Source organism: Haliotis rubra, unplaced genomic scaffold (assembly GCF_003918875.1).
Source record: "Haliotis rubra isolate DU_JTF1 unplaced genomic scaffold, ASM391887v1 Scf366, whole genome shotgun sequence".
Lineage (NCBI taxonomy): Eukaryota > Metazoa > Mollusca > Gastropoda > Lepetellida > Haliotidae > Haliotis > Haliotis rubra.
In genome coordinates, this window is record NW_025767042.1 from 237,574 (window position 1) to 381,504 (window position 143,931).

General features: G+C 39.7%; 1 protein-coding gene across 1 annotated transcript; it reads right to left on the reverse strand.

Annotated features, from left to right (window-relative positions):
• Positions 1–61,061: 61,061 nt before the first annotated feature.
• LOC124285682 (transcriptional regulator ERG homolog) lies at positions 61,062–118,057 on the reverse strand. The gene is made up of 8 exons (XM_046721953.1): positions 117,914–118,057; positions 116,776–117,504; positions 95,861–96,064; positions 93,696–93,818; positions 75,339–75,392; positions 73,250–73,327; positions 65,391–65,438; positions 61,062–63,928 (listed from the first exon to the last, which is right to left on the reverse strand). The coding sequence occupies exons 3-8, from the start codon at positions 95,940–95,942 to the stop codon at positions 63,405–63,407; spliced, it is 909 nt and encodes a 302-aa protein (XP_046577909.1). The 5' UTR covers positions 95,943–96,064; positions 116,776–117,504; positions 117,914–118,057; the 3' UTR covers positions 61,062–63,404.
• Positions 118,058–143,931: the final 25,874 nt, after the last annotated feature.

Here is a 143,931-nt window from a genome sequence, read left to right on the forward strand (position 1 = left end):
CAGAAGACGCTGTCATATCTCCTTTCCCTCCCTCTCTCCCTCCGTCCCCTTCCAGCCTAAACATTTCCAGAGTGGTCGGGTAGCCTTGTGATTTAACCGTTCGATCGTCACGCCGAAGACCCGGGTTCGATTCCTCACATGGGTACAATGTTTGAAGCCCATTACTGGTGTCCCCCCGCCGTGACATTGCTGGAATATTGCTGAAAGCGGCGGGAAACCATATTCACTCACTCACCTAAACATTTCCCCTCTCCCTATCACCCCCAACCCCGAAACTTGCAAGATATACTCTTTAAATAAAGTAGGTGATACCAGGAAATACTTTCGAATTTCATAATTTGTACGAGATATTACCATTAGTTATTTGTATGATATTAATGATCTTCTGCGGCATCGGGATATGACAGGGTAAGATGAGTCTATGTGCTTGTATCAGTTGTGAAAGATACGGCCACTATTCATTCCTTCACACGGCGAGGCATTTTGTGTCTGTCCTATTCCTCTTGCAGCGCCTGGCCAAGTTCAGCCAACGGATTTTAATGCACACGTTTCCCTATCACGTCGTAGATGTTCCATCGGAGAAAGATTTCGCCTCCCTGCTGGACTGGGAATATGTGGATGTTGTTCTGCTGGAGGTGAGCTTTGAAGATTCGCGCACGGAAAGCGTGGCCCTGTGACCCAGAAAACCAAGCCGGGACATCAAAGGGGGACAGGATGTCGTCCCGATAATACTGTAAACTGACCCTAACTTTAACACCATGGAGTGGCGTAAGTCGTACCACCCACCAAACGATTCACGGCCAAATCTTCTAACCTGACGTTGGCTTGACGTTCATTTCAATGTCTCAAGACACGACTACGCCTATCAAGGAGTGAGTTTAGTTTTACGCCGCTTTAAGCAATATTCCAGCAATATCACGGCGGGGGACACCAGAAATGGGCTTCACACATTGTACCCATGTGGGGAATAGAGCCCGGGCCTTCTTCGAGACGAGAGAACACGTTAACCACTAACCTACCCCAACGTGGATATGGATTCATCTGAAAACATGACACGTTGCCGGCGACAATTACCCTAGGTTCGACGTTATGCACACACCATTGTCTGTTGGCAATATGACCATGTGTATGGGACAGCACAACAAGTGGTTGTCGATATGGAGATGAGTGAGTGAGTTTAGTTTTGCGCCGCACTCAGCAATATTCCAGCTATATATGACGGCGGTCTGTAAATAATCGAGTCTGGAACAGACCATCCAGTGGTCAACAGCATGAGCATTGATCTACGCAATAGGGGTACGATGACATGTGTAAACCAAGTCAGCGTGCCTGACCATCCGACCACGTTGCCTCTTACGACAAGCTTGGGTTACTGGAAGATCAATTCTAACCCGGATCTTCATGGGTCAACATGAAGACGATTATTTATCACTTGTCACACTAATTAAAGTATATGAAATATAATTCGCCTTTTTCGTTCGGTTTCGTTGATCGTTTCGGATCAATTCGATGATGTAGTCTTGTCGTTGATCTGGAAAGCACAGGACTGGGTTGATCGTCCACATTTTAGCTTTGTTGGTACCTGTTCTGTAGTCTGCAAACAGTGAAACATTAAACTCATCGGCCACTGCACGGTTTCCACTTTCCAAAATGCCAATAACCCATAAACACTAATGCCGGCGCCATGATGCTAGTTCATGGACAACAGTGAATAAAATCAGGTAAGTCATAACAGTAAGATAAGGACATTCAATGAGACTGATAGAAATAATGATCCACGGAGATAGAAATTAATGATCCACGGAGATAGAAATAATGATCCACGGAGATTAATCAGCCTTCCTTGAAAGTGTTACAATCAGGAATGACGCCCTGCGCAGCACTCGAAAACTTTCAGATTATTAGGTCTTAGACAAAAACGTTCTTGCAAAAACACGTTCTTGGTATTTACTATACTACCCATCAAAAGTTTAGACGCACCGGTGTAAATGTAGCCACTTACTTTGCAAAATAGTCCATACTGTTTAAAGGTACTGTTACACATGAACTGATGTACTGTAAAACAAATTCGGAACGTTGAAAAGATTATTGTCATGAGTTCAATAAATGATGAAACTCAGTGAAAACTTGCGAATTCTTAACAAAACTTTACACCAAAACGCAGCTGTCCATATGCACGATATGCAGTTAATCCCCAAAGTTAGTGGAGAAATTAATCTTCGATGTAACCTATATGTATGTATGTATGTATGTATGTATGTATGTATGTATGTATGTATGTATGTATGTATGTATGTATGTATGTATGTATGTATGTATGTATGTATGTATGTATGTATGTATGTATGTATGTATGTATGTATGTATGTATGTATGTATGTATGTATGTATGTATGTATCATAAATATTATTTTATGTATAATGCATAACATATAGTGAGTGCTTTAAGTGAGTCTAAACTTGTGAAGGGTAGTATATTATACCGTATGATACCTTTGTCGAAGAAATTATTAATTTCCCTTTCCAGATTGTTTAAGTTTATGAAAATGTCAATGAAAATCTTCTTAGCTTGAAATGCATCATTGCTTCTAATTAAGTTTACAAAGTTTTTTTCCTTTTAGGATCAAGCGCAAATGTCTGTTTTTGTGATAAAAATATTTTGCTTGAAAGACTGCTTTATCATTGACAACCAAGAGAAATAACGTTTGTTTCAGGATGTATCTGTGTTCTTTCTGTACACGTTTGATCGGCTTATTTATTTATGAAGAAAGAAAAAGGAGACAGACATAAACTGCATCATTGGCGAACTCCAGTATCAGAAAAAACACCTATGTATTGTCTCAAACATCGTATCGTAAATACAGCACAGTAGTTTTCACTCTTTATACTTAGCATATGCGTTAGAAATAGCTTCCAGCGTCCATCTCCACGAACAGAGTCACATGCTTCTACAAATCTACCAGTGAAAACTGCAAATGACCACTCATCAGGAAAAATACTCTTTTCTAACCTGATATCAAAGATCAGTTAAGACACCAATATGTCTGTATTGACGTGTGATACTGATGATGGATATATACTGATGACAAAACGTGAACAGACGTATTGGTGACAAAACGATAAACAGGTTGCCTGCTCTCCAATCCTCTTCCCTTGAATCTCCATCCCCTCTCAAACACCCCCAATTTTGTGAAGGACGGTCTGTTAAATAAGTAAGGCCGTCCTTTGGTCGGGGGAAATATGTGAAAAAATAAACTTAACTTGTTGATTTATTATTGTTTTATTTTTTGGGACTGGCTGTGTTTGTTCAGGACTGGTCACTTTTTAGACAGACCACATTTCAAAACTATTTTATACACTGACATCAGTCGAGAATATTAATTAAAAACTAAATGATCAGTTTGTATTTGTGGTATATTTGTAACTACAATGAATATCGGTATGATAAACCACCAGTCCATCCCTCCATTCCTCTTCCCTGGAAACTCAACCCAGCTCTCATTAAACACCCCCACCCCAACACCTTCTCCTCCACATCTCCACCCCGACCCATTGTCTCGACGCCGTCACTCATCCCCGTGCCCACCTGCACGACCAGATTGCCCCTCGCCATTGCGTCTTCCAACAGTGGATTCATGTAACTAAACTTTTAACACAGTAATGACTTTTATCACGATTTCTCCTTCACTCGAGAGCCGTTGCCAAGCCGTGTTACCATGTCGCTGACATCCCTAGTGCTCTTAATGGACGAACAAGTACTTAAATAACGTTTAACCACGCGAGATCTCGCCGACAGGTGAGCCGCCATGTTATCTAATACTTGATCAGTTTCGAATTCGATATGGCTTGACTCGAAATACCGTTATCGTGAGATTGACAGCATAAAGTTACAGAATGGGCTTGTATTCCACTTAGTGCCGTCTACAGAGACCAAGAATGTCCATATGCTTGGTTAAGCGGACAAAGTATGGACATATGGTCAGACTGGACAGCCATTCCCGTCTACGTGTGTGTATCTTCGTTGAGTATTTGCTACTCGGGAAATTACAAGTTTCAGGCTAATGGGCGTGTACTGGCAGGTGTTATTGTAAACATAACAACGGTTGTACAAATAGCTGCATCCCATCTCGTACGTTCATCTTCACCTTTACATGTCCCACAATGCAACTTAAATTTAACCACTTCTTGTTAGTTGACCAGGTTTGAATAAACAAATTTCAAAACTTTTTACTGGTCTATGGATTGTTTGGCATTCGTTCAGAGAGAAAATCAAATAAAAAGTCTTGCAATACAACTTGAATTTAACTTATTTATTAGTGGACCAGAAGAATGATAATAATTTGCATGTTTACTATAATTCCTTGTACTGATATAAATCCATTTGTGAAGGAAATCAAGGAAAATTCAAGACCCACAATACTCCTTGATTCCGATGCAGCATTCTGATTGAATAATCTTAAATTTCCATGACGTTTACTGTTCCTTCCATTCATAAAACTGCGTTTGCACAGTAATAAAATGTTAAAATGAAATACATTTAATAATAAATATGATATTGGATTTCTTTAATGAAATTTTGTTTTGATGAAACAATAGCTGTCCGTCGACATCGTGACTACTTGTAATGCTGTCAGTACAATGTGAAATAGACATGAAAAGTGAAAAATCTCGTTATTTCGCCCATCACGTGTGTGTGTGTGTGAGAGAGAGAGGGTGTGTGTGTGTGTGCGCGTGCGTGCGGTGTTGTCTGAAAAAAGGCGGGGGTAGTCTCACTCCAATATAACAACACCCCACCCCGATCCGCTAAGTGCAGAAACTGGTCACTTTGGTCATGATATACAACCAAACACTGTGTCGAACGTACGGTTGTCCCGGGGTGGGGGGTGGGGGAGCAATTGAGTGTGACTTTACGCCACGTGGGGAATCGATACCGGGTCTTCCACAAGGCTACGCCAGAGCCCCTTAATATGATGCAGGTCGTACTCGGCGATGGCTCAGTGGGTTAGATCGCTGACAGTGTTTGCTGACGTCAGGTGCCTGACTCTGACAGTGTAGGTTCAAATCACGGATGGCTGATGGAACTCAGCCTAAAAAAAGTACTAGAATCTGTACTGTACTAAGAAAGTGTAATCGGTGATTTGGCCCGCGTCCCTATTTGATAAGCAAAACATGTTATCAGTGAATGATTGAAGGCTGTCGTGGACACCCGTTCCCCTGAAGCTGTGTTGCAGTTGTGTCATAATTCACAGATAGCATCTGTTATCATCACGAACAAGTCATCGATTTCTGATATTATTTGTTGTAGCAGTTAAAAGAGATTATCTGCAGCTATCGGAACTACCCGTTGTGTTCGTGAGACATAAAACTAACCTGATTTAGTTCTCACGACATCCTGGAATATTTAAGCTGTATTTAGATCAGAGAGCGTTTGGTTTACCATCCTCGGTCATCCAGGGTGAAAACTTCATTCTGCCCTGCACCTTAACTTCTCTTGACAGGATCGGGGCGGTGGGGTAGCCTTGTGGTTTAAACGTTCGCTCGTCACGCCGAAGACCCGGGGTTCCCCATGGGTACAATGTGTAAAATCCATTTCTGGTGTCCCCGCCGTGATATTGCTGGAATATTGCTAAAAGCGGCGTAAAAGCACACTCACCCATAAAACAGAATAAGAAAAGTCACCGAAACGGTTCATACAAAGGCTAAAGACACGATTCAGGTTATATCACTGAAGGATAAAGGGTTAAACATCTAGTTTCACTCACTCACTCTTAAAAGGATCTGATCTGAGTGCAATCTAACTGGTCGGTTAGCGGCTTGGGATTATTTCTGTGTCGATTATGGTTGAAAATGAGGCTAACGTGGTGACTGGGCTCCGCCCCAAATGACATTGACGCGACATGCGAACTGTTGGTTTATAAGTTTAGCTTATGAATTTTCGACAAGAATAACACAAGCATCAATGTAAAGGGGCACACGCACGCACGCACTCGCACACACACGCACTCGCACGCATCTGTTTATAAGTTTAGCTTATGAATTTTCGACAAGAATAACACAAGCATCTATGAAAGGGACACACACACGCACACGCACACGCACACGCACACACACGCACTTGCACACATGTGAAACGCTGATTTAATGTATATGGTGATTGGTCGTCAAGCTGTCGCTAAAATTATTAGAATTTATGGATTTGGTGGGATGATTTGTTACATATATTCCAGCTATATAGCGGCTGTAAATAGTCTAACAATCCAGTGATCAACATCATGAGCATCGATCTACGCAATTGGGATACGATGACATGTGTAAACCAAGTCAGCGAGCCTGACCATCCGATTCCCGTTAGTCGCCTCTTACTACAAGCATTGGTTACTGAAGATCAATTCTAACCCGGATCTGCATGGAGACGAATTGCACGAAGACGATTATTAATCACACTAATAAAAGCATAAGAAATATAATTCGCCTTTTTTAGTTCGATTTCCTTGAACGTTTCGGATCAATTCGATAATGTAGTCTTGTCGTTGATCTGGAAAGCACAGGACTGGGTTGATCGTCCACATTTTAGCTTTGTTTGGTACCTGTTCTGTAGTCTGCAAACGGTGAAACATTAAACTTATCGGCCACTGTAAGGTTTCCACTTTCCAACATGCCAAAAACCCATAATCACCAACCCGGATATATGACCGGTCTGTGAAAATAGAGTATAACTATCCAGTGACTGGCAACATGGGCATCGATTATTGGGATATGATGACATGTATGACATCTCTTGACCCTCCGACCCCCCTAGGTAGCCTCATGCAAGTGTTGATTGCTGAAGACCAATTCTAACCCGGATGTTCACGGGCCGGCAGTGAGGTGATTGGCCAGAGAACTGTTGAGGGACGAGTATAGGTTCAACGTGTTCAGTCCGGATGTACAGATCCGAGTGTATCAAGACAAAGGTGAAAGATAAGCTCTAGAACGCATCCAAGAAGAGCAACCTTCTGTTGGCGATGGCGTCATGTTGTGGGATGGGATTTAACATGAAAGGAACACAAAAAGTCAACGCGAGAGACTTACCAGTCTCGCTTATTCGATGAAACAGATTCCATTGAGTCGATGATCAAAATAGTCTTGAATATTGGATGAGTATATCACTGAACGTCAGACACGTCTTGTCACCATCAACGACCCTTTGAAGTACTGGGTACTAAGTAGGCTACTAAGCAGGAAGCCGTAATGGCTACTGCAGCAACAGGACAATGCCAGATCCTACACTGCTCAGCATCAATAACGAACCCAACAGCCCACAGGTACATCGTCCAAAGTCCAACAGCTGGAATCTGTGCTACAGGACTAGTGGTTTAAGTGTCCGCTCGTCACGCCAAAGGCACGGGTTCGATTTGCCACATGGGTACAATGTGTGAAGCCCATTTGTGGTGTCCCCCACTGTGATATTGTGGAATATTGCTACAAGCGGCGTAAAATCAAACTCACTCACTCACTAAATTTGTTGAGCTGTTGCAAGACGAACGTGCTGGAGTTATACTTAATTTGTCAAAGTTTGTGTATCATATACTTATGGAGAAAGCAACAGTTGAATTTGTTTGAATCTTTATTTATCATCCAAAACTGTGTTCCACAGGAGATATCGCTTATGTGAGATCAAACGATCTCCTAGGAGATTTTGTACAATGCCCTGACAATGCTATGACGTCATGTACTTGATGACGTCACAATGCTATGACATCGCTGCACTGCAAGTCTAATGGCAATACCATGTTCAGAGATGTACATTTTTCATTGAAAATTAATGAAGAGTGATTTTGGATGATAAATAGAATCTCATCCTCGTGTCTTCTGATATCAAATATATCAACACTCGTTAATAAAGTAAAAATATCCTTGGCAAGCCTCGGATATTTGTAACTTTATCAACTCGTGTTGATATAATTGATATCAGAAGACACTCGGGTGAGATTCTCTATGTATCCTACGGGTCTGCCACCATGAGGGGGGAGGCCAGAAATGTTGTGCACATGTTAAATTATTATTGAATGTAAAGGCGATTGACCTTTGGTCTAAATAAACATTCATCATCTGCTAAAAGCGGCGTAAACTAAACTGACTCACTCACATTATTTCCAAAATCGTGTAAATTTTGTTATGTGAAGGTCAATAGACAGACAGATAGATATATAGCAGTCAATGGTAGATACTGGTTAGATGAGATTGAAGTGATCAGAGGAAGTAGTATGTGTGATGGAGAAAACAACGACAATAAAATGTGACGACGTTATCGCGACGTGGGACACGAACAGGCATCATCACTGAAACCATACATTGAAGCGAACTGCGTATCGGCAGGATACTTTAACTATACTTCACTACCCCAAAGCTTCGGTAGAACAATGAATAATGGTCATTCGTTCTACCTGAAATGTGTTTCTTGCTAATGGACAGCCATTTTCCCGGCACGTGCCAGGCCGGAGTTAATCACAGCACAGGTGACCTACATTATCCAGCAATCGGCCACCCAGACAAAACACCTTATATGGGAGCCAATATCAGAGTGTCTTTCCTCCATGAACAAAATGATAGGAAATAAAATCACATGTTTCTTAGAACTGAAAATACACATTCAGTGCATTTGTGGTTCACACACAATAGTAAATATACATGGTTTGTAAAAATGAAATTACAGCACCTTTGTTTAATTCAAAAACAGAAAGTAGTTCTTGTTATATTTCGTTTGTAATTACAAATTCAGTTTTTCAAAAGAAAAACCCGCGTCTTTTCTTGCCATAATTAATCAACAATAATTCTTATGAGTTAACGGAAACCGTAGCACTTGGTATTGGTTACCAACAAAACACTATGGAACCGTGAAGATCCGGGTTAGAACTGGTCTTCAGAAATCCATTCTTGTCGTAAGAGGCGACTAACGGGATCGGGTGGTCAGGCTCTCTGACTCGGTTGACACATATCATCGTATCCAAATCGATTGATGTTCATCACTGGATTGTCTGGCCCAGACTTGATTATTAACAAACCGACATATAGCTGGAATATTGCTGAGTGCGGAGTTATACAACAAACCAACTCACATAACACTGTGGTACCTATAAATATATGTGATATCATTACCTGACGCACACTGACACTAAATTGATAAATAATGCCGATGCTACCTAAACTTTTCGTCATTCTTTTAATCTCAGACTGAAACAAATATATTCAACCAGGATACACAGAAACTGAAACAAATCGTTATCAAATATATCGTTATATCATATACACAATTTTCATATCATAACGTTATTACAAAATAGCCGTTAGCATCGGTTGTTCAATATAGACACTCAACCCCGTTTTCATGCCAAAGAAATGGGGTTTTTCAATATCAAATTCAATCACTTTCCAAAATTGCTTTCGAAACCTACTTATTTACTGAAAATGATATATTTTCATTCTCAATACGAAGTACAGGGTCTCTGAAGTGATCTACAAAAAGGTACGTCAGAAGATTTGAACGAGGCTCAATAATACACGATGTCCGCTGTCGTGATAGGGATGCGTGCTGGGCTAAGTATCTACAGAAGTCCCGGATCACAGGCTATAAATCACATTACTCTTATATTTTTCTTTCAAGTAGGAATGAAGAGGAATATCCTGCAGCGGACGGTAGCAATTCGCCACGCCGTAAAATCAGAGTAATGTGCCTCTTTCAACATAATAGCCGCGCAATGATTTCTGATCACTCCGCGCCGGAAATAATTCCGCCTGGAGGAAAGGGTTCTCGAACTGGATCGATAGTAGTGCAGCGTACACAACACCAAAATATTTGTCAACTTCATGACAAGGTAATCGGGGTTCTAACGATCCGACCACGACCAGACATGAAAATGCTGAAATCTGAAACTACGCGCCGGAAGTTGTTTGGTCATGTGACCACGCTTGATGCGGTTTGAGCATTAGATGTTGTACGAGATTTCATGTTATGGTTACCGAGCATGCACTCTGCTATGTAAGGGAATACGACTGTGCATTTTCGGCCGACGTTTTATTTCCGAGAGTGAATTGTGTTTGCCTTGATTGTTGAATAAATCAGTCAGCCATGGCAGTAATTTTCGCAGCGTAACGCATCAGTCTTTACCCGTTTTCCGAGAACATGATGAGCGCTCACGCAAACACCGCTCTCGGAAACTGCCGCAAATAAGTTTCCTCCTTTGCGCTGAGAAGTTTACGACTTCTACCGACAGCGGACGTGCAGGAATCAAAAGCTTGTACACGTCTTCCTGGGAAGAAGTCCGGTAATCTAACTCATGAATACCGTAGGTTTTCCTATCAGTGACGCCAATACCCGATTGATTTGTCTGAAACTTTCCTTAATGAGTTTCACCGTCAATATAAATGACCGATCGTATTGTCAGGAAAATGAATAAAACCCGTTTACCAAAGTTCACCCGAGCAGAGTTAATACTACCAAGAGCGTGTATGAAAAAGATTGGTTGTCAAAATATTGAGCGCCGAAACCGGCAGGTTAAATGGGATATCGGGCTTAAATTACATATATTTCAGACTGAGTTACCTTTTGATATTTAATAGAAATGTTGCCGTTGATGAAGAATCAAGGCATAAATATAAAAGGTATAATTTCAATACAAATGTTAACAGCTCAATGATGAAGAGATAGAGATAAGTATTATCAGTACAAGTGCAAGTTATCACAGTCTATTTAACTCGCCTCCCTAACCTATTCTATTCTTTTGTTTAAGCCATGACTGACTGACTGACTGAGTTTGGTTTTACGCCGCTTTTAGCAATATTCCAGCAACATCACGGCGGGGGACACCAGAAATGGGCTTCACACATTGTACCCATGTGGGGATTCGAACCCGGGTCTTCGGCGTGACGAGCCAAAGCTTTAACCATTAGGTTACCCCACCGCCCCCTTTTTAAGCCATGAAACACAAACAGGTTTAATGGAATGCTAATCTTAAATTACATATGTGTAACAGTTTGATATATTTGATACTTGATAAAATTGTAATCGTTGATAAAATAATTATGGACTGTTATTATACGGTAGATTTATCTATGCAAATGGAGTGAGTGAGTGAGTATGGTTTTACGCCGCTTTTAGCAATATACCAGCAATATTACAACGGGGAACACCAGAAATGGGCTTCACACATTGTGCCCATCTGGGGAATCGAGTCCGGGTCTTCAGTGTGACGGGCGAACGCCTTAACCACTTGGCTACCCCATCGCCCCATTGCAAATGGCCTTTAAACTAGAACTAAAAGAACATTAGAGGCGAGAATTTATGGATGTCAACTTTATGAGAGGGACACGACTTTTCGAAGTATGTTCTATGATAAAGAAGTTGACATCCATAAGTTCTCGCCTTTATGTGCATCAGTTCTAAATGCCGTTCACAGACTCTTTAAAAACATTGTAGATGTTGACAAAGAATAAAGGCATAATTTAACAAAGTAGTTTTATCAATGCCATCTCATCTGAACTAGGATTAAGAGAACATTATTGTAAATTTAATCTAGTGAAATGAAATGGAACAAGTACAAGATCAATATCAAAATTTGAAAACTCCTCTAATTTTCACACCTCCATGAACATACAATAGTTTTGTTAACTCCATGAAATCTGCAAAGTTATGTAAATCCCAGGGCCCTCTTTGTCTCTAGGCTTTAAAAGACTGACTGACTGAGTTTAGTTTTACGCCGCTTTTAGCAATATTCCAATCACGGCGGGGGACACCAGAAATGGGATGGGATGTGCCCATGTGGGGAAATAAAGGTCTTCGGCGTGACGAGTAACGCTTTAACCGCTAGGCTACCCCACCGCTCCCGGCTTTAAATTTATTACTGAAGATATGATGGACACGAAATAAAGGGTAAAGTAACATTGACATCGTACTGGTCTGTATATTTTTACAAAAAAGTGAAAAATTCAGGGGTAAAAAACAAAAGTCTTTTTTTTATTTTGTAGTCTGTTTTTATACTGTGGTCGTGTTTTGCTGTGTTTCGACGACTGTTTTGAGCCCAGTCAGTGATATCTGTTAAGGCTGTAATTGTTTATTCAAGTTTCAAGTGTATGCTTTCTCTTCCCCCGCAGTTTAGTGGTTCTGTGACTTCTTTTCAATCTGATAATATTTTGATACCGTTTGTACTTTTATGCTCTAATCCAGTTTTGAAGTTTATGCTTACATCTGTCTGGCGGTCTGTTTTCATTGCAGAATTTGATATAGATGTTAGGTTGTTAACATCACTGAGAGGTTCGTTTGTGTGATATCTATCACATGTAGATAGCATTCTCAGTGGTTCAGTCGTCGGTACGCCTCAATTGTGCTGTGCAGTGTTACGTTAGCATCATACCCGTGTTTGTGAATTTCATCAGAGTGGTCCGCATCCACATCCACATCCACATCCACATCCACACCCACATCCACATCCACATCCACATCCACACCCACATCCACACCCACATCCACATCCACATCCACATCCACATAAAGATAACACTGAACTGAAATGCAGTCAATTATATCTATACAATTTCCTTAAGTCTTAAATACGGGCTGCAAAATTTGAAAAATATATGTTCTCCATGAATTCAGAATGTTCAGTTGTTCACACATTGTGGTGGAGGTGGTATAGTCATGTAGGCATCGGAGCCTTGTACCGCCACACTGGGTTCGATTCCCAAAATGGGGATCATTCATTCACGGTTTCTCCAGCAGTGGTGGGGCATGGGGTAATCTGGTGGTTACAGCGTTTGATTGTCACTCCTAAGACCTGGTTCGATTGCACATATGGGTACAATGTATCAAGCCCATTTGGGGTGTGCCCCGTCTTGATATTGCTGTAATATTGCTATCAGCGGCGTAAAAACATACTCACTCACTCTAGTCGTGGTATGGCTCAAGAGATAATTTTGGTGTAAGAACCAACTCGTTCATTTAGACATTATCGTGTTGTAACTATCCAGTGTATTAACTCATCAACGTTTACAGTTAAATTAAATTCATCGCTAACTACATTTATATTATATTTGAAATGTGCTTTATTCGAACTTAACGTGAAGGTAAAACAGGCTATTTTTACAACCTTCACATATTGATAATACGATCGACCGGTGACCGACACTGTTTTCTCTGAGTCGAGCCCAAGCACGCTCACTTCTATACTGTTGCTAAATCCGATTGTCCACGCAGAGCGCTGGACAAAGCACGGATTAAGAAGTGGGGATTTTATAGTCTCTTCCATAGGCTAGGGTCATCACTTCCCCCGAGCTGCAGCGGCAACGCGGGAAGTGGACACGTGGGGAGGGGGATGGGAGGAAGCGTCGGCTGCTGCTCTTGTAGAATCATCAGTTGTCATCGCCTAGCAACTGAAAAAGAAAAGCGTAAATTTTTAAACTATCGAAAACCTCTGTATGTACCTCATGTAATCATAAAAATGCATTTAATTACTTTCACTATTAATACTAGTATATGAAAAAGAAAGTGTATATTGTAAACTATCGAAAGCGTCTGTGAGTACCTTAAGTGATCATAAAATGCATTTAATTACTATCACTATTAATACATGCCTACGAAATCAGTCAACACCTATATGCAAATTATAAACAAAACAGGAATGTAAATTATCAGTTTGTTGTTGTCGTAACAACAATGTCTTCATCAAACTTCCTAAATTCGGAAAACCATTGTACCTAACATGTAAGTTGTTGACTTTGTTAGACAACAGATACACATTAAAAACATACTCCCATGCTTGAAACAAACAGGAAACATCTAAAAATGAAATAATTAAAAAAGTTATTTGATAGGACCATACTGTGATAGACAATATTATATGGATCAATGCTTATCTCATAGAATGTGACCTGCAAGTAACCATTTAAGATCTTGGAGTTACAATGGCACAGTGAACGCTTATGAATAGAGTGAATTGTGAAATGAGGTATACTTTCTTTCCCCGTGTATCAATGTACTATGGTCATAACGAACTCAAAAGGGACCACTGATATTAATTCCCGCAATTCGTTTTTCTCATTTCCACGAAAATACACAGCAAGTTGCAATTGAGGCGACCCAAAAAGTTATTTCGATACATTCGCCAGATTTTTATAAAGAGTATACTACACAAAAATACACGATTTGGTTAGTAAATTATTACAAATATTTTATTCATATTTCAAAATATTTTAAAATACATGTAGACGTAAGTTGATTACAAAGGATTTAAAAAAACGTGTTTTAACTTATACATTGATGTTGACATCACAACATCAATTATCAAGTCTATTTTTTATCAGTCAATTTCGGCTCACTGATGCGGGAAGCAAGGTCCGGGTTCTGCTTCAACGAATTCCTGAACATTACCAATGTGTCTAGGTAACATTAACAATCTTCAATAAATGTAGACGGCGTTCGTGTAATAGCCAAGCGATTATGACCACGAGTTTATGGCTATGATGTAGGATGTTAATTTAACTAAATCATGGAATCAACACATCAACGCAACATGACATACACGCGCCGCAAGACCCGACTTGGGTTTTATGTTTGAAATTCTATGAACGGAAAAAAGGTCAATTTATGTATTTTAAATTGGTCGTGTCCTATGAATTTATTATGCGCGATGTGGCGATTTGTGTAACAATGGCAATATTTTAAAGGAAATGGAGACAATATAAGAAGAATTATTAAATTACTTTGTACATAATAATAACTTAATGGTTAGGTAGAGCGTTCTTTAGTTTTCATTTAATGTACAGAAGTGTCATAAATTTGTACTGGTACATATTTGACCATGGTGAGCTGTTTATCAAGGAGTGGCAGGTTTGAATTACAGGTTGCATTCATTTCAGATTTGTTCGTTGTTTTAAGTGTTTAAGAGTTTTAACTCAAATAGTATCATTTTTAAGCGTTAGTCCATAGCTGTTTTGGATCTTGCCTAGTCTATTACGGGTATAAGGGGTGACAGGTTGTGTCGAAAGATTGTATTACTGTTACTTATTCCCTTATACTTATGTTGCCCGTGAAGATCCCGGTTAGAACCCATGCTTGTCGTAAGAGGCGACTAACGGGATCAGGTGGTCAGACTCGCTGACATAGTTGACACATGTCATCGTATCCCTATTGCGTTTATCGATGTTCATGTTGTTGATCACTGGATTGTCTGGTCTAGACTCGATTATTTACAGACCGCCGCCATATAGCAGGAATATTGCTGAGTGCGGCGTTAAACAACAACCAACCGTTTACATGTGTTCCAGGGTGATAAGACAATGGAATTAAACTCACACCCGAAGACAGTGTCTGATTTCCATTGCTACCCATAGAATCCCCAGTTAGAGTGAGTGACTTTGGGAGTTTGGTTTTACGCCGCTTTTAGCAATATTCCAACAATATCACGGCGGGGGACACCAGACATGGGCTTCACACATTGTACCCATGTGGGGAATCGAACGCGGGTCTTTGGCGTGACGAGCGAATGCTTTTACCACTAGGCTACCGCCCCGGTAGAAAGGTATGACTGATGTTATTCTGCAGCTTCGGACAAGCAGCATAGGTCAAGCCACAGGTCAAGCCATAGGTCAAGTCACAGTTCAAGCCACAGGTTAAGCCTAAGATCAAGCTTTGCAATCAGCATATAATCCTCGAGGTTAAATGACTGTAACCCTGATGAGCAAAATGAGGTGTTTCATGACCATCTCGGATGTATTGGTAAGGAGTGGGGGTTCTCCTAGAGTTTCATGACCATCTCGGATGTATTGGTAAGGAGTGGGGGTTCTCCTATGGGCATCCGCCTCTTTAGCTACAACGTTATCTCGCTCTGGTAAATTCACATCTGGACGTAGATACTACTACGGATGCCCATAATTCTTTCTTTTTTTCCATTTTCAAAATTCAAAAAAAAATCTGGGGAATTGAAGGTTCTGAATTGAAACTTTAATATGCCTCGCTGATAATTACAACATTTAAGGATGAATTGATAGAGCATTCATAAGTGTGTGGACATTTGCGCTTTATAAGTGACATTATTAATATTATTATTGTATTATCCTAAAATTTCAACATTGTACCACCATGAAGTCTCCACATAGCATATTGCATTGTGAATGAAAAAACAAAATTTGTTATTTGTCTATAAATTCATTTCCTAAATATTATGACTTTATTTCACAAAATCTGACGCGCCGGGGTATCTACGGAAACCCATAAGGGCTATATCATTAGTTTTTCCATTCGTGAAAATTCAAGATGCTAATTTGAAATTTGAAACTTCAAGATATCAGAATAATATTTGAAGATACTGTTCTGAAAATTCAAGACACTAATTGGACATTTGAAGATACCGTGTTGAAAATTGAAGATACTAATTTGAAATTTCACGATAATACAACAAATGCTTCTTCGTCGTTATTGCACTTGAAAATTCAACATAAACTTGGAATTTTCGACATCTTACCTTCAATTTCCCACATGGTATTATGTATATTACACACTTATTTTTAATACATTTCATGTTACTATTGAAGGTGTTGCTGAAATGCTTTGGCTAAATGAGTTTCCATACGTATAGTGGACATTAATCTCAATCAAATACATGTCATGCATAAATATTTCCTAAATTTGTACGTGTGCTCAAGAATAAAAAATTATAAAAAATACATGAAAGCATATATGAAATATATGAAAGCAGAAAAGGGGTATTGGTTTATATATTTTCAGGTGTATATATTTCGTTGTAAACTAGGTCGTCAACCCTTATGTCCGGTTTAACAGGGTCCGGTCTGATGAGGTTTCACTTCAGCTTCAGTAGGACTATTGTTCAGAGCTTCATACAATTGGAGACCAATTCGGACCATTTGTCAATCCGTGCCTTGCCTCCTCAAAGCGATTACACAATCAGAGAACATAGGACAAAGCTTCGGTCTGTTTCACTGCAGTGGATCTGGTCAGCTGTGATAGTAACCGATGACAATGACCAATGAGGCGTCATGTCGGCACCCTTTGATGGTCAAATGCATTCCACCCGCTATTCACAACGTAACATAAATATAACTCTCCAAGTACCTCTCTTTGAGAGAGCAATTCATTACAGGCGTTGTTAAGTGAAGTGATTGTTATGTTTAGGGTGCGATGTTGCCTTTTGTATTGAACGCAACCCGGAGTTGCAGCCTCGTCTACTTGGTAATGTTTGCTGGCGTTGAATAGAGATGTTTACTGTTAACTGAACGGTAAAAAGAGACAGGTTCTAGTCAATAGCCTAGTGGTTAAAGCGTTAGTTTATTACATCAACCAGGGTCCGAATCAACCCATCAGTGTTATGCTTGAACTCTTTAACCTCTAGACTAACCCACCGCCTCACCGCCCCACCGCCCCTCCACACTTACACACTGTTAAGTATTATGCACACGCCGGCAAACATCCGGGTAAGAGTTCTTCTTCATCACACCCGTGGAGATCCGGGTTAGAATTGATCTTCAGTAACCCATGCTTGTCGTGAGAGGCGACTAACGGGATCGGGTGGTCAGGCTTGCTTACTTGGTTGACACATGTCATCGTATCCCAATTGGGTAGATCGATACTCATGCTGTTGATTACTAGATTGTCTGGTCCAGACCACCGCCATATAGCTGGAATATTGCGGCGTAAACCAACCAATCCATGCTTGTACCTGTTAAAAAGCACCTGATGAGTGGGCTCGCTGACTTGACTGATGCTTCTGATCGAATCCCAAAAGCATAGATCGTGGCTGATGATGTGAAGGGGTCGGTGGGGTATCCTTGTGGTCATGCCAAAGACCCGGGTTCGATTCCCCACATGGGTACACATGTGCAGCCCATTTCTGGTGTCAAGTCAAGTCAAGTCAAGTTTATTGTATTCAAGGCCTCCGGCCCATATACAAGGAGTTACATACATATACATAATTACAGTACATAATACAATGGCAATTATAATGGTTATTGCTTAGATAACCTATCATTTCTCAAGACAACAGCATGTTTTACAAATAGAGAAAGGTTGCGGATAACAGTTTCATTTCTGGAAGTGAGAATTGAGACAAAGGCTATTGTTGGATATTTTGATAGATAATTACTTGAAATATATTTTCTTCTAAGATCATCATAATATGGACATACAAATATAAAATGAATGTCCCCCGCCTGATATTGCTGAAATATTGCTAAAAGAGGCGTAAAACCATACTCCCTCACTCATGATGTAAGTCAAGCGAAACTAATCCTGAGACCAGTTGAACGGGATAAAATGAATATATGCAACCAAACCCACCATGGTGGTGTGTGATCTTGTGCTGATCATGAGAACCCAGGTCACAAATAAGTTGTAATCAAGCAACGTTGGTCACGGACAGTCTTTGGAAGGGTGACGGTGTTTGGCAGCTTGACCCCTGTGAGTTTCTAACCCGTGAAGATCCTTGTTGGAATTGGTCTTCAGCAACCCAAGCTTGTCCTAAAATGCGACTAACGGGATCAGGTGGTGAGGCTCGCTGACTTGGTTGACACGTGTTATCGTATCCCAATTGCGTAGATCGATGCTCATACTGTTCACTGGATTGTCTGGTCCAGACTCGATTATTTCAGACCGCCGTCATATATATGGAATATTGCTGAGTGCGGTGTTAAAACAACAAACCAACCTGAGAGTTTCGGACTTCAGTTCACCCAGCAGAAAATGGGTACCCGGTAGGATAAGATCTTCTTATAAGATGTTCTTTTTACCCAGCGCGGAGTAAAAAATGTCTGTGCCTGGCGCATGATTTATAAACACACGCAAAGGCAAGTCACTTGCTCGCTTGAAAAGACAACAACACGAGAGCATACGAGTCAAAAGTGGGAATGGCGGACATACTTTTCGTCACTGACGATTCAATATTGAAGTGTGCTTTTGAAAGCTGTACTGGGACTTGAACGTCGTTACTTTGATCTACCAACTTCTGACCTAAAGTTTCACGGTAATAAATTATTAATCAATAAAAAGAAAAATTCGACGTCCCGTTCATTCAGATTTACACTATAGAAGAATAACTGGTTGTTTTTTAAAAAGCGAATTTGTTTTGTTTAGAGCATCGATCAAACCCTTTGTGTCATGATGGTGGACAAGGCATGATGCAATATTCACCCCCTCACTATTGTGTTTTGACTTAACGCATTCCGAGCACCGCCTTCTTGGTGCTTAAATATTACTGAATACCATAAAACCCCCATTCAAACAGTTCTCTTTCCTGGTCTGGTTCATTAAATTTATGTTACACTCCACATTTTCATTTTAATATATCAATTTAATCGGCTGGTGTCAATAAGACTTGGACAATTTCGTGAGATTTGATCAACGATTTTTTTGTCATTTCAGGTGCTGTGTTTTGAATAGTGTGAAGGATGTCAGCTACATACGCCTATAGGGGCCAGCCCCATCGGTTCCTGGAACAGTAAAATCCGCATGACCATTGTCTTACAACCATTACCACTTCCATTGCAGTGCAGCAGCAGGAATCGTTTATGCGGGCCGCTGGGATGCCCCATCGCACGAATAACCAATCCCCATTCTCGTATTATGTAAAGTTCTTCCTTTGATGTTCGCTGTGATGTGTTCGAGATCTTCGCTTGATCCAACCTCAGTGATACTGCCTTGGATCAGGTTTCGAACAAAGATGTTATCACGTGTGGCCAAGTGTGATTATTCTCAAATAAATATCGTTGCTGCAATGGTTCAGTTTTATAGATCCAAGCCACGCGACAGCGCTGCATAATTATGTACCGTCCCCGTGCCGACGTGAGTCGCCTCCGAGCCACACCGCTCGTCTATTTACCGTCAAGACGCACAAATGAAATGTACAGCGGCCGTTTGTTCTCAGGGATGCTTTATTTCATTCAAACACTCGGGAATCTTTACATCATTAAAATCCCAACGACAGTCAACCACTTAATTTCTCAGGTGCAGGGAGACAGTCACGACCCATAGGATGCGTGCGCATGCCCCGCACGCGCCGCGCACGCGACCTGATCTACTCAGCGCACGGTGGACACAACAGCGACGGGCGTTGAAAGAGGCGGGATTTCAGAGATCAATTTGAGCACATTTCTGTGCGTTATTCAGCCCTGGCTTGCGATCACGTAGGATCCTTTCCCGACGTGAGTGAGACCCTACGAGACAAGAATGAAGTGATTAAGCACTCTGAATGTCAACAAACGGTCTGAGATGGCTGGAAGCGAAGTAGGGACAGAGGGACCACGTGGCACGACCAAGGTCGGCTCTTCTGCAGGACATAGCTATGCTGCTCTTGGCCAAAATAAAGACGTTCACGCACATCACCCACGGCAATGGCGACGACGTCGTATTCACTGCAGTCCCAGGTCACATGATTTAAATTGAGACTCGTGTTTTCAATGGGATTTATAGCCAGCTTCTGTAAGATGCGCTGCCCAAGGCGGACGTGGCCGCGAACACGCTGACATTTCTTCAACACTGTATTTCAAGTATGAGACGGTAACATTGCAAAGTCTAAATTACCACAATTCAACATGAAAGGAATTTACACGTTTTAACGAAGCTGACAAACACAATAAATAGATGGAACTGAACACAAGCTTTTGGTATTTAAGTGCCTCATCGGCCACTGATGGAAGCATAAAAGCGACAATAGGTCTTGAGGAGGCAGCTGTTGAGAGGATGTTTTATGGCTACTGTTCCCAATAATTCCCACCATTTGTGGTGGCGAACACCTCACTTATGAGGTGTTGCGGTTTCGGGTTCCTGTCAGCCATTTAATTTAGTAGGTGGATAGTCATTGTATTGGAAACGATGGTTAGGTAGAGTTTCGCTCAGAGTGTACGTCATTGGCTTTCAGGTTAATCCTTCTTTCTACAGTTGTACTGGCGGGCGAAGAGATCGAATGGTAGTTTCTGTAAGGTTAACATATTGATTATTTTCTCGGTCACTCAGGTTGCAATAGTTTTGTCAACATAATACGATAAGTTATCATGTAGTGTTACCGAACAGAGACTTATGGCAGAACATGGATGAGGATAGATTTACGTAACGACTTTCAAAAGTAGTTACGCGTGTCTGAAGAAAAGGTATATGTGTGAGGAATATGGTGTGTATTCTAAGTAACCTGTGCCTGACGAATTTAAGTGATGTATACCAACAAAGGTCCAACGTTACCTGTGTCTGAAGAATGCAAATGATATAATCTATCAAACGTAAACATTTACCTGTATCTGAAAACTGTTGGGGATATATTCCAACAAACGTCCACAGTTAACTTTGTCTGAAGAATGCAAATGATATAATCTAAGAAACGTAAAAAATATCTGTGTCTGAAAAATTGTAATGGATATATTCCAACAAACGTCCACAGTTAGCCTTGTGTGAAGAATGCAAATGATATAATCTAACGAACGTTCATTATTAACCGTGTCTGAAGCATGTAAGTGATGTTTTCTAACCAACGTCCAATATTTCCGTGTTTTGAAGGATCAGATGAAATGTTAACAAACATCCAAAGTTTCCTTGCATTCAGACTGTAATTGATATGTTCCCACAAGCCCTCCCATAGCTGTGGTGGTATACCATGTATCTTCACCAACTGACAAAATGACTATGTCTGAAGGGTTTGGTGATTAATTCTAACCCAAAAATAAAAGGTTAGTTATACGTTTGTCTGAAGAATGCAACTGATTCATTCTGACAAAAGTCTAAACATACCGGTGACTAATATAAAGAATTTAAGTTCTATTTTGTAACAAACATCCCAAGTTACTTGTGTCTGAAGAATGTCAGTGATGATATGTTACGTAATTGTGATACTATTACCTTATCTCTGTTAATAAGGGTAATCATTAACTTATGTATAACAATCATGACCTGTACTACGTAAAATTAATTAACCAGAACTATTAACTAGGCGGACCGGGTTTCCAACCCTCGACCATATGCTCCTGGCACGTCTAAGGTACGCAACTCTTCACAAATGTCAGTGCCTTACGCAACATCAAAACGAATTCCTGGACTAATATATAACAATGTCTATATTTAGTAAGAAATAGAGGAAATTGACATGTAGCTTCGGGGATGACAGTTTGTAATTATCATTTTGATATATTTTGATTAAAATACAACTGTATTTGTAGAGTTAAGTATAAGCCGTAAATACCTCTCCAACTTTCTAAATGAATGCTTATGTCACATTCGTTTTGTCAGTCAAACCCAAATAATATTGAAATTACACAAACGGATACTCTTATTATAACAACGAGGTGGTTTCTTCTTTCGACAAGAGTCACATGGTAAACATAGGCTTAAATATCACGTATTCTTCTGTACGTATGCTTGGTGTACCGTTAAAAGGCTTCTGTGTAACGTCAATTACAACCTGGTGTCATCCGTGGGGATTCCATTATAAGTTGTTCACTGGTCACGAGTGGGGCATGGGTTGATGTACCCGAAGGGCGAGGGGAACATAAACAAACATCGAGGGTACATCAACCCATGCGCCCCGAGGGACCAGTGAACAACGTATTTATCTTACCGAACACCTTAATGTTAATTTTGAATTGTTTGAAACACGGGCACAAATCTTTTTGTAGCCATTGCTAGATTTTGCTGACAAGAAAAAAGTTATCTCCCTTCGCATTCGCAAAACATCGGTAATTTCCGTACATCATACGTGATTCAATGTTATTCGAGATAAAGAATTACTACCACGAAGTACAGAATGAGTTGCCATTGACAGCGGGGGTACATTGAAATGTACCTCGCTTGTAAGCGGGGTACATTGAAAATAATGGAAGAGCGCTCAGCCAATCAGAAAGCGGCATTTATGTGTGAGGTAAGATAAGTATGAATGTAAGTTCCCAATAATAATTATTGTTTGTTTGTGGTGGCTGTTACTGGCGACTGAACAGGTAGTAGTCGAGTTTGATTTCTTGGTTGATTGCGTGTCATAGTACCCCTACAGCGTGGACCTGTGTTCACAATATCAATCACAGGATCGTCTCGTCCACGCTCGATTATTTACAGGCCGCATCGAACAGGTGAAATATTGTTGAGTTAAACAACAGACAAACCCATTTCATCTAAACCTAAACTAAACCTGTGAAGATGAGGATTAGAATTGGTTTTCAACAATAAATGCTTGTCGTAAGAGGTGACAAGCGGGATCGGGTGGTCAGGCTCTCTGACTGAAATGTCATCGTATCCCATTTGCGCAGATCGATGCTCATGATGTTGATCTCTGGATTGTCTGGTCTAGACTCGATTATTTACCGACTGAAGTCCTATAGCTGGAATATTGTTGAGTGCGGCGTTAAACAACAAACAAAATCGATTATTCAAAGGCCTCATCGTAATGTCATTGAATCCCAATAGCGTAGATCGATGCTCATGATGATGATCTCTGGATTGTCTGGTCTAGACTCGATTGTTTACAGGCCGCCACCATATAGCTTGAATAGTTTAAAAAACATATGTTAAACAACAGACAAACCGATGTCATCCAAACCAACACTACCACATAAAATACGCTGAGAAATTGCAAACGGTGTTCAGCCAGCGACCATGTGCATTTAATAAAGACAAAAAAGTGAACCGTTAAGTAATTATACTTCCAAAAATAATTTCTACAAGCAGATCTCCTTTGTAGTCCTTAGGAGATTAGTACAAATCACGGTGATAGTTTCCGAACCACTAGTCAAAAGTATCACACAAATATTTTTCCGACAAAACTTAACAGTCTGGTATCCGGCTTTGTGGCAAGTTGTCAACTGAAATCATACCCTTCATTTCACACAAAACAATTAAGTGGTATTACAATCTTTCATCTTTACTAATAATCTGTTTTTTCGATAAGGAATTACGCTGAACCATCTAAAGTACGTACAGGCTTCGTCATAACTCCGCGTGACTGCCCAACGAATTGACTAGCAGTTCCCGGAAGCGGGCATTAGAAGCTTGTCTGACAGGTGCGCCATTTAAGCGAGTGTAATTATTTCCTCTTAGTTCCCCACATTACTTGCTGAGACGAGCCGCAAATACATGCTTAGATGGGACAGACACTTAATCTGCTAAATTAAAATATGGGCTTACAGATAACAAATTAACACCGAACCATTTTCGACAGACAGTTTCATTGTCTTGTAATCGAAGAATAACATTGATCTTCGTAAAGACTGTTTCATGGTGTTTTAAAAAGCTTTTCCAAAGGTATCACATTGTAATTCCAATCACATGCCGTAGGCAATATTACCATCGTTTCAGAATTTGGCTCTGTTTACCTGGTATTGCAGGGATTGTGTTGTGTTTAGTTATTTCCCATTGTGGAGTTAAAAGTGACGAACATTGGTTTCATGACCATGCATACCTGTGACGACTTAATAAAGCAGTTTGTAGTGAATTCTAGAAGGTTATAATGACATAATGAGCGCGATGATACATCAATATTTACACTGGCAGTTAATAGAGAGGTCTAGTACCGATGTATTTAATGTTCAAACTAATATATCAACGGAAGGCAGAATGGTAATATAGGTCGATCGCAAAGTAAATATTAGTTATTAATGAATGAAGATTATCCCTGTCTGATCACTGTGTATGTTCCAATCATGTTGCTGCTTAAACACAATCTTCTGCGGTTTCACATAGTCATTGTATACATAACTGCGACAAAATGCAATTCTTAAATGGCAATATTTTTATGTGTTATGTTGCAATTTATTCCTAAAATATTCATAAATACCATACGTTCAAATGTAAATGTAATATATTGAATTTAAAACTGCGAAAAGTAATTCAATGCGTGCCATGAAGTGCCTGTTAATATCCTGTGAAATGGAAGAATGAATTCCAACCGTAAACTCATGTGTCTAATGTAGAGCTTGGAAATGTATGTATGCAATTCAAAACGTACATTTAAGTGTCTAATGTAGAGCTTGGAAATGTATGTATGCAATTCAAAACGTACATTTAAGTGTCTAATGTAGAGCTTGGAAATGAATGTATGCAATTCAAAACCTAAAATTAAGTGTCTGATATAGAGAGTGGAAATGAATGTATGCAATTCAAAGCGTGAATTTAAGTGTCTAATGTAGAGCTTGGAAATGTATGTATGCAATTCAAAACGTACATTTAAGTGTCTAATGTAGAGCTTGGAAATGAATGTATGCAATTCAAAACGTAAATTTAAGTGTCTAATGTAGAGCTTGGAAATGTATGTATGCAATTCAAAACGTACATTTAAGTGTCTAATGTAGAGCTTGGAAATGTATGTATGCAATTCAAAACGTACATTTAAGTGTCTAATGTAGAGCTTGGAAATGAATGTATGCAATTCAAAACCTAAATTTAAGTGTCTAATGTAGAGCTTGGAAATGTATGTATGCAATTCAAAGCCTAAACTCAAGAGTCAAACATAGAGCGTGAAAATGTATGCATGCAATTGAAAACGTAAATTTAAGTGTCTGACATAAAATCGCCTTGGAGGGTTTCCTTGTACAAAATGATAAGGTTATGATATGTATAAGTACACTCAATTTCATAAATTAAACACTTGCTTTGATGATCAGAATCACGATTGTTTAGTAATATCCACGACAAACTACATAGGATAGGTATAATATGTACAAATATGACATCACGATTTGTACGCTTACATCACTTTTTCTTAACCAAGAAAGCAAGGTATATATAGCACATACTCTCTTACTGTTACTCTAAAGGCATCTTTTTGCATTCGTTTAAAGTAGCCCTTGTGTTGTTAATTCTTTATTTTATTAATGAATGTAAACAGGGCTGTTATTTAAAAGATTTGAAAAGAAATGGTAAATGTTTCAAGTTAATTCTTATTGGAAAATTAGAATGTCAACACCAGGGAATAATCAGCCTTGATTATCTGCAAAAAGAGATTCCACTTGTCCCCCAAAAGGTGGTGGTGGTGGAATTGGGTTTAACGTCGTGCTTGAGAATATTTCGCTCATATGACGACGTGCATGCGTGTGTATGTGTATGTGCGACTGCTTGTACTATCCCAGAATTAGGCTGGTTTTATAGTGCTACCCCACTGAGATACCATGCCGCAGTGAAGCATGAATACCCCACTCAGACACATTATACTGACTCCGAGCCGACCAGTCCTTGTTGTACCCATTACGCCAGGCAGCGAGCAACAAGTACCACATTTTAACGTCTTTTGGTATGACGCTGTCGGGGATCGAACCCGCGACCTTCCGCACTCCGGGCGGACGCTCTAACCACTACACCACGGAGGCGGTCTCCCCCAAAAGGCAGTGTAGTGGCGAATAATACGTGAATGGATCACTCAATATCATTGGTGAAATCGGGTGTTCCTTCGGGTAACACTGTGTTGGCTAATATCGTTTGCAGCATTTCAGACTTCAAAAGAGGACATTTCTTAGAATTATATTAAACAACTCTTGACATAATGCAGTATGTATCACTCCTTATTATCTATCAAGCACGTAAAATCATATCTAGTTTGAATCAACACATATTGATTGTTTACATGAGGGTCATGGTATGGAGATGCATACGCTGGTCAGATTATCTATTACCTGGAGCGGCCATTACCATGTACCACATTACGAACAAACATGGATAAGGTGACACCAATGTAAAATGCACTCAGCTCCTGTCTGCCAGACTACATTAGCGAATCAATACGATGTTCAATCCCAGCGCAGGGTTAAGGGGGATAACTCTTGCCTATCCATGAACATAGGCCCCAGTTCAAAGTTAACAATATAATCAGAAAACATTGGTTGCGATTAGTTATTGATTCTTGAGAGGGTTTATGTGATAGTCTTGATAGCAGATGTATAAAAAACCAAACGGAGTCTTCCCCTGGAGTTGAGCAATCTGTAAAGCAAACTAGCGTCTTTGCTAGGCTCTATCTGAAGCGGCTCACATGATTTGAAATTTCCCGTCATGTTATTGCAGAGGAAGGTCAATACACATGTCCTTCTTGGGCGTGCTGATTGAGCTTTCCTGAAAAACTTGGCCGTGGAGGAGAAGAAAAGGAAATTTGGATCTGTACCATCGACGCAAACTTTCAACAAATCGTAATTACAACTTTTGATGAAGTGTAATCTGAACAAGCATCTCCATGGCGACGTCTTGCAGACCGGAAGTAGGGCCTGCCCCGCGTGCGATCACCCGCTCTCTTGCCCGTCTCGCAATGTTGAGAATGAAAATGTTACCACTGTGTGCTGATAAAATTCACGCTTAAAATACCTTCTGTTCCTTTCCGCCTTCTTCGCTGTTTGTGTATTGTGCGTGAGAAGACACGGATTATACGTTTAATTTCCTTTAGAGGATAGGTTCCCACACATGCAATGAAATTGATCGACGCCATCTTTGAAATCTTTATTCGCCTCCCGCTCTGAAGAGTCAATAATCATTTCATATTATGTCCGTAACACGAAATGCCGTTCCAACAAAATTATTCAGCGCAAAATGACCAGTGGGGAGATTGAATAGAGTTTGTTGGCACTTCATTAAGTCATTAGGCGCTATTTTCCCCATCAAAGGTGAATACGGCAAACTAGTATGAGCGGAGGCAGGAAAGAGCCCGGTAGGATGGCGGATATTTGGGAGCGAGAGATTCTTCCGTTGCAAGATTAGGCGTTTTTGTAGACAGAGTACAAAGTAATGTTTTCGTTCAGAGGTAAATATCCCCGATGATCATCTCCGATACTTGTAGGGTGGCCGCGTTCAGATCAATACTCCACAAACACGTCCACCGGCTTTTCCGAGTGTATAGCAGACGACTTCCGGTCTAAAAAGCTACACGAGACTTCGCTTGATTGCTGCATCAATGACTTATTAGTTCTGTTAAGTGAACTGATCAATTGGGAGCCACTAGAAAGTCATTAAATGAACCGAGTAGCTCTTTTGTGAAATAAGAACATTCCCTTTGCTATTTCCTGAATTAGGCTGACATCAATGTATACATTTATTACCCATCTATGTGTGTGTGAATCGGTATTTGACTACACTCAGTATATAAGTGTGAGTCAATGAAATATCTTGCAAGCACCGAGAAAGGTCGGGTGGGTTGAGATTCCACCACCGTATCGTATATTAATTCTTTAATCAGCTGGAAATTAAGTAGAGTTAACTCTTTGCAAAACAATGAACACATTCAGAATTCCAGTTACAGAGATTTTTGGTGAGCAAATATATGTTACATATACATGTATGTTTAGATATGTGTTTGTTTTTAAACTGTGATTGAAATAATTAGAATTAAAGGGAACATTAAACTGAATATTTTGAAAATGTAAATAAACACGACTTGGACTTTTAAACATGATGATATGAATAGGGGTGACAGATACCATTTCCAATAACACTTTAAAAGAGTTCATTACACGTTAACGACTCTACCATAAGGCAAAATTATGTTAAACTTCACAATACAGTATGGTTATGTACAAGGATACGCATATTTATTTGCTTTTAAATTGGGTGTTAAATTATTATAGCATTTATGAACGAGATAACTACATCGTCATATGGCCATCCGTCTTGGCATGTGATTGCCATCTCCCTCAACGAACAAGAGAACGGGATGGCGAATAACAAAATATATTTTTCATGTTTTTCAAAGTGTGTAACGTTTTCATGAAATTTTAGAATTTATACCACTTGTAAAGATCGAATCGCTTTGTTTCGGATATGAAAGATGTAGGAACGGGACAGCCTCTGGAAGGAAAACCAAGTTGCAAGTTTTATGCCTCTTAAAGAAGCCTCTGGAAGTAAGTTATATCTTTGATGGCCATTTAGAAGTGGAATACATGACAAAAGCAAGACTTATGGATGTCAACTTCCTTACTGTGACCTGATTTTCACCTGATGAAGGAGCAAGCATATGCTCGAAACATCGTGTTATTCACAATAAAGAAGTTGACATCCATAAATCTTGCTTTTCTTATTAAAAAGGTAAGTTATTAAAATCCACTGAGCTGTAGGTTTGTTAATCATGTCTCGATGTGATTATCGCTCTAACACACCTGAGAGATTCGTTAACAGTGTTGTATGCACAGGCGGTGAAAGTTGTATTGTATTGAATTTGGTTGGTTGCATATTGTTTTTGTGTTATGCTGTCAGTTTGTATGTATGTGTGAATGAGGAACCTCACATATTATGACATTGAAAACAGACTAAACTTAACATTATTCCATGGTCAATATCGCAATGTGAGTGAAATGGTAGTATACGGAAGTTTGTTTCACATTTTTGATAATACCTTCTTTATGCAGATAAAATTATTAAAAAAAATGAAGGAATAATGCCATGCTTCTCTCAGAGTAAGGGAAGATAATTTATATAGTGATTCTTATCAAATTAGATATTTCTTTATCGTCCGAACGGAATTCACAAATTACAGATGTTTTGTGTGGGTTTGTGTGCATGCACTCGTGTATAACATCTAACTTGATAGGTATTAAAATCAAGCCGTTTGTAACCATGACTATATTGGTTGGAACACTTGAGGAACAAAAATAATTTCTCGCTTCAAAAGGAACTGGAACAGTAACATTTTTCATGTTATCATATGAGCTTCAAAACATTGAATGAAATAAATGCTGTATGATGAAATGGATCAGAGAACATTATAATGGCATAAATGACGTGTTAATGACACATGTAATGGTAAAATACATAATCACTATGTTAGTTAACTCATGACCAGACACGTCAAACTGGTACCGATAGATTTATATCTAATATGTAAAAATTCAGTATTTTCTTAGTACCTGAAATAGAAAACACAATTTGGATGAGATGTTTAATCTGAGATCAATCTGTTAGGTAGCAGTTTACTAAAGTAGAACTTAAATCAACTTCAAAAAGATTGGTCATTCGCAAACTGAAGCAGATCTCACTTATACTGCAGTAAACAATATGGGGATACATAACGAAACATACTACTTACGTGATAACAACTCCCTGTTTATTGCATAGAACGGCATTCCGATGTACATCGTTCAGAATAAACAAGCTGATTGAATGTTGATTGATTCCACCACTTGGATAATGGAGTGGATTTCGACTTGTTGATCTTACTCTCCTGTTGACCCCAACGATGTGCTACTTGCTGAAGTACCTGTTGTTGTTAATTTGCTGCTTGTCACTATGCATATATACTTCTATTCACCTGGTTGTAGTAACTTTTATCCAGATAATGGCGTGAGAATATAGTAAGGAAGATCAAGATCCAGTTTTCTTACAGATGTGCAAGGGTAAGAGTATAATTCTTATGACATCAGGTCATTAATGTCCACAGCGACATGGAAAATTATCAGAAGAAATCTTATATTTTTTTCCCCGTCGGAATGAAAATTCAAGGCTGGTAGGAAGTGGGAATCACAGAATACGAGGAGATTAAGATAAGTATATTTGGCAAAATCTCCTGAAACCAGATTTAAATGAAATAAACACCAACTCTGAATGAGACGTGCCTCTTATTGATCTCTGGCATACATGTATGAAGACAAACCTTATAGGAGCCTTGTTTCGGCAATACACCAACGTATTGATTTTGCCGATGCTATCTGGCATCCTTTTAAAAAAAAACATGATTTTGATTTAGATATAAATTTAATGGAATTAAATATGACATGAAATTTCACCTTTGAAGTACATGTATGAGGTGATTAATCAAACCGCTTGATAACAAAACATATTCAAAATCTCAGCGTGAAAACACGACTGTACATGCGACCCGTGATTTACTCTGGAAATGTATTTCGGACAATTTAATTGAATAATTAACTTGAAACTGTGCACCTTTCCAACGTTGATTATTGCCACGAGTCAAATATAAATCCTGATATTAAATCTGATCCTGAGTAATCAAGCGTTGTATGAAACGATCAGTACACACAAGTGTAGTTCTGCTCATTGTTTGTGGAGGGTGGAAGATCTTGATATCACTTGCACGCTCAAAGGGCTGCACGTGAGTGCGCTGTGCACGTGAGTGCTGCACGCGCGATATCCGAGACATGCGCATATCGGTGGAACAAAACGTGAGGACATCATATCGTCGTGCTCCGAGGTCGGGGAGGGGTGAATGCAAACATATCAAGATACAGCAGAGAGGGGATCCGTTCAAAGTTTTAATGTCAAATAAAAGTGGGACAATGGCTATGTTTGCGGGCGTCACAATGGGAAGACAGTGGCCATTGATCCGGGTACTATTTCCCCATAAACCAACCAACAAGGACCACAAACTCAAAAGGAAAATGTTAAACGTCTATATTGTTTTGTGGTTACTATGTTTGAATTAACGTCAACGTCATTGGTGATGTTTTGTCAGAGACAAGGTCAAAGAAAGACCTTAGCTTAAACATATTATGCTGAAGATATATATATGTTACTATACGTGTTCATAACCATTACGGTATCTACATCAACATGTTTTCCCATCAACTAGTTCAAACAATTACTAGTACCTTAGCTGAACCAAATTATATAAAACTGATGGAAACACATGTGCTTGAAAATGGGATTTCAGCAAAACAATGTGAAAAAATTAGCAAATTGTAACAGTCATTGAAACACTGCAATTTAAGGTCGAACCCGTCATTATGATTCCAATTACATCACCATCGAATACCATTTCTTGCTTGTTTCATTTTACAGACTGACAGACAGATAAAGACAGTATAAAGGCCACTGGCCTAAAATACAAACATATTGACATATAAATTCTGCCCATTGTACAAAATACATTATAAGCCCATGGACCATTTATATAAATTACTTATTACTCCTGTCAATAATCTTCTGGACCTTATATAAATATAAGGAAATCTTTCTCAGCTGACTGAAGCCTTGAGCTGATATTAAGTTAACAAATGTAGTAATCAAAATGACATGGAGGTATGCCCAGTATATTATGTTTCATTTTAGCTGCCATCAAACATCAGACTGAACACTTTCTTTTGCCCAGCTGTCTGTGTTGAATATGGTTTTAAAGTTTGCTATTAATTCTGTATTTTTTTAAATCTCTGAATAAATACTTTGCATGATAAATTTGGAATTTTGAAAACACGTTACTATTACAGTAAATTGCGAAATTATTCATACTTTTGAGTGAGTGAGTTTTGGTTTTACGCCGCTTTTAGCAACATTCCAGCAATATCACGGCGCGGGACACCAGAAATGGGCTTCACACATTGTACCCATGTGGGGAATCGAACCCAGGTCTTCGGCGTGACAAGAGAACACTTTAACCACTATGCCACCCCACCACCCCTACTCACTTTTGAGCAAAGGTCTTGGCAGGAAAAGCTATGTGTGTATTATTATGCTTATTATTTTGTCTATTGTCATGTTAATAATCTGCAATAAAATTCCATTTGTAAGAATCTGGTTTATCCGAAAAAAATGCTTGGGGAGATCACTGTCGTGATGTTTGTATGTAAAGTAAGTAGTAAGTAAAGGGTCATTACTATAATGATGTCTATATAAGTATATAAGTAAAGTGTCATTACTATAATCTCTTTATCATCAGTATATTAATCACGCCGAAGACCCAGGTTCGTACACGATAGGAACAATTATTTCGGTGTCCCCGCCTTGATATTGCTGGAATATTGCGAAAGGAACAAGTACTAAACTCACGTCAGTCTTTAATTACGATGGGAAGCAAGTACAGTCCGTATTAACGATAGGAACAGTACCCTACGTAATTACGATGGGAGCAAGCTGCCCGTATTAACGATCAGAACCGTACGATCCGTACTAACGGGGTTTAAATCTGTGACGGTATCGTCCGTATTCACATAGGTTTCAACTGGGAAATTGGTTTCAAAGAACCATGGCAATGTTGTTTTTATAACGGGAAAAATATACAGTATATTCAGAGGTTTATAGAAAATGTATTTACATTTGCAGACGATGTTTAAAATAGGTTTTTTATATTCATAATCGATACAATTCTACATCAAATACATTGTATCCAACCGGTTTTACTTACAATGTCACATCATGAAGTTATTACTCCATAAATATTTTGATTATGAAATATAATTTAATAAATAATTGCAATTACGATTTCATTCAATGCAGCTGCAGATAAAACAAATATGTGGCTAAATATTGTTAAGTCAATTAAAGCGATTACAACCACCATGGGTGTCTTTTGAATCATAATGTATCTTTCCGTTATCGTTGATATCAGTTTGGCGTAACCATGGCGATATTCATACGTTTTTTCTTAATGTCATTGCTTTAATGTCTGTGTTGTAAAATCACCGTTATTAACAAGGTATTTGCTGTGACTGACACTCTCACATCGATCATAGTTGTCCTGCTTAAATAAAGCCCTCAATTTTGAAGGTTTGATACGTCCCCTTTAAGTTGTCGCTATCTGCCGGGAGTCAGATTCAGACCTTTAAACGACACCATGACCTCTAACCTTGCATAATTAGCGGCTGTGTGATGGCGTAATGATCGGAGCCACACTGCAGGTGTTCGGTCCTGGATCAATAACCCTCCGCCGGAACTACACTGTCGCGTGGCTTTGTGAGAAGGGTTGGGTTTCTCGTTCATCGCGTGTTATGACATTTGTTAATTGTATGATAAAATATAACTAAGATATCGAATTTCCCTTGTTTTCAAAGCAGCTAATTGAAATATATGTCTCTATTTTCAATGGCAGTCCTTTGTCGTCTTCATAACGTCATGAATCAGTCATAGCACGTTCATGCTAAAAAGGGGCAATCCATGCATAATTAGCCCTTTTAGAGTTTGTACACAATTCCATTCATATCAACAACGAATATCCCTCTCCTGAACATTTGCTCCGGATTTCCAAAGTGACAAATGTGTCATAAAAATGAAATTACAATATTATTTATATGTAGAATCATGTATGGATCAAAACACATGAAAACGCCTAACGTGCGACAAAATAAGGATCAAAATAAATGAAATAGCGTAAATTGTAGATTATTGTAATCGAATTATTTCAATGATACATTTCTAAAATACGTATACACATAACATATTTTTAATTATCAGCAGCAGCATTGTCACATCATCACTTTCACCACCATCATCACCTTCAACATCACATCATTCCACATCATCACCATACCATCACCAGCATCACCATACCATCACGATTATCACAATGCCATAATCATGATCATCACTATACCATCATCATGATCATCACCATACCACCATCATCATGATCATCACCATATACCATCATCATGATCATCACCATGCCACCATCATACAATCAATGATCATGATACCATCATGCCATCATCATCGATATCATCATACCATCATCATCACCATGATCATCGCCATACCATCATCATAATCATCATCATCAGATCATCATCATCACCATCATCATGATCATCATCATCATGATCATCATCATCATCATCATCATATCATCACCATACCATCATCATGATCATCACCATCATACCATCATCATGATCATCACCATGATCATCACTATACAATCATCATGATCATCATCATGCCATCATCATGATCATCACCATCATCAATCAACCATACCATCATCATGATCATCACAATACACATCATCACCATACCATCAACATGATCATCACCATACCATCATCATGATCATCACCATACCATCACCATCATCATGATCATCCATCATCATGATCATCACCATACCATATCAATCATCATCATGATCATCATCATCATCATGCATGATCATCACATCACCATCATCATGATCATCACCATACCATCATCATGATCATCATACCATACCATCAGCATGATCATCACCACCATCATCATGATCATCATCATGCCATCATCATGATCATCACCATACCATCATCGCATGATCATCACTATCATCACCATCATCATGATCATCACTATCACCATCATCATGATCATCACCATACCATCATCATGATCATCACCATACCATCATCATGATCATCACCATACCATCATCATGATCATCACTATACCATCATCATGATCATCACCATACCATCAGCATGATCATCACCATACCATCATCATGATCATCACCATACCATCAGCATGATCATCACCACACCATCATCATGATCATCACCATACCATCAGCATGATCATCACCATACCATCATCATGATCATCACCATACCATCATCATGATCATCACCATACCATCAGCATGATCATCACCATACCATCATCATGATCATCACCATACCATCATCATCATGATCATCCATACCATCATCATGATCATCATCACCATCACCATCATTGGCATGATCATCACCATACCATCATCAGCATGATCATCATCATCATGATCATCACCATCATCATGATGATCATCACCACACCATCATCATGATCATCACCATGATCATCAGCATGATCATCACCATACCATCATCATGATCATCACCATCACCATCATCATGATCATCACCATACCATCATCATGATCATCATCATCATATCATCATCAGCATGATCATCACCATACCATCATCATGATCATCACCATACCATCATCATGATCATCACCACACCATCATCATGATCATCACCATATCACATCAGCATGATCATCATGATCATCACCATACCATCATCATGATCATCACCATACCATCAGCATGATCATCACCATGCCATACCATCATCATGATCATCACCATACCATCATCATGATCATCACCATACCATCATCATGATCATCACCATCACCATCATCATGATCATCATGCATCACCATCATGATCATCACCATACCATCATCATGATCATCACCATACCATCATCATGATCATCACCATACCATCAGCATGATCATCACCATACCATCATCATGATCATCACCATGCCATCATCATGATCATCACCATACCATCAGCATGATCATCACCATCATCATCATCATCATGATCATCACCATGCCATCATCATGATCATCACCACACCATCATCATGATCATCACCACACCATCATCATGATCATCACCATACCATCATCATGATCATCACCATGCCATCATCGTGATCATCACCATCATGATCATCACCATACCATCAGCATGATCATCACCATACCATCAGCATGATCATCACCATACCATCATCATGATCATCACCACACCATCAGCATGATCATCACCATACCATCAGCATGATCATTACCATCACGTTCACATTCGTAACCTTGAAGGTATGCGTTAGAATATTGGCCTTCAGTAACCCATGCTTGTCGTAAGAGGCAACTAACGGGATCGGGTGGTCAGGCTCGCTGACTTGGTTGACACACGTCATCGGTTCCCAATTGCGCAGATCGATGCTCATGTTGTTGATCACTGGATTGTCTGGTCCAGACTCGATTATTTCCAAACCGCCGTCATATGGCTGGATTATTGCTGAGTGAGGCGTAAAACCAAACTCACTCACTCACCTTCACATTCACATCACATCACGTCACATCACTATCATCATCACCATCACCATGCTCCCTCGTCTACATATTTGTTATCGCCTTTATCATGTATACCAATCATCCTTTCCCCGATGTTTGTAACCGTGCTGTATCCATGTATCAACGTGATATTTTCCCCGCCACGTCCTCGGCTACTATAACATCTTTATTACCCCAGGGTTCCCCAAGCCTGTCTGTTCCATCTTCGCATGTCTTCCCTTTAATGCACTCCCTCGGCCTCACCGCTGAATTAAGTCTCTGTCTATTGAATTCTTTAGTCCCCCGAGCGTTCAACTCAAATAAAATGAAGTCACGCGAAAGTAAAAGGTCAAAGCGAGATTTGACAGCGTAGCTCATCAGATATTGAAATTATCTCGTTAACTGTATGAAACGCGTGTCGCCATACAAAACATCATTTTATATGCTCAATTACCTGCCCACTGGCTCGAAAAATGACCCGAGCGCGCTGGCTTCATATAGGATCCGTAGTGCCCCGAGCACGTGACCTGGTCACAAAGTTAAAGACATGATGGTTACTTTCGTATCCAACCTGAGTCGTTTAGCCAGCCAGTGCTTGTGTATGTGTGATCGAGTGAGAGGGCTGTTTCGTCGACAGGGTTCCAATATCACAGCCAGTGAGTCTCCACAAAGGCGTGGTAATTTATTGGAGGTATACACGGTGTGATATTGCAATGGCTCGATGTCGCATGGCCTATTTGCATGTTACATGTGCGTACCCTTTATGGTACGAGAAGGGATAACAAAGTGTAATGTACCTGAACATCTCATATGTCTCAATCACACGTGCGTTACTCGTGAGCGTGGATACTATAAAATAATAACCTGATACAGTTTGAGTGAAGTTTGAAACAGTGTGATATTGCTATTATTTAACCAAAAATCTGAAGTTTAATGAGTTTTACGGCGCTTTTAGCAATATTCCAGCAAAACCCAAAAAGGGACTTGCACTCGACTTTGACGTCACGAACCAGAGTCTTTTAGATTACCTTTCAGGATTTATTGTGAGAAAGTGAGTGAGTGACTGTTTGATGTCTCAGTAAGAAAATGCAATACGAATATTAAGCCAGTAAACCAGTGTTTGGTAGCATGAGTGAGTCAGGATTTAAGCAGCCTTCATTAATATTCCAGCAATATCATGACAGAGGACGCTAGAAATGGGCTTTTACACATGGCGCATCGGCCTCGGGTCTTTCCGGACCAACTCTTCTCTTCTCGTTTTACTTTGGTAAACATGCCGTGTTACAGTCAAAGAGAAACATTTGTGTCAGCCCATATCATTCGTCATAATGTTGTGAGACTAACAAATGGGGAGTATTTCAGTTTAATCACAGTCGGTATAGCAGGCAAGTTGGAAATGATGCAAAAAAGAGACTGTTGCAGGTCCTAGTGATACAGGTCAAAAAGGTAATGCTGCCAAAGAGAAAACAAGGTAAGAAAAAGGACACCTCTTTGCAGGTCAAAGAAGACGTGATACAGGTACTGGAGGAGAGCTCAAAGTGCAGGTCACAGAAGAGACTCAGATTGTTGCAGGTCCTAGAGGAGAGCTCAAAGTGATGCAGGTCCTAGAGGAGACCACAAAGTGATGCAGGCCAGAGAGGAGACTCAGATTGTTGCAGGTCCTAGAGGACAGCTCAAAGGAGAGCTCAAAGTGATGCAGGTCAGAGGAAGAGAGGTCAAAGAGGAGACTCAGTTGTTGCAGGTCCTAGAGGAGAGCTCAAAGTCAGAGATGCAGGTCAGAGAGGAGAGGAGACAGATTGTTGCAGGTCAGAGAGGAGAGCTCAAAGTGATGCAGGTCATTGAGAGGAGACTCAGATTGTTGCAGGTCCTAGAGGAGAGCTCAAAGTGATGCAGTGAGAGGTCAGAGGAGAGCTCAAAGTGATGCAAGTCAAAGAGGAGACTCAGATTGCAGGTTGATGGTCCTAGAGAGAGCTCAAAGTCATGCAGGTCAGAGAGGGGAGACTCAGGTCAGAGAGGAGACTCGGATTGTTGCAGGTCAGAGAGGAGAGCTCAAAGTCATGCAGGTCAGAAAGGAGATTCAGAATGTTGCAGGTCCTAGAGGAGTGGTCAAAATGATGCAGCGTTTGCAATACTTTAATTTGCCAGTTGGCCATCAAGACCTGCTACCGGCTGAAGGCCTTAAAATCTACAGGCCCTGAATGAGAGAAGTATTTATTTGTTAAACATTCCTACGCTCAAAAGCGCTGAAATACCAGGAAGTGAAACTGTAAGTATCGTAACATGATTGATCATGGATGATTCCCGAACGTTAATAAAGAAAACAATATGGGAAAGATTCCAATGGAAAAAATATATTGACAGATAATTTATGAAGGCCACAAGTCCCTGCAAATATTTGAAACTGCGGGCCCGATACAATAACAACCGGCGCTGGGCCTCCGAGCCGGCGATTGTTTCGAAAGCTGGATCCTAGAGGAGAATCCGAAGTGATGCAGACCAAAGGAGAGAATCCGAAGTGATGCAAGTCAAAGTGATGCCTGTTAAGGGTATGCTGTTTCCAGCAGCAAGATCATGTTCATGATATCTTGGAAATCACCTTTTGATATAGCCCTGAACCAACATAAGATAGTACCACACATAGATACTCAAGTCATCACTGCTCGTTTCAGTATGATACCCGTGAAGGTCCGGGTTAGAATATTGATCTTCAGTAACCCATGCTTGTCGTAAGAGGCCACTAACGGGATCGGGTGGTCAGACTCGCTGACTTAGTTGACTCATGTCATCGGTTCCCAATTGCGTAGATCGATGCTCATGCTGTTGATCACTGGATTGTCTGGTCCACACTCGATTATTTACAGACCGCCGCCATATAGCTGGAATATTGCTGAGTGCGGCGTAAAACTAAACTCACTCACTCGTTTCACTATGACTAAAACCATGTCGAGGCAACGTTAAACTGTAACTCACGCCTTTATCTGTCCCTCTTGGGATTACCGTTGTAACATTCCTACGGCTGGGGAGTCCCTTGTCCTACTCGGCGAAAGAATCAGATGGTCCGCCTCAGATTGACAACGTGAATCGTTGCTCACAGTAGACCACTAGATCGTCTATTTCAGACTTCCGGTGACATATAGCAGAAATGTTCGTTACTGCAGTGTTACAGGAGTCAAACCACAGTAACTGCGTGTAATGGACATGGGTCGATGCTTCTATCAGTCACTCGGTTGTGTGGTTAAGGCGGTCTATTTACAAAGTTGTATTAGTTAAGAAAAATCTTAGAGACAAAGAAACGATGTCATGAAAGGAAATCTTGAAGCACTCTTAATCCTATCACTACGTTACTTCATGGCGGAGGGGCCCGTGAAGATCCGGGTTAGAATTGGTCTTCAGTAATCCATGCTAGTCGTGAGAGTCGACTAACAGGATAGCTGACTTGGCTGACACGTGTCATCGCATCCCAATTGCGTAGATCGATGCTCATGCTGTAGACAACTGGATTATCTGGTCCAAGGGATTAGGGCTTAGAAACCTTACACAGGACAGTTGTCGACATCGCAACGTCATCGTCAGAAGTTAAGGGGGCCTGGACTGTACATCGTTGGCAGCGACGTGACTGGCAGACGGTCATCTTCACCGATTAAACTTCGGCTGTTTTTGTTTAGGGTTGAAGAAACATAGCCAAAAGGGAGAACGAACGGCTTGATGTTGCGTTCGTGCCATTTGGTGGAGGGGGTGTCAGGAATTTGTAGACAGAGGAGACACCACTGGTCATCGTTAACGGAAATAAGGCAGCTCTGCGTTACATGGATGGGTGTTTCGTCAAACTGCCCTGCCATTTCTACAACAACTGCTACGTGGTGTCCTCCTCCTGGGTACGACGTCTGAAGCCCATTTCAGGTGTCCCCTGCTGTGATGTTGCTGGAATATTGCTAAAAGCGGCGTAAAACTCACTCACTCACTCATATACGATAATTGAAATCAAACAAATGACAAATGTATGATAAGCAGCATCAATAAGACTGACAAAGCTACTGGTCAACAGAGATTGGTCAATCTTCCTTACAGGTTTTCTGTTTGTTTGTTTGTTTGTTTGTTTGTTGTATAACGCCGCACTCAGGTGGTCAACGGCATAAGAATCGATCTACACAAGTGGGATATCTGTGTCAAAATCAGGAATGAACCCTAAGTACGTATGTGGCGCTACTACATGCGCCACGTGCAAACTATCGAGTATGTTTGGATGTTACCTTTTACAGACAACATTTGGACAACGTCTTCGTTCTAATAATTTCTGTAATCATTTACATTTCTTGTTCCCTACAATGTTTGAAGGGTATACAAGGCCTTTCTGACAGTGTGTAAGTGAGTGTGGACAAATACCAAGTATATAATAACAGAGCCATATACTATGAATCTGATGACAGGGACAAATACCAAGTATTTAATAACAGAGTCATATACCAGGAATCTAATGACAGGGACAAATACCAAGCATTTAATAACAGGGTTATATACCATGAATCTAATGACAGGGACAAATACCAAGTATTTAATAACAGGATCATATACTAATGGCAGGGAATACCAAGTATTTAATGTCATATACCAGGGACAAATACCAAGTATTTAATAACAGGGTCATATACCGCGAATCTAATGACAGGGACAAATACCAAGTATTTAATAACAGGGTCATATACCGCGAATCTAATGACAGGGACAAATACCAAGTATTTTATAACAGGGTCATATACCGCGAATCTAATGGCAGGGACAAATACCAAGTATTTAATAACAGGGTCATATACCAAGAATCTAATGACAGGGACAAACACCAAATATTTAATAACAGGATCATATACCGCGAATCTAATGGCAGGGACAAATACCAAGTATTTAATAGCGGGGTTATATACCAGGAATCTAATGACGGACAAATACCAAGTATTTAATAACAGGGTCATATACCACGAATCTAATGACAGGGACAAATACCAAGTATTTAATAACAGGGTCATATACCAGGAATCTAATGACAGGGACAAATACCAAGTATTTAATAACAGGGTCATATACCAGGAATCTAATGACAGGGACAAATACCAAGTATTTAATAACAGGGTCATATACCAGGAATCTAATGACAGGGACAAATACCAAGTATTTAATAACAGGGTCATATATACCAGGAATCTAATGACAGGGACAAATACCAAGTATTTAATAACAGGGTCATATATACCAGGAATCTAATGACAGGGACAAATACCAAGTATTTAATAACAGGGGCACATACCACGAATCTAATGATAGGAACAAATGTCAAGTATTTAATAACAGGGGCACATTTAAGGAATCTAATGACACACACAAATACCAAGTACCGAGCATTTCATATATATGAATGAGTGAGCATGGTTTTAGCAATATCCCAGCCAAATCACGGCGGGGTACACGGGAAATCGGCTCCACACTTTGAACCCATGTGAGGAATCGAACACGGGCCTTCGACGTCACAAGCGAACGTTATACCCACTAGGCTACCCCACCACCCCAACCAACAGGAGACAGCATCGACATAGATGTAGACAACAGGTTATAGCTGCATTCATATTGTGTTTTACATATTAGAAATTACGTATAGATGTTTTCTCAGCCATGTGAAAGCTTCGAACTTTTTAAGTTAAATTTGGTATACGCAATTCCGCTGTTACGTATCAGTAACGGTGGAAACGCCGTTAGCTACAGGGAAGTGCCTGTCGCCGCTGTTTCCGCCCCTCCGTGGGAGGTTTTTCTATAGGCCCCTCCTCTCACCATCCCTCCCATCATCCCCCTCCTGGCTTCAGTCTGTCAGTCCGCTCTGTCTCAACTAATCAATAATCGGTCTCTCTGGCGATTACAGGGAGGTAACTCCGGATAATGTTGTCGCCCGTTTGGAGCCAAACTTTGTACTTTCCCCACAAAAAAACAGGATTTTTTCGATTTTTCTAATGTTCATCTTATTCAAGATCGTAAGTTCATGACAAACTAGCCTTTAACTCTTTACATATATTTTTTTTAAACAAAAGACGTCACTTAGAGACATTATTATTTTAAATGCTGTAATTAGCATTCACTTCACTCGATTATTTTAAAACATTTCTTATTTAAACACTTATTTAGAAAAACTACCTATCTGAAATTACCAAAAAATGTATTTACAAATAAAAATAGTTTGAATTCTTAATGTCATTTTCGAATTTTCATGTGAGTGAGTGAGTATGGTTTTACACAGCTTTTAGCAATATTCCAGCAATATCACAGCGGGGGACACCAGATATGTCCTTCGCACATTGTACCCATGTGGGGAATCGAACCCGGGTCTTCGGCAGTGATGGAAGTCAGCTGAGCACACAAAACAGAACAAAGGCCATGTCACTCCCTGTATGAACCGTGGCTCAGAGAGGTCCAATGCGTGGACACTGGTATAATGTCGAAGGTGGAAGTTTTGATCTGTCTTCACAGGGATAGCTCGAAACCTTCACAACTCCCAATCATTGGCATCTTCGACGTATCCGGAGTTCCAGAAACGCGAAGTGCCGAAATTCGACCATTGTGTCTATGATCATTGTACACGGGCTGTAGTCTCGCATCATCTTAGGTGGTATTTCGAGTTACGACCAGGCGAGATGAAGGGGGCTTTAAGGTCGCGTCATCCGAATCTAAGGGGCGGTGGGGTAGCGGCTAAGCCTTATGGTAAAAGCGTTCGCTCGTCACGCCCAAGACCCGGGTTCGATTCCAAACATGGGTACAATGTGTGACGCCCATTCATGCTGAAATATTGCTAAAAGCTGCGTAAAGCTAAACTCACTCACTCGCCTGAACGTGTGTTTCTAGTTAACGGTGAGGGAAGATGAAAGCTGTGCAATCGAGTTAACTAAGACCGAGATAATGAAAGTTAATTTCACAGTACGTGTGAACAACGGACATAGACAAAGGGTATATCTGATGGGGGGATAACTCTTTCCAAAAATACAAAACATATTACGATTTTTTCCGAATATTTACTGAAATGCTGAATATTTATGTTGCTTTATTAACTCTTCTCGAAACCTGGTATCATCAATATTTGTGAGTGATTCACAAACACATGCTTCTGACCTAGTCGGACTGTGGACTGTTTGTTGTCGCTTATTTTTATCCGCATTTAAATGATATTAGAAGCATGCGGTATCTGCGTGTCCAATAACCTTTCTACCTATTTTGTAGGAGACTGATTCTCATATTCAATGGTGAACTATAGTAGGTGTGAGAGTCTTGCTGAAGGTGTGGGCGGCGACATTAAGTAGAGAAGGCTTTTAAAAATTGTCGACTTCATTGAAGGGGTGGAGGGGTATATAGTAACCTTCTCTACCCTTGGATAAGTACGTGCTACCAACATGAAGATCCGGGTTAAAATTGGTCTTCAGCAGCCCATGCTTGTCGTTAGAGGCGACTAACGGGATCGGATGGTCAGGCTCGCTGACTTAGTTGACACACGTCATCGTATCCCAATTGCGTAGATCGATGCTCATGCTGTTGATCACTGGATTGTCTGGTCCAGACTCGATTATTTACAGACCGCCGCCACATAGCTGGAATATTGCTGAGTGCGGCGTTAAACAACAACCAAACCAACCCTTGCCCAGAGATGAATATTTGTAGACCGCAGTAACAACAAAGCAAGATTCACTTACTCCCAGAAGCAATAACAGCGTCTTGTCAGTCAAAAAAGATACCTGCTACAACGTTTCAAAAACAAAGAAATTTACAAGCCCTGCTCTAACTTTAAATGTGTTCAGTGGGATTATATTTGAAAATAATTTGCAAACATTTAAGTTATTAACAGATATTAACATTTATTCATAATGGTTGGATGGTTTCCACTATATTGACAGTAAAACAGATGCATAAAGAAATGTGATAAATCATTGGCAATGTAAAAAGCTAACGGGAAATATTTCAATTAAAACTTGTTCTAATATCTGTATAATATTCATCGTTTATTCAAGTAAGTGTCTGTCTTGATAACCTTCACATTTATTCCTTAATCAAGGCCCGCATCCTTTACACGAAACACAGCCTGGTTTTCATAATTGACACAGAGTCTTAATTTCAACTCCAGATTCAAACCTACTCTCGAAATTGCAGTGTAACAAATAGAAACTGAAATTTGATTAATTTCCAGCTGAATGAGTTGTCATCTCTGAATAGCCATGAAACGACTTCAAGACTTGCTCAACCTCAAACAGCAGCTAATAATTAGCAATCTTGACCTCCTCTGAGTTTCTGAGCCACTAGGCGTGATAGATCCTCACAACAAGGGGTGGATGTCTGCAGGGCAGGCTGGTGTCGTTGTCAAAGTCACCCCACCATCACGGCGACGACCAGCGGTAGTGCGGACCATTAGCGAGGAGAAGGGAGTAAATTTGCTCTGTAATTAAACCGCCTGTCTATTACACCGACTCATGAAATTAACAAAGCGTGAACAAGTGAAATGTGACGTGGGAAGCTTGGTGTCAATTTCCTGCAGAAATGTGATTTCGAAATCATCGCTTTCTTTAGAACGTCCGAAAATGAAAGATCGCCGGCGAATTGAAATATCAATAAAACACGTGCTTTATTCGTATCACGAGAAGGAACAGTAATTAGCATATCGTCGTTTTTGAATCAGACTCAATGATCGATGGCGGATCAGGGGTACGGAGCCTGAATTATCAACACAGTGAAACCGAGTCCAACTTGAGCAGGTTAAGTAATAAACCTTATTCCAAGGGAGATTACTTGTTCCGGTATACGGCAAAAACGGAGAAGGAAACGTCGATTGAAGTAACTCTTTTGTTGTTCGCTAGTTCCTGCGAGCGGCCAGAGACGACGGTAGGCGCGCCCACAGAAGCACGAATCATTGTCGACTGTTAATATCCCGACAGATCGATACTAAGAGAGATGTCATCCAATATTGCTTCAGATCAACTTCCTTTTTCGTCAATGGGATCTTAAAGGGACGGAAAAAGTCCTAATGCTTTTCCTTCTCACCGGAAACGTGCCCATAACGACCGGATGCTTGTCTGCGAGTGCGGAGCTGCGCTATGGCCGACACTGAGTATTGACGTGAGACACGTTACGTGGCCGAACGTTTCTTAATGGTCCATCTAGGGTCCTCTATCGACGTTTCCTGGGGGGAAGCAGATCGTTATCTACGCTGATACCTGCACAGGTAGACTTGAAAAGAGCTGCCATCGACAACCGATGATTCTGTGTCAGCGGTGGGCATTTACATTACAAAAAGCTAGAAGGAAATAGCTCTCATGTCGTGGCCCCTGTTTGCCTTGAGTGGCTTATGTGCAAACACCCCCGTGTCGGATAATCACTTTCATACTCTGCAAGATGAAATATATGTACTGTTAGCAAACATTCTTAAAGTAGGTGATTGCTGATTTCTGAACGCTTCCTAATGTGTTGTTATAAAACCGCCTAACCACTCAATTATCTGAAAGGGGATGTTCATATGAAGTGCACGAAAGGAACTGATTTATGTCCAAGGAGTAGGTGAGATGGGTTTGCTGGAGGTAGATTGGGGCTGGAGAGTTTGGGTTGGGGGCTGTTGAGCATCAGATTTAGGATAACGGTAACGAAGGGTTGCTCCTCTGTATTTGAAAAATGATCATTAGGACCAGAGCCACACTGGTGCCTTGTATTTAATTCAACCTTAGTAACTGACTAGACGGGACCTCCCATGCCCGATGCAACATGATATAGGACCGTTGCAGTTGCTTCCCTTATTAGTACAGGATCCGCAGACACTGTTTCAGATCTCAAAGATCATGATTGTTGGTGTGTCAGTATGGCATCCGTGATCGTGGATTTCCTCATTAAGGTACAAATGTACGTCCCGTAACTTCAGTTTTCCTTTGGTGGACACTCCACACAAATGAAAATCCCTGAGCGTATTTTTTACAACAATCACTCGCTCATACACGGGATTGGCACTCAACTTTTGTTTTCTCACCTGGAGTCTTTGAGCACCGTCGTTCCTGTAAGTGAGGTCACAGTGGGACAATAACAGTAAACATACAATATCAAGTTAGCGTTAACGCTTAGGAAATATAGGCTTGTCGTAAGGAGGATTAGGAGACTAACGGGATCGACCAGTCACCCTGGTGCGTGTCATCGTATCCCTTTAACCCGTGAAGGTCCAGGTTAGAATGTGCCTTCAGTAACCCATGCTTGTCGTAAGAGGCGACTGGTCAGGCTCGCTGACTTGGTTGACACATGTCATCGGTTCCCAATTGCGCAGATCGATGCTCATGCTGTTGATCACTGGATTGTCTGGCCTAGATTCGATTATTTACAGACCGCCGCCATATAGCTGGAATATTGCTGAGTGCGGCGTTAAACTAAACTCAATCACTCAAACGTATCCCTTTAGAACAGATCGGTGTTATGATGTCAATCACTGGATTGTCTGTTCCAGATTAAATTGTTTACAGACGAACTGGAATGTTTCTGAGTGCGACTTAAAACAACAAATAAACAACCGACCAACTTATGTTCCTGGGTATAGTGAGTGAGTTAGTTTTACGCAGCACCCAGCAATACTCCAGCTATATGGCGGCGGCCTGTAAATAATACCAGACAACCAACTAAACATCGATCTACGCAACTGGGTTACGATGACATGTGTCAACCAAGTCAGAGATCCTGAACACCCGAACCCGTTAGTCACCTCTTACGGCAAGTATGGGTTACTGAAGATCAATTCTAACCCAGATCTTCACGGGTCTCTTGGATATTATAGGAGTCATTTTCTTGACGTTGAAGTGAACAGTACGACAGAGAGACGACTTCCATTTTTCGCCTTTTAACTCCACTGCGATTTTATTCCTTCGTCTGTAGTTACAATTCCACCAGAATTGATGATCTATGTTAACTTATGGAGTTATGTCTACAGCATTGGACTGTTCTTTTAGAGTATAGGCCTGTTGGGATCATTCTGTCATCATAATAACAACATAAACAGAGGTGTAGGTATCTATGTTTGATTTCAAAACACACTTTCTGACATCAAGTACGAATACTCAGTATTTTAATCTGATGTGTAAAAAGAAATGTTCCCTAACACATAATTGAATAATTTGGTTATTATTGAAGAAGTTTTATTTATGTCAACATGTTGAATAGTGCTTTAGGTTTCAGCTCTTTATCCGGGTTTTGACTCTTTCCGGGGTAAACTGGAAAAGACATTAATTTCTATTCATAATGAACTTATGTTTTTATTATGACGTTTCCTTGATCTGTGTTTTTGTAGAAAATATGCATTTTAGAAAACATAACAGGGTTGGAGTTCTTTTTTGGAATAGACAATTATATAAAATGACATTGTTAAAATTAAACAATATTTTTTCGACACGTGCTGCCACAGTGCTGCAAATATTCTTTAGTTTTTTGAAGAGAAGGGACACTTTGCTACAAGATTAATTCAATACTGTCACATTAAAAAAAATATCAAATGTATTGGCAAGGAAGCTAAACTGAAATTCTGCAAACGTATCCAAGAGCATATAATGGAATACGTTAAATTACATGCAGAGACAGTATCAAACTTTTAAATTACACTTGATTACACTTTAAAAACACATACTTTGGAGGGTAGCGTGGTACCTTAATATCCGAAGATGTAGAATGGAACAGAAACAGGTGTATCACATTCTCGACTGTGGTCAAATTGCCCAAATTGGATTAATGTTCCAGTTCACTAATAGTTTGTGCGAATCTCACATTCACCCTGCTTATGATGTTTCTTTTCAAAACTCATGCTCGTGATCTTCGGTTCAGCCGAAATGGAAAGTACTGCGACTAGCAACATTTTGTTTATTTTTGTTTGTGTCTTTAGCATTGCTTTGTTTGTTCGTTTGTTTTGTTTTGTTGTTTTTGTTTCGTCCTTTGTTTATATTTGGGAGGGGATGTTCTTTATTTGTTTTCTGGTTTTGGTGTTTTGTTTTGTTGTAATGGATGTTTTAATGCTTTTCTTTTCTATTTTATGTTCTGTTTATTTTTTGGGGAGGAGTGGGCTAAAATATCTTCCCGCTATATGTAGCGTCCTATATAAAATCAAATCTGAACTAAAGTCACTGATGGGCAACGTTGTAAACCAAGTAACCAAACCTGACCACCCAAGGAACCGCCTCTTTCCCGAACCCCAAAGAAACACATAGCCCGAACCCCAAAGAGGCCCATAGCCCGAACCCCAAAGGACCCCAGGACTTTATGACGTATATTGGATGACATTTAAATGTACCGTCATTTATCGGCTATAGACACCCGGATATATTGCAGCTGACGAAATAGCAGCTCACTTGAAATAAACTGGAACAAAACAGAACCGAAGAATTTACATTTGAAAGAATGATTAAAAACCCGGAGGACGATAACGATGTATGTTCTGTCATTATTTTCCTATTTCTAATATCCCCTCGGGCTCGTGTTAGGTGTCCGCCTCTATCCAGGTAGGCCCTCACAAAGGTAGCTGCTGGACAATACCCTGTAGAAGCGAGCGTGATGGATGCACCTGGGCTGACGGTCGGGCTGACAGCAAGGTGTGTCGGTCCTTCGTTATCTCTGGCATTTTCAAGGCAGGTAAACATAGAAGTACGCCCATTGAACCACATCAGTGACAATAGCACAGGCAACTTGCCAATACCCTAGCTATAGATGCACTTGTCAATGACTTTTCTAACACCTCAGATTAGAATGTCAGGGAAATTGATAATATTGAAAGGAGAAGTTTACAAGCGATTATGCTTTATTGGGTAGCTGTGTTTGTTTTGGGGAGCGGGTTGGGGTGGGGCTCGGCTCGCACGAGACGACCTCGTGACATGCGTAGGGGGATCGGGGTGGTCACGCGTTGCTCACGGACGAGCAAACATGGTCACGTGCCAGAACGGAACATATTTCTTCTAATACTACATGCCTTGAAAATTCACTTTTTATAGAAATGGATTTCTTTTTCATTTTCCCGGAGCTTTGTTAATTTAGCAAGCGAGCTTGTTATCTTTGCATGTGTGATATTTATATAACACCGGATAAACATCAGGAATTATGCTATTTGCCATACATCCTTCCCGCTCTGACATTTTCCCGATCGTACATCGCTCTCGAAGAAGATGTCAAAATTCGGAAGAATAAGGCAAGACAGTCTGGATTGAAAATAAGCCGAAATACAACAGGACAGCAATGTCAATGCGTCAGTCCCTGACTAAGAATATCCCTCCTTTGTAATCAATACAATTTATCAATTTGGTATAGTGTATAATTACATAACCTGTTCATAATATCAAACTAGCTATCCCGACATAGGACTTGTACAGACTTAATGTGCCAAGTTGTCCTGTAGAGAGCCAAAATTGGTTTGTTATATTTTCTACTTTGACGCCGAATAATGTCATAAGCAAACATAACAATTTACAAATATCCTGATATTAAACCATAACATTTTAGCTAGGACATACCTTGCGTTACACCTATTGTCATACTGGTATGTTTTGACTTTCATATGTGTTTTGGCGTATAATCAAGAAAACTGATCATGTATTTGCCTATACAGTTTATGTTTATCAAATTAATTAATTGTGTGTTTTATGAAGAAAAGTATTTTCCAGGTGTGTAGCTGAATTAATGTATCCTGAACACAAAATCGTAGTTGATACTTGTTTATACAGGTGAGTATCTGCGTCTTATCAGATCGATTTCTCACAACTTGGTGTTTGAAATGGGTGTTTATATCGATAGTTATAAGCACAGATAATATGTTTTATTTTCAAAGGTCTTAATATGTAAAAATAAAGCATAATATTTTTGGGTAGGGTAGGACATGATGACACCAGGTGTCGAATTGATTGTCGGTAGTAACGGTTTGTATTTCTTTTTGTATTTACTAATTGTTTTCATTATCAGAGATAGAGTGTGACCAGCAGACCATACCAAACTAAATGTGGTGGTGGTGGTGGAATTGGGTTTAACGTTGTGCTTGAGAATATTTCGCTCATATGACGACGTGCATGCGTGTGTATGTGTATGTGCGGCTGCTTGTACTAGCCCAGACTTAAGCTGGTTTTATAGTGATAGCCCACTGAGATACCATGCACATTATACTGACTCCGAGCCGACCAGTCCTTGTTGTACCCATTAATGCCGAGCGCCAGGCAGGGACCAACAAGAACCATATTTTAACGTCTTTTGGTATGACGCGGTCGGGGATCGAACCCGCGACCTTCCGCACTCCGGGCGGACGCTCTAACCACTACACAACGAAGGTGGTCCAAACTAAATATTAGATTAAAATATACAGCCTAAGTATTTGTTAATTTTATCAAGAAACAAATGATGTTTGTTTTGTTTGTGTATTTATTGACCGCCACACTCAGCAATATTCCAGATATATGATGGTGGTCTTTATGTAATCGAGTCTGGACCAGACAATCCAGTGATCAACAGCATGAGCATCGATCTACACATTTGGGATACTTTGACATGTGTCAACTAAGTCAGCGAACCTGACCACCCGATCCTGTACGACAAGCATGGGATGCTGAAGATCAATTCTAACCCGGATCTTCATTGGTAGAAACCAATGAAGGGAACATACATCGAGCTTCTCCGCCTGCACTTACTTAGAGTCAGTGAATGATGTGAGTTGGGTCTCGTGTACTAATACTGCACTAAATATAATAATTTCTTATGGCCTGTGCATTCGTGCAGACTCTTATTTAGCCATTGATGTGCCTTGGCATGTGTTTGTGACGAGTGACGGTGGGGCAGGGAACGCTTGCCCAGCGCCATCACGGTTGATAGTGAATCGTACATATATGCTTGTGAAGTAGACGGCGCCATGAACTTTGGGATTTGGATTTGTTTCTTGTGGTTGTGGGTTGTATTTACAGGCTAAACTTGATATACTAACAGCTCCAGCCTTTGGTGTTTACATTCCACAACTTTGAGGTTAAATCGAGCATGTTGGCATGTTGTTTTCACCTAGACTCCAAAGAGAGTCATACACCCTCTCTCTCTCTCTCTCTCTCTCTCTCTCTCTCTCTCTCTCTCTCTCTCTCCTCTCTCTCTCTCTCTCTCTCTTCTCTCTCCTCTCTCTTCTCTCTCTCTCTCTCTCTGCTCTTTCTCTCTAGACTCCTCTCTCTCTCTCTCTCTCTCTCGCTCTCTCTCTCTCTCTCTCTCTCTCTCTCATCTAATGCATGTGATATAGTAGCATATTAGTGATACAGCCTAAAAATGTCTAACATCTGCGTAGAATATACTTTCATCTGCGTATATGATACTTACATCTGCGTAGATGATACATACATCTACTACGTGTTTGCGTGTCATATTGAAATGGACATATACAGTAATATAAATAATGATCTAATGACGTGTTTTGTGACTGTTTAAAAAATTTTTAACTCCCTTTCAAGTGTTGTCCTTATCTCTTTTTTCTTCCCTTTGCATAAAATGATACGCCATAGTACTTGCATCCCTGAGAAACACCCGATGTCCTGTACCAATGCTGTGGTATGTTCACCTGTCAAAGTCCGCATGTAAATATTTTCAAAAGATAATATTTTCAAAAGATTTCGAGAGATTTAGAAACGAAGAAGTAAATGTCTTTGACTTTTTCCATATGTGTATCTAATTAATGTACCATTCAGAGAAAGTTAGTTGTGATTTAATACACCGAATGTTACTTGTTTATGTAGGTGGGTATGTGCGTTTTATCAGATCGATTCCTCATCTGTTTGGTGTTTGAAATGCTTGCTGATATCGATAGGTTAAAGTTGCTGTTGTGTAAGTTTGTTCAAATTGATTATCTCTGCAGATGTGTTGAATGTTCACGTCGCAGCTGAAGCTGTCGTGTGCCGGTGTAGGAGTCGCGACTTAATTCCTGGCTTAAGTCACTCTGGAGTTTTTGGGCTTAAACGACACACCCTCCCAACGCATACCCTCATACAGGGGGCACTCCACCTTCGTAGGCCCTCATCAGGCGCTCAAATTACTCCCCCATATGTATTTTGTTGATTGTATTTGCTAATTCCTTCCCATCCCATTTCACCCCACCCTTACGCACTCACACGCACGCACACGCGTATGAACATACACTTTCCGCATGTACACCCTGATGCATGCGATATTACTATTTCATCAAAACATTATCAACTGTGTATTTTTGCTGTAATATTAAAACTTATTTCGCTTTTTCAATCACATATAACCTTGGCCACGTTGTACATGTGATACGCATTTTTTATTTATTTATTTATTTTGCCTTATGGTTAAATTCATCGACTCATTGGATATCAATTATATATTAGTGTCAAAAGTTTAAGTCAAATGGTTCCAGACACGACGTTGAGTGAAAGGCTGCGTGCTACTTGCGGCAAACCAAACCAGATTTATGCTCGTGCTGTTGATCACTGGATTGTCTGGTCCAAACTCGATCTTTTACAGAGCGCCGCAAGAAAGATAGAATATTGCTGAGTGCGGCGTTAAACAAAACGCAAACCAAACAAAACTTGCAGCAAAAGTGCATGGTGAATATATGTTCTTTTACCTAACCCATATTTGGTTAATATGTTTAAAATGCTTCAATACATTTGGTAAACTTTAATGATAAAATATAATACTAATACTCTAATAATGATTACTTATTTCTTCTATAGGCCAGTGCGAAAGGATGCGTAGTAAACACAATCTTTTTAACTGTATAGTGATATGGAAGTGATATCATCTGGATTTGAGAAATATTGTCTTGGAACATGTTTAACTCTCTGAATGAAGATAACTCAACTGAATAGCAAAGCCACAAAATCCATTCCAAAGTAATGAGAAAAGTTTGTTAAGCGCAGAGTCCCTTGTACGATTCTGACTATAAGAATGTGTTTCAATATCACTGACTGACTGACTGAAATTGGTTTTACGCCGCTTTAAGCAATATTCCAGCAACATCACGGCGGGGGACACCAGAAATGGGCTTCACAAATTGTACCCATGTAGAGATTCGAACCCGGGTCTTCGGCGTGACGAGCCAACGATTTAACCACTAGGCTACCTCACCGCCCCGTTTCACTATCCATAATTGATAATACAAGGTGTTTGCAAAAAGTAACACTACCATTTTTTCTCAACAGGAATAGGAACTAACTCAAATATTACCAGATAAATATCAAATGGACAGTGCCTTAGGTGTTCCGCGATTTTCATTTGAACCAGCAGAGGCGAGATTTAAAAAAGTTCACGAAGTTTTTATTAGGAAAATAAAACTGCAGCAAGGTTTTGAAGTATGTTTTCCATGTCTTGTGTAATGAGTGCAGACTTACCCAATAACTGCCTTCTTCAACTTTTTTTCTAAAGAAGCTAAAAGTCGTTTAAAGTTTGGAAAATTGGACATTCTACTGAAGCTTTACTTTGAACTTTAATGGTGCCGTAAAAGCGCCCTGTGCGTGAGTGACGTGGTAGAGCCATTGTCAGCGTGTCGTCGTGGACGTAGCAAACACTATAACGAGAAGTGAGAGAGGAGGGTGATGACTTCAAGTGACAAGTTCTCATCACTTCTCTCGTCACCGTCACCCACCACGTCCGTTTCCCATCCACAAGACCGACAGGAAATTTCTTGTGCATCTGTTCTTGAGAACGGATCATCATCAGTGATGTGTGGTCCCGCTCTAATATTGGGCTTGTGCAATAGTTTTCTAATCGCTGCTATTGAATGTGCTTTTTTCTCCATGTCACATTTTCTCCAAGAAGACGTGCATCGGGGAGTGAGAGCTCAGTAATATCGGCCAGGCCGGAAATAAACTCCGCTATTCCGGTGGAACGGGTCGTGTGGACACGAGAGGAGTCACAAGAGCTCAATAAGGCAATTTCCTTATTCTGATTGACTTTTAGAAGCGATATAAGCACTGACATGGTCCTCTTGCCGAAATACTACAGACGCTTTCCACCCGCACGTGACCTTAGTGAAAGCAGCATCTCGCGCCAACGAGACTTGGGCTTGCTCCGTTAATATCGCGATACTGTACGTGATTTTGAATGCGCTATGGTGTATGTGCCTGTTGACTGAGCGAAAGAGGGATGTGTCACCGGGACTTCGCCTCGTTAACTCTAACATAGACACATTTAGACAGAATAAACTACTTAGGCACAACAATAGTGATGTGTGATCGCTGAGTTAGCTTAACATCCCCTGATCGTTAACCTTTGTGGGAAATCTTCTGGGATATTTAGCTGAATGCAAGATCCTTTCGCTGAATTGTAATTTCCTCCTAGTTCCATAATTACAAGAAGTAGGATTTCTTTTACTTTTGAGTGAACATGGCGATTGCGTGGGGGACACAATGAATAAAGCGTAGTTAAAAAGTCGTAAAATTGAAACTAAATGCGGACGATGGAATGGAAACGTCTTTCGGCTCCGAGTTGAAAACTCAAATGAACCGTCCAGGTTAGTCCGGACATCCTATTGCTTCAGAAGTTTGGAAAACCGATTACTCATGTGTGCAATGCTGTAAGTAAATAATCTATTAAAAGCATTAAGGTGCTGTTACCAGCATTATCAATAACCAAGTCAGTTTCCATTGTATTTAAGTGGCCACCACTCGAGTTGGGAACTCGAGAAAATAAAACCGAAGAATCGACATAGCGGGTGTGATGTAATATCGATATATGCGTTGTGACATAACCATCTTTATCATAAGCTGTTCTAGATAAAGGCTTCACGATATGTATCATTTCGACCGGGTGTCGTCACTGGTTTTCAGTGATCCATTCATTTTAATTTCACAGCTTGGTTTCCGCTTAAGCCCATTGGAATCCATTTGGGCAGATAATCAAAATTGAGTATGGTCTGGCGTTAACGTTTTACATTAAATTATAATTTTTAAACATTTTGGAGTGTATATACAGAGTTTTGGGGGGCGTGGTGGGCGAACTGGCTAAAGCGCCAGGCTAGTGATCCAGCGAGCTTGAGGTGTCGGGATCGATGTATGTATGTATGTATGTATGTATGTATGTATGTATGTATGTATGAATGTATGTTTGTCTGTATCTATGTATGTATGTATGTATGTATGTATGTATGTATGTATGTATGTATGAATGTATGTTTGTTTTACACTGTAGCCGATTTTTATCTACAGACTAAAATATTTAATAGAGAGCAGTTATGCAGTCAGAATCCTGCAATTGCTAATTCTTTATCAGAGATTCCTTTTGTTTGCGTAAATAGTTTCGTCTCTTATATTAACAATATTCCTGCAAAATCTCTATACCCACACATTATACCTATGCGAAGATTCGACGTAATGTTAAACTCCCTTTCCTGTTATAATGATGTAGTTAACATGTTTAGACAGAGAGACACAATTCTAAATAATAATGAATGAAATATTAACACAAGCCTAACACATTTACTTCAGATGCTGTCTATATTCTCTTGTCCCTTGCCCATTCATTGGAATATGGGACATTACGTGGAATTTCAAAGAAGTTAACTATATGTTTTATGAGAAAATTCCTGGCGGGAAGTAAGAGATTTTCCTCATTTGCTCATGCAATTCTGACAAGCTCTTGACATTAACGCCTGATACCAAGTGTTTCTTGTTTCATCCTTGGTTCATGAATCTTGAAAAATTGTGCTTTCGGTTACTTCAAGCATTGAACCTCTCGGAATTATCAAATCTTTAGGATAGTAATGTAACCGTTGTGCTGCATCCGTCCACAGGGATTTTCAGCTCCACCTCCAAAGCGTTTCTGTTTTTGTTGTAAAGCACGTTTAACATCTCAACGAAGGGAAACATACCACGTACTTTTACTCTTGACGTCCTAAAGGCAAACAATAATTTTATTGATTGACTAAATAATGGCTATCAATGCCAACCGTTTCTGAACTATTTACACACTCGATTACATTTTACAAGTGTATATACCCACACGCGCATGCACGCACGCACGGGCATATACCCTTTACCAAGAAGTAAAGCTTGAGTTAATAGTAGCCTACTTTGTATCATTCATAACTAAATAAGACTTTGCTTAAGATCAGAACAATTTTTCATCACAGACAGCCAGATAGATGTGTACTGTGTTTTAAATTGGAAAAACACATTTCTACCTAACTCACTTACAAATAATATCGAATTGTCTTACCGTATTCCCCTAAAGATACGTTGGGTTTTTTTCATAGAAGAGACACCCAATGTATGCGTGACCTAATATCTATTAAAACAGCATCAACCTTTCCTGCTCTGAATTAAAGGAAGACATCGAGCGATATCCAAAGACTAGCAGACTTAACGTCACACGTGATCTGAACATCACGTCAACGGAATGCCTGTTCTATACAGGGCAAAAGTAACGTCTCTTCTAGGTGTATACAAATAAGTCTAAATAATGCATGCGAAAATATATCTCCCGTTTTAGGATTAGCAAAGAGTAGGCCATAACAGCCTTATAGCAATCGGTTTATTGTCCACATGGTCAGAATGGTGTTTGTAACGCCAAATCTTCCATAAGAACCTCATGTTATTTACGGTTTCGGTTTGAGATACATTAACATTCTAAATCATAACAGGTACCTTTGCCTTTCAGTACCAGATAATTAAGGTTTACACTGTTTGCAAAACATGCTTATACGTTTAGAGAACACTCGGTATCCCAGCTGATTTTCAGTGAGTCATATACATGTATATTGATTTCATCGCTATCTTGTCTTTTACACCCAATGAAATCTATTTTACAGATAATTCAGACTGAATTCTTCTTAATATATACAGAGGTAGCACATAATTATCAACTTCACTTAGAATGAACAGGTACGCAGGAGATGGCTTAATCCTATTTTATCAGTATATTTCAATATAAAATGTTTCGTATTTGTAAATCATTGATAATATAAGGACAATGACTTGCTATGTAGAGAAATTGTAAATTTTGTGGACGAAAATATTCAAACTATTCGAGTGAGTGAGTTCAGTTTTACGCCGCAATATTCCAGCTATATGGCGGTGGTCTGGACCAGACAATCCAGTGATCAACAGCATGAGCATCAATCTACGCAATTAGGATACGATGGCATGTGTCAACCAAGTCAGCAAACCTGACCACCCGATCCCGTCAGTCGTCTTTTACGACAAGCATGGGTTGCTGAAGACCAATTCTAACCCGGATCTTCACGGGTCTCAAACTATTCGAAGTTTCAGTTAAGTGACATAAATATTTGTGTTTTTAACCGTAGTGCAGGTAAACAAAACGCATGTTATGTCATTAATAAAGCACAGGCCCAGCCAAAATAATAAACAAAAGCGATAAAAATCATTTCCATAATTATTAGAAATTTGTCAAGTCAATTGTACCATTCCGATTTTATCATTACCATGTGATTTTGTATCAAGAAACAATATAACCTATGTATCACGTATGAAGTGATTTTCCCGTTTATATACTGATTTTGACTTGGGTTTTCCAATTAACACTCCTCCCTATATAAACCAATAAACGTTTTTCCTTGCCTGACCAGGATTGTAGTTGTAGTGAGTGAGTGAGTTGGGTTTTACGCCGCTTTTTATTCCAGCAATATCACGGCGGGGGACACCAGAAATGGGCTTCACACATTGTACCCATGTGGGGAATCGAACCCGGGTATTCGGCGTGACGAGCGAACGCTTTAACCACTAGACTAACCCACCGCCCGATTGTAGTTGTAGGTGTTGTATAGCGGCGCTGTAGGTGGAACTGTAGCCAAGTATTGGATCATCACGTCAAAGACTCAGTTCGATTCCTTATATGGGTACAATATGTGAGACCAATCTTCGGTATTCCCTGATGTGATATTCCATGAATATTTTAAACTAACTCCAACTCATTAACGAAATATCGTGGCGTTTAATAAAATATGCACATTTTAGTGTACTTGATCTGATCTGTGAAGTCAGTCTCCTTCCACCGATCAACGTGTGAGTTAGAAATAGTAACGGCGCTCAACGGAATTTCAATGGAATAATAATAAGAACCATATTTTTTATATTTTTCCACAAAGCCTATCGTGGATTTATATACAGCAGAAGTAGTAGTTGTAGTGGTGGTGATGCTGGTAGTAGTAGTAGTAGTAGTAGTAGTAGTAGTAGTAGTAGTAGTAGTAGCGATGTGGTGGGAGATGGTGGGGCGTTAGTATCAGTATTAGTGGTGGTGGTAGTAGTAGTAGTAGTAGTAGTAGTAGTAGTAGTAGTAGTAGTAGTAGTTGTTGTTGTTGTTGTTGTTGTTGTTGTTGTGCTGGTAGTAGCAGGAGCAGAAGTAGTAGTAGTAGCAATGGTAGCGGTTGTAAAAAAACTGCATGTCATAATTTAAGGAATAACAATAAGTGTTATTACTTGTCACGATGCCTAGACCCTATATATGAAATGCTTAACCCAGTTATGCCCAGCCTGAATGTTGATTGCTTGTTGATTACAGTTTGCTATGGAACGTGGCAACAATACTTAGACTAACGTACCCCACGTTCCTGACAATAATTTGCCATTGGATCAGTGAATATTTCCATTACGTTTTTTATTCTGTTAACTGAAGATGCACACATTCAAAGTAACTGTACAACTGGTGGTGATGGTGATAAAATAGTTAGTGATATACGGAAGGTGATAACAAATTAGAGACTGACATACACCACTTGCTTGACAATATCCTGTCATCGGATCAGTGAATATCTACAGTACGTTTGAAGTTTTAGTGTCATTGTGAATGGAAGAGGGACACTCGCAAAGTAATTGCACAACTGCATTAAGTGTTTTTATTTCTGGAAGTGTACCTTGGAGGAAAATAACTCGTACCAGTTCAATACAGTCGATCTGTCCATACCAGGCTTCGTGTCAGTGTAGTTCTAACGATGATTTACGCAAACCATTAATTCTTTTTTCTCAGTATTTTTTTTTCATTTTTTATTTTTGTCATCGTGGCCCCAGAAGCTGATATCGACCTTCCTTACCTACTACAGAGATTTTACAGCGTTTCAGTGCCGCTACATGGCCGACGTGGGCATCGTTGTGTAGGCTATCGATCCCCTTAACGTCATGACGATCTACTGGGTACTTATTTGGCAACAATGCAGAGAGTTTTGCCTGGTGACGTCAATGTTTTGGCTGTAGATGTAGTTGTGGTCGTTTTGGTTGTAGTAGTTGTGTTGGTCGTGGTGGATGAAGTGGGTAGCAGTAGTTGTAGTGGTTGTCGTAGTTGTAGCGATATTTCTAGCTGTAGCAGCGGTGATGCAGTAGTTGTCGGGAATGTGGTAGCTTAGGTAGTAGTGGTAGTGATGGTGGTGATTGGGGCGACAGTAGCATTAATAGTAATAGTAGTAGTAGAAGCATCAGTAGTAGTAGTAGTAGTAGAAGTAGTGGTAGCAGCAGTGGTGATGGGGTCGACAGTAGCATTAATAGTAATAGTAGTAGTAGCAGCATCAGTAGTAGTAGTAGCAGTAGTAGTAGTAGTAGTAGTAGTAGTAGTAGTAGTAGTAGTAGTAGTAGTAGTAGTAGTAGTAGTAGTAGTAGTAGTAGTGAGGTGAGATGAGGTGAGCTGAAATTGGGTTTAACGTCGCGCTGGAGAATATTTCGCTCATATGACGACGTGCATGTGTGTGTATGTGTATGTGCGGCTGCTTGTACTAGCCCAGACTTAAGCTGGTTTTATAGTGCTAGCTCACTGAGGTACCATGCCGAAGTGAAGCATGAATACCCCACTCAGACACATTATACTGACTCCGAGCCGACCAGTCCTTGTTGTACCCATTAATGCCGAGCGCCAGGCAGGGACCTACAAGTACCATATTTTAACGTCTTTTGGTATGACACGGTCGGGGATCGAACCCGCCACCTTCCGCTCTCCGGGCGGACGCAGTAGTAGTAGTAGTAGTAGTAGTAGTAGTAGTAGTAGTAGTAGTAGTAGTAGTAGTAGTAGTAGTAGTAGTAGTAGTAGTAGTAGTAGCAGAAGTGGAGATGGTGGGGGCGATAGTAACAATATTAGTGGTGGTGGTTGTAGTAGTAGTAGTAGTAGTGTTATAAAAACTGAAGTAGCTGTAGTAAATAGGTGTAGATGTAGTAGCTGCATATGATGATGTATACGACGTTCCCAAACTGAAGGCATGACCTTACAACTTGGAAATTGGATCAAATGCACACATTTGAAGTGTTATTAGGGACTAAAACGTCTACTGTGGTTTAGTCATGTTCACGCATAAGAGCATGATAACATCACTCGTTCTAATTTATAATAAAAGATGTTCATTACATTTTACAGTTAATGCAACTGTCGAAAAACATTGTTTTTAAAGGGATAGATGCAATAAGTGAAGATCGCTGATATTATTTATTTTTGTCCATGGCGAGAATCTTACGAAAATCCATCACTACAACAATGCACACGGCTTTATTATGAATCATCAATCTTTAATTCATATATTCATATATTCATATATTCATTCCATAAGACAAAAACAAGGAATCAGTCGAAATGTTTTTAATCTCTCTTGTCAATAATTACAAACAATTGAAGGTTAAAACAAAATATTGTAAATTCCCTCACAGGAAACAACATTATGCAAATCATGTGAAATAAATTATTTAAAAAAGTATTCAAGTTCTTACTGTACATACAAAGCATAGCTCACCTGGTAAAAGTACAATGAAGCATCATCCTGACTAGATTCGATAGTATTACAGGTGAGCTACACAAAAGACTATACTATACTACTAAGACAATTTTCTACTAACCAAGAGTGGTGTTATGGACTTCACTTCGACATGGAATTTGATTCAGTTTGATTTCGTTCAATAACTGTTAAATAAAGTTCCAAAACCGGAACAGGCCTGAAGAGTACAATACCATAATCTTGAACTTGGTACAGGATATATATACAATTATGAGACGCTTCCGCCTGAGACAGTTTGCTCTTCGAGGGGAGGGGGGATTTGAAATACAACATATCATATACTCCGAATGTAATTTTGTATCTACATCTATGAAAGAAAGGACCTGATCCTAAGAGATCAAAGCATTAAAATCCAGGATTTGAACGATCAGGGTTTTCTACAAAACAACTTGGACGTTTCAGACCTCTTGGCCATCTGATTTCGGTGTGAACGTACACATATATTTCGATGTTTCCTTAAACCTTTTCGAAGAATGTAAGTAAGGTCCTTTTCGTATGTCACGAGAATCAATATTCTGATATGGACATGAGAAAGCTCTAACAATTCGGTGGTATAGGGAAAAAACACAAGCATGTCTTTTATGCTATCTGGGCATGTCTTGGTAATAGGAGAGGAGTCAATATTGTTTTAGGCCGCTTTAAACACTGTTTCGGTTACATCGCGGCATGTCAGCTTAATGTTGAATCAAAGCCCGAACAGAGGCAGATAAAAAACATTGCAACTTTGGTAAAACATGGTGCTGACAAACCTAGAACAATAGTCGTGGCGATAGTTTCCAGCGTATCCAAGGGACGCAACTCTGTACCATGAATTGCGGCGCCTAAAATCACTGGGCGCTGAGCGCCCGTGGTTTTTGTTGACAGAGCGGCCTTTGAAACTAACTCCTTCAGAATGGCTTAGACATCTACTAACATAATAAACCAGGGCATTATGTTCGATATATCGGGGTATAGAAATACACCTGCAAGATATGGCGTGTAAACTATACTTGACAAAAGGGTTTGGGACACATTAATTATTCCTGGGACATCATAAAGAGGACAGAATGATATACATATATTAGGAGCATGAGATAACATGAATCTCCATGATAGAGCAATGATATACAGAATAATACGAGACCGGGCACGATATGATATATATGACATAACTGACATGGAATAAAACAATGCACAAAAGAGATGAGATAAAATGATAACATAACGGGGGCACCAGATAAAAACAATAGAATACTGATATGAACGAGGTTAGGGGTGAACAAAATATATTTTTGAAGGGACGTGGGATAAAAATGATAATACAAAAGGGCATCAAATGAAGTACTATTTTACATGTGGGGCACAAAATATATTAACATTATTCTAAATAACTGGGCATCAGATAAAACAGTGGCATTCCCCACTTGAGGGCACTAGATAAAATGGAAGTTTTCTGCATGAGTATAGCAAATATAATAACAATATTTTCCTTAAGGGGGCACAAGAAAAATAACGGTATTCTACACAAGGAGGCACCAGATAAAATAGAAACGTTCTACACAATGGGCCACCAGATAAAATGGAAGTATTCTAGACAAGAGGGCAGCAAATACAAAAAAACGTATTCTACTTAAGGGGCACCAGATAAAATGTAAGTTTCCTACATGAAGGGGCACCAGCTAAAAAGGAAGTATTCTAAATGAGGGGGCACAAGATAAAATAACATTATTCTATATAATGGGCATGATTTTATAATACAATTGCATAATGTGGGGCATGATGTTAATCAAGGAACGTGTGAGAGACATGAAACAGTTTCTATACAAGGGGCATGATATGTATGCGACTACCCCAGCTAGCACTTGGAAGTGTTATAGCACTAAAATGCTAGGTTCTAGCATCTTTACCACACAGTAAACACAGTACATGTTATCTGTTTATCAGGTGAGCTATGTCAGACTAGAGAGTTATTAAATCCATACTTGTTGACCATCGTAAACATGAGCGTTCACCATCCGCACTAAATCGTCGATATGTTGAATAACCAGGAATTCCTGGAACTCTATGGCCAGTGCCAGTCTCAGTACACCACTGATTTCATTTGCAGAGTCAGCAGTAATTCTATGTACAGTATGTACAAACGGCGAATGACGGGCCTAGTGCGCATAGTACGTCCCAAGATGTGAGCTGAAATGGCCCGTATGGTGGGGTATCACTGGCCCCGGGATCCCCGAGAATAGGTTACTGTTCGTATTGGCCCAGTACCCCGTGTTGCCCCCGTACAGACCCGTGGCAGCGGAGGAAATGGTTGAGTGAGCCGTAGGGAACTTTGGGCTTGGGTAACCCGACATGAACATGTCCTGTTGGTAGCGGAACGCCGAAGTGTCTCCGGAATTCTGTTGCAGGCACTGAGCCAAACCGGCAAAGTCAAACTTATAGGCGTATCTCTTGCCGTGGACCTTTGTCATGATGTTCTTGTCGTAGTAGTACCGCAGTGCACGACTCAGTTTGTCGTAGTTCATGTTGGGCTTGCTTTTCCTCTCCCCCCAGCGTCTGGCGACTTCATCCGGATCCACGAGTTTGAACTCCCCGTTTGTCCCCTCCCACGTGATGCAGGCGGCGTTCTGACTGTCCGACAACAACTCCAGCAGGAACTGCCATAACTGGATCTGACCGCTGCCTGGAAAATAGAGGACAGAGAACATGAGTATACATGGATAGAGGAGGGTAGAAAGTATGAGTATATATGTACTGAGGAGAGTAGAGAGCATGAGTATATATGTATAGAGGAGAGTAGAGAGCATGAGTATATATGTATGGAGGAGAGAAGACAGGATTAGTATATATGTATGGAGGGGTGTAGAGAGAATGAGTATATATGTATGGAGGAGAGTAGAGAGCATGAGTACATATGTATGGAGAAGTATTAAGAGCATTTATATTTGTATGGAAAGAGTATGAGTATATTTGTATAGGAGGAGAGTAGAGGGCATTGGTATATATGTATGGAAGAGAGAAGACAGCATTAGTATATATGTATGGAGGGGTGTAGAGAGAATGAGTATATATGTATGGAGGAGAGTAGAGAGCATGAGTATATAAGTATAGAGGATAGTAGAGAGCATGAGATATATATGTATAGAGGCAGAGAGATATGTATGGAGGAGGAGAATAGAGTATGAGTACATATGTATGGTAGTATTATATGTATGGAGGAGAGTAGAGAGCATGAGTATATATGTATGGAGGAGAGTATATAGAGCAGCATGAGTATATATGTATGGAGGAGAGTAGAGAGCATGAGTATATATGTATATATGGATAGAGAGAGTATGAGAGCATGAGTATATATGTATGGAAGAGTAGAGAGTATATATGAGTATATATATGTATGGAGGAGAGTAGAGAGCATGAGTATATATATGCATGGAGGAGAGTAGAGAGCAGGAGAGCGGAGAGCATGAGTATATATGTATGGAGGAGAGTAGAGAGCATGAGTATATATATGTATGGAGGAGAGTAGAGAGCATGAGTATATATGTATAGAGGAGAGTAGAGAGCATGAGTATATACGTATGGAGGAGAGTAGAGAGCATGAGTATATATGTATGGAGGAGAGTAGAGAGCATGAGTATATATGTATGGAGGAGAGTAGAGAGCATGAGTATATATGTATAGAGGAGAGTAGAGAGTATGAGTATATATGCATGGAGGAGAGTAGAGAGCATGAGTATATATGTATTGAGGAGAGTAGAGAGCATGAGTAGATATGTATGGAGGAGAGTAGAGAGCATGAGTAGATTTGTATGAGGAGAGAGAATGTCATGAGTATATATGCATTGACGTATAAGTATTAATATCAGGCTTTGTGCTGGACCACTTCTATTATTTTATTCAGTAGTAGTAGTTGTTTTGTAGTAGTAGTAGTAGTAGTAGTAGTAGTAGTAGTAGTAGTAGTAGAAGTAGTAGTAGGAGTAGTAGTAGAAGGAGGAAGGGGAGGGGGAGGAGGTAGAAGAAGAGGAGGAGGAATCACAAATCCGTGATTAAACATTCTTCCAAGATGTTAAAAATAATGAATTCATTCTTAACATCAGATTTAAGTTTTTGGAAAATTACTTTCGGTTTTAATGTCTCATATTTACCTGAGCTTGACAGTCTTGTTGCAATCGGTGTGAAAAGGTCGTACGGATCTATGGAAAGAAAGGCACAGTTAATATGTGTTTACCCAATACCCGACAACAGAAAATACTGCCAGCTATTTCAGTTACGCTTCAACACATAATAACAGCAACAGCTATTATTTTCTCGTAAACTGGCAAACCCCTTTGTTGTGCTGGCTATTGCCTGCGAGGTCTCAAACACCTGAATACATGATACACATTTAATAGATTCAGAAGTGTGCGGTTATGAATTGAATCACGTTTAGATTTAATTTAAACTCCATTCAATCCTAAATTTGAACTTTTTACGCCCACCGCGAACTCAACGGGAATGATTTTTTAACCTCTGGTCTGAAAGCAATAAATTGTTGTTGCGACTTAAACAGTTGCAATGAGTTAGATAATAACGCCCGTATAGAAGTCGCAAAAAACACTTCATAATGGGTAGGAAGTTCTGCTGATGGCGATCTCAAGCGCCCAGTCATTAGTGGGTAACAGGTGGAGACAGTGTATTGAAATCACAAATCTCGTGTGAATCATGTTTTAACAGTTAGCACATGTTTATAACAAATGACAAAAACATTGATTTGTACATCAGTACGCTTATGGTCTGTGAAATCGCATTTTCAAATCTATTGTTACCCCATGGTAACCATGATAGCTGAGCTGATGGAGTCGATATGGAAAGGAAAATGAAAAGGAATGCCAGCTAAACTGAATAACTCGTAAAGATTTTTTCCCTAGCTGAACAAAAAGAGATTGAGTGTTTGTTGAGGCGTGTATTTTAGCGGCCTCAGAGAAAGACTCGGCACAGAGGTCAGACAATTGCATTACAAGTGTCTAGTGTTAAGAAGGCTAACTGAATTGGGCGATAGGACAAGCCCACAGCGACTGTCGAGTCCGACAGATGCGAAATGGCCGTAACATGCAACTATCGTGCAGCTATTGTGCAGCTTCAGGCTGTTACTTCATATACCAATGCTACACAAATTGATGCACTGCAGCGTTCAACGTTAGAAAATCCACTGTGTTCAAATTAGACTGTTTTCAAAAGGCCAACCTCTGAACCTCGAAGTGAGCGTAAGAAGACTAAAATAGCTCATGATATTAATATTAAATTATGAACTTTAATTGTCGGGATACATGAGGTTATTTTTTTAGTTCACATGTTTACAATGTCAGATATAAAATAATTTCCAGGCCATAAAAAGTTCTTTTACGAGAATACATGTTCCACTATAATGAAAAATCTTTGACAAAACAAATGCTCTGTTATAAAGAAGGGATAATATTTGTACAAGAATAAACGGTCTGTTAAAAGAGCAATGACTTCGTATATTTTAAAAGGCTAGTTTTATAAAGGAACCTTTGCTAGTTGATTTAACGCACGGTTTGGTAAAGGAGCAAATATTGTATTTAACAAAATAAAGGTCTACAGAACGGCCCGAACGGTTAATCCGTAAATCAGAACCGTCTCGATTCCTTTATGCATCATTTAAGAATTTCCTTTTTAATCACAAAACTATTTTCTGGAAAAGCGTGAAGAACAAATATTAGCTACCACTGTGAATTCGCTCTACACCGTGAACACGTCCTAAATTCCCAATACTTCACAAGAACAAATCAAATATCCATAATGAGAATTTTAATCAACTCCTGGATTAACCGAACGTCGGTGACGCCGCTCGGCTAAAACAGAGTAACTGTCCTGTGAAGGACACCTGCGTCATTGCGTGACGTCACAAGGGCACAGGTTCTACTTGCTTCAATGGCGGCTCGCGACAGTCATTTGACAACGCGAGCGGACATCCCAGGTCAGTGCAGAGCACAGTCATAATTTCCTTTTCAGCAAACACGAGCATTCATGGCGAACAGCCCTTCAATCTAGGCAGGGTCACTGCAGGTCACGGGTGGCTGAACAACGTGGAACGACGCTCGGGTAGTCTCGACGTGGCACGCGTCAGTCGCGTGTCACTGGGAGGTACCTGGAGGAAGGGAGCGTCCGCTCGGTGACATGCGCTACCTGGGGTCACTGCGTTCGTGAAGAGGGGAGAAAGAAGGCGGAGGGGGGAGACTGTTTTTGAAATGGGGCTGTTAGGGAAGTTAATTTTCATTTCACGAAAAGAGTTCCTTTTTGCTTATTTGTTTGTTTGTTTGTTTGTTTGTTTGTCGTTTAACGTAGCATACAGCCATATTCCAGCTAGATAACGCAGTCTGTAAATAATCGACTTTGGACCAGACACTCCACTGATTGACATTATGAACATCGATCTACGTATTATGAGCATCTAAATCAGATTACATATAGGGTAGATTTAGGACAAAAAAATGACCTTTCTAAACATGGAAGAGACAATTGGTTTCTCTCACAGAGCGCAGGTCACAACAGCCAACAAATTACGTTTTCATACCATTGTGGTTACACGTCTAGCAATTACAAGTAATTTCAATGTAATGTCAAAATAAGTCCGGGTTCGAATCCCCACATGGACACAATGTGTGAAGCCCATTTCTGGTGTCCCCCGCCGTGATGTTGCTGGAATATTGCTAAAAGCGGCCTAAAAAACCAAACTCAGTCAGTCAGTCAGTCAAAATAAGTATCACGAAGCTAAGACTTTCGTATATTAACGATATGAATTTCTTATTTATATGTAAATAACAGCGATTTCTTATCACAGGATATTTGTAATTAAAGGAGTCCATTGTCCCATTCGGACTAGAAATGTTTTTATGTCGAATAGTGATAGAAATGTGTTTATGTCGAATAGTGATTATACCAGGTGTTTGCGAACAAGTGAGCATATCCTGCCCCACTGGTGGCACCTATCACAAACACATGCAAAGGCAGTAAATTATTCACCTGAACAAACACATGATACACGTCTAAACTGCATTAGACATCATTTAAGACAGTGATGTATCATTTTGGACAAAGATAGCATAGAGCTCAGGTCACAAATCAGGCGCGGAGTGACCTTGGATGGGTGACCGTGTTTGGCAGCTTGACTCCTGAGAGTTTCTAGGGCTTCAGTCCTGCCCCACAAAGAAGCACATGTGATACATGTGGTCTCACCGTAGTCAAGTGAGTTTGTTCAAAATGCCTCTGTTCACCCAGCAGAAAATGGGTACCCGGTGGAATAAGTCCTGAGACAATTAACCTTCTAGCGCCTCAAAGGCAGCTTGGGTTATCCGGGGTAATAATAATCAAATTGTGCGCTTTGAGCAGAATATGAAGCCTTGAAAGTCGCGATAATATTATTCTCATTTATATTATAAATTCTATCCATAGATATTTGTTATGATGAGCAATTCTTTTAAAGGTTCTTTCACGCTTGGCTCGGGCAATAAATGCAAGGTTGAGACTGCCAAACTCACACAACCCAAAGACCTAACCATCGTCACTTCACTTCAAGCCATAAAAGATGAACAATGAAATACTGATAATTGAAAATGAATTTAACCGCAGTGCACTGTACCTTCAATTCTTCATATGCATTTTCAAATCTACGTCACAAAAACCTAAATCACATCACACATCCCATAGATATACGCATGTTTTTCAGCCAGTTAGAAAGGCAATTAGCTTTATTTTGTCTCCGTGTTTTTTCCACGTAGTATCGTTTTTGCGGATTCCTGTCTGACAGGGTTAACAAGAACACATCGTCCATCCTTCCCCGCATCTGTCTCCCCGTAATGAAAATGAGAAATCTAATCTGGGGGAAACCTTTGAAACGCCACAATGCAGCGACCAATCTACGGCGCAGCCGACGTCGAAAGGTTTCTTTGATATATTTCGGAAATCCGCAGGGGGAATGGACGTTGTATCACAAGCATGGTGTCTTTAAAGTTTGCAGCTCACAAGCATAATACAGGAAGCATACGGGGCTTCCTATTGTTAGTGTCCCTTCATATCCTTCCGCTACGGGTAATCGACAATGACACGATAATAGGACACACAAAGTAGGCCCTCCGTTGATGCTTAGTGGATTCAGTTATACCTGGATGCTGACACGAGAAGGAATACCTTCAAGTGCCAGACCGTTGTTTTGCCATTTTCTCACAACGCATAATTATAGGTCATTCTCCTGACGCTAGCAGAAATGTTATTCTAGAACTAAAGCTTATACTAGTATTGAGTTATTCTAAAATTACTCTAGAAATGTAGCAGTGGTTGTTATTTATTGAAATGTTTGTTAATACTAATTAAATCACCAAATCAGTTGCCAAGTATAAAAGGTAAGGTCAACACTTGCTGCAGTACAGCTGAAGTACTGATGTAGTCTGTCTCACAGTCCCTGAACCACATTATTTTCCCTACTGCCAAGCCCTCTCTGCAGTGCTAAAGCCCTAAATAAAGCAAGTCTAGATTTCCTTAGGTTCAGAATCTCTGGTCTCCCTGGGGCTCCTTTTCAATTTAAATGGGCTTGTTTGTTACTATCAAAATTATATATATTCAGAGACTAAGCATTAGTCTAGTACTGATGGTGTTGCTGCAAATATATTGATTCTGTTGCCCACTTACCTAACATTATCTTGGTTCAAGGTTTGTAAGTTTGACATTTAGTTAAACAGTGTAGGTAAGGGTTTATACGCAAGAATATGTTTATATTAAATACATGCTCGTTCTTTCTGGTAATTAGTCACGATATGGCTGAAATATTGCCGATGTGACTTTACATCTTAACTCACTCACTCTTTCTGGTAATACTGTAGTATTGAGTATAGACGTTTCCTTGAATAACTCTGACGCCCTGATCCATATCATATGATATAACATTACATAAGTATTCAATACACTTTATATTCATACTTATATAATAGTACACGAATACGCTATTTATTCATACTTACAAAACTGTACACAATTACACTACATATTCATACTTGCACACATACAGAAAAACATAATAATTAATTATATTTATAGTAGTAGTGAATCAGTTATTAGGTACCCCGTATAATTTCATTGCATGATAAAGCATATTAGAAAGTAGATCAGTAGTTTTTTCTCACTCAAAGAACGAAGGCTCATCTGTACAAGGGAACAGCTCATGTACAAGCTAGCAACCCTGTCAGAGACCAGTTATTACTTTTGGCACTGCTTCAAGACGTATGGATATTTCCATTTAGCCAAACACTTCTTTCAGGATATCCCGCTCTTCCAGCAAGCACTTCTTTTTTGTGAAGTAGAGGCCCACTCGTCATTTTCCTGTAGGTGTTATTTCTCCTATAAACCTCCATCAGTCCATGGTAAACGAGCATCACTAAATGTTTGTGTAAGATAGGGATTACTGTGTAACACTGCTCTTGTCCTTTTCTACAAATCTCAGTCTCCTCGTACAACCTAAGCCTTCACGTACATCTCAGTCTCCACGTACAATATGCATTCCCGTAAATCTCAGTCTCCACGTACAATCTCAGTCTCCACGTACAATCTCAGTCCCCATGTGCAATCACAGTTACCATTCCAATTTTACACATACAATCTAGGTCAACAAATACATTCTCAGTTAACACATACATTATGAATTAACAGATATACTTCGAGTTTGCACACACATTCTATGTTATAACATACATTCCCAGTTAACACATACAAATTTCAGTTATCACATACATTCTCTATTATCACATACATTTTTATTCTCACATACATTCTCTGTTACCACACACATTTTTGTTATCACATACATTCTGTTATCACATACATTTTTGTTATCACATACATTCTCTGTTATCACATACATTCTCTGTTATCACATATATTTTTGTTATCACATACATTCTGTTATCACATACATAATATGTTATCACATACATTTTTGTTATCACATACATTCTCTGTTATCACATACATTCTGTTATCACATACATTCTCTGTTATCACATACATTCTCTGTTATCATATACATTTTTGTTATCAAATACATTCTTTGTTATCACATACATTATATGTTATCACATACATTCTCTGTTATTACATACATTTTTGTTATCAAATACATTCTCTGTTATCACATACGTTTTTGTCATCAAATACATTCTCTGTTATCACATACATTCTCTGTTATCACATACATTATCTGTTATCACATACATTTTTGTTATCACCTACATTATATGTTATCACATGCATTATATGTTATCACATACATTCTCTGTTATCACATACATTCTCTGTTATCACATACATTATATGTTATCACATACATTCTCTGTTATCACATACATTCTCTGTTATCACATACATTATATGTTATCACATACATTCTCTGTTATCACATACATTCTCTGTTATCACATACATTATATGTTATCACATACATTTTCTGTTATCACATACATTCTCTGTTATTACATGTATTTTGGTTACTAAATACCTTACTGGCCATCACATACATTCTCAATTACCACATAACTTCTCATTTTACACACGTACATTCTAAATTATGAAATGAATTCTAGTTAATATATACATTCTTGGATGACGCATACATTCTAATATTGACACATACATCCTCAGTTAACACATACATATAAATGTCTTCACATACATTCTCTGTTATCACATACATCACCTGTTAACATATACATCTACAGATAACACATGCATTCCTAGCCGACACACACATTCTCAGTCAATGCATACATTCTCAGTTCATATAAATTCTCAACTAGCAATTGAATTCTCAATTAAAACATACATTCTTAGTTAACGCATACGTTCCCTGTCAACAAACAAATTCTGTGTCTCATCTAAACACACAAAATTAATCTACTCTGGTCGATTTCTGTTTTGCCATTTAAAACACATACAAAATAAGGTCAGTGCATTACATACCTCGTGTATATCTGATATATGCCCATGTTATTAAAAGCCTTATACATGCCCATGTTATTAGATATTGGTTATGTCACTACGTACTTGGTGCATGTCCTTGTTATTACATATATAAAATGCGTGAATGATAAATACTTGGTATTTGTCCCTGTCATTAGAAACCAGGTATATGACCCTGTTATTAAATACTTTGTAGTTGTCCCTGTCATTAGATTCCTGGTATGTGCACATGTTATTACAAATTTGGTATTTCCCAGTGTCATTAGATTTCTGGATTGTGCCCCTGTTATTAAATACCTGGTAAGTGTCCCTGTCATATAATTCCTGGTATGTGCGCCTGTCATTACATAATTGGTATTGTGTCCCTGCCAGTAGATTCCTGGTGTGTGCACATGTTATTACAAGCTTGGTATTTGTCAGTGTCATTAGATTCCTGGTATGTGCTCCTTTTATTAAATACTTGGTACTTGTCCCTGTCATTAGATTCCTGGTATGTGCCCCTGTTATTAAATACTTGGTATTTGTCAGTGTCATTAGATTCCTGGTATATGACCCTGTTATTAAATACTTGGTATTTGTCCTGTCACTAGATTCCTGGAACGTGCCCATGTTATCAAATACCTGGTACGTGACCAAACCCTCAGATTCCTGTCCATCACAAAATATAATGTGGTTATTTAACAATGTTATGAGATGCTTGGTCTATGTCCAGTTCATGAAACATGTGGTATGTACCCATGTTATTAAGTGGTGTATGACCATGTTATTAGAAGTTTGGTATGTGTAATTAGATAATTGGTTTTGTACATGTCATCTCGTTAGCACCCATGTATCAGATGCTGGGTTTATATCCCTGATTTGGATTCCTTATTTAAATCAATGTTATTAAACCTGAATCCCTCTCATGATTTAAGATCAAGATCCGGTAATAAGCATACAACGGTTAAAGAGAAAAACTACTTTGTAACAATACAACAATTATTAATATGTAATGCCTTACTTTGTGGTCTCCACTGCGCATGCGCATGTGGGCTCTCGATATTTGGCTTCATGCTTGTGATTGATGTTGGCGGGTAAGCTGAAACGAAAAATAGCCATTAAACATCTATCAATCTATAAACAACGTATAGACGACAAAGACAATATTCTGTTCGAAGTCCTAAGCCTCTATTATATTAATGATGGTATTGAGGTATTTTCTTGTTATTCTTTAAGAAGTCTGAATGTGATGACTAACGCTACTGATACCAGTCAGTGAAAAGAATTTCAAAATCAATAATGATTCGATTTTTGGTCAAGTTTCTTAAACTGTTTACATCAGTACAAAGAAATGTTTATCTCTGAATATTAAAATTAACATGTTTTCCCAGATATCTCGTGTGATCACTTTTTGATAGTAATTCATAAACATATGCTAGAGATACATTCGGAATCGTACAAATAATGCCTACGTTCCCTAGAGATTCCTAATCATTTAGGAAATGTTTATTCATGCTTTTATGTAATGCTTTTACGAATGAAATATATTCGAGGACGTTATTGCTACTCCCAGCAAGCATTAGTTTATCTATTGTGGCTACAAATATTTTTCTATCACTCAAAGAAAGCTTTAATTAGATTCGAACCGTGACAGAAATTCTGCCTCTGTGTACTTGCAAACGCTACATTATATCGTTAACACTCACATAATTGTTATATTTGTGTGTCATACATCAACACATTTAAAACCAGTTATTTTAATCCTGTCAGATTTATGCATTATACGGATACAGAGGACAGTTATTAAAGACGTTTGGCAACCACAATCACAGATCTTTGTGGATATTAACATAAGCGTGCCTTCAATGCAATTAATCCATGTTACCCGATCATACGTTTTAGAAAAAAATACAATTTATTAGATCTGTTCGAGAGGAAACTGAGAAGATTGTTTCATCCAAATAGGGGCCAAGGAAATGACTTATCGGATCTTTAATTAGACCAGTGTGAGTTTATCATTCCTAAACCACAAACCAGACCGGTTTGTAGTGTTAGGTTACAAACATTTGACAAAACTAATACCATTTGAAATCTCCATTAACGAAAACAGGAGTAATCACCCGTTACTAGGCCGACATTTGATCTGCTATGACGACATGCCAAAAAGCGTTTCGAGTCATATGAGCCTGCGCAGTGAAGGTTTCCGTCTAATGGCATTGCTCGTCTCTTGACAGCTCCACGTAAAAGACTAATTTTAAAGGACAACAAAAATGTGTCTAAGAATTAACCACAGTACGCCCCCGTAACTCCCTTTTCTCGCCCCCCTTTGTCCTGTCTGAGCTCGCTGCGGGGTTACAAAGCAGAACAAACTGATGGCGGATCTCGTTCCTAACCCTTGTCATTTTACCGGTGAGCGTCGCTTGACAATCGGTGTTTTTCAGACTGGGATCTGTGCTTCATTAAACTGTCACCAACTTTTACGGGCGTAATTATAGGTACGTGCTTTGTTGGTCAGGCTAAGAGACATAATAATGACCAATACGGTATGGCACGTGGATAACGGTATTAAATAGCCTACTGACACGAAACCCTTCGCGCATATGTCGATTCATGATAGTTAAATATCGTTTATTAAAGAATGAAATTACATACAATTTTAACGTCAAACCTTCATATCATTTGATAGGGCTTGGATGTCGATAGATTTACACTGCAGATAATTAATAAATAATTCAAAAATAAAGTATACAATTCTATTAGCCGAGAATAATTAAGCTGGAGTGTCAACGGGCCTTGTAAACATGACATGGACGTTTAAGTGAACATTTTTGTAGAAATAATTTAAATCGCTCCAAATAATTTCGAGTCCTTATTTAAAACAAATCATGATTCATATTGCAGCAAATATTGGAGATGAACAATAGCGTAATACAGATAATAACCATAGTAGGTTCGACTTGGCAGAGCTTGGAGGAGTCCCAATTGCTGCTTGAACATTCCATTGTAGAAATGACAATAATAAAGAGATGATAATGCTAATAATGAAGAATCATCGTTATCATCATCACCATCATCATCTTATGATAAATATTAATAAACAATCTATTTACCTTGAGCAGCATGGTTAGGTTGAGGCGTCCAAGGCGACTTGGAAAATGGGGGTTCTGAAAACACACAAAAACAAAGTTGTGAGTCTCATGGTGCCTCAATGTGAGAAGTACAGTCGTTGGAGAAATATCCATTGAAGACTTTAACGTTGTGTGGGATGAAGGAACGCAGGCTTAGTTTATACCTGCGAAGACGAAGCTTGGAATCCCCGGAAATGAGCACGGCCGGAAGTAGTCCTGGCGTTTTAGAGAATGCATGGGGGACTTAATCTCCCAAGATTCCCGCCAAAGACTGAAAATATCTTGTTCCACCGTCTTCTCCAGCGTGACGGTTGGGGATTACACTACTCTTGTAAAAGACACCAATTCGGGCGTCCCTTTTTCCAAACTGGAGTTTGCTCTGGAAATCACACAGCCCCGCTGGAGAGTTCCGTATCCACTACCGCAATGGGGAAATTGTGTCTCATCACTCGTTACAATCACACAACTCGCACGGCGCCCTATTTCCCCCATAGCTTTATATACCAGTACTAATACAATAACTGTAATTTGCTACAACTAACCAATCAATTGACTCTATGCTGGCTCTATCAACCAATGTGCCAGCTAATCTTTCTCGGCGGGGAATCAATAAGGTGCTAAGTGGTGTAATGTGACCAAGCGACCACGTGCTCCTCATGTTTGCACGGAACTCGCCATCAGTAGGGCTTTTTGCGTCTCCCCTACCGGAGAGTTCAGAGGGCGGTCCCATTGGCTCTTTCCTCTCATAGACACTTCTCGTTCAGCTCTCGCCTCGTTGCACACGGCGATATTCGGAAGAGAGCTCGCTCAACGTCCGTTTTAAAATAATGAAATACTTTCAGTTTGCCAAACATTAGACGTTTCATTTCCATCAGAAAATAACGGCCGATGATAAACTGACGCGGAGACGATAGGAAAAAACGCCAAGTTTCTTTGACTTACAAGTCGATTCCGGTCGATGAATAGGCTTTCGCTCAGCATTTTGTCCGATGGAACATTTCATAATTTTATCTCACTTTACAAAAACACTCACTTTTATAATTTTGATTACATTTTCCGTTTATTCTTTTCAAGCAAAATAATTTTGTTTGCGACAGGTTGGTTTTCAAACATTGCGGATAACGTGTTTTATCGCCCGTGTTTGTCATGCAGTAATTGAGGTCCCACGGTTACCCAGTACTGGTCAACATGACAGAGCCGGAGACGAGATGTCCACCGCCGGAGCTGCTACTGTGGTTAATAATTATTCAGTCTAGATTATCGACAGTCATTGTAAGCTATCCTGGAAGCCGACACTGATACAAATCTGTGTCGCTGTTATCCTCCCACTGTGATTGCGCGATGATGTGGAGAAGTTTCAATATTTACTGTATTTCCTGCTATTTGAACGCGCAAGAAATGCTTTTAACCGGGATGTTTACACACCTTTTGAAACTCAGGAAAATGAAATTGCCGGTTCGTTTCCTAAACGTTCAGTGTCGTAATTACGAAAAGCGTTTACTAAGCGGTGCTGTTTGATAAATGAGCGAGAGTGTTGTTCAAACTATCATTTTACGCCTGAGCTCTTCAACAGCAGTGATTGTGTCAAAATTTATTGCCCAGGCAGTCTGGCATACGATGCCTCAATCGACACCATAAATGCGTTAGCGATCAGATTTGCTTCAGCCGAAAGGCCGTAATGACATTTTTAAATGTGTTAGCTTTGTGAAATTTGACATTTTCATTTTTTGTACCTGGATTATTTTAGCAGTAAATTGTGCAGTTATCATTTCCGAGTGAGTTATGACATCATTCTGATGCAAATGTTTACTTTCCGGGTATGATATTGAGACGACCGCTCCCTAGGATGTCTGTAGATCGAAGTACGGTAATGGCTTAACGCAGTAGACTGGCACAATGAGACTGTTCCGAAGTATGCTGTCACTTAGGAAATGTGTATACTTTATACATTATCGTCATAGGTTACAGAACTATTTATCCTGTTATTTTGATCACTGATAGAATTTACACTAAAACTAACTTTAACTCCAGCAACTGCCAGCATAATTCCAGTACAATTATTGGTGTGTTCTAGATGATCAATCTGATTACAAGCATTTCCTGATGGCAACATGGATATTGACACTATTTCAAAAATGTAATTTAATCTTCGCCCATACACAGTTAATCACCGAACTTTGATGTGTCGAATTCACGGTTGTCTCAAACTAAAACCTTGGTACCTGGTACTCCTTCAGTCATCAGTTTACGGTTGTGTCGAACTTCGGATAACTCGAAGTATAGACGTAAGTGCCTTCTACTTCGACACATCGGTATTTGACTGATCTTTCACTCAGTCGTTTTTAATCGCTAGCAAACTACACAAAAATGGATCACGATTTGCTGTCAATTTAAATGAATAAAGTCACTGATATTTTTTCGGATCACATTTTCGCGAGCACTGGCAGTTATTCACTAACACAGGCTTTTGATATAGTCAGAATCATACAACGGATTTATGATGTATCATTTCTTCGTTGAGTGACATTTTTTTTAAATTGAAGATTCAGATAACAACAACATTAATGTTCCACCACAAAACAAACTGTTATCATTTGCTTCCTTTGCTTATGACAGGTACACATATTTAAAACATTTAAGATTCCAAATGTATATCGTTCTATATCATTCCGAAATCTTCTTTGATTCTACACTGGGTAAACTCTGGGTTATCATAAAACAGAATAAGATCAATCACCGAAACGGTTCAAACAAAGGCTAAAGGCAAGATTTGGATTATAAATGTCACTGAAGGATAATACGTTCATTTATTTCCGGGGCGATGGGGTAGCCTAGTGGTTAAAGCGTTCGTTCGTCACGCCGAAGGCCCGGGTTCGACTCCACACATGGGTACAATGTAAGCCCATTTCTGGTGATATGGCTGGAATATTGCTAAAAGCAGCGTAAAACTAAACTCACTCATTCGTCTCCGTGTTCATAAATGCATCTAGTTCGGGGATGCCTAGGGTCATGAAAGAAAATGACTTTGAAGAGAGTGAGTGAGTGAGTTTGGTTTTACGCCGCTTTTAGCAATATTCCAGCAATATCACGGCGGGGGACACCAGAAATAGCCATAACACATTGTACCCCTGTGGGGAATTTGAAGAGAGAAAATATACTGACACGGTTAGTGATGGGCATCGTTTTGTACTCTGACTCAATCCACAGAAACACCGCCCCAACCCAAACCCCCAAAAGCTACCCAATCAATATTTATCTAAATGACGGTTACATTCATTAATCATACAACAAACGGCTGGGTACATGTTACAACGACCAGACTGCCACCGAAAACATTATCCCAGAAACCATGCGATAAGGAATGCCCTTTCTGCATTTGTCTCTGATCTGTTCCATTTCAAAACCAACATTGGCACGAATCTGAGACTGGTACCATCAAGTGTCTGATGTCTCTAAACGGCTTCAGCAACGCGATTAGGCGTCTCCGCTCAACCACCAACGATCCCAAACCCCGGCAGTGTTTACGCGAGAACCGCTCTACAATGGTTCTATTCAGCCACTTGCCGTCATGCAATCACTCCACCAACAATAAATACCCACATCAATTACCCAATCCTACAGAGGCAATACCTGCTGTTTAAGCAACTTCCGAAACAGTAAGTAACCGGTAGTGTTCAACGGCAATGTGGCCAATGGCGGCCAACATCAAGAGGTGTTAACTACCTATGATCAAGGCTGGCCGAGGCCTAAGTAAGTGATTATTTCTCAAGTGCTAACACCGTCGTCAGACCACACGCTGTTACGGCACATGCAACAATGAGACGACCGATGCCCAAGCATCCACGGTGGCCACAAAGTACTGGGTAATAAAGACACAACGAGGTCACATCGCTATTAAAGGTGATGCTTGTAACAGTTTGAGTCACCAGGATTCAAATTGATTTAATCGTTGCACCTGCTTCTATGTTTACTCGTTAGTGAAAGGAGCCATATATATGCCATATAAAGGTTTCACTTTAACTTCTTCAGACCGTTCCAAATTAATTGTTCTTGTACATAGATATTTCCTTATTAACCAAAGATACTTGTAACGATTGACGTAAGCAGCGAGTGATCAGTAAATGAATCGTTAACCACTTTCTTCCATGTTCACTATTTAGTGATGAACGGAGCCATATAGATGCCATATAAAGTTAGATTTCACTTATAAATATATATTTTCTTTATTATTAAGAGACGAATGTGACGACTTAACATCGCATGGATCCAGGTTATAGGAACCGTTAACTTTCGTCGATGTTTAGTCTTTAGTGATGAACAGAACTATATAGATGCCATAAAGAGGTTTCATTTTCACTACTTCAGACCGTTCAAAACTAATTGTTCTTGTAAATATATATTTCCTTATTAATCAAAGATACTTGTAACGATTGACGTAAGCATTAAGTGACTCGTTAACCACTTTCTTCCATGTTCACTATTTAGTGATGAACGGAGTCATATATAGATAACAGATGCCACATAAAGTTAGATTTCACTTTAACTACTTTAGACCGTTCAGATATATTTTTTCTTGTAAATATATTTTTGAATGTTAAGCGGAGATGCTTGTAACGACCTGACGTCACCGAAATCAAGGCTACATGAGCCGTTAACCTCTTTCGTCGATGTTTATTCTGTAGTGATGAAAGGAGCCATATAAAGATTTCACTTCAGCTACTTCAGACCGTTCAAAAATTAACTGTTGTTGTAAATATATTTTCATTAGTAGTGAGTGAGTGAGTTTAGTTTTACGCCGCACTCAGCAATATTCCAGCTATATGGCGGCGGTCTGTAAATAATCGAGTCTGGACCAGACAATCCAGTGATCAACAGCATGAGCATCGATCTGCGCAATTGGGAACCGATGACATGTGTCAACCAAGTCAGCGAGCCTGACCACCCGATCCCGTTAGTCGCCTCTTACGACAAGCATAGTCGCCTTTTGTAGCAAGCGTGGGTTGCTGAAGACCTATTCTACCCCGGATCTTCACGGGCCATTTTCATTAGAAACCAGAGATACTTGTAATGACTTGAAATCACCATGATGTAGGCTATATGAGCTGCTAGCCACCTTCGTCGAGGTTTAGTGATGAACAGAGCAATATACATACCTATAATGTTATATTTTACTTCAACTAGTTCCTTTAACTACTTTAGGCCGTTCCGTTAGGTCGCTCTCTTGAAATATATTTTTGAATAATAACACATCACAAAGATTTGTTTTTGTATGTTATTTTAGCCATTGAAACAAATGGGCATTCATTGCAAATTAACAATGCACACAATCATCAACAGTTTCTTATTGTGTTTATCAAATTGACGTGTGAAAATAGGGAGGGTGTGAGTACATTGTTTAAGTGTATCGGATGTGGCGTCCTTAAAGTACTTAAAACCAATAATTTTCACACAGGTAGGAACCCATACATATATATATACTTACACAAACAAAAACGATTCTGAAATTTACGTGAGGTATTCTGTTCGACTGATCACGCTTGCCTCAGTCGTTTTTCACGAACACCTGGGGTCAAGAGATTCAAGCCACATCGTTTACTTCACTCTTTGGTCAGTGAAGCCCAGCGGAATATGGTTATTCCCTGGCATTGACGTTGTATGTTTAATAAGCATTACGGTGTAATGAATGATACTTGAAGCATACTTGAAGCGAAACTGTTTGCTTCTTTTTTGAAGTCATAAGGTCAAAAAGCGATCTGTGACAATTAAACGTATACAGTTGTATTTACCTTCGCTAAATTCGAAATGTTAGTAAGTATTAAGGTAAAGTAAGTGTTAGAGGTCCCTTTGAGTAGCTTATACCCGTAGGCTATTGTACTTTTAGCTTGATAGCGAAGTAAGGATCTACATCGAAACGTCGCTTTATACAATAAATAAGAAGTTTTCATTGAGTCACCAACTTCTAGAATGCCGATCAAACAATAAGTTGAAATTTAATGCAAAGTAATTTCGCAAATGTGATTTATCAAATTGAAAGCAGACTTTTACCAGGAAGAAAGGAAGGAAGAAAGTGGTATCTTTCTATACTGTCTTCAATCAGATTAACACCGCCAGATATACATCTCCTGCATCTTGGGCAATGGCTGAAATAATTCCTTCGATAGGACCTTGACCTCTCTTCAACCCAATGGGCTACATACATACAGTTGTCATTATTCGGTATGTGCTAAATATTAGCATACTTTTTGGGTTAGAAATGTGGCATGTGTTTGGGCCTGGGGATAGCGTCGGCTACTGCATATGTTACACATACAGCGACGTCATTTTCTTAAGTATTTACATGTATGAATGCATTTAAAGACGTATCTGAACAAAATACAAAACAAAATATCCTTTTCAATTTTCTCAATTTGCATAAAACTTAAAGTATCAAATCGCACTATTTGTTATGCATGATGTGTTTGATTATATTTCAGAAATATAATCTTTTTTATTTATCAACAAAACTTAGCAAAAACGGTATCGTGTCATTAGAGTTTCTGGTTTGTTTCTCTGGTTTTTGTAAACTCCACCATTTCATGGTAACAGACCTGTGCAGATCCGGGTTAGAATTGGTCTTCAGCAACCCATGATTGTCGTAAGAGGCGACTGACGGGGTCGGTGGTCAGGCTCGCTGACTTGGTTGACACATGTCATCGTGTCCATTTGCGTAGAACGGTGCTCATGCTGTTGATCACTTGATTACTGGTGTATCTGATTCAGACTCGACTATTTACAGACCGCCGCCATATAGCTGGATATTGCAGAGGGGAAAGTGAGGGGGGAGAAAGAGAGAGACGTTCTTGTATTCTTTATATTAAATATTTTTATTTTATTTTGCACAGTGAACACTATTTAATTTAATACCCAAAAGGCATGAAGAAGTATATCTTTTACGAATACGTTGTTTTGTTTAAATTAGGCTTATTTTTTATTTATTTTTTATTATTATTTTGAATCCTCATTGCTAAATGTGAGCGAGTTGGGATGAGGGTTTGAGCTGCTCTGAACATGTAACATGTGTACTAACCTATCCAACATTAATATTCCTCAAATCTATAACCACTCACAGAAATCACTTCATGACATGTCTCTCCTTCCTGGCCAGTTTTCTGAAAGTCCTCATGGTGTAACCAAGGCCCGGCCATCCTTAAACTCATTGTTCGTTTTCGTTTCCTTCTATCAGTTTTTGATTCCGCCAGACACTAGGAGCACCATCTTGGTTTGAGGAAATCTGTTAAGGATGTCCTTCCGCCTTTTGTCGGCTAAATAAACCTTTCTTGTTGTCATTTGATGTATTCCGTCTACATCGCAAGTCAAAACTGGGACTACCTTATTCTCACATTCCCTAAACCGCACTGTTTCCCGTCCAGCCCTTTCTGCAATGCTAAAGCTCTAAATGAAGATAGTCTAGGTTTCTACTGGTTCAGGATCTAGGTTCTGAATCTACCGTCTCTATTTGGCTCCTTTTCAATTTAACAAGAATTTGTTTCTGTCAGAATTATATAGAGACTATGCGTTATTCTAGGACTACCTCTACATCCGGGTTCTGTGTGAAGGTCGTATCTGTCTAAAACAGGAAGATATATCTACTTGGGTTGACCGACGTTCAGAATGACACTACATGGAGTATTTAAAAGTTTCATCAGATGCATCAACATTTACACTGAAACGTGTGGATGTTTTGGTGTCCTCCCATTTGTGAGACACATTAATTAATGGTTCAGTGCACATAGATGGTGTTTCCACATCCCCACAATGAAAGTGGGATCAGCCCAGTTGTTGAAGAGTATCAAAGATTTTATTTACAAAGAAGAAATAGTTCATTAAATATCTTATTTATTCAGAAGAATAGTAATTATGATAACACATTTTTATTGACTATTATGAAGTTTGAAAGTCATTTTGGTTTAAACATATTGTATTATCATTTATGAAAATGAATTGGGATTGGTTAACAAGCATTACTGCTTATGTTAACACCGCTCCCATGCAACATAAAATACAAAATGAAATGAAGGATGTGAGGTCATCGATATTGACTGTTGCATAAATATATAAGGTCATTTAGCGGAGTATGTTAATCAATTTATCTTATAAAGTTTCATTAAGTTACCTCCAAAAGATTCAGTTACATAGCAAATCAGTAATTAGCTAGGGTTAATCCATTCTATCAGACAGGGGAGTATGGTGTGTTTTCTTTGTTAATTACCTACTCCACTGTCTCATAACTGGGAGTCTCACAATTGGGAGTTCTCACATATGGGAGTAGACCGATGTTTTTGTCCCTACCAATTATTATTAACATAATATCATCTCTGTCTCTCTATTAGAAACGGGAACTTCCTTTCCCTGGAAGACGTCGGCATGGAAACTACTCTATAAAGAGTGTATAATCATTGTCCGATAAGGGACCGTTCATAATTTTGGCTAGGGGGGTCAGCAATTTATGTACAAAAAATATTTTAAAATTATGGGAAGGGGTGGGGTCGTGGATTTGGTACATGACATGTAGGGGGTGACTTACTTCGTACATAAAAAATGGGGGGTGTCATTCATTCACATTGTACATGCTTCTCCATAAAAATCATTATTACCACATACACACACACACACAAAAACACAAACACACACACACACTTCCCAAACTTTTAATTATGAACGGTTCCTAATTCAAACGCTTTTTTATGCCTAATAATAATTTAATCCATCTCATAATCATAATCTAAAAACATTGAGGGAATCGTTGGTCGGTGATAAAAGGGGAAGCGATATTCTGTCGTAGTATCTCTGTGCAGCTTGTAGACACAGTGCATAGATCACGTGTCATTTCTTATTCAATACGATATTCCAGTGTAGGTATAACGCTTAAATGACAAATGTCAACGCTGATAATGACAGACAAATACACTCACTTAATATTAATATATATCTTGCTTTATTTTGACTTGCCATTTTCTAAAAGGATCACATCACAAAATACTGCTCTTGACGCGGAAACACCTCAACATGATATCCGTGAGGCAATGGTGTCACTCTTTACAACCCAAAAGTACAAATACAAGTTTTATATGGACGCCGTTTCACTATCCATTCCTCAATTTACCATATCGCCATTTTTATACAAAGGCCGATGGTTCAAAGGAATGGGGGAAAGTAGCAGCTGCTGTTGTTACTACTGATGATATCAAGGGCGGTGGGGTAGCCTAGTGGTTAAAGCGTTCGCTCGTCACGCCGAAAACCCGGGTTCGATTCCCCACATGGGCACAATGTGTGAAGCCCATTTGTGGTGTCCCCCGCCGTGATATTGCTGGAATATTGCAAAAAAGCGGCGTAAAACCAAACTCACTCACTCACTCACTGATGATACGTTTCCGCTTAGACTTACTCATGACAGTACCATTTTCACTACAAAAGCAAGATCAATTATATTATTATATTATAGGATAGCATATCTATATAGCGCACATATTCAGGCAACTAGTGCATGCTCAAGGCGCTGGTATGTTTTCCCTCGATCACTGGATGTCAATCTCAACGGCACATCTTATTATGAATCTCAACTCCCTGGGGAGTATACAACTCTTGCAGTCACTAGGCGCACCGAGTTATTGTGGCTTTCTCATCCTTACGAGGTACCCATTCACAGCTGGGTGGACTGGGACACATAGTCACAGTACTTTGTCCAAGTTCACTGCACGTTGCTGTACCCGGAACTAGGTGTTTGCACGTATTCATGTGGCCACCATCTGGTCATATACCAACGGATTCGTGGGTTCTTTTAAGTGCACGGGGTTGTGTACTGTACACTAGGGGTTGTGACAACACTGAAAGAGTCTGCACACAAAGTTGACTCCAAGGGTTTTACACCCGGTCACAGGTGGGCTCGATCCCGACACCTAAACTACGGAGCTTCTATCTGAGGAACGACAGAACACTGTGCTGTAAATGCCCTCCATCACAGAGCGATTCGTTTTGTCCTTGGTGTTCAGAAGTATGCGCCGAATATGGCAGTGAATGGTGAACAGGGATGGGAACCATCTATAGTGAGGCAGTTGGTAGCAGTGACCAGACACTGGGCTAGACCGGTCAACTTGACACCGAGAAGACTTAATAGAAGATTTTTTGAGTGGACTGAAAATTGCAAGAAAAAGACGTGGAATTCCAGAGTAACCTCACATTTACGGAAGTATGAATTGGACGATTTCTGTGACACAGATTCATACATAGAAGGGAAAATGTTTGTTCGGTTGGTACGTGAAGCAGTCTCCATACAGTTTAATATCTCATGGACAACCAGCTTATGCGAGACAACTCTAAACGAGGAAGCGGACGAAACAAGTTAAGGCACTATAAACTATATAAGCTAGAGTACGCTGAAGAAACATATCTACGGCTCCCGCTGAGACGTGACCACCTAAGTGCCTATGCCAAATTCCGATGTAGGATAGCACCGCTACACGTAGAGACTGGCCGCTACAGTAACACACCACTCCAAGACCGTTTCTGCTTTAACTGTGAAAACAGCGTCGAGGACGAAAAACATGTTCTTTTAGTTTGCCCTTTATACGAGGACATCAGATCCACACGTTTTACCTGTTGCAGAAACAACTATGAGATTTTACCAGCAAAACAATGGATGAGAAATTTATATCTATTTTATCCTGTCCCGACCTAGCTTTTTATGCTTCCAAGGCCTGCCATGACATTTTAGCCAGAAGACGCCATCTTTTATACTCTAAATAATTTTACTCGTTTTGCACAAGTGTGTATTTATACTCTACAGTTTATCATAATCTATATTTGTATATATATTTTATGTCTCTCATGAATCACTAAGTAGTTATTTTGTATATATTAAAATGTTTATGTATATTCATGTATGCTACGAGTGAGACAGTAATAAAAATTCTTTTTTCTTCTTCAATTTTTCCTGGCATTCCCCTTACCCAGCTCTCCCACCGTTCATTCTGCAACGTCTCAAGACACGACTACGCCTATCAAGGAGTGAGTTTAGTTTTACGCCGCTTTTAGCAATATTCCAGCAATATCACGGCGGGGGACACCAGAAATGGGCTTCACACATTGTACCCATGTGGGAAATCGAACCCGGGTCTTCGACGTGACGAGTGAACGCTTTAACCATTTGGCTACCCCACCGCCCCTACACTGATTGTAGGCCTGTTATAAGGCAATATGTTAATTAATGCTGGCAATCAAACTGTGGTACACAACCAAGCAACATGATACAACCGATCGTAAGTGATGATCATGTCAGTGCACGTTGTCGTAGATGCTGTTTTAAGATGTTGCCGAATAACCATTCTCAGTTTACCCATTCTTTCCTTTTAAAGGGCGGTGATGCTCCGATGTGTATTCCACGTCAAATTCAGCTTACCATGAAACATATACTTTTAGACTGTGTGGATACTTCTTTGATAAGACAAACATATTTTAATGTTTCTACTTTAAGACAACTTTTTACACAAGTTCATAATCACAAGATTTTATCATTTTTGAAAGATATTGATCTATGGGACAATATCTGTATAGAATACTCTAAAACACACCAATCCTAGCTATGGAAGTTGAAAATGAACATATGGTAAATGCCAAAACAATGTCGCATCGATCGATTAGACGTTATATTGAAGTAGCGTTAGCAGTTGATTCTACAGACCTGCGAAAATAACACTACTTTTCCGTTTTAGGTTACGCAGTCAAGGCTCAATGTTTGCCTCTCCTTGCGGCCATTATGCCACGCCATTCTTACACACGACTCAGATGTAATGGTCTCCACCTGTAGTACGGCAATCAGTAAAACCCTTTCCTTCATGTACATCCTCTTGATGTAACCGACTCTCATTAATTAAATGATGCACTTCCCAGCGTAAACGTAGCGGCCATGAATCCAACCCATAGAGACCGAAGCCTTCACAAAGTAATTAAGATCCATTAAAACTAATGCACCGTCGAATCTCACAAATAAGTCACTGGAAATCGTGCCTCAGTTGTTTAATTAGACTAACGCTTAGTCTCTGAATAATAATTTTGATTGTAACAAACAAGCCCATTTAAATTGAAAAGGAGCCCCAGGGAGACCAGAACTTGAACCTAAGGAAATCTAGTCTTGCTATATTTAGGGCTTTAGCACTGCAAATAGGGCTTGGCAGTAGGGAAAATAATGTGGTTCAGGGACTGTGAGACAGACGTGTTTAATGTGAATTTACACTTTTGACAAGAACACCATCTGAAAACATGATGAACCCATGGTCAGGTATGTAAGGTGGGTCTGATTGTTCACAGCACACTTATTTACCTGTAAAACCACATCTAAACAGACTTCAGCAAATACACTTCATAATGTGTTTAACAATTCATCAGATGGTTTAAATTTTCTCTCTCTGTTACGACCTCCAATTTTAGGTTAACATGGGTCCTCCTTTGGTCAAAGGTTTGTTCCCTCCGAAATGCGTGTATCACGAGTGACCAACGAGACTCCACACACGTGTGCAACGCGTTGCACACTGGTCTCAAACGTGTGACTCACGAGTTTCACACGAGTGACCAAAGCGGTGACCACACGCGTGTAAGGGGAATGAACTTTCAGGTAGCACTGTACTTGGTGACAGTATGTATTTCAACCGGAATCCCCGTGTGTCGCCACGAAATATAGAGTTTACATGTCTCTGTTTTGAAATCATCGTAGGTTTTTTGTCGACCACACCACGACAACGGTAAAGCACAATTAAATCATCTTTCTAAGCACAACGTTTGAGTGGAATTTGACACCCCCAAATGATCAGAATCGAGTATCTTCAAACATATCATTCATGCTGGGCGTAAACCGACAATTATTGTAATGAAAAGGTTGTGACACGTTTTTTAGCCAGTCACAAAGAGACAACCCACTCTCAGCGATTACACATCACGATTACAAACCGTTTTCATAAATAACAAATTGAAATAATTAAATTTTGTTATGACATTAAGAACGTATTACTTTGCAGTCCTAAAAGAACGGGGGGGGGGGGGGCTTGCTACTCGACGTATTGCTTACTTTTACTGTCATTCGTTGACAGCTTTCGGAAAAAAATATTTAACTAACTTTTGTAGTCTTGTGGCCGGCTTAACCTGAAGGAAACACTCTAGATGACTCCGGATGACGTAACAAAAAATAGGTTTGAATGAACGTGGGTTTAAGACAGTTACTGTTTAAATTCTGTAACGTCATTTCCGTTCTGTAACGTCATTTCCATTCTGCTCAAAAAACAAGCGATATGGTACAATTACTTGTACTTTATAGCTATGTACATACAATATACTTTGTATGTATAATCAAAGTGGTCCTTAGCAGGGAATATAGTAGCCAAATGGTTCAAGCGTTTAAGCGTCAAGCCGCCGATCAGTGTTGAATTTCTTAATGGCTTGTTTTCTGCGTACATGGCAACCCATCCTTGTTTCCAAAGGAACATGCGACGACAACAATCGCCTTTTGTGTCCATGCCCACATGATACTGAACGGATGTACTCACATCCGACTGTGGCGTTTAGTCACACTGTGACGTCACATTTGTGGCTATATTAGAGAGAGACTATACACCGACAGGTGAAAAATGTTGTTCACACAAGCTCACACAAATATCTGAATGTTGTTCGACAAACTGACTTCCTTATTAATCAAGAACATGCGTATCAGAGGTTGACAAGACGGTTAGCATTCAATGAGGTCACACATCGTAGCAAAAGACCCCACACATTCTCGACAAAGTTTATGTCCTTTTGTGCTCTGACGTCATCCAGGTGCAAATATACCGAAGACCTATTCTGCTCTGAAGTCATCAAGGTGCAAATATACCTTAGACCTATTCTGCTCTGAAGTCATCTAGGTCAATATGAACCTAAGAACTATTCCGCTCTGAAGCCATCAAGGTGCAAATATACCAATGACCTATTCTGCTCTGAAAACATGAAGGTGCAATATACATAAGACCTATTCCGCTCTGAAGTCATCAAGGTGCAAATGTACCTAAGACCTATTCTGTTCTGAAATCATCAAGGTGCAAATGTGACTAAGACCTATTCTGTTCTGAAATCATCAAGGTGCAAACATACATAAGACCTATTCTGCTCTGAAGTTTTCAAGGTGCAAATGTACCTAAGACCTATTCTGTTCTGAAATCATCAAGGTGCAAATATACATAAGACCTATTCTGCTCTGAAGTCATCAAGGTGCAAATGTACCTAAGACCTATTCTGTTCTGAAATCATCAAGGTGCAAATATACATAAGACCTATTCTGCTCTGAAGTCATCAAGGTGCAAATGTACCAATGACCTATTCTGTTCTGAAATCATCAAGGTGTAAATTATTCCGCTCTGAAGTCATCCAGGTGCAAATATACCGATGACTTTTTTGCCCTGGAATCACTGAGAGGCCACTATACTAAGTACCTATTCTTCCGTGAGGCCGGAGTTTCACGCTTAACGTTCAAATCTTTAATCTCCTTAAACAAGGTGTACCAGCTCTTTGAAAAAAAGGTTTCCTTTATGACTTTCTCGTTGATGTTGTAGACTCGATAAATATCAACACATGAAGACTCACCTATGCTAAACTTTCAGATATTCGGAAACTTCATCGAAATGATCTACTTATAATAATGATTATAGTTAAAACCCACCAAAGGAGCACAACTCTTGTCAACTAAGACAATCATATAAGGTATTATTCAAATCACGGAAAGAAACAAAAAGCGGTTCATCACTGAAACACACTTTGCCGACAATGGTCATGTGAAACGCAGATTTATCAAAATGGTGATGGTTTATGATGATGATTAAACAACAATGAGGTGAGGTGATGTGAGGTGAGGTGAAATTGGGTTTTAATGTCGCGCTGGAGAATATTTCGCTCATATGACGACGTGCATGCGTGTGTATGTGTATGTGCGGCTGCTTGTACTAGCCCAGACTGAAACTGGTTTTATAGTGCTAGCCCACTGAGATACCATGCCACAGTGAAGCATGAATACCCCACTCAGACACATTATACTGACTCCGAGCCGACCAGTCCTTCTTGTACCCATTAATGCCGAGCGCCAGGCAGAGACCAACAAGTACCATTTTTTAACGTCTTTTGGTCTGACGCGGTCGGGGATCGAACCTGCGACCGTCCGCTCTCCGGGCGGACGCTCTAACCACTACACCACGGAGGCGGTCAAAACAACAATGACAATATTAGAACATGTCTTCCACAAACATGCTTGTCGTAAGAGGCGACTAACGGGATCGGGTGGTCAGGCCACATACATCTTTGCTTCTATATTTTGGAATAGTGAAGTCGATGGTAACTTTCTTTTGCCCGGTAGTGTAGCGCAAAATCAAAAGAGTTCATTTTCTCCGACAGTATACCTTTACAGATACAAGCCTACGTCAGATGCGGTGATCAACGTCATCAACGTTAACGACAACACACACAGGCGTCGTAGGTCCAACGACAGCACTGATCATCAAAATGTTAGAAGTAGCCGACAAATATTACATTACGTGTAATTATTTGATACAATCAGCGAAACGGTTGCGATGAAGCAAACGTGACAACGGCTGATAAAACCTCCCAAGCTTGGCCGATCATATAGCTGCGCTGTTTATTCACGTACAATGTATCTAACGCGCCTTTGTTTATGAATTATCTCGCTTTGTGTGAACGCACGAACGTACACATTGAAGTACATGTCGCCATTTTCCCCGACACATCCTCGTGGCAAACATTCAGCGTTCTATACCCTGTCATCACGATATAGCCTAATATTTGCTCGAAAACACTGTCTGCTTTCTCCACTGAACTGGCTTAATGAAAACGTTTGTACACACTCGTGAGATACTGTCGCATGGCTGTCATCTGTGTTGACAATGAAACCCTTCCCCTAATACATCATCGCCATTGCACGCAAACTATTGAAGCGTGTGCTCCCTCGAGAGTTAGTCAAAGGGAGACAACTCTTGTAACACCTGTTTCCTCTGCTCCAGTAATTTCCGTCAGTTTGTTTTAACATTTAGAAATAAATACTTCAAAAGCATATTTGTTATATTGATATTTAGTTAGCTTTTAGTATTTAAATTGTTTGATACAGTCAAACTACAATTCACACGCGACGAGACTGAAAAACGAAAATCGGTTTATTTTTCAGAGCCACGTTTTGATGATTTTATAACGCACGTCTTCACGTGTTTGTAAATAGAGACATTCACTTTTGCCTATTTCAAAACCATTCCTAGGATGTATTATTCATATGAATAGTATATTCATCAGGTTCCTTCTTGGTCCTGTTTTAGTGGAACTGGGCCAGTAGGTTGCACAAAAGAGCGCCCATTTTCTAACATCCCAAGCAGTGATATTGGTGGAGCATTGCTAAAAGACGTTCAACCATTCTTATGAATTTATTCTAAGATTTTATAATAATAGTAAAAGTGTAATTTTGCTCACAAATATGCAACAACAGAGTAGCAAGCAGATGAAATTATCAAAATATTATGCACGAATTAAGGGTCATTTAACGATTTAAATTCAGTCTCTAAGCCTTATAGCTAATGATGCGATGTTTTCCTCTATGTTCATTGGCCAAGAAGCTATCACGTGTTATGCAAAAGAATCTAGAAATCAGGATTGACGCATTTTTTACGCAATATGTCGGGAAGCGCATGTTAAATCTCCAAATCATCATCATCATCATCATCATCATCACCATCATCATCAACATCACCTCGACAATGACTTGAGTTACTGAAAGTTACTGGGATGATGCGAAAGTGGTATTCCCCAAACCTTAACCAATCAGATGTCGCCGTCTATTGGAACCTCCAAACGTTAATGGAGATAGTTTTACTTGTATATGTTTAATCTGCCTCTGTCCTAGACATAGCATTATTTTATCTATAAAACAAATGCAAATAGGTCCAATTTAATTTCAAGTCTTAATTTCAGAGCTGGGGCACTCTAAAAGTGCCAGCTCATTCTAGGCTTGAGGTGAATGCTAATTTAATGGTTTCTCTCAGGTACAGAGACAGACTGTACCAGGTCCGTGGGTTTGACCAAAGTGATGGACATTTAAGGCCAGCATTGCGTGGGGTGACCCTCTTCATCGAAATGACATACTGTCAAATGAATGGATTTCTTTTCCATCACTCGCTCGTACGTTCACTCGCTCACTCACCCTCCAGCTCGCTCGCTGACTATTTTGTCTCTTTCACGCTTGCTCACCCGACAACTCACTCACTAACTCACCCGCCAGCTCACCGGCAACTCACCCACTAACTCACCAATAGCTCACCCACCAACTAATTCACCCACTAACTCACCTGGTACCTCACCTGATAACTTATCCGGCAACTCACCCAAAAACTCGCCCGGCACCTCACCCAATAAAATAACCCGGCAACTCACCCACCAACTCACCAACTAATGCACCCACCAACTCGCCACCTAATTCACCCAATAACTCAACCACCAACTCACCAACTAATTCACCAAATAACTCACCCACAAACTCACCAACAAATTCACCCACCAACTCGCCACCTAATTCACCCAATAACTCAACCACCAACTCACCAACTAATTCACCAAATAACTCACCCACAAACTCGCCACCTCACCCACCAACTCACCAACCAACTCACCAACTAATTCACCCACCCTGTCACCCTGTCACCCTGTCACCCAATCACTCACTTTACGTGTACACATATTCTGGGGCAGGATACGTCAACTGTATCCAAACCTTAGCGCTACATATAACTAAAGACGATTGTAAAGTTAGGCTCCGTGACATGACAGATTGTGTCCCATGCCCCCTATGGTGTTGTGGCTGCTGATGGTGTCTGGCTTATCCGGGCCGGATTCCATTATTTATGGGCAGCGGTGATGCAGCTGAACCATATCCTGACCAAGACGTAGAATTCAGTCACTAAGCTTAGATAACATAGTTCTTCCCGTAAGGCAATATTTGTTTTGTTTTTGTTTTGTTTTGTTTTGTTTGTTGTTTACCGCCGCAAACAGCAATATTCCAGCTACATGGTGGAGCATCTGTAAATAATCGAGTCTGGACTAGACAATCCAGTGATCAACAGCATGAGCATCAATTTACGATGACATGTGTCAGCGAGCCTGACCAACCGAGCCGTTAGTCTCCTCTTACGACAAGCATCACTTTCTGAACACCAACAGTGCCAGGATCACGAGTTGTAAGCCCATAAAAGTGCCTCACGCTGGTGATCGGACTGTTATCACCTGTAATTATCTCACCTGGCGGTTTAGGAGCACCGTAGACCGTCCCCCCACTGTTGTGCACGTAGCTCGCCCGCTGCATCCCAATCGGTCCCGGGCAGGGCTCAGGCAGTTCTGGTGTTTGGCGGGCGGGACTTGGTCCTGAAAATTCAAGGGATATTACTAGAGCGAGTGTGTTAGTCGTGTTTTTAAACCGTTTTCCGCAATATTCCAATACCACGGAGGGAAACACCAAAATTGGCTTCACACATTGTACCCATGTGGAGAATCGAACCCGGGCCTTCGGCGTAACGAGCGAACGCTCTAACCACTTGGCTTCCCCAGGGCCCCATCGAGGTCTTACAGGCCTACTATTGGTTTTGTTATATACAGAGGCACCTGATCAAAATGTGAGTCTTGATCAAAATGTGAGTCTTGATCAAAATGTGAGTTGCCGGATAAGCGAGCGCGGAAGAGAAAGAATAGTAAGCGAGCGAGCTGGAGTGGGTGAGTTTAGTTTTACGCCGCACTCAGCAATATTCCAGGTATATGGCGGAGGTCTGTAAATAATCGAATCGAAACAATCCAGTGATCAACAGCACTAGCATCGATCTGCGTAATTGGGATACGATGACACGATCGAGCTGGAGGGTGAATGAGCGAGTGAACGGATGAGTGAGTGATCGAAAAGAAATCCATTTATTTGACGGCAAGACAGGTCGATTAGAGGGGAGTGTTGCTGGAGTACGTACGTACAATTAGGCTCTGCTTCGCCAGATACATATGTTTGATATCTGTGCAACATGTGTGTACAACTTTGTCTGAGTTAGGACCATGAGAGGACCAAACTGTCCAACTTTGTCTGAGTTAGGACCATGAGAGGACCAAACTGTCATAACCTTACCATGTCTGAGGTAGGCTAGAAGTCTGTACATGTGTATAACTGTCTAACCTTCCCTGAGGTAGGCTAGAGATTTCTGAACAACGTGTGTGTACAACTGTCTATTTCTTAGGCTAGATAGGACCATGAGAGGACCAAACTGTCTAACCTTGTCTGAGGTAGGCTAGATGTCTGTACAACATGTGTGTATAAACTAACCTTCTCCTTCTGAACAACGTGTGGGGTACCCTTGTCTGAGGTAGGCTAGATGTCTGTACACAACATGTGTGTATAACAGTCTAACCTTGTCTGAGGTTAGTGTGTACAACTATTTCTTAGTTAGGACCATGAGAGGACCCAAACTACATCTAACCTTGTCTGAGGTAGGCTAGATGTCTGTACATGTGTGTATAACTGTCTAAACCTTCTCTGTACATGTGTGTATAACTGAGGTAGGCTAGAAGTCTGTACATGTGTGTATAACTGTCTAACCTTCTCTGAGGTAGGCTAGAAGTCTGTAACATGTGTGTATAACTGTCTAACCTTGTCTGAGGTAGGCTAGATGTCTGTACATGTGTGTATAACTGTCTAACCTTCTCTGAGGTAGGCTCTGTCTAACCTTGTCTGAGGTAGGCTAGAAGTCTGTACATGTGTGTATAACTGTCTAACCTTCTCTGTCTGTACATGTGTGTATAACTGTAGGCTAGGCTAGAGTCTGTACATGTGTGTATAACTGTCTAACCTTCTCTGAGGTAGGCTAGATGTCTGTACATGTGTATATAACTGTCTAACTGTTCAACTTGTATCTGTCTAACCTTTGTCTGAGGTAGGCTAGATGTCTGACAGTGTATAACTGTCTACAACATGTGTGTACAACTTTGTCTTTCTGATGTAGGCTGAAGTTAGGACCATGAGAGGACCAAACTGTCTAACCTTCTCTGAGGTAGGCTAGATGTCTGTACACAGCGTAGATATAGGGACCATGAGAGGACCAAACTGTGTACAACATGTGTGTATTGTCTGAGGTAGGCTAGATGTCTGTACATGTGTGTAAAACTGTCTAACCTTGTCTGAGGTAGGCTAGATGTCTGTACATGTGTGTATAACTGTCTAACCTTCTCTGAGGTAGGCTAGATGTCTGTACATGTGTATATAACTGTCTAACCTTCTCTGAGGTAGGCTAGAAGTCTGTACAACATGTTTGTACAACTTTGTCTGGTTAGGACCATGAGAGGACCAATCTGTCTAACCTTGTCTGAGGTAGGCTAGATGTCTGTACAACGTGTGTACAACTTTGTCTTAAGGTAGGACAAAACTGTCTTACCTTGTCTGAGGTAGGCTAGATGTCTGTACAACATGTCTGCGTTGTGTGGCGACACCAAGCGGCAAAGGTCGTCCCTGCTCATCCGACAGAGTTGTTGGCCGTCGATGTGTTGGAACTTGGAGTTGTCGACGTCACGGAGGCCGTACTCTTGAATAGCCCAGTCCAACCACTGCTGAACGTGTGCCTGCGTCCACAACGATACGTCTGAAGGAAAATGAAACAATAAGAGTGAGTGAGTTGGGCAATATTCCAGCAATATCACGGCAGGGGACACCAGAAATGGGCTTCACACATTGTCTCCATGGGGGAATCGAACCCGGGTCTTCGGCGTGAGGAGCGAACGCTTCAACCACTAGGGTACTTCACCCCCAGAAACAATAAGAATATCAAAAATATAACATGCAGCTCTCCAATAGACAAATATGGAATTTACGTCAAAATTGAATTAAAGCTTCGTCCATTTTGAAGCTATTCCTCCTACTATCACCGTGTCTAAAAAGTGTCTGTTTAATGCCGCGCTCAGCAATATTCAGCATAAACGAAGACATCATGTAAAAATCCAGTCTTGGTTAAACAATCCAGAGATTAATATCATGACCAACGTCCAGTGCCACCGGGTTCAAGCTTGTCCACTCGACCGCCCTACCATCGCCACGTACCTTGCTGAAGGAAATATCACTGTCGAGGGAACATTTCCGATTTATTTCATTCTGGGCCACCATTAAACACGGTGCATACATATTTTAAATCGTCAGTATATTTCGAACTGAAACGGGCTTTTTGAAATCTTACATTTGTTTATATTATTGTGCTTTAATAGAAACATATAACTAAACATTCTTCTCTTTTAATGAAGATTAATCGGGCTAACGACTGAACCTTTTTAACTAAAGATATATATTTAGTGAGTGAACCTTTTACCCCGCTTTTAGCAATATTCCAGTACCATACACTAGAAATGGGCTTCACACATTGTACCCATGTGGGGAATCGAACCCGGGTCTTCGGCGTGACGAGCGAACGCTTTAACCACTAGGGTACACCCACTGGTCCATGCATTTTTTAATTAACCATATTCAAAATATGGAAGTCAAAGACAAGATGCAAATTTGATGTCAGCTGTCGTATGAGCTTTGTGAGGAGGAACACTTATTATGTACCCATGCATAATAAGATCCGGGGGAAGATTGTGATTAGATCCTTGGGGTGTTGTGATTGGACCTGATCCTCACATGTGACGCGACTTGTCAATTCCATGATTTCACGGTATTCGAAGCAAGAAGTGTGACAGTTGTTGCCAAGATACGATTTCTCGTCTACACTTCGCTAATTCGTTTGTTTTCTGGTATGTGTTTGACATCATTTTGTGATCAAGTGCTTATTTTTCGAATCTGCAATGCTGATTGGAGAGTTGACAATCTTTGTCTTTGAAAGGGAGCAGTCTTTTCTAATGGACTTTCAAATGACCCAAAACATTTTTGTTTGTTTGTTTGTTTGTTTGTTGTTTACCTCCGCTCTCAGTTATATCCCCGATATTTAGCGTCCAGTATTAACGCAGGTGTTTGACAGCCATTGCGACAGATACAGTCGAACACCGTTGTCTCGATATTTATAACAAACAAGTGGCACCTTCAACTCAATTAGGACTAATTAGTTTACACAACGCACCCCTTTGATTCATGCTGCACAGTGTGTAAACGTGTGGAACTACCCTCAGTTCAGAGGGATACTTGCCCATGAAAGGTAGGTGAATATCGAGTTTCTTTGCAAATATCGAGTTAAAAGGGTAATTTTGCTTGTTGGGACCATGAAATTATATCGAGATATCCGAAATATCGAAACATCTGTATCGAGTTAAAAGAGCTTGAATAATGATAAATTCTGAATGATTTTGCCGGGACCGAGATGTTATACCGAGACAACCGAGATATCGAGTTATCAGAGTTCGACACAACGGTACTCGACTGTACATACATCACCGCGTAAAAAAACTCGTCATGAATAAAGTTTATCAAAACACTGGTAATGGTATCTAATTATATGTTATCCTTTGTTTCAATAAAACACTTACCAGAAATGTGTATATTAAGGATGCGCATTCGTTAACGTTGTCATGAAACTAGTCATATTTAGTTTCTGTTATCTATCCACAAATTAATATATTCAGTCATTCACTCGCTCATTCGGTCATTTATGGTTAAGAAATAACGAAGGCACAATATTATGATGCCAATTTTAAAAATGGATATCTCTACATCTTTTACCTTCATTCTCTAACGCAAAGTATTAGTCTAGTATTCAAATACTGTGTGATGTGATGCCCAAATACAATACATAATACTCTCTGTGTGTGTACGTAATAGTTCACATGATATATATATATATATATATATATATATATATATACTGCAGTACTAAAACTACTAAAATACTATACATACTCTAGTATTCAAGTACTGCAATAGTACGTTTAAATATAAACCATATATACACTTGAACAATACAACTAGACAACGTGGAAATTCCTGTTATATTATTAATAACCTATTTTCAATAACAAATTAATAATCTCTATCACTTATTGAAAAATATTGTTCATATCCCATGTTCAATATAGCTGATAAATAAATAAACAATAATATGACCATTGACTGATACTTCATTCATCAACGTTACACGAAAGGAAATTGGTTCAGTAATGTGAGAATGACCACTTACGTTCGTCCATGTCATCCGGTATAGAAGACAACATTGAATGTCAAGAGAATATGGTTTGAAAAACTGACCATCAACAGCTGTCACTTGGCCAAGTCCTTAATTGCGTTCACACTCGTCCACACACCAACCTCAATGAGTTTGTCCAACTTGTGAGATGTTCACTGAAATTTCCTTACAACTATCAAACCTGAGAGTCGTCCCTAGCATCAGCGTGATAAATAATCACTACTCTGTACACGAGTCTCTGTTCACGTGTCTCTGTTCACGTGTCTCGTGTCTTTTCACCTGGTGTCAACGCTGAGTCTCCGTGGTCCACGCACATATTTTTCACAGCTATTTTTCAGTGAGTGAGTGAGTTTAGTTTTACGCCGCACGCAGCAATATTCCAGCTATATGGCGGCGGTCTGTAAATAATCGAGTCTGGACCACCCGATCCCGTTATTGTCTCTTACGACAAGCATGGGTTACTGAAGATCAATTCTAACCCGAATCTTCAATGTCAAAGATGATCATCACTGTTGAGCATTAGTGCGAATCTGGGATTCGAACCAACGATTAAAGGACCGTGGAGTGAAGTTACATCGTACCGTGCCCCATTGTTATATTAACCAATTATACAATTAGGTTAAATTTCTTTTAAAATTTACTTTTCGTAAACTCGGTTTATGGTTTTCATCGACAGCTAGGGGATGTTTCAAAAGCAGCCAAATATGTTAGAATAACATATTTTCAAACATATCGGAACACGAATACCAGTTTTATAATTGACTGAAACTATTTTAACGCGATATGTTATGGTTCATATACCGAGAGACAGTGACAGAATTTACCCCTCTAACACATTGCTCAGTTCATCAAACAGATTCATTATAATTTTACCGGATTACAAACACTATGTTCAATTAATTATCAGAAAAAATATGTTTCAGGCACAAGATAAAATAGTACATGTACCTATTTGTGTACTTGTACATTAATGCATAAAACTAATGTGTTAAGTACGCATGCGCATGTATGAAAAAATATGTTAATGTTCTTCTTTAAGCTTCTTTCTGTTTTTTTGTTGTTGTTGTTTTCATAAACTATATTTCTGTTTGTCACTTTGAAATCTTAAACAAGAATAAACCAATGTGCGTATTCATGTATTCGGGCCACCTAAGTTGGCCAACTCTTGCCCAATCCTATTAGCCATTCATGTCAATAAAATATGTTTGAACAAAGTAATATAATTCATATTATTTATAAAATATTATATTATTTATAAACGTATAGCAAATATAACAGATGGTAACTAACATTAAGAATCTGGAACTATGTCCTGTTCCTGAAAATAATACTATTTTCATTATTCCTTCGTCTCATTATGGAGACAGAATAGGAACCTTCTAAGAAACATCAGTGCCGAACACATATTCCCAAGAATGAATAATTCCCTCCTCGTCGCTCCTTTTCTCGCAATACATTTTGGATATAACTGCCACAAATAGATTCTCAGAAATAACATTTCTAATGAAAGATTTTATGTACACGAAGAATATACAAAGTCATGATTAAATTGTAAATTTATCTAAATGTACATCCTTCCTCATATTGAACTTCACGTTCATCTAAAAAAAATATTTCTACGAATAGCAGATTCACCTTCATACATTTGTTCTGTCATCGTAAAGTGGTCACGTGATGACCTACAGCGTTTGAGCCGGGACAACCTCGATCTCATACTCTCTACTTATCATAGTGAAGATCCTTTCTGCGCATTTCCTGTCGGTAATATTATCTTTCCTGTACAGCGGGATTATAAATCCAAACAAAGGGAGGGTGGGCAGCTGTAAGAAGCCTACAGGCTGACCGACATGCACTGATCCCGACTAAACATCCTACTTAATCTGGTTAGTCAATGACAAAATCAAACGGCGAGGCAAGGGCCGCCCTTTGTTCGTAATGAGAATTAATCATAAGATTAACATACGTGTTGATTTTCAGTCAATTCTGATATAACACCATTCCTCGATCCTCAAAGGCAATAGTAACTCTCCTCTCTCTCTCTCTCTCTCTCTCTCTCTCTCTCTCTCTCTCTCTCTCTCTCTCTCTCTCTCTCTCCCTCTCTCTCTCTCTCTCCTCTGTTTATTTCTCATCACTCTCTCTCTCTCTCTCTCTCTCTCTCTCTCTCTCTCTCTCTCTATCCCTCACTCTTTCTCTCTCTCTCTCTAGCCACAGTGCTCTTTACTATCGTAATATCAGTTTGAAAGAAATATAACTTAATTTTTACAGCACTATTTTTCTGGACATCCAGCATATTCAGCAAACGATTATTTTTTTATGATAAAACGGGAGTCAGTTCCGTTCAGTAGTGCCGTCATATGTGGAGTGAAACTGAAACAAGGTCCCCGCTTTTCCCCACCCCTCTCTGTCACCCTCCCCGCAACAAGGCGATACATGTACCGTTACTCTCTCTCCAACCCCCTCGCACGCACAATACATAGTTACAATCTGGCACCAATGGAGAACAACACGTGGTTACAATCACAGCCCATGACCTAATTGCAAATCTTCCAGCAATATGTTCTAGTAAATATACTCTTGTTTGATACTACCTCTTTAGACTTAAATGGAGAGCCACTCTCATGGAACTCGGACGCTAAAGAAGCAGAGTGTTGACTTAATAATTGAACCCTGCGCTAAAATATACACACACGTTTTACAGATTTGGGGGTCAACTTTTCGGTCAATTTCCCATTCATGAAAATTTAAAACAATGTGATTCGGAGAAAACGTGAGTCATTCAGGCTTTGGTTTTCCAGTCTGTTTGCGATACGAAAAAGCAACGACACACACTCATCATATGAGCTGGCGTCAGTTAAACATCGACACTAGTATTTTTTACATAATTATGATATACATTCTTGATTTACTTTAACACAAATGTATAGTTTTACTATGATTCTATATTTTCACATAGTTTTTGCTTCAAATAACATAACGGTATAGTGTTCTTACACTGTTACATACGTTCCCTATTCAGTCTAACATAAATGCATATTGTCAAATATGTTCTTGCTTCAGTTTAGCATAAAAGTATATCGTATTTCATATTGTCATAAACGTTCCTGCTACATATTTACATAATGTATATTGTAATATATGTTATATTTGGGATTACAATTTCTTAGTAAAGTACAGATTCTCGTACTTTTGTTGTTCGAATCCCGAATGGGATTCAACCCAATAAAAGTACTAGAATCTATATATACTTCTATATAGTCATAAACTTTCTTGCTTTATTTTAGCACAAAGGTATATTGTATTTTTAAATTGTCATCAACGTTCTTGTTCCAGTGTAACATAAATGTATATTGTATTTTTATACTGTCCTAACGTTATTGCTTCATTTTAACACAAATGTATATTCTATTTATATATTGTCATAAGTGTTCTTGCTTCACGTTAGCACGAAGGTATACTATGTTTCTGCACTAATATTCGATCCCGGGTCAGAATAACATAAATATTTATTGTCAAATACGGTCTTGCTTCAGTTCAGCATAAAAGTATATTTTGTTCTTGTATTTTCATACACAGGCCAGTCCAACCTGACGTGGGAACATTGGTGTACATTGCCATGTACACACTTTTATACATCCAGTTTCCGTATATGTAGTTCTCTATGTATTTTGTCATATACTTACAAATATATATTAATGGTATGTCTTCATATATCTACATGCGTCAGCTTAACATAAACATATTTTGGATATATTCTCATGTTGTTAGTTCGGCAAAACATACAGCATTTTAACTTTACAAATACAGTGTAAGAAGGTCTATCAATGTAGCTTGAAGGTGATGTATTTTATATATAAACATACAATATGAACACATGTCACATGCGGCATCCACACCTTAAAGAATGCTGAGGACTCTACATTATTTTTCCTTTCAATGGATCAGTTTCAGTGTCAACTAGAGCTGTGACGATATATCGTAGTATCGATAATCGTGATACTTGATATGTATCGTTGACCTTAAAATTGTTAATTTTCATTAGATATTGACGGTTATGTCAAAATTTCTTGCTATTAACATATATTTTTTGAAAGAAAATAACTAAAGAAAGCATATCGTGATATGCATCGAATCGAATCGTATCGTTTCAAGATATTGCGATACGTATCGTATCGTGAAATTTCTGTATCGTCACACCTCTATTTACAACCCAAGCTGTTTGTGACGGGCTAAACGGTTAATAAACACTTTACCATTTTCAACCTACCGGTTACCCATTCACTGCTGGGAGAACAGAAACACACACTTCGAACAAAGTCACAGGCCAAATGAGGCACCACATGTGCTACATGTTCCTTAGTTTGGGGCAAGACAGAAGCCATAAACGTATAGCAAGACTCATGTACCCATACGTACGAGAATCAGTATATCAGGGACATCTAACATGTATATACATATATACGTACTTGAACCAGTTAAATAAAAACAAATATAATTTGTATGTACATTGTCGACATACGCGCACATCAATTGACCATACAAATGTTGCATGTATGTACACTCTCGACATATGCATAACAGTTTTGTATAAACATGTAATATGTATTATACATTCTCAACATTCTCACAGTGTTTTGTGTAAATCTGGAGAAACTGTTGAGGAATGTCCTTGTGTCTTTGAATGGCTCTGTATATTATCTTATAGAATTGAATCAGTACCTAGTTATTGTCAAAGACACAACAACAAATTATACAACATAGTCAGCTTATAACTATTAATACTAACGCGTTACGTCACCTGAACAAATATATTAAATTCGTATTTAATCAATTAAAATGATTATTGTAAATACGGAAATAACTTATGCCATTCATTATACTTCGAACAATTCCACTGATTTAGAAATTTATGTTCATCCATTTTAAGGAAGCAGTTTTCTAGTAAAATGAAGTAAACAATGAAGAAGTGTCTATTCAGATGTCATGTTAGTAGGACATCGCCCGTGTGAGTGTGTGTGTATGTGTGTGCGAGCCTGAGTGTGCCTGTGTGAGCGAGTGTGAGTGAGTGTGTGTGTGTGTGTGTGTGTGTGTGTGTGTGTGTTGGATGTGTGCATCTGTGTGTTTCTTTGTAGTGTGTGTGTGTGTGTGTGTGTGTGTGTGTGTGTGTGTGTGTGTGTGTGTGTGTGTGTGTGTGTTTTGGATATGTACGTATGCATAGTGAGAGTGAGAAATAGGTACCGTACACACCACGAAATACTTATTTTTCAAGGTTACACTATGAAGACCAGTATCGCCCACGTTTTAAGGTTGTAAGTCTGCTTGCGTCACGTAACTTTACAATACGTCCCGTGTAATTATGATATCCACGTAAAATGAAACGTATAGTTTAAACATGCTTCCACTTTCACCTTTAAATAGGCATACTTGTATACGATGGATGTAACTATTTCACGTTCTCCTTCTAATTTATTTTTAAGGAGATGTAATGAAATATTCTAAACATGTATTACGAGATATCATTATTGCTTTGATTTAAAGATGAAATATTCGAATTCAGTATTAGACATGAACTTGCTTCGCTTCAAAATAATGGTGTATTTTTTTCACATACCGTATACGTACTGTTGATTCAGTTTTACTTAATATGTAATATTTTAATTACTGAAAGGGACATACCTTTCTACATATGATATCATGTAAAAATGACAATGAATCAAAATTTATAGCAAGAAAAATTAAACTAACTCTATCTTCATTTTCAAAATGGATATGCAACGATATATGTTAAAACACGGTGCACAACAGAAATATACTTAGACTTTCGATTTCCTTCCTTATCCAGGTGCACATATTTACATAGGGAAATATAATAGTTCACGAGACATGTGCAGTAATAAAAAGGAATTTAATGTTGTCATATCTTGTGAGTATAATCCTTTTCAGTACTTTAAGTTTTTGTTGGAATTATAATTGAAACCACTATGGGGATCGGAAAAAAATATTGCTGCTATATTGTGTTAATACATGGAGGTGAGGTGAGGTGAAATTGGGTTTTACGTCGTGCTTGAGAATATTTCGCTCATATGACGACTTTAATACATGGAACATGTAATGGACAACAACTTCTTTTTATGCTTTATATGCTTTTTATTTCAGAACCAATTCACCTGATGAAGGGAGCAAGAATTAGCTCTGAAACGTTGTTATCCATAAAAATGTGTCATGTATTCATGGTCGTCCAACTTCTAAATGCCTTTCAAGAACTACATTTTGTCAAAATAAATAACAAAAATAAAAATAATATTTTTCCGATCCCACACAAACAAATACGTGAAAAATCAGATAAAACAGGAATCAAAACACCGTCAACTCATATCATACAACATATAGAATTATCTTAATTGTTCGAAATTGTCAGATACACTCACAGACCAATTCAAAAATGTTACCCCCAAAACACCCATCTCATGTATCCAATATCACATTTATTTTGAGAAGCGTTATTTATTTAACATTTTTTGCAACGGTACGTGCATGCAATACATTCTACCTCTCGAAGAATGTAGTTTCTACACGACTCTACACCTAAACACAACCCTTGGTTGGCAGTAGAGAAGACGAGAGCATCTTCCGTATATCCCCTCCATCTCCCCACCCCCACGCCCCCTCCCTCCCTACACGTGAAACACGCAAAGCTGGTCGGGGCTCGAGCAAACAAGCCCGTATTGTGTAATTAACATCAGGTTGTCTAGGTTTATCCAAGTGTCTGTTGTGTTTTCCCGTGTTTCATTGATATCAGACAAGACTTAATGCCGGTATAAAAGGTGTTTAGTTTCCAAACTGTGGTTCACGAGCACGAATACACACGTGCAGAACATATGCACCATATTACGTCTCTCCTGCCGCGTTTGGGCGGAGAATCAAATAGTGCGCCCTCTGCTGTTCGCATATAAATAATAAAAGCTTATTGTTGATTCCTACAAATACTTTGTGTGTTTAAAATTGCATTGTAAAATTATCGGCGGAAGAGAAAGAGGTTTCGTGTTTTCAAGAGCACTTATGAAACTACACCCTCAATTTATGGGCCCAAATATAAATTAGGTACATTATTAGAGCAAAAGTTTGTTGCCCTATATTATATAAAGTGCAAAATGTTCTCAGCTTAAGTTTACATTGTGTTAAACATGGAATTTATATGGATCGGTGTGTTTTAAAACAATAACTTTATTATCTACCCACCCATACAATATGAAAAAAGTGTTTCCGACAGAACTCAGCATTAAGTGATTGGCACTTCCACTTGTATAACCGGTATTAAAAAATATATTCAGTTTTGAAAAAAGGCCTTGGTATTTGATTGCTATAACGCTAACACACATGTGCGCTGACACACATACACACAGTCACACGCATACGTACATATCCAAAGCACGCACAAAACACACATACACCTAGACACACAAAATACAAAGAAACACACAGATGCAGGCATCCAAAACACACGCGCGCTCGCTCACACAGGCTCTCTCTCTCTCTCTCTCTCTCTCTCTCTCTCTCTCTCTCTCTCTCTCTCTCTCTCTCTCTCTCTCTCTCTCTCTCTCTCTCTCTCTCTCTCTCTCTCTCTCTCTCTCTCTCTCTCTCTCTCTCTCTCATACATACACACACGCACGCGCGCTCACAGTATACTTTCACTGATATCAAGGACACGTTTTCTATTACAATCTGTTTGTCCAGCCTTTAATACTGGTAACATTACTTCTCTAGATTGAATCCTTGAGTGCAGTTCAAACATGTCTTTGGCATCATCACTGAAGCTGATCATTAACATGCTGAAGTTCAGAGAAGACAAGGTTAACTTTACACGTCCATCTGAACCTAAGCTTAAAACGTATCTTATGGACTCTTATATTATATTCAACAGTAGTAACTTTTTAGTAACCTTTACATATATGATATTCACATGGCAATGACTTGACTGAAATGTAACTGTTAGTCATTAATCTGATTCAAAACGTAAACGGCAGAGAATAATCAATTTGGAATACCTGCCGAGGCAGATTCCACATGACAAAGGCAAAGTGATGAATGATGACGATTGTGTAAATAGAGCGTGTTTGCGGAAAAGGTAATCATGACCTGCTCTACCGGTAGCATCCGTACTGACAGAATGCTCATCCCGACTCCACCACTTACACTCTAATTATACAACTGTGTTGTGAACTAATGCAAACACGTCGGGCGACGGGGTAGCCTAATGGTAAAGTGTTTGCTCATCACGTCGAAGGCCCGGGTTCGATTCCCCACAAGGGCATAATGTGTGAAGCCCATTACAGGTTTCTACACCCCCCACACCCCCATACCCCCACACACCCACCCGTGATATTGCTGGAATAATGCTGGAATATCACTCACTCAATACTGAAAAGCAGAAGACAACCACTGTTAGAATGTAGAAGCGGAAAGGCTTACACACAGAATATTGTCGATAGACATAATCTGGTAGGTCACAAATAATATTTGCATTGAAACAAATGTATATAAAGTTGGATAACTAAAATTGTACGGTTGTAGACAATGTTTCTCAAGTTAAAGAGTAATATTCACCCTTCTTTGAATGTAACTTCAAATTGGGCATTGATTTTCAGTTGCAATTATTGTGCCGCAATAGTTCTATCATTAATATATGCCCTCTACATCTACATCATCGCCATCGTCGTCGATAACGTTATCGTCATTTGCTGACATGATATGGGAATTAAATAGTGATAATAAGTCAGCTAAATTAAAATGCTCGGTAGAACAAAGGAAATCACGAGGTTCAAAGTTCAAAAGAGATGAATATGTAACAGTGTTACACAACAATGGCTGTTTAAAGTGCACGTACAGTTTAAAAATAAACTTTCAACTTCGTCACATAGATACTGCCTACACTGCTTACAAAATATAGTCCTGCATGATGTGTGATAATTTAGGTTCTGCTTTTCAATAAAAGTGAGTAAATATGGATGGATACACGTGACCCTTTAAGGTCACATTTCAACGCCATCACTACGTTGAACACTAGACATTGGCTTCACATATTGTACTCATGTTGAAAATCGAACCCAGGTCTTCGATGCGACCTGGGCTATTTAACTTTTAAAATGAAAACGCAAAACAAAAATTTTAAAAAATAGCTATTATTTTCAAAATATGTTCCTCTTGCTAAAATAAGGTATTTAACTTGTGTCAGTTATGAAGAAATTGTGACATTCAAGCATGCTATACAATTAATGGAGTGATTATAAAATCAATGACATTAACAAAATAACACAATACAAGATATTCTATAGGTAAAATGTTAAGATGATTCACCTACACATTTGTCCGAAATATTATACATTGAACGTGTGAATACAAAATATATGACTTGTACGTTCAAATTGAATGCAGATTGTATTTACGACGGTTATATTCTCAAATGTTTCCTAAACCGCAAAAAGACGCGACCTTCAACAAAAACATACTTGATTCTTGAAGAAAACATGAATAGGTTCATAATGATCTTATATGGAATCCATTACATGTCACCATAGGCTGTGCACAAAACTGTATTGACTTACTGAAGGCCGTTTTAACTCATGTAAACATGTTTTATACATATTAAAAAGTAATAATATCTTTGTCTTATTATGAATAAAGCTGATCAAATGAAACTCTCTTGACTTGAATTAAGTATCTTTGATGAGTATATTTGTTACGTATACGTAATATCAGTGTATGTCATTAGTTGACTGACTGGTGCTCTCTTTGAATTTATGCATTATTGACTTAACGTCAAGGTTCTTTTGTGAAAAACTTATAATTCAAATAAAGTCATATTTCTGTGACATATTTTAAACAGCTTTGATTTAACTTTACTTACTGAAGATACCTGTAAATCTATTAAAAATAATGTAAATATTTTCAATATAATGTAAATATCTTTGACCTTCTTTAAACGAACTACATTGACGATGGACAATAACAAAACTTACTGTGGGTGGTTCCGAGTGTGAGGGTGGTGTCCCACCTGACCCCCCAGTCGCTAAGGACCCTTTGCCCCACCCCTGGGTAAAACACGTTCATCGACTGCTGATGAGGAGGAACTAGACGGACCTAGCGGGACTTCATACTTTGTACAAGTTCCTTGCTTTTGTTTGTCAGAGCAAAGAGCACTGCCATCTGTATCTCTTTTATAAAGTAACATTCCTCTCGGCTTTCCTTGTATCCAATTCTCCGGCATAATCCGGGACATTGCCTACACAAATACAAGCGGACCAGAGCGTCCATGATCCCCCATTCCATTCCTCTCGTGCACATGGCAACCAGACCCAGCCAGCAATATGGAGGAACGATGGTGGCCGGGTGTCACATGATGGCTCGCTCACAGAAAGATACATTGCAACAACTGGTTTGAGTCAGGGTGGAGAAATTCATATCTCCTGTAATTGCCCACAGATCTCCTAGACACCATCCCAATGTTATTCAAACAAAACCAATGTTTAGCTTATTAATTAGAACGAAAAGTTCTTGAACATATTGAATGCGATATTCAGCGGAAAAGGTCGGCATTGTCTCTGGGGGGTAAGGCAAGAGTGAGACATTGTGGAAATGATACAAGTCAGGGTCAGAAGAAGTGAAGTGTAAGGTGCAATAAACAAGCAAATATCAAGTCTATTTACAATGATAAAACAAATATATGTACCTCAAATGTGGCCGCACAACAGAGTTAGGGACATCCGACCATTACGACCAAACATTTAGCTCCTAATTGGGTCATAAAAGCAATATCTTGAAAGTTGGCTTTAAACATTTTGCCTATAAATGGAATCAAACCCATTTAACAAACAAACGCTTTCACCACTTGGCTATCAAACCGCCTCTACAACATTGTACGTGAAGAAAGCAAGAATATCAATGTAAAATGACCAAATATACAAGATGTACAATGTGAAATGTATCGCCTTACTCGTACATGGCACAATAACAGCTAACGGTACACTTTGCGATGTTATTACCGTGTTATTAACGCCAACGTCTGGGCCATCTCAAAATGGCAAGCTGAGTTATGTTGAATTCAAACAGCAGATTTGAATCCTGAGATGTTAACAGTGAGTGAGTATGGTTTTACGCCGCTTTTAGCAATATTCCAGCAACATCACGGCGGAGGACACCAGAAATGGGCTTCACACATTGTACCCAAGTGGGGAATCGAACCCGGGTCTTCGGCATGCCGAGCGAACGCTTTAACCACTAGGCTACCCCACCGCCCCGGATGTTTACAAACAGCTGTGAATAGGTAATAGTTTATATTCTGTATTATATTTGACACAGGTCAATTATATTTGACACTTTACTAATACAAAACCCATAATAAATAACTCAATATGTCATATAACGTCAACGCCCAAGAACTAACTAATATTAAATGTTCTTGATAACTGTCTTGTATGATTTATTGATGCAACAAATATGTGTATTTATTGAAAACATATAAAAAAATGGAAAGAAATTGTTTCCTGTTTACATGCTCATGGGTAGTCTCACAGTTCCATTATTTCCCTACAGCCTAGCCCTCCCTTCAATGCTAAATCTCTGAATGAAGCAAGTCTAGATTTCCAATGAATCTCTGGTCTCCTCGGGGCTGCTTTTCAATTTAAATGGGTTTATTTGTTACAATCAACATTATATATATTCAGAGACTAAGCGTTAGTCTAGCTCGTCACCAGTAGTGTCAGGAATGCATTTCTTGCAAGACTATAAACTGAATATAAACATGAAGCAATATAAACATAAATGGATTCCATTGTGCGTAACAGGAAAATAGTTAAATATATACATGGATCACTGAAAGTCAGAGATGACACCAGGTGTCAAGAAGTGAGTGAGTGAGTTGGGCTTTACGCTGCCTTTAGCAATATTCCAACAATATCACGGCGGGGGGACACAAGAAATGAGCTTCACACATTATACCCATGTGGGGAATCGAACCCGGGTCTTCAGCGTGACGAGCGAACACCTTAACCACAAGACTACCCCGACGCCCCATGTGTCAAGAAGAAAATACTGGTACATAGAAGAATAACTATTACATCGATATTTACAGTGCCTGGAGTACAATGTACTCTCTCCCCTGAAGGAAAATGTAGCATTAGGTCGTATAAATATTATTATCCTGCCAATTATTTTTTTCAGAACGTTGCCTATCCATTATATGAGAAATCGAAAGTTGACCCTTCATCGCTGCCTATCACGTACATCCTTAAATTAGTCACCACGGGTGAGGACAGTGTATTTACTCACCGCATCGTGTCCAAACCAGAACTAGGAAGTATAATTACAAATTGTGTCCTTAACATAAACTTCAAAACATCATCATCAGTTCAAACGGGCGTAATGTGGATTGGGTTATTTTAAGATAAGACCATATTACCCTGCATAAAGATATAAGCGAAAAATCCTTTCCATATCACGACAGAAAACTTAGCTCAATGACAGAATGACAAACTATTCACTATCGAAAAGTAAACTAAAATAGGTCAAACCTTGAACGGTTTAATAAAATTGACCACTTTATTACCATGACTTGATATAATATTTCAACGACAATATACACAAGGTGATCATCAATCACAACTAATCATCAAAATAAAGAGTATTTCGAAGTATTTGAAATACAACATAACCGCTTTTCAACTGCAAAAATATGAAGCTTCAAAAACCCAAACACAATGATTAAAAACTTAATAATCATTGTTCTTTCTTGAAGATGAATTCATAATTCCTGTAAATAATGACTTGTCTATGTGCAGTTGACAACTGTACGCGTGGCGATGCTGATAAGCCTGTGTTATACAAGACCCTTGGTATAACACAAAGCGATTAAGGTCAGGGATGGTGCAGCGTTATTATTGTTGGCGACTGTTTCGTGGGATAACGAAAAGTAGATAGCCAACATCAGCACCTCTGTGACCTTTGTGCCTTACCAGGAAGTGAAATGAGACCTCACACAACTCATGCATTGTTCCAAATTAGCATTGTTCTTAATTTGTTTATTCTTCTGGGTAGTTTTTTATATATATTACAATTGTAACACGCTTCCATTTCTATAAAGAATATTGCTGCTAGAAAGCTTTTATATATGTCTTTAGAATATGTTCATTTTAATGAGATGTAATATGTACATTTTAAATTGAAAAACATATTTAGTTATTTATGTCGTTTATATGGCAAGAGATGCAGAAAAACCCAGTAGTATTAACATATATTTAAACTCAAATTAACAGAACCTTCCTATTTGAGAACGCAGGGAGTAAATCCAAGCGACATAACCCTTTCATAGATATATAAAATTTTGCTAACAGAAGTGTAGATTGTACGATCATGATTACATCATAAGCACGAGTTTATGAATCACTACCAAAAAGTGACGATGGCAGGTGTTCACTAAAACGTGACACACATATGCAAATGTTGGTCAAATATACTGGACAAAATAAGTTAGGGATATTGGTATTTTCATGATTTATATTTTATCAGTGTGTGAATAAATTGATCATTATTCATAATTTCAAAATTTTCATATATCCCTAACTATTTTTGTCCAGTATAGAAGCGACAAAACATGGTAACTATTCATAAAATGTGAGAATGTTTCTTATTGTCGCTAATCTTTTCAAATTGAAATCGGAATCAATTTACACATTGTAACTATTGGCAACGAATGCCTTTTTGTTAATACATATCGTCAATGCAAAGGAATACCTAATCTTGACTACCGTTAGAAACCAATTCCGTTTGGTGTTATGGGCAAAACAATCTTGGAAATCATTTGAATGGATCGTTGAAAACATTTTAAGCGTAATTAACAAAACTTCAATATGTAAAACCGCATACTTCAAACGGGATTTATATTAACATACATTAATTGAATAATTCAACGCTTAGAATACTCAGTCTCGTTTATCTTCCGAAAGGGATTCAAACAGCAAAATTAATATGAACGGGAAAGTGAACATCATTATGGACTTAATATGATATAGGTCAGAGCATTTTAAGACGTATCAGCAGTTTCGATACAGTCCTCCACTGTGAACAACTGTTTAACATATAGGTTGTTCAAGCTGCCTCATTATCAACCATCTCTTTGCCGCACCACCAATATGACCATATCAGCAGCAGTTTCATTTATCACAGGAGTCCAGTACTGGCAGTGTAGTCTTTCATTGTGTTAACAAGTCTATTAATTTGCTATAGAAGGCAGTTTCCGAGCATTCTGCACCAGGATAACCTAGTCTGATTTAATGTAGCCAGTGCATGTCACGTAGCGGCATCTAATAAGGAGAACGATCAACTAGTTCTTATTGAAACAAAACCGACATCCATGTGTTGGGCAAAGATTAAACATGATCAGATCAGTGATAATGGATAAGAAAGAAACACTGTACAAGAACCAACTCGTTCTTATTGAAACAAAACCGTCCATCCACGTGGAGGGCAAAGATTAATATGACCAGATAAGTGGTAATGCATAAGAAATAAATACGGTTAAAAATCGATCAACTAGTTTTACTGAAACAAAAACCTCCATCCATGTGTAGGGCAAAGATTACACATGACCAGATAAGTGATAATGATTAAGAAAGAAATACGGTACACTAACGATCAACTAGTTTTACTGAAACAAAAACCACCATCCATGTGTAGGGCAAAGATTAATATGACCAGATACGTGATAATGATTAAGAAAGAAATACGGTACAGCAACGATCAACTAGTTCTTACTGAAACAAAAACCTCCATCCATGTGTAGGGCAAAGCTTAAACATGACCAGATCTGTGGTAATGCTTCAGAAAGAAATACGGTACATGTACATGGTAGAAATGAAATGTAAGAAAGTTGATGATAGCGCACAGAAACGAAAACGGTACATACGCCAAAGTAAATGCGTATGTCTAAATTTAAAATGACCTGATTAGTGATAAATACGTTTGAAAAAAAGACATATGCTGTGTCTTTATATTAAATGGCACAATAGAAGATACCAAAGATCGATTCCTGAGACTATCAAGAAAAAGGTAAACGTCATTTTATGTAAAGTACCAAAAGAGTTAAAAATAATCAGATTAGAGGCGGTGTCGACATGTTTTGATTTACTTTTTACAAGAGGACACCTAATATGTTAAATTATTCAAATATTCTATATTATTTTCAGTTAAGTTTATGAAATATAATGTATTATTATATATTTTTGTATTGAAGAAGGTGACGATCATTTCGCAAACTAATTGTTTTTCAAAATTAGTTTTAAAAATTCAAACATTAAAACATGCTGGAACTGCACATCGTGAAAAGTAATCAAATGAATTGATAGACTTACGTCCACAATGAAGAATGACTGAGGCATTGACGAAAAATGGATATTCTTGGGTTTGTGATCACAAAAGTAAATTCTGTGTTTGAATATTTGCCGATTCCAATTTATTTAGATTATGTTCCTCATCTTTGAACAAATACGAATACAAACCTTCTTAAGTATTGGGAAATACATTTCAGCGATTCAAAAGAGTGTGTTTCTGTTACCTCGTCCAGTGCACACTTCATTTTAAAAAACAGATAATTTTGTAAAAGATATTCTTCAAGACATTATAATTGCTTAAACGTAATTGAATTTTTCTTCAAGCAATGGATGTATGTTTATAAAGTGACGTCATGAGTCCTTTTCCTGTGACATTTTCAAAACCATCTCTATACTGATTTTAAGTATAAAGGGTTATTTTAAAAATGAGGTAATTATGTACGGTTTAAAAACGGTACGAAACTTGTGATTGAATCACATGACCTCTTCGCAATCTGTGACTGTATCTTAACAATAGTTTGTACTAGTAATCAGAAGTATAAGTATAAAGTTTCAAGCGTTGTCATATAATATTATGTAATATCGTTTTTCATATCTTCAAATAGCTATTTTCTTGAACATAATCAGTTTCCAGAAATTATATCTTTAAAATCGAAAGCAATTATATCATTTGATGGTGGGATTATATAAACCACACGTTACCTTAGGTCGTGGTTTTGAAAAGTTTATATATTGTACTTCATGTTTGAACGCATCCACATTTTCATAGAAAACAAAATTAATTCTGCATCTACATAGTTATGTACATTATGGATAAGAAGGATATATCTCCAACGTATTTTATAATCTTCCACAAGATCAAATATTCCGCTGTGTATTCAGTTTACATTCTGCATAAACCGTTACTGCATTCGGTTTATTTACGCTTGTATCCCTGTCAGAGGAAAGGAACTTAACAATTTGTATGTCACGTCATAATAAACAAACGAAACGAAAATATTCAAATTTCCCTGCAACAATAAATACATGTAGATATGCTCTGACAGACGGAATGTATCCTCCACACATATACAATCACAACATTTCGTGAAAAATTGAGCTGTATCATTTTATCAAAGTATGCTTCGAATAAGTATATGTATATGCTTGTTTAATAGTAATGTACTTGCATATAATTTTAATTCTTCCTAATAACGCGGTAATACGAGCCAGAGTGCACCAGTAATTATTGGTTTTCACCGAGTTTTAGTTTGAGAAAATGATGATGTGGTAAAGTGGCAAAAAGTGACCTATATTCCTTAGTTGGACGAACACAGGAAATAAGTACTTTGCTAATACACGCCGGCTTGTGTTAATCCAGTACAAAGTTTCAACCATGTTGAAATGAGGAGAAATAAACAGTTCTTCTCCAAGGCTTTGCTTCATCTGCCCACAGGCAAATGATAGACATCTCATTGTTTCGCTAACAATAGTTTTATATCCAGTAGATGATGGATTCAATATGCCGTCAGAGAGATGGCATTATAACATGTGTACATATGGCTGAGGCTTTCAGTCCAGTTCTCTTACTCTGTCTACACATGTGGCTCTGTCCTAGAAAAATACATTACCCATCCTTCAAAATTCCCTCACTGAAATATCATTATAATCATTGTAATCTATTTATATAGCGCCGAGTTCCAAATATGTGTGTATTCTATTAAAGAATCTATATCATATCATTTGTCTTAATTTGATATCATATTATTCACATCAACATGATGATCAATTAATCATATATAATTAGTTCCAATTATACGTATATAATTAGTTCCAATTTATTTCACTAAGTTTTTCAATTTTAAACCATCTATATCATATCATTTGTCGTATTTGAGATCATATTATTCACATCAACATGATGATCAATTAATCATATATAATTAGTTCCAATTATACGTATATAATTAGTTCCAATTTATTTCACTAAGTTTTTCAATTTTAAACCATCTATATCATATCATTTGTCTTATTTGAGATCATATTATTCACATCAACATGATGATCAATTATACGTATATAATTAGTTCCAATTATACGTATATAATTAGTTCCAATTTATTTCACTAAGTTTTTCAATTTTAAACCATCTATATCATATCATTTGTCTTATTTGAGATCATATTATTCACATCAACATGGTGATCAGTTATACGTATATAATTAGTTCGTATTTATTTCACTTATTTTTACAATGAATGTATCGCAAAAGAGTAGAAAAAACGAAGTGTTAAGATGAAGCAATTGCAGTTTATAATCTTAATAATGATATGAAGTAATTTAGATGTTCATGATATTACGTTTTGTTCATGAATATGACTAGGTTACACATAACAGTTACAAATGTTCGCGGAATTAAAAAAGATAAAGTTTTTGCTTGTCATATTTCACGGTCATAATTTTAATGATTGAATATAGGTTACTGAATTGTGTCTCGAGTCAGTTTTCTCTTTGATTACCACGAACCACTAAAGTTTTATTTTTTAATTATTTTAATTTGTTGATAGTTCGTGAAGTTGTTGTGCCGTCGTTTTGGAAATGTCAAGATAGTACAGACTGTGGCGTAATGAAATTGAAATTCGAAATTATGCGATGTTGGTTTGATTTGTGAACTTAGCTTTGATTAATCGTATGTTGGATTCAATTCATCGGGATAATTATTGGGTCATACTCATACAGTTATTTTGATCGCACTATTTCAGTTGATACTCTACGGTAAGCTGTTTTGGACTGGTGGCGGTACATCACCAAGGGAGAAGATAAACATTGTCTCACCTGCAGGAACGATAACTTTTTTGTCGTGCTGTTGCTGTTGCTGCTGCTGATGTTGGTGCTGTTGTTGTTGTTGATGTTGGTGCTGTTGATGATGATGTTGTTGCTGATGCTGATGATGATGCGTATTGGGGTCTGGAGACACCCGAGCCCGTGACAAGTTGTGGGGTTCTTCCAGCTTGTTAGCCCTGAATCCCGCATACAGGCTTGGAGAGGGGGTCTGATGTACCAGACCTGTGTTGTCATAGGGGGTAAGTCCTCCCCGTCCTGGGGCTGTGGCATCATTGGGTCTATAAGGTGTGGCGACCTCACGGGATGGTTGATTGAAGAGAAAACCGAGATCTGAGGTTCTGAATACTGGGGTGGAGGATCAAACGCAGACTTCATCGTCAAAGATGCTGAATCGGTAACGTCACAAACAGCAGAAGCATACGACGTCCATGTTTCTCTGTTGGACAAGTCCGGTTCTGTCTTAATAGGCGAGGACCTGTTGTCTAGAGGAGACACACCCATGTGTGCCTGGGTTTCAACCCCCTGATGCAGAGGCAGATGCTGTGGGGTCGGGACTGTCACAGGGGGGAGGACAAGATGGGAAGCGTGGGGGTCAGCTACGCCAAGGCTATCTTGGTACGGAGAGGGTCCAAGCCTGCTTGATTCCGCGCTGAAGTGGTCAGTGTCCCCCTGGACTGTGTCCTGCAATTGGGCAGCCCCTCCTCCGGCCAGTGGGACATCCTGAAAGACACAAACCTATAGTAATTCAACACAGGAAAAGAAAATACTCGGTAAAACCCCGCCTGTGTTGATTCCCAATACGAGGCGGGTGCTGGAACTTTGTCCACTTTCTGAACTTCGAGAATAATGGCTAGAAATATTGTAAACAAATGTGTGGGCAATGCGTCGACTCCGGAGCCAACATGTGCTGGAATCGGGAGACTTCGCACTGGTGTGGGGTTGTATCGTCTGTCGAGTTCCCTTTAGGAAGTGCTCGATAACAGCCTGCCGTGAGCCAGTGTAATTTCTCATTTCCTACGTATGAGAGTTCCATCGGGAAATAATGCAAGCGCCACTTCATATTACAACTGTCACAGCGCCAAAGCAACAGTTGGTCGTCTTGCTTTAAGCACCTTAACCTCAGACTTACCATTTTTGTTTTGAGCAGAGTTAAAGTGGTGTGAATGTGGCAAGCCTCGAGGGAGAGCGAACCGTCACTGTAGATGGGTAACAAATTAGCCGGTGGTGTGGGACATGAACGGCCCGCAAGAAGGTCGCAAGCGTGGAGCGAGCGGTCGCGATGGCGGAAGTAAGACTTATCACGACAATACAGGCAAAGGAAATGATCCTGAGTGACTGACAGGAAAACTGGACCAATCGCCACACACGGCCGTGCACCCATGGGGGAGGGGTAGGCCAAGCTAAGTCGGGACTAGGCGGGCGTAGAGCGGCACCCGGGGTGATTAAGGTGGTGACGAGTATGATGGACTTCACAGTGAGTGAGTGAGTGAGTGAGTGAGTGATATTGCTGGAATATTACTAAAAGCGTCGTAAACCTAAACTCACTCACCCACGGAAAGATAAACAATATCCTATCCAAAAGGAGAAAAATGAAGTACATGATAGTGAAATGGCTGTGTTTTTGTGTGAACCATTTATGATTGACTGTTAGAAACAGAAGGATCAGAATATAGTTACATACCTAGTGTTCTTGTAGTTAGTCCAAAAGACTGTGAGTGAGTGAGTGAATGGCCGACCAAACATTATTATCTGAAGTCTGTAATCTATTGGGTGACATTCTTTTCACATGTCCAAATGCAAAGTAATAACTGATTTTCCCACTCGCCATCTACTAATAGAAATGCCTTGCATTTATTGATACAGCGATACGCAAACAAAACTCTCTTAACACTTTGTTTCTTTGAAATCGCCGCATATTCCGAAACATTATTGTCCATATAGAAAGCATATATAGGGTGTTAAACATATGTAAGTGAAGATTATAGAACAAACAAACTATTTACAGAAACGTATATAGTGTCGTGTATCCGTTGGTATATGACCAGATGGTGGCCACATGATAACTTGAAAACACCTAGTTGCGGGTACAGCAACATTTAGTAAACTTGGACAAAGTACTGTGACTACGTGTCCCAGTCCACCCAGCTGTGAATGGGTACCTCGTAAGGATGGGAAAGCCACATTAACTCGGTGCGTCTATTTGCTGCAAGAGCTGTATGATCCCCAGGGAGTTGAGATTGATAATACAGTGTGCCGTTTGAGATTGACATCCAATGATCGAGGGAAAAACAAAACGCCTTTGAGCAGGTGATCTGGATATTGGCGCTATATAAATATATATAAATAAATAAAAATAAATACATTAATTACACTCTGGACGTAAAATACTGAGGACGGAAGGATCAACGAATGTTCCCCGTTACTATCATGGTATGATAGAATATCATGTGTATGTCAAATAGGAGATCAACGATACACGATATTATCCTGGTATGATATATTATGTGTATGTCAAATAGGAGATCAACGATACACGACATTATCCTGGTATGATATATTATGTGTATGTCACATGGGGGGTCAGTGTTACACGATATTATCCTGGTATGATATATTATGTGTATGTCAAATAGGGGGTCAGTGTTACACGATATTATCCTGGTATGATATATTATGTGTATGGCAAATAGGGGGTCAGTGTTACACGATGTTATCCTGGTATGATATACATGTAGTATGTGTATGTCAAATAGGGGGTCAGTGTTACACGATATTATCCTGGTATGATATATTATGTGTATGTCTTGGTGTGATATATTATGTGTATGTCAAATAGGGGATCAGTGTTACACGATATTATCTTGGTGTGATATATTATGTGTATGTCAAATAGCGGATCATTGTTACACGATACTATCCTGGTATGATACAATGTGTGTGACAAATAGCGGATCATTGTTACACGATACTATCCTGGTATGATACAATGTGTGACAAATAGCGGATCATTGTTACACGATACTACTGGTATCCAAATGGCGTATGATCATTGTTACACGATACTATCCTGGTATGTTGTGACAAATAGCGGATCATTGTTACACGATACTATCCTGGTATGATACAATGTGACAAATAGATCATTGTTACACGATACTATCAAATAGATACTATCCGTATGATCAATTGTTACACGATATGATACAATGTGTGACAAATCCTGGTATGATGATACAATGTGTGACAAATAGCGGATCATTGTTACATTGTTACACGATACTATCCTGGTATGATACAATGTGTGTGACAAATAGCGGATCATTGTTACACGATACTATCCTGGTATGATACAATGTGTGACGACGATACTATCCTGGTATGATACAATGTGTGTGACAAATAGCGGATCATTGTTACACGATACTATCCTGGTATGATACAATGTGTGACAAATAGCGGATCATTGTTACACGATACTATCCTGGTATGATACAATGTGTGACAAATAGCGGATCATTGTTACACGATACTATCCTGGTATGATACAATGTGTGACAAATAGCGGATCATTGTTACACGATACTATCCTGGTATGATACAATGTGTGACAAATAGCGGATCATTGTTACACGATACTATCCTGGTATGATACAATGTGTGTGACAAATAGCGGATCATTGTTACACGATACTATCCTGGTATGATACAATGTGTGACAAATAGCGGATCATTGTTACACTAATGATTATCCTGGTATGATACAATGGTATGATACAATGTGTGACAAATAGCGGATCATTGTTACACAATGTTATCCTGGTATGATACAATGTGTGTGACAAATAGGGGGTCAGTGTTACACTGGAAAAGAAGCAACACATCTTCCAAATGAATGCCTTTGGTAGAATCAGCCTTTCTTGTAAACATGGTTGTGTCGCCATCTTTGAAATGCTTGATATAGTCTCAATGCATTGACTGTCCACTGGTTAGAATGACTGCCAACCTCAATCGCATATCATCAATCACTCATTCCAGTCTTTGTTAGCCTGACACAAAGGGATATATACCCATCAAAAGTTTAGACTCACTTAAAACACTCACTATAATATGTGGTTACATCGAAGATGAATTTCACCACTAACTTAGGGGAACCAACTGCAAACCTTATGCAGATGAATTGCACCAGGATCGTGCATCAAATTGCTGAAATGCATGTGCAAGTATCCTGCATGTGAACAGCTGCGTTTTGGTGTAAAGTTTAGTTAAGAATTCACCAATTTTAAATGAGTTGTATTATTTATTGAACTCGTGACAATAAGCTTTTCAACGTTGCGAATTTGTTTTACAATACATCAGTTCATGTGTAAACAGTACCCTTAAACTGTATAGAATATTTTGCAAAATCTAGTTTAGATCAGTTGACTGAAGTAAGTGGCTACATGTACACTAGTGAGTCTAAACTTTTGATAGGTAGTATATATTTATAAAGTTATATTGACATGCTTTAACTGACTTGGGGAGGTGGGGTAGTCTAGAGGCTACATCCTCGTTCAAGAGGTCATGGTTGGGAACCCTAGGTGCGTCAAATGACGTCCGAAAATTGTGATCATGGGTTTGAACAGTTCTAGTGAGTGAGTGAGTGAGTTTAGTTTTACGACGCACTCAGCAATATCCCAGTTATATGGCGGCGGTCTGTAAATAATCGAGTCTGGACCAGACAATCCAGTGATCAACACCATGAGCATCGATCTGCGCAATTGGGAAACGATGACATGTGCCAACTAAGTCAGCGAAACTGACCACCCGATCCCGTCAGTCGCCTCTTACGACAAGCATAGTCGCCTTTTATGGCAAGCACATGGGTTGCTGAAGACCTATTCTACCCCGGATCTTCACTGGTCTTGAACAGTTCTAGGTTTGTCGGCTCCATACCATTGTACTTGGGCTTCACGATCGCAGGAAACCTCAGAGAACCATATCACTCAGGCTTAACTTCCACAATTTGATTCGCTACTGTAAGTGGCATGCTGTTAAAGCGGAATTACAATCCAACGGATTCATTCAGTAACAGACAAAATCTGACTAACTTTATTCGTTTGTTCGAAGAGAATTCAGAACATATTTATACATCTGTACCTGAAGCATGCTGGCCCTAATCGGTACGAGCACTGGATGATTTCATCGGAACATCCGAATACTCAAATCAAAAGGAGAGAACACTTGAAAAAATCCTGTTGGAGATTGATCAACTAGGGATCTGGCCATGACATTAGCGTGGGACTTGTGTATGGGATACAGAAATCTGGAGTGACTCAACAATATGAAACTAAATGATTGTTCATCTCGACTCCAGTCATGGCGATTGGTTGTGTGTCTACATGATGACACAGGATAAGGAAACAAATTTCATCATCCTCCGCATCATTTAAAGTTTCAAGGAAATACATCACGTGGAATCAAAACTTATAAAATACCGGCAAGAGAAAGTATATACTTGAAAGTTGGATTTGAACAAATAACTGCAAACGATACCAAAACTAGGAATACACAGTGCCATTTAGAAAGTGGTTAAATGTAACATATGTTGTATTTGGGATTAAACTTTCTCAGTAAAGTACAGATTCTAGTACTTTTGTTGGGTTCAGTCCTATCCGTGATGCGAACCCACACCACAAGAGTCAGGCACCTAATCGCCACCACACACAGTCAGCCGCCTAACCCACTCAGCCAGCGCTCTTCCACATATCAGGGCCTAGATTTTCGAAGATCTTTTAGCGCTAAGATAGTTGTAAGTTAATGTTAATGTTTGGCACTTACGACTATCTTAGAGCTAAGAGATTCGAGAATCAAGGCCCAGAACGTTACCACTTTGAAAACATAACATACAAGGTCCCAAAACACAACTATTACACCCGTATTAAATACATTAGCATCGGGGGCGGTGGGGTAGCCCAGTGGTGAAACCGTCCGCTCGTCACGCAGAAGACCCGGGTTCGATTCCCCACATGGGTACAATGTGTGAAGCCCATTTCTGGTGTTCCCCGCCGTGATATTGCTGGAATATTGCTAAGAGCGGCGTAAAACCATACTCACTCACTCACTGTTTTCCTGACAGTGAAATAGGAGGGCGGAAACCAGGTTGATTTAAGTCGTGGGTTTCTCATCAGTTTCTGGTAAATGCTAAATAGGATATAATGTAATATACTGTGAAACATGGCTACTCGTGATTCATTAAAACACATTAATATGCTCGTATTTCGAGACAAGCGGAGTTGCATGATACCACAGTGTTATTAAGATTCATTAGCTCGCGTTTTCCGATTAATCAAGTTATTGGAGTTCAGCTAATACCATGCATGAGTAATGGATGTCTGTTATTCGAGATAATTGGATTGAGTGTGGTTTTACGCCGCTTTTAGCAATATTCCAGCAATATCACGGCGGGGGACACCAGAAATGGGCTTCACAAAATGTACCCATGTGGGTAATCGAACCCGGGTCTTCAGCGTGACAAGCGAACGCTTTAACCACTAGGCTACCCCACCGCCCCCTATTCGAGATACGTACACAAACATATAGTTCGAGTTATTCTGTATACAGAGACATAAAACAGCTAGGCGTCAAATCGAAAAGACCAATGAAGAAATATGTTGAGTTTATTTATTTTTTAAATTGTTCCATAATGAAGAATTGGATCTATTTTCACATTATGACTTACGCTTGTAACTTGATGACGTCATTAACAGGACGACACTATTGCTGATCGAATAGTGAGTTGTCCCCTGAGTGAGTGATTGAGTGAGTAAGTTTAGTTTTACGCCGCTTTTAGCAATACTACAGCTATATTACGGCGGGGGACACCAGAAATGGGCTTCACATATTTTACCCATGTGGGGAATCGAACCCGGGTCTTCGGCGTGACGAACGAACGCTTTAACCACTACGCTACCCCACCACCCCTGTCCCCTGAGTAGCGCTGTACCTAGTCGTCGACTACTATACTTGTGTTTTTAACATGTCGGTACTATACTTGATGTAAATATGAAATAAACATCTCGTGGCCGTTGTCTATCGCACACAAACATACCTTTCTGCGTGCGTCTCCCGTGGTACAGCGTCGGTACAGTGTTAAATTGCGTGATAAACTGAACTACGTAGGCGTATACATCTTGAAATTCTTTTAATGGAGTTAAATGATTTCAGATTATTTGACATACAATGTTGACAGAGGTCAAGTTGTTCGATATAAACAGTTAATGGAGACCAAATAATTTGAATGGAGTTCAAGTTATTTAATATAAATAGTTATTGAAATCAAGTTGTTTGATATAAAGAGTTACCAGAGCTCAAATTGTTTGATATAAACAGTTTTTAGAGTAGAAGGCATTATTAGGTTTTGATACATGGAATTAATTAACGTAGGGCTAATAGGTTGTTTTTTTATAAATGTGTGGGTGAGTGCGTGTGTGTGTGTGAGAGAGAGAGAGAGAAACACACACAAATTATTTTTGATCAAGGATACAAGATTCAAAGCGGTAGTAAAGATTTTACAATTCGAAACTTCAATGGCATATAATTATGTCATAAATACATGCTTATATCAATCAATCTTTATTTCAGTACTTAAAAAGGCCACAGGCCTGTAGTACATTTAGAGTTTACATGAGTAGATAGAAGTCATTTATAAACTTGATGCTTAATGCTTATATATACTGATACATGAATCGTACAATGGCACCTGTTTTTGTCGGAGAGTAGCTATGCTTAACATATACTACCCATCAAAAGTTTAGACTCACTAGTCTGCATGTAGCCACTTACCTCAGTCAACTGTTCTAAACTAGATTTTGCAAAATATTCCATACTGTTTAAAGGTACTGTTTACACATGAACTGATGTATTGTAAAACAAATTCGTAATGTTGAAAAGCTTATTGCCATGAGTTCAGTAAATGATGAAACTCAGTAAAAATGGTGAATTCTTAACAAAACGTCACACCAAAACGCCGCTGTTCACATGCACGATATTTGCACATGCTTTTCAGCAATTTAATGCATGATCCTCATGTAATTCATCTGAATAAGGTTTGCAGTTGGTTCCCCTAAGTTAGTGGAGAAGTTCATCTTCGATGTAACCACATATTATAGTGAGTGCTTTAAGTGAGTCTAAACTTTTGATGGGTAGTATAGAAAGAAATTTGTAATTTGTCTATATATGATACAACTATAGTGAGCGAGTATGGTTTTACGCCGCTTTTAGCAATATTCGAGCAACGGCGGAGAACACCAGAAATTTGCTTCACACATTGTAACCATATAGGGAATCGAACCCGGGTCTTCGGCGTGACGAGAGAACGCTTTAACCACTAGACTACCCAAACGCCCCCTGACCCAATTATAAGCATATAACTGTGAACCTAAAAAAATATATAAATCATGAAATTTGGTAGAGCAAATGATATTGGCTCAACAAGGTTTCGCCATAAACAGCAATTTCAGAGATTTCACCATGTACAGGATGTGTTGCATGTTTCACAATACAGAGGACACTTCACTCACGACATATGGCATATATTTCAAGTTTCACCAAGTATTGCATAAAATTCATGTTTCACTAGAGCATAGGAAATATTTCAAGCTAAATTGCCAGTGTAATTAATATTCAAACGACCCCAAATTTCGCCAACATTACAGTTTAACTATATCCTATATACAATGTATTTAGCTTCTGTGGTGATGTATATCAACCAAGGTATTTACAAGTTGAATATACCAACTACGCGTTAACCCACAAACGTTATGTACCATCTGCCACTAGCAGCCTTATTGCTGACTCCGTGGTGACGTCACTGGTTCATCTGCGGCCATAGATAACGACAACCGGAAGTAGGGGGTTGTCGTAAAGAGCACCGCCAAGTACTAAATCCGGCACAAACAACAACAGTTAGTATTGATTGTTATCGCTTAGCATCACAGAGCGCGGAGGCTTGGAGATTAGAGGACAGATTCCAGAGAATGCACATAACCGGATCAACGCTTCGAGGACCACATGTCTCCAGCTTTGATGATAAGGATTAGCTGCATGATCAATCTTTAGATGTGAATCTGTCTTAGTAGGACTGGCAGTCTCGGATAGGGGATATTCATTTTCTAAATATTTATATCGGATAGTGAAATGTGAATATTATAAGACATTCAGTGAAATTTGTGTAGTTTAGAGGAATATCAAATAAAAGAAACTATAGACTACAGATCCTTTATCAAATCATATTAGATAGATTGTACCTTTTGCAAAATTAGGACAATAATTTCACAGATAAAGTTTTGTATAAAATATTCAAGATTTATTTATTATTCATTCATTCATTCATTTGTATATTTATTAAACGCGATTTTATATGTCTTCATCTTAACATGATATATTTAATTTATTGAACTTTAGAGATAGATAAAAGCGTGAAGTCGGCCTGAGCAAATTGTAGACTATATTTCACCAGAGTCTTTGATAAAGAAAAATTACGCTTCGCAGTTACATTTTACGCGCGCGCACACACACTCACATGACACTGCATGATCTGTGAACCTGCCCACATATAGCACATGATAATTATCATTTTCTGTTATCATTAAACTTATAACTTCTTATGAAATTTAGCTCTGAGCATATTTCAATTTGTCCTATAATACTAAAAGAACACGACTGACTTTGTGGGTGCCACGAAACCCTTCCCTCCGTCATCACGGATGTATAGTTGATGCTCAACTGCTTCAGTCGTCTTCAGTCGCCTCCAGTCGCCAGTGCGGTAACCCCGTGTCGCGACACTATGTTGACGCTGGGCTTGACTGACGAACACCACCAACAGCATTGTCTTTGTTGAAGTCGATTGTAAATCACTGCTTACCAAACTTACAGACAATGTGTGAACATTGCGTTATGGTCCTGGAAGTGTTCCGCGTGTAACGGAACAATCTGTTTTCACAGGGTGAACGCGCAGTTCTTGTACATGTGTTCGTCAATGCGTCACGTTGTCACTGTAGCTGTTAGTTTATATATACTAGGCACATAAAGAAACTGTGCATACAAAAATTTAAAATCTAAATTTATCAAACCTGTGTAGACACATAAGAATTCAAACTTAGAGATTAGTGACATGTATCCAGCATGCATGCACGTGCCACGTTCCGTGACGTCAGTGGGTTCGTCCTTGAGACGTGCAATACGTTGTTGCACGTGCATTCCGGGAAAGAGAAACAGAGCAAATGAATGCCACACAATACTGTCACTTTGGAAAGCTCAACCCCTGCCCTTGCGATCGTTCAAAAAAAAATTAAACGGCTATTGAAACGCATAGCATGCCAAGGCTCACGTCTGCACAACGTCATGAGGCCATTGGGATTGTCCGTGGGGGAATGTCTCAACGACAAGTGGCTGCACATTTCCACTGCAACCGGAACACCATTTCTGCACTGGTGAGACGCTACCAAAACACAATTTGACGTCGGCTACGTTCTGGACGTCCACGTGTAACAACGCCAAGACAGGACATATGGATAAGAGTGACCAATCTTCGCCACGGGTTTCAGACTGCAGTGATGACTGCCTGAACCATCCCACCCGAACACAGTTCGACAACGCTTACGTCATCACGGGATCAGACCACGACGGCCCGCCATACGGCCTATCCTGGCACAACGTCATCGACAAGCTCGCCAAATGTGGTGCCGAAATCATGTCCGCAGACCCTTGTTTTGGTGGAGAAACGTTGTTTTTACAGATGAGTCCAGATTTAACATTTCCCATAGTGATGGACGTCAAAGTGCCTATAGACGCGTGGGAGAACGTTATGCACAGGCCTGTGTCTTGGAGAGGAATCGCTTTGGTGGTGGTTCCGTGATGATCTGGGGAAGAATAACAGCACGCCAAAGAACTCCTTTGGTGATTGTTCAGGGCAACTTAAGTGGTGTGGGCTACAGGGATCAGATTCTTCGACCTGTGGCAATTCCTTTTCTGCAACGTCATGGCGCTGGGTTAACATTCCAACAGGACAATGCCCGCCCTCATACGGCAAGTGTTGCTATGGATTTCTTGCAACACCACAACGTTGACTTACTGCCTTGGCCTGCAAATTCCCTGGATCTCTCCCCGATAGAGCATGTTTGGGACGAGATGGATCGACGTCTACGCCCTCTTCCTCATCCGCCAGATAACGTCCTTGACCTTGCAACAGAACTTGAGAGAATCTGGCGTGACATCCCACAAGCCTTCCTTGCACGTTTGATAGGCTCTATGCCTCGTCGATGCACTGCTGTTCTCAATGCCGATGGTGGACATACCCGTTATTGAGCTTATGACATGGTCGTTTGACCCCTGTCCCGCTTGTGGACTCGTGACGTCATTGTGATTGACTTTTCAATTGAAATTCTCCCGACTTGTTATGGTCTCATTATCCCTCCATTAAAGTTTATATGTACCTTTGACATTGTTATCGTACTTATCAACTTGGATAATATTTTGACAATGCACAGTTTCTTTATGTGGCTAGTATATTTTCCAGCTAAACAGAGAATATTCAAGCTGTGGTCCCCGTTTGATGTGTATCGTACTTATACGTGCTTTCTTGTGGTGTCTAATTGACTTGACTTTGCATGTGTTTGTGACGGTATACGCTTACCTTCCAGCAATAACCTGTTGTCATCACTATTTCGTGACACCTAATGAAGGGGCAAGTATTAGCCCAGAGACGTCGTGTGTAAATAATAAAGAAGTTGCACATCCATATCAAGTGTCTTGTATCACTATTTGAAAGTTAACCACATCCTTATGATGAAGTAGGAATCATACAATGAACTCAGCTTTCAGCAAATATCAAGTAGTAGTATAATTTACAGATTAAGATCAATTAATGTAGTACAGATGCGGGTGATGTTGGCAAAGTTCCGGTTGTTAGCTCCGGTAGCCCTGCAGCCCAGACAGCGAATGGAACTTCATGGAAGCGTAACCCACCAAGACCATTTTCGAGGATATGGAGACTCTTTCACTACAGTCTCCTGCAGTACCCAGATTGAGTGACTTTAGTTTTACGCCGCTTTCAGCAAAATTCCAGCAATATCACGGCGGGGGACACCAGAAATGGGCTTCACACATTGTACCCATGTGGCCAATCGAACCCGGATCTTCAGCGAGACAAGCCACTAGGCTACCCCACCGCCCTAAGGCACCAAGAACAATGGAGAATCGGACAGCATGGTACTTACGATGTTAGCATGATATTTCGTAAGTGAGGGACGCATATTGCCATGTTTTTCAATTGCTAAACATTTGTGTTCAGAAGAGACCAAAATATATCCATTATATCAATAATTTCATAGTTTTTTATCAAAAAGGACAAGGTCATGTTTGTAGGCTTGGATACGTCTGAGGCCATATACTGGCCTATTCCAAAGAATTACATAACTGTGATCTTACATGACGCTATTCGAGGTCCGCTATGGATGGACCTTTCAGTCAAAATCACAAGCATTGTGAAGACGGTAATAAAAGACCAAACCACGCCATCATGTCGATAAAGAGATTGTGATTGCGCCAGCGCTGAGCATCTACCGACAAGGTGTTAAATTCATTACATAATCTACATTTTATACTTACACTTTGATACGAAATCAGAGAATTGACGGTTACAATTGAGAAGTGACTGTTTTTGAGCAACCAGGCGACTCCATCCAAACGAAGGCCTCGGCAGGGCTGCTCTTCTCCTCAACACACTACACATGAAAACGGTGCAGTAGTTGTTCACAGAGCTGTCATTTGTGAAACTGAGTCTATGCTGCAGCCGGTTTGATATGGCACTTGGCTTGCTTGACACTATGTACTCAGCAGTACTGAACCACCTACACAATAAACCCTGACATCTGTCCAACATCATTGGCTCGTTTACGTAAATTCTGGAATCTTTTATTTTCATCATGCTTTGACATGCCTCAAAAGAGGATCTTCGGATATATAAATGTGTGCAAAATGCACGATATAATTCTGTCATGAAGAATCTTCACGTTAATCATACCTAGTTTTTAAAGGAAAACACCTTACAAATTTGATGGCAAACAGAAAGCAAAGGACCAAAGGATTCGCCCTGACATATTCCTCGTCCAACAGAAATGGATTCCAAAGCCAGCATCTGCCCCTGAGAATACATCTCAAGTTAGAGTTGTGCAGCCCTTCATTAAATACCTGAGGAGAACAAGTTCGTTCACTGTACAATTTTAATGGCTGGTCGCGGATATTCTGTTCTATCAGGTATGTGTACATTAAGTTGCCATTTACTCGTGGAATTTGTGGTCATCCTATTGCTTTTTGCTCACTCAAGATGTGTGGACTTAAGCTGGTTCTTAGACATGAGGATAACAAAATGCAGTACAGAAAGTTCGGGTGATACTGGCAAAGTCAGACTGGTAAGTCTCATCATCTTTTACCCCTGCTCCTTCTAAACACAGCTTAGATAACGATCGGACTTCTTCCAGGAAGAACTGTCTAGTCGAACCTACCAAAAATGTTGAAGATTCTCAAACACCGCAGCATTTAGACTAACATCTCTAAAATGAACATGTTTTACACAAATAACGGTTCATAAAAAAACAATCATAAAATATAATGAAAAGGAGCCCAGAGATTTTCTTCACTTTCAGAGTAAATCCAGACTTGCCACATATTCTAGACTTCCATCAGCTTTCTCGGATATTGCTTTCTTTTTAGGGTCAGTATGGCAGGATACGCAGCATGATGCACGTCCCAATTGTCAGAAGAGCTGTGCTCCCAGGGAAGATCCCGGATATACTCCTGATGTACATCAAAAGATCAGAAGGGACCAAACCGAGGGCATCCAGAACAACCTGGAGGCTGACAACAGTGTACATGGGATGCTAGCGGAACAAAGGCGAAATGCGCATGTCTTTCATGCTTTTCCTGAATCTTGCCACTCACATTGCTGTCAAAAGGGACAGAAAATGCAATAACATAAATAAATGTATTGGCTTCATATGGCTTGTTGGCAGGACACTTTCTTAGGCTGTATTTTGGCCTTATCCAAAGAGGTTTGAAGGCATCAATTATCACGATGATATGGGTAGGTTCAGGGTCGTACCATGGGGGACCGCTGGGGCAAGCAAAAGCAACGAGCCATGTCAGTACGTCGTATAAGATATGCGGTTTGTGCAGAGGAAGGACATCCACTGACAAGGTGTTGAACAGTCTCAGCTAATTCAGTCTGCGCCACGACCATAGGTACCAAACCAAGGGCACCGAGAACAATGGGGAGACTGACGACAGTGTACTTTGGATGCAAGCGAGACATTTCAAAATCGAGGTCCGCATACTTAGCATGCTTTTCCTGAATCTTGCCAATCATGTTGCTGTCAAAAGGGACAGAAAATTCAATGATATAAATATTATCATGGGCTTTATCAAAAAGGACGAGATCAGGTTTGTTGGCTGGAATTCTTCTCAGGCTGTATATGGGCCTATTCCAAAGAACTGTATAGCTGTCATTTTCCATGACGCCCTGGACATGTTCAGGGTCGTACCATGAATGGACGTCAGAGTCACAGGCATAGCGAAGACGATAGTAGAAGCAACGAGCCATGCATCATGCCGTTTAAGATATGCTGTTTATGCCAAGGAAGGGCATCCGCTGACAAGGGGTTGGACAGTCTCTGTAAATTCATTGCAAAGTCGACAGTTTATTTTGATATTTTGTTTAAGAATCACATTTTGGCGATTGCGAGTGGGAAGTGACCGGTTTCAGTTTTAAGAAAAGCTGACTTCAAGGAAGGCAAAATACTCGGTTGGAGTGCTATACTGTTTCACACACTTGTAGCATGTTGATTCCCAAGTTGAAACTAAAACGCAAACCGTGAATCTATCCGTATAAGAACTAGGGGCGCGGTGGGCGAGCTGGCTAAGGTGCCAGGCTAGTGATCCAGCGAGCTTGAGGTGTCGGGATCGAGCCCACCTGTGACCGGGTGTTAAAAACCTCGGAGTCAACTTTCTGTGCAAACTCTTTCAGTGTTGTCACAACCCCTAGTGTACAGTACACATCCCTGTGCACTTAAAAGAACCCACGAATCCGTTGGTATATGACCAGATGGTGGCCACATGAATACGTGCAAACGTGCAGTGAGCTTGGACAAAGTACTGTGACTATGTGTCCCAGTCCACCCAGCTGTGAATGGGTACCTCGTTAGGGTGAGAAGGCCACAATAACTTCGTGCGCCTAGTGGCTGCAAGAGTTGTATGCTCCCCAGGGTGTTGAGATTGATAACACGATGTGCCGTTGAGACTGACATCCAATGATCGAGGGAAAAAAAAAACCAGCGCCTTGAGCAAGCACTAGTTGCCTGGATATGTGCGCTATATAAATATCATATAATAATAGGTCTGAAACCAACAAACAACGAAGAAATGTGATATAATTAACAATTGTATTCACAAATTAACTAAATTCACAAATCAATACAAATCAATGCAAAATAGAGTGGCTGTACAAAACCAGAAGCAGTGTAATACAAGAGCAGTGATTGTGGAAGCTAACACAGTGATGGTGATCACATTCACCTCTAAGCAACATTATAGCTAAAATACATGGAATTATCATGAAACGGCCCTCCCATTATCAGAAATTTGCGGTCCGCTGCAAATGATATTGGACCGCTCAACCTTAACGACGGGCCACTATCAGTTCTGTTGTCAAGTGACATCATAGTGGGTGCGTCGGTTCATTCGAAATTGGCTTGGGACTGGCAGATATACTGGGTCAAACAAGTCAAAGTAACCCGAATTCCCGCTTTAAATAGCTGTAATATTGGCTTTCTTGCTGGTGCTAACCTTAAAAATTGCACTAGTAACGTTGTTGTTGGACCAAGACCGAACACTGACATTGTTTGACATGTTGCAGGCTATGGTCTTGTCAAAGGCCAAGGTCGAATATCGTCACTCTCTGCTGTGACGTCACTTGAATTGTTCGATGACGTAATTGCATTCGGTTGGGTTGGTTTTGAGTGAACTCACAGTCAAATTCCTTCATTGTTTCCTTTTTCTTTTCAACACAAATTCCATGTATTTTAGCAATAATAACGGTAATGCTATTTTTGAGGGCATTATCATTTGCAGAAACCCTCGGTCTTTTTCAACTGCCCTCCTTCGTCGGGCAGTTAAATGGAAGACCGCGGTCTTCTGCAAATGATAATGCCCTCAAAAATAGCATTACCTTATAATAATCCAACACGTAACTGTAATCCCAGGCAGCGTATACAATCATCACACAGACTGCTGTCTTCTGGTAACTTGAGATGTAAGTGTGAGTGAGTTTAGTTTTACGCCGTACTCAGCAATGTTCGAACAATATGGCGGCGTTCTGTAAATAATCGAGTCTGGACCAGACAATCCAGTGATCAACAGCATGAGCATCGATCTTCGCAATAGGGATAGGATGACATGTGTCAACCCAGTCGGCGAGCCTGACCACCTGATCCCGTTAGTCGCCTCTTACGACAAGCACGGGTTGCTGAAGACTAATTCTAACTGGGGTCTTCACGGGTCTTTTTATGCAGATTCAGATCAATCATAATGTCGTAATGTTGCTTCCGTTTGTTTACGAGTAATTGTCTTTCAGTCTTTGCTTTCGACAATAGGTCTGAGTAAACGTGATTTGATCAGCCTAACCTGGTTAAGCTGGTTGAAAGGCTTCTCTGTATCCATTCTTGCTTCATTCTGAAAACAGTCAAAGAAGACCTTCAAAAGTCTGGTCTGAAACCATCCAAGTCAGCACAGTTATTTACGCCACTGATGTTTTGTACGATTGTGAGACACAAACAACTTGAGATGCCTAAGATCAAGTATACGTTTGAACGTGGAATACAGCTGGTCAGACAGCTACTATTAGCGTCCTGCTAAAAAAGACAAAGCAATGGTAGCGACTGACTGGCTGACTGAGTATGGTTTTACGCCGCTTTTAGCAATATTCCAGCAATGTCACGGCAGGGGACACCAGGAATGGGCTTCACACATTGTACCCATGCGGGGAATCGAACCAGGCCTTCGGCATGACGAGCAAATGTGGGGAATCAGCAGTTATTGGAATGTTACCCGGATTCTTAATGTTTACTGAAAATGAGTCCGTCCAAAGACAATATTCAATACGCTTCTTCACCTATACAAAGCTTTGCCCACTCAGGATATCCCCATTTGACCAGCATATTTTAAGTCACAAACATAAAGGGTCGAGGTGATCCGATGTTGAGTGAGTTTGGTGTAAAATAGAACGCTTTAAGATATAATATCGGGTCCGAGGTATTGTGAAGTCCGTTGGTATGTGCTGTTTCGTGTACAAGCCTGCACAACAAGTCTGCAAAACACTGCTTAATGATGCCTGCAGCACAACATCTGGAATGCACAACACTTACAGACATATTGAGTCCTAAGGTTGTAGTGTGTGGGTTTGGTTTTACGCCGCATTTAGCAATGTTCCAGTGGGGGACAAGAGAAATGGGCGTGTACCCATGTGGAGAATCAAACCCGGGTCTTCTGTGTGACGGGGGACGCTTTAACCAATAAGCCTCCCCACTACCCCTGTCCTTAGGGGAACACAATTTAATTATTCGGGTTTGCCATCTTGACACATGCGGGACAATCACTTGATACATTTAAATATTAGCATGAAGCCTATTGCGAGATTACTCACGGAAAGATAGGGGCGTTGGGATAGCCTAATGGTTAAAGCGTCCGCCTGTCACGCCGAAGACTCGGGTTGGATTCTTCACATGGGTCTCAGCTCCCTGGGAGGTATACATTCCATGCTTCCTGTGAGGTGGAAGAAGGTAAACAGTCATATTTCCATTTCATATCCCACCGGATACCCATTCACGACTGGATTAACAGTGGCATATTTCAAGCAAGGTCAATTGCCTAAGGAGACATCACCTATCCTTCATATGCTTCAGTGAGGAGTCACAAGGTTGTGTCGGGCTTAGAAACAGCGTTAGAAAGACATATAGGTATATAGACCCAACCCTAGCACTATATAAAAGGTCCTTTTATATAGTACTAGGGTTGGGTCTATATACCTATATGTCCTTCTAACGCTGTTTCTAAGCATGACACGCCCCTGTGTGAGGAGTGGGACCGAATCCCTAGAAGCTCACAGATATCATCGCAGTGGGTAGCCTAGTGGTTAAAGCGTTCGCTTGTCATGTCCGGGTTCGATTCTCCACATGGGTACAATTTGCGGAATCTTTTTCTGGTGTCACCCGCCGTGATGTTGCTGGAATATTACTAAAAGCGTCGTAAAACTAAACTCACTCACCCACGGAAAGATAAACAATATCCTATCCAAAACGGAGAAATGAAGTATATGATAGTGAAATGGTTGTGTTTTTGTGTGAACCATTTATGATTGACTGTTAGAAACAGAAGGATCCGAATATAGTTACATACCTAGTGTTCTTGTAGTTCTCCCAAAGGACTGGGAGGGCGGTTGGGTGGGTGAGTGAGTGAGTGAGTGAGTGAGTGAGTGAGGTGAGTGAGGTGAAGTGAGTGGAGGAGTAGTCGTGAGTGAGAATATTTCGGAGGAGTGAGTGAGTGAGTGAGTGTGTGAGTGCGTGAGTGAGTGAGTGAGTGAGTGCGTGCGTGTATTGTTTAACGTATCAGCAGATTTGGCAGCAATTCGCAGCTATGTGCAGGTCGAACAAGACACAATGAGCGAGCATCTCTTTTTTCAAAATGTAATGTTCTTTACAATATTTTATGACACAAATAGATAAATGAGATCAATGAGTGTGTCAAACGGAGTTAACCAACCCTTAGGTGAGTATTACACACACATGGTAACGTGAATCTGCGTGGCTACTTCGTTGAACTGACATACAAAAGATTTTGAGTATTGTTTGTTAGCAAATAAAGATAGTACACACGTGGATTTGGGGGATTGTTTGTTAAAAAACGAAAGTGGGTATGATTGCCGATGGTTTTGGAGAAAATGCCTGCTTACTGTCGAGGAAATGATTTGTAGATGTTGCAATAAGTTTTTAGACCCGTGGAATGCCGCTGCCGATCGAATGTAGCCCTACATAGGTGCTGTCAACGTGGCTGGTGAGTTTTCGCTGTCTTGGGTGATCCATGATTTTGGCTTGGAATTGCGGAGGTAGCTGTTTTCGGGGAGTCGTGGCGTATAAGTTTTGAAATAATGATCCGATTGTGACCATTTATAGCTCATTTTGTAGGGGAATCATCTCGCTTTGATCCGTAGGCCTCGACGGGGCCTTAAAAATAGTTTACGTGGTGAAATCTAACTTAGATTGAGGAGGGGGTGGTTCCGTCGTTACATCCCTTTCCTTTTATATAGTACTAGGGTAGGGTCTATATACCTATATGTCTTTCTAACGCTGTTTCTAAGCGTGACACGTCCCCTGTGGTAATATGTACATTGTTTAAACATTGGTTGATGAAAGGTAGCATGGAACATTTGAATTAAAACGAATAATAATCATTTAGAAACACATTCACTGGCATTAATAATTACGTTGCTTCCACGAGCCCGATTATATGTAAGCTTGATTTACTGAATGTATATAATGTCTAAACGTTACTTTATTATACTGTGAACTATTTTGATGTACACTAAATTGTTAGATTAGTGCTACATGTCTGCCCTAACTATGATACAGATATTCCCTGTTGTACCTAGTCAATACTGGATAGTTTAAATGATGATATTCGTATAAAACAACAGTATGGAACACAACAAAAAACAGAGAACATATGAACATAATTTAAGAACATACAATGGACGAAATGAACATGGTTTACCTTCAAATAACCAAGAGAAGCATCGATTAGTGGCCAGTCTTTATTCGGTGAATTTCATGAGTGAAATACCCCGTATAAAGGCCGTGATATATACCACCGATGCTCTCAGAGTTCGTGATATGGTTGAATTAAAACGAATAATAATCATTTAGAAACACATTCACTGGCATACACTTTCATTGCAAACACGCAATAATATATACACATGTGCACAAAAGTTACGTTGCTTCCACGAGCCCGATTATATGTAAGCTTGATTTACTGAACTTATATAAAGTCTAAAGGCGGCCGTCCATACAGGAAGCGCGCAAGCAGCGCTGTGCTAAGCAGCGCGTCGGCGCGTTTATTCTGTGCCTCTTTTCGAGCAGCGCGTTACCGAGTCTATCCATACAAAAATTGAACTGAAATTAAGATTTTGGTGACTTGGTCATATTGCATTTCTTTTGTTAGTGTGTTTCAGAAGAAGGATGCAGGTTATAGATTCCTGATCATTGACGTAGGGGCCTACGGTCGCAACAGTGATGGTGGTATTCTTGCATTTTCAGCGCTTGGAAACGCTCTTGAAGGGAATAAACTGAGCATACCAAAAGATTCGGTTCTACCTGGAGACACCGATCATGGGCCTATGCCTTACGTCTTTGTTGCAGATGAAGCCTTCCCGCTCAAAAGACACATCATGAGACCGTATCCAGGAAACCTGAGAGCAAACGCATTTTCAACGATCGTCTTTCTAGATCCAGAAGAGTAGTAGAAAATGCGTTTGGCATTCTTGCAAACAGATGGCGCATATTCCACAGAAAGAACAATCTGAAGGTTGAGAGAGTCAAAAAGATAACACTGGTTTCATGTGTCCTGCATAATTTTGTACTGCGAGACACCCCCAACCATTATCTGATGAGGGGCAAGCACAGTGTAGAACTCAAGCGCTGGTAGATGTTGGTGGAATTGGTAATCACCCTGGAACAGACGCCATGCAAACGCGTGACAACTTTTGAAGGTATTTCTGTTCACCTTCCGGAGAGATTCCCTGGCAATGCACAACCGTTCGAAGAGGTACAACTTAAAGGAGTACACAAGTGCATTTTTGTGGGTGTCTGCTAATGTACAAAACTGCAGTCATATATTGACAATTTTAAAAGGGTGCCTGCTTTTGAAAATGTTCACGAGTTCAAAATTTGGATGTAGTTTGTTTCAGTTGTTGTCAATAACACATGATATTACCTGTTGACTCGCATGCTTGGCTGATTGTTGTCCATGCATTATTTGACATTTCTGCATCTTTATAATGTCTGCTGTCAATATAATAGAGACAGGGATGTTTCTGTACCTCCGTGATCAATAATTCCTCATTTATTTGTGTTCTTGGCATCGTATATGTCTGAAATAACAAAATTTTGACCAAAGCACGTGTATATCCCAGACATGCGGAAGAGTGAGATTCCCCAGTGCGTCAGCGCGTCAAGCAGCAAAAAATCGCTTTTTTTGCGATTCAAAACTTTTGACGCCGACGCGCTGCTTGAATGGAGTGGCATAAACTTGAAATAACTGTGGCGATTTTTTCGGAAATGACGTGACGCGCAGCGCTGCTTGCGCGCTTCTTGTATGGACGGCCGCCTTAAACGTTACTATATTATACTGTGAACTATTTTGATGTACACTAAATTGTTCTTTTTCTCTTTACACAAAATGGAATCGGTATCGGAGGTTAGTCAGCTTTGTATATTATTTATTGTTCGGATCTACAGATTGTTCACAGTGACATTTTATGCAATCTGCACCTGGCACAAAGAGGCAATTAACGGCCGTTCTTAGTGTGGGCACGTTGATTCGCGGTAAAATATCACTACTGGGAATAGCTTCAGCGCCACACGATAAGGGAATCGATCCTAGATTTAGGCACATCAAGGCAACGCTGTAACCACTATGACATGCCTTTTAAATGACCGCCTCCGTGGTGTGGTGGTTAGAGCGTCCGCCCGGAGAGCGGAAGGACGCGGGTTCGATCCGCGACCGCGTCATACCAAAAAGACGTTTAAATATGGTACTTGTTGGTCCCTGCCTGGCGCTCGGCATTAATGGGTACAACAAGGACTGGTCGACTCGGAGTCAGTATAATGTGTCTGAGTGGGGTATTCATGCTTCACTGCGGCATGGTATCACAGTGGGCTAGCACTATAAAACCAGCTTCAGTCTGGGCTAGTACAAGCAGCCGCACATACACATACACACGCATGCACGTCGTCATATGAGCGAAATATTCTCAAGCACGACGTTAAACCCAATTTCACCTCACCTCTTAAGTACAGTAAGACCTTTTTTACGCATAATCGCAGTTCATTTAAATTTCTCTTACTATGTGACAGAACAACAGACAGACAGAGACAGAGACAGAGCGTGAGAGAGCCTGAGCTTATTCGACTGCAAGACACCTACTCGTAAGACACGGAACAAACGTCACGACATTACGGTTGATCGGAATTTGCATAACCAGGGTCCCTATCCACAAAACGTTCGTAGCTCTACGACATTCGTAAGTCTATCATATACCATAGAGTTACGACAGATCGTAACGTTACGAACGCTTTGTGGATTGGGGCCCTGACCCGTCAAAATCCTGGTAAGAATTGTCTTCAGTAAGCCATGCTTGTCGTGAGAGGCGACAAGCGGATCGGGTGGTCAGACTCGCTGACTTGGTTGACACATGTCATCGCATCCCAGTTGCGTAGATGGATGCTTATGGAGTCAATCGCTGGGATTGTCTGGTCCAGACTCGATTATTTACAGACCGCCGCCATATAGCTGGAATATTGCTGAGTGCGGCGTTAAACAAAAAAATAAATAAATCATTTCGTTACCTGCAACCGTTAATACTGAAATTCCCCCCCAAAAAACGACAAACGTTTTCATTTCAAATAAAATATTTGAATTATTCCTTCCATTCAAGCCACTGCACGACTCAGTTTGTATAAACCCATTTACTCTTTTGCTGAGCTATCAAACAAGATCATTTACAAGTGCACCAATTAAAATATACTACTAACCTAAAAATGATCGGCAGAGGTCAACGTTACCAAAATTCAAGAAATATTTTTAATTATTAGCCACTACGAGCTATATATGGTAATAACCCACAAGCTATTACAAGCGTCCTCTGCCACAAGGTCTATAGGTTCTTTCAAGGTGTGACGCAACGACTGCTTGTGACCGCGCAACGAAAACATGAGGACCTTTCTCCTTGAACGGTGTATTGTGACATACGTTTGGCAATCACTAATTGTCTCATTATGGATTACACGAATGCCATATATTTCCGAACTTCAATTATACGCTTACTACAATCGAGGAAGGAAATGGCGAGTTTTAATGAGTTCCAGGTTGGTCTGCAAAGGAAACAATCCCCAACATTGGGTCGGTTCTTGAAGACAGGAGAATGAAACGTGAAGCTCCTTACAGCGTTCGGCGTAATGAAGGAAATGGAGCTTGCAAACAATATGCGCACACCTCTCGGCACGCGACCGTCTCGAGCTGAGCTCGTGCATGGGGTTGATCGTCAATCTCCCAAACCCTCATCTATTGCACTAGCTTCCTGTGTTTGTCGTTTGTGTATGCCTCTGGGCGTTAGTTTATTGAAATCTGACAAAAATTCGAATTCAAAAGTCAATGGAAAAGTATCACATGGCCATCAGTCCCATTACGTTGAATGTCGGTGGGTACGAGGTCGTGTAATACAACCACGTCGCGCCTTGGGCGTGTCGCAACAGCAGAGGTTATTCAACACTTCATATGGGTTTATGTGGGAAGAAAGGAAACTATGCGCTAGTATTTCATAGTCTCGAATCAAGCGCTCTTTCAGGCTCCTTGTGACCGCCCAGCCCATTAACAAACGGGCCACTGTTCTCACGAAACAATGCTCTTATGACAATACGGAGGTATGCAAGGCGCTGTGAGGAGCCGTGAGCTATTAACGAGGCCATCGGCGCCATTGACGAGAAAATTAGATTCGCGAACCACAAACATTTCAATGTGGTTCGTCTTAAACAACTCGGCGAGACACGAAACTAGACCGATGGTGTTTAGTTCATCGCTTTAGTTTAAAGATGGTTCGTGTTAATGCATCTTGAGAAAATTTCAAACAAACGTTACATTTCAAATGATACCGAAAATTAAAAACAAACTTTGAAAATATTTGAAAGAGGATGCTGCAGGTGCCAAGGTGATGCACCTGGAACTCGAACTCCAAAATTTTGAACATGTGTCTCTTATAAGGCTCATCACGGGGTCCCAGCGGGGTATTCACAGACAGTGTATCTTTGAAGTATCGTAATCATCAATAAATATACGTTCAATACATCATAATTAATTAATATCCGTGAAGTATCACCATTATCATCAGCTGATATCTGTGAAGTATGAAATAAATTGTGTCCAGTGTGTAATAGACTGAGGTACAAATGAAAGTACACAACGCGCCCAGCTGACCATCGACAGAATCGTCAACGCTGGGCGCGGAACGTCAGGCGCTAGTAACATCACAATTGGGAACGACATTTTGGGCGTTTTGGCAACACGTACACAATGTTTGTGACTTGCAAGACACAATCAAAACACTTTTCAATATATTTGCCCTGACTTGTTTGAGTGGTATTTTAGAACATACAATATACAACAAGCTTTGTGGATAACAAGGGGTGGTGGGGTAGCCCAATGGTTAAAGCGTTGGCTCGTCAGGCCGAAGACCCGGGTTCCCCACATGGGTACAATGTGTGAAGCCCATTTCTGGTGTCCCCCGCCGTGATGTAGCTGGAATATTGCTAAAAGCGGCGTAAAACCAAATTCAGTCAGTCAGTTATGGATAACAACTTCTTTATTTCGTGAGTACGACGTTTCGATACAGATTCTTGTTCCGTTGTAAAGCGGGAATGACACATCTCCCCCTCTACATATATCATTCCTGATTGACAACGGTACAAGATTCTGTATCGAAACGTCGCAATCACGAAATAAAGACGTTGTTATCCATAAAGTTGTTATATATTATATTTACCTTGGTCTGTAGTAGGTCTGTACTTTCTTTTGGACGTCAGCATATTAAATATTGGAAGACCTGAAGCGCATACTAAATCACGTCCTCCTAATATAAACATACACATAAAACATATATTCCACTTCATAGAAGAATCAACTATCAGTTGATGTTAGTAGGTAAACTGACGTTCAAAAAAAAGTACACAGCTGATGCGTTGGTACAATGTTTTCCTGAAAACAGCGTAATATTTAGATTGATTGCGACTCACAAGTCACAAACATTGTGTACGTGTTGCAATAACACCATAGATATCGTACCCAATTGGAACATTGCTAGCAAAATATTTACGTTGTTTTGATAGTCCCAAAGCGCCATGTGTGTACTTTCTTTTGCACATCAGTATAGTTTATTCCACAGTATCTTACATTGAAGATGGAGAAGGCACATCATCTGCCATTTTGACTCTGTGAAGGCCTTGTGGTGGAAACGGTCGTTTGAAACGCCGAAGTGCGGGTTCGATTCCCCACATGGTTACAATGTATTATGCAATTTCTGTCTAACCACGTCGAATATTGATAAAAACAGCGTTTACCCATATTCACTAACTCAAGGATAGTTGGCTAGCCTTTGTGTTTAAACGCGTGCCCACATGTTCTTAAAGTTGTACACTTTCTGGAATCACAGTTTCAATCGGATCAAAGACAAAGGATTCATGGATTTGTCCCACATAATTCCTACCCTGGTCAACTTAAAGAGTGAGTTTAGTTTTACGCCGCGTTTAGCATTAGTCCAGCAATATCACGGCGGGAGACACCATAAATGGACTGCACACATTTATGGCGAGGGAAACCGAACCCGGGCCTTCGGCGTGACGAACGAACGCTTTAACCACTGGGCTACCCCACTGCCCCAACGTAAAGAGACGTAATTCAGTTCATATTTTCTCTCACCATCTCGGTCAAAGACAAAAGAATCGTGGACTTGTCCCAAATAATTGCTGTCCTGGTCAACATAAAGAGACCAGAGAAGACACAGATGTATAATTCAGTTCGAAGACCCTTCATATTTTCTCTCTCTTTTTCCTATATTGTGGATGGTTATAGTCATTGTGCTCGTGCAGCGGATGTGTTCCTTTGTTCCCTATTTAGCAATGGTTTATGATTCTGTAGCAGCTTCAAAATATTCTGTTCCTGATCCTAAAATAACCACACACAACGAAAACGAAATAGGAAATGAATTGAAAAAGGCGGCACAATTTTTGAAGAACCGAGTCATCAGTTACGGAGATTTTATTGTTTTGTGTGTGTTGCAGATTCTGAGATTTTGCTTTAAAGTGATAATGTCATAATATAAGAAATATAAAGTTAACGTATTCGTACCCAGAGTGACAGTGACACAGCACGTTGTTTCCACCAAAGCGAACTTTACTAACCCTCTACCTGTTGGTGGTGGGGTTAACGCGTTCGCTCCTCTCGCCCGAGGACCTGGGTTCGATTTCCCACATGGGCACAATGTGTGAATCCCATTTCTGGTGTGCCCCGCCGCGATATTGCTGGAATATTGCTAAAAAGGGGCGTAAAAATAACCCACTCACTCACACACTCACTAAGTACGTATGAAAATGTAAAAGTGGTACAAACAATGGGCACTTGAAGACCCGGGTTCGATTCCCCACATGGGTACAATGTGTGAAGCCCGTTTCTGGTGTCTCCGCCGTGATATTGCTGGAATATTGCTTCAAGCGGCCTAAAACTAAACTCACTCACTCACTATACCTGTTACAGCGTCAGTTATCGTAACTAACCACTCATTTCACACCAAAGTTACCTTCCATGCCAATTTAATGGATTTGTCTTTGGATTTGAGCCCGTCAAGATCCGGGTTAGAATTGCTCTTCAACAACCCATGCTTGTCATAAGAGGCGACATATCTGGTGGTCAGGCTCGCTGACTTGCTTGACACAAGTCACCGTACCCCAACTGCGTAGATCGATGCTCATGCCGTTGGTCACTGGATTGTCTGGTCCAAACTCGATTATTTACAGACCGCCGCCATATAGCTGGAATATTGCTGAGTGCGGCGTCAAGCAACAAACCAACCAACCAACAAAAAAATGATGACGTCACGTTAATGTTGTAGCAGAGCCAGATATTTAACATTGTAAACATGTTATTAATGCAAGTAAAACTAACACAAGTATAAGTCATTATCCAAAAGTAAGGGGAAAGTAAGTACGAAACAAGACATGGTTTAAATCGGAGAAATCA

Bases quoted from the DNA above. Each gene is read 5' to 3' on its own strand.
- LOC124285682 (XM_046721953.1), bottom strand. From the start codon at position 95,942: ATGAGCAGGGACGACCTTTGCCGCTTGGTGTCGCCACACAACGCAGAC. The intron at 93,819-95,860 runs GTAAGACAGTTT...TTGAATTTTCAG, and splicing joins TCTAGCCTACCTCAGACAAG to GACCAAGTCCCGCCCGCCAA. The intron at 73,328-75,338 runs GTAAATAGATTG...TTTTCGTTTCAG, and splicing joins ACCTAACCATGCTGCTCAAG to CTTACCCGCCAACATCAATC.